Below are 129245 nucleotides of genomic sequence, written 5' to 3'. Positions count from 1 at the left end.
TGACTACATCACTTTACAATCATTGGTACAAATGGGAGTGATGTTGGTTACAACCTACCTACATTAACATATTCAATTCTACGTACTCCTGCCACCTAGCTTGCAGCATATGAACTAATACTTTTACCAGGGTTATGGTAACGTTATGCATGTTGACATAAGAAAGATGTTTTAGTTTAGCATCAGAACAGTTGAAAGATACATATGATTAGTGCAACAAAACTTAACTTACTAGCATAAATTTTAAAGTATGAGTACATTATAAGGAGGAGAATCCAAGTATAAAAAACATACATTGCCATAAAAGATTACTTTGCAGTGAATATTATGCTGATTTTTCTGTAAATTAAGGTATGTAAGTTTACATTAGATTATAATTTCATTACATGTGGCAGATTTGAATTTGCAACTGTTGGCACTCCTCAGCCAACCATAGCCAGCACTTCTCATCCTAACCATAGTAACACAGCCTACTGACAATTAACATTTTTATGATAGTAAGGAAAAAAATTAAATGTCATGGCCACCACTTCCTTCACTTTATTACTGCCACTGTTACATATGTAGCAGCTTGATCAGCAGATTGTTATTTTTCTTTTGATGAAAAATTTGCATTAACTTAATATAACTTTGATAACAGTGATAATTCATAATTTAATATAAACATATTACATCACTAAACAGTACCCATATAATTTGATGAAAGATTTGCATTTATAACTCATAATTATATATAAGCATACTAACATCATTAAACAATACCAGTATAAATGTACTAGTACATACAGTAGTAAGCATTGCTTTAAACTTGTCCATGTTTTATGTCAAAAGGCCACACAACTGGTTAATTGATATCAAAATAGTTTCACTTATTTATATATTAATAATTAATTATCAATATTAATTAATAATTACTATTATTACTTTTGACTGAATTTCCTGAACAAATTGATGACAATGTGCATACTACATTGTTTCTCACTGAAGGGTGTACACAAGTCTGTTTTTTTACACATTAAAGCCTAGACTTTCATGCAGCTGTGATGCATGTAAAGCATTTTTTTACACAATCTAAACTAGTTGCAAGTTTTCTCTGAGAGTAATGACATTCATCACTAAGGTGGGGATTTGATCTCTTTGTGGCGATTTGATCATCATCTAATATACTGTTATGATGTGGTCATTATATTAACAGTATATTTGGCTGATTAAAGAAGTGAAAACGCTTTTCACCTTCACTTTCCTTCTTATGATCCCTTATTTAATACAAATTTTTTGTTGTTATGTTTCAGGTATTCAAATTTTATGCTAATTATTATAATGATGAGTTAATATTATTGAAATTCTTAATAATGGTTATTGAACCACCAAATTTAAAGTTGTTTTTTTGCACAATTACATCGTTTTTACCATTAGTTGTATTATGGTCACTTCCAAGAGTTCCTCATAATTTAGCTGAAAATTTAATGGGCTGGTAAGAGAGTATTTTTTTGTTATTTCTAAACATAATTATTTTTTAGCCATGTGAAATTAATGTTAATTGGTAATGTTTTCACAAATTGTTATTGATTTGAAATTTAAACTATTGTAATTGTCATATTGAACTAAACTGTATAATAAAATATTTGTACAACGTTACTTCAAAACATTTTCAATCATCCTCAACGATTGAGGTGCTGCTGATTTTACTCTGGCATCAGAAAGTGCCAGATGGTGGTCAAGAAGCTTGTGCGATTTGAATTGTATCCATTCATTTAGACTATAATAGTTATGTGGTTTTATATTTCATAATTCAGGTGTGTTAAGATGTGGTCCTTTCTGTGTATATGTAAAATATTGTTGTCAATGTTGATAGACGTTTGATTGTATTTACTAGGTAATTTAAGTGATCACTGTATGTTTGCTTAAAACTACATCCTTTTTGACCAATGTAGAGCATTGTGCAATTAGTACAATTGATTTTGTTTGTTTATTGTTCTGAAAACCCAACATTCTATCGGAATTTTTAAAATTTTTTATTTATTCTCTCTAAATCTTTGTTTTTATACACTAAGATAATGCATCTTTTGTTCTGTTTATTGCATTTTGTTTTTTATTTATTTTGTGAATTTGATTTTTTATTAATTTATATTATCTTTTATTAAGAATTTTAGCTAGTGGTGAGTTCTTTTTTTAATAGTGCTCGTTGAATTAAATTTATACAATAAAAAGTATGGCTTTAGTTATCTTCCAAAATGCCATATATCAAGACAAGCCATATATCATAGAATTCATTATTAACAGAGATATGGAGACATAACATATTTTAATAGAGGAAGAATTTGATAAACGTTCATGAAAAATGTAAGCCGTTTTGGAGCACTAAAGGTCTTGAAAAAATAAAAATTTTACAGATTGGAATATCTTAAAATATCTCTTCACAATCCTAAAAAATGAATAATTAACCATAAATCAGGTGCTAAAGAAGATAAATACTGTCATTAGTATGAAGCTGATATCTCTACAGATGTAATAGCAGCAGAGCACTTTTTCCTTTTTTTTAGCTTTCAGGACCACTGTTAAGTATTGCAGATACTTAGCAGACCACTTACATATAAATATATGTTTAGACCTGGTTCCTCAACAATGAAGCCAAGCCCAGATAGATATATTTGTAATTTTAAATATAGAAAGGTTTGAAATTTCTGGAAAAGAAACCAATTCACTGTAAAGTAGTAGCCATAAGTATCAAAAAAAAAAAAAATAAAGATAAATAATAATATTTTAGATTGTATTGTAAAGTCATAAGAGAAAGAAACCTGTAACAATAAAGCAAAAGATAAGTGACATTTGAATCTATATAGACTTTCTCAGAAATTCATTAGTAATGAATTAAAAACTGGTTAGAAGACAGGCATAAAAGAGACTAATGTAAAAGATTGGAATAAAAGAGTAAAGAAATGGCTTTTTCTGGGTCCTGATTAATTGAATTATCAAAATTTATTAACCCAAACATCAAATCATAAACAAAAACTCATTTTCTATTTTTTTTTCTCTGAAAGAAGTTAGTAAAGATCGACAGATGTGTAAAATTGTTTCTAAACACACTTTTGATATCACAGAGATACATTTACAAAAAAAAAAAAGAAATAAAAGATGGAAGAGATGAGACATTTTAGTCAAGCACTAATGGATGAAAAGGTAATTTAACTAATTAGTAAACAAGTAAAAAAATAACAATGTATTGAGTCTCACTAATGTTTTTTTATGTGAAATCTATATTTTCTTCCTGAGCAGTAAAAAAGATATACAAGGGTTGCATTTTTTAAACCAAATTTATTATGAACATTCCAAAATAAATATTAACTTATTATGAAGATTTTTATTAACAAATTGTATATTTAATACCAATAAACTGTATGACCAAACCTATTCAATTTGATAGTAATATGCAGTAATACAAATTTCTAGTACTTGCTTGATTGCATCTAATATTTTATTTCAATGGAATTATACCCCAGCAGCTTGGGATGCTTGTTATTCTTAGCAACGGCTTGATAATTTTTAGGAATGTCTTGTGTCAGATTTACATGTAGCAACTCCAGTTATGGTACCTAACATACGTATTAGACTTTGTGGCATATGAGTGATGCACTCGTATTTATCACACTCTATATAAGAGACTCGTTTTTATAATTTACATCATAATTTTTTTTTATAAGTCAATATAGATATAGACAATGACAATCGACATAGACAACAGCATGAAATCTAGTAAAAGAATTTCTAGGTTTTTTGCATAAAAAAATAATGTAATAAAATGTAATTTTTTTATGTGACCTAAAAAGATACATAATAAAATATAATTTTATTTAGTTTACCATATTTATATAATGTACCAATTAAATTTATATATTGTAGTAATTAGATTTATGTATAGTAATAGTAAGGTTCATTAGCTACTGAAAAAATATAAACCAACAGCAAGTAGTCAATCACAATTAGCACTTTTAACTTAAATGATCTATAGCAACCAGTTCATTGAATTCTATAGCAACCAGTTTATTACACCTCACATCTTTCAATTCAAATATCTTACTCCATGAGATGTTGCATATTGTAGACCCATCAAGTTGTAAGAAATGCAGTATATTATCAGCCCCATAACTCATATTATACTTAATTATTAATAAACAGCAATATGCTAATGGCAATGAGAGTTAGAGAAAAGTTTTGATTTTATTATTTTTTCATTTCTATTTTAATATATTTATTTTATAAAATAAAATATTTATTTTATTTTTTTTTTAATTTTATTTTAAAGGTTTCGAATATCTCGTTGGACCCATACAGAAATTGGCTCATCAGTTTATTTTTTACAACATCCATTAAGATATGAATCTCAACAAGAAAACAGAAATCCTTTAAGAGAAACTAGAAGTTGCTATGTCCTTGGTTCTGTTAAAACTACTGCTGTTCATATAACAAAATCTGTTTAAAACTTATTTATTATGTATTTGTTATTATTTTTTGAATTTAAATGATTGTAAATTCTGTTAATGTATCAGTGATTATTATATTTAAAATACAAAAATATTTTTAATATTTAATGTGACTGTAGAAAATTATTTTTTGTAATAAATTGGAAGCAAAAAAACATTAAAAAATCATTTACAGAAAAATGTTTATTTAAATTAAAAACTGGATAATCATTTCTATTGTTAACCAATCACAATAGATACCTCTAGACATTGAGAGAAATAAAAAAGCTGGCAAAGTATGGTATGACTTTCCTAGTTACAGCGTTCAAGTCCTAGTAAAGCCAGATATTTTTACATGGATTTGAATACTAGATCGTGGATACCGGTGTTCTTTGGTGGTTGGGTTTCAATTAACCACACATCTCAGGAGTGGTCGAACTGAGAATGTACAAGACTACACTTGAACATTTACACTCATACATATCATCCTCTGAAGAATTATCTAAACGGTAGTTACCGGACCCTAAACAGGAAAAAGAAAGGAAAGGAAAGCTATGCTGGTTAAATCATGGAACAGTTATTTCATTTTATAAGCTTTATGACTACGCTAAACAATTTTGGCCATTCAATGTTTAAGAAACATTACTTACCTTTTTAATGAAATATAATCATCTTATGAAACAGTTAGTAACATAATTATATAACTTATTTGGCAAATAAACTTTTATCTACAGAAATATTTTAATGTTCTAGATTTGACATTATACACAACTTATAAAATCTAATTAAAAATAAATATTGTAATAAATAAATTCAAGTTGAAAATACAAAAAAACAAATTTTTTTTAAATATTTCTAAAATTGGGGCCCCTGAACCAAGACTACTAATATGCTTTAAAATATTTATTAAATAAAATAAAATTGAAATTCCAAAATATTTTTTTTTAGATTGGGGACCTCTATTAGTGTTTTTTTTTTTGTAATTTTTATCATTACAAAAATAAGTTTTTTAGGCATTGAAATTTTGGAATTGCAAAACAAAAATTAATCTTAGGGGCTCCCTTACTCCATGGGGAGTAATTGGGTAAAATTAATTTTAAAAAAGGTAGTCCTAAAATAGTAATACTAAAATACAAAAAACTTGTTCAAAAATATTGAAAAATAAAAAGATAGTCATAATTTTAAATAAATTCAAGTGTAATTTTTTAGGAAGGGGGTGAAAATATATTGCCAAATTTTTTTGTAAATATATTAGACATTTGGGGATAGTGAAATATCAATATTTTCACATTTTAAATGTAGTGGGTGTTGTAAAGAGTTATTAAACTTAAAACAGGCCAACATAAACATGTACATATAAATTCACTTATAGAAATAGTTATTTGGTTGGCCAGTTCCAATAAAAAGCTTAAATTAGCTGTAAATCATCTAAACTTTTGAAATCTTCAACTCAGAACAATGGTCTAATCCAAACCTCTTATGTAGGAATATGTATTAATTTAAAGAACAAACTGGATACAATTTGATCTGGAAGCTTAATTCAAAGAAATAAATTTTACTAAATATGTAGATGAGTTCAAACTTTGTTAGAAAACACATTAAAAACTTATAGAAAAAAAGGGCCAACAAAAAACTGAAAAAACAGCAAAACAGCTTTACTCTGGAATAATAGAAAAGATAATTCAAAAAAGTATACACAAAATATAATCCCCTCCATATAAGCAACAAGGTAACAAATATTTTTTACAAAAAAAAAGCCATTACTTTAACATTGCCAAGGTTACATCTGAGAAATTGGCCATTGTCTTCAGGAACTTAAAGATAAAAATAAGCCCATCAAAAGAGCAGGTATTCATCAGTTGAATTTTAAAGAAAATTGTAAATTTGATTATGTAGATAAAAAAAGGATAATTGTAATTAAAATAAAGGACAGTTTGCTTGTTATAAATACAGAAAACTAGGTTAGTTTATTGGAAGTGAGAAGTTGGGAAACATGCTTATATGTTATTGATGAATATCAATAATTTTCTAATAGCCTTTCAGAATTTTAAATTTATTAAAATTTTTTCATGAAAGTTTTCTATCCTTAGAGCATTACTCAGTTATCATCATTAGCTGGTGTTCTGGCTGGTGGCAGGTCCCTTATGCCATCACTCTCTCCATCCATTTCTGTCCCAAGCCTCCTCCTTTATTTGCTTGTAGTTTACAATCTTCACCTCATCTATTTATTAACTTCATTCTTCTTCACTTTCTTTATTCTTCTACTGACCTTCCCTGTACAGTTGTCAAAACTCCACTTCCTCTAACCACATGTCCTAACCAGTTTCCTTTTCTTTTGTATATTTACAGCAAAGAACGTTTTCTTCTTTAAACCTGTTCATTACTTTCTCATTCCTCACTTTATTCTTTCATCTTACTTTTACATCCCTCTCCATATACACATCTCAAAAGCCTCAATCTAGTTCCTTGTCTCCTTCTTCATCATCTATGCTTCACTTGCACACAAGACACTCCATACAAGAGTATTTAGCTATTAGCATAGCTAACCTCTTCCTTAATTCTAAGTCTTTAATAAGACTAAGAATATAAGACTAATAATTCTAAGTCTTTAATTCTAAGACTTTATTATACAGTAATATCACTCTTCTTACTGAAGGCTTCTTTTGCCATCACTATTGTTTCATTGTTAGCTATTTGCAATTGTGTTTAAAAGTCTGTATAAAATGAGTGCTTCTTTGTCTGATTGCACTAAGGAAGAAATGCAAGCAGTGATATGTTTCTACGTTTCACCCCCCTGAAACCAGCAGTTTCACCCCTTCTGAAGAGTTGTTTGAGTGGAAGCAAGATCTACAAATGGATTGATTGCTTTAAAAATGGTAGGATTTCTCTCTACCTAACAACAATAGTGAAGCAGTTAAACAAATGATTCTCGGTAATCATCGAATTACAATTAATTTGGATTTACTTACATTTCTCCTGCCACCACCACCATATTTGGTCGCCCTAGAGCATGAGACCGAATGTCTGTGCTATGAAGGGCTACTGTACCTTGAAACAGTTTTATCGACCTAGTTCCTAATAGCTCCTGGAGCTAACCTAATTGTGTAAACTGTATAAGCACGGTCTATTACAACAGTTGCTTTTGTGTCCAGCTGTTTACATTTTACATATTTTCTAAATGGAGTAGGCGCATCCCGTCTTATAATAAAATGTATGAGCATCATAAATTAAAAATTTATCTTGTTGATTTAATTAAATAAGGACAGTAATTCGCTGCCGCGCCTTGGTCACTGTATGCCAGCAAGTACCTGCTCATCCTTTATAGCTGCTTGGAGCTATAGATCGATGGTCGATCATTACTCAAGGATAGCTTCCTCCAGCAAGGTGGTTGGAGGCCTCCCTTAAGCAAACTACAGATGCCAGTTGAACAATGCAACTGTATCAAAGAACTCCCATATGATCCAATAGTGCGGCTCACACCATACTGACTCACTGCTTATGAGTCGCCAATTTTCCAGTTGACCTCTATGTTTAATGGTGACCCAAGCTCTGGCCCCCTCGAAGAGCAGGGTAGTCATACATTATATATACATTCGACTGGACCACCTCAAAGACACACAGCTCATCAGTTGCCAGGTAGCATCTGAAAAGATATTGTTCAAATTTTCATGGTTGTTGAGCACTTGGGCACTTGTTGCCCTTAAAAATGCACATCCCATGCGTGGTGTTGCCGCATCCCAAATACCTCGGCCTCCTGACCTCTTTGCAACTTCCACATAGCTGCCTGAACTTTCATCTCTAAATTGATTGCGAGAGCCTTTCCTAATACGGTATTAGCCTCGTAGGAGGTTGTTTTAAAAACACTAGAGCATACTATGAGAGCTTTGTGCTGGGCACTCCTTAAAATTAGAATAAGTGCTCTATTTCTTTCTAACCTATGTGCCCATACAGGTGCCATGTATGTGGTCAGACTTTTGAAGACTTCTTGGTACACCATGTACAATTGGCGGCCCACATCCCATAGTCCTTCCAAGCAACACTCCTAAGTTTGTGTGTCACAAAGACGGCTTCCACCGCTACTTGTTTGGTGGTTGCTAAACAGCAACTTTTCATTAAACAGTACATGTAGGTACTTGTGAACTCTTACTCAGCTGATTACACAGCCTTTATGCTTAAGGTTGGGGTTACGACTGTATGATAATTTGTCTGCACCCTTCAGAAGCAAATACTTCGTGAGATCTTTAAATTTTGATTGTCCATCCAGTCCTCTGCAGCTGACAAGGCTGCTTGTGCTCTTTCTTCCAGCATCAGTTGTGAATTATGATGAACTAATAGGAAACAGTCATTGGTGAAAGTCTGAGCCGTGACCCCTTCTGGGATGTCAATCCCAGAAATCTTTAAAAAACCAGGTTCTACAGCAGAAGACCTAGAACAGAACATTGCAGGCTTCCCCTAGCCACAGACTTTTCCGAAACTTGGTGAACATCCTTAACAGAGCAGTGCAGTTAGACAAATTGTCACCCATAGAGCCTGTAGGCTGAATTACAGTTGATCACATTGCAAGTGAGTTGAATATAAACCATGGCTCAGCATTGAATCACCCATGATTCTTTAGACTTTCAAAAGGTCTGTGCTCTGCTCACTGGGACCACATCAATTGACCAACATCCACAAAAAGAATTGTTTGAAAATTTCCCAGAAGCTTTTGAAACGTTACTAAGATGAAGGAGATTCATTCCTTAAGCGAATAATAACTGTTGATGACATGGTGCATTGAACCTTAGAGTAAGCGGCAAAGTTTAGTGTGGAAACATCCTTCATCTCCCAGGGCAAAAATGTTCAAAATTCAGATGTCTGCAGGAAAGGTGATGATGTCGATATTCTAGGATATGGAACATTCACTTTTGGTTTACTTCACACTGACAGATCAATCAGTAAATAGTGACAATTGCTGTGAGCTACTGCATTTACTGAAGCAAAAGATCAAATTCAAAAGATGTGATAAATTTTCTAATGGTTTGATTTTGCTTCCGGATAACGCTCTATCTCATATAGCAAATAAACAGTCCTTTGCCTTGATATCTCAGTTTTGAGCTGCTGGACAACCCTCCACACACCTGGCTCCAAGTGATTTTCATATTTTTCGCTCATTAAAAAAAGATTTGCAAGAGAATCATTATCAATCTGCTAAAGAGGCTATAGAAGTGGTGAACGATTTTCTGCACACCAGACCAAACAATTTCTTCTAGGACGGAATTCAAAAGCTTGTTAAAAGATGTACTAAGTGCATAGAAATAGGAGGAGATTATGTTGAAAAATAATGCATGTATCATTAATATATTGATTTTTTAGTTTCACTTTACTTTTTGACTTGCCCTTATAGTTCCCAAATATCTGTAATGTTTTAATTCTATTCTTCCTTCTATTGTCCTTTTTTATTCTGTTCTTCCTTCTCTTGTCCTAACCAAAAAATCCTCTTTTTTGTTTACTCTAGTTTTTCTTGTATTAGTCTACATTCCATAATTTTTTATTCCTCTCTCCAAGCTGTTAATAATCATTGAAATACATGCATGCCATCAGCTGGAATTATCATATCATCAGAAAATTTTATGATTCTTTTTTTCATCCTCGTGTAACTATTCCTTCTCTTTCTTTCAATGTACTTCTTATATTAGTCAGGTATCTTACTTATTAAAATATACCATTAATTTTTATAGGGGAGATATTTATAATTGGTTCAAAGTTCTTAATATGTTTTTTGTTATAAATATTTATCTTATCCAGCCTCCATGCAAGGAGCGTGCATTAGTTGTTGGCAGTCTGAATTATATGTTTTTAGTGGTTTAGATGTTTCAACCTGATTTTAAGCTTTCAGTTTCGTTTTCCTAAAACAACAGTAAAACACTATAAATAAGTTTTCCTAATAGTACTTGCAGAATAATATTTACAAGTTTTTTATTTTCATTAGTAATTATTATTTCTACATTTATAGTTGTTTATTATTTACTTTTTTATATTATTTCCTTAGTATCTAGCAACAGTGATTGTTTAACAATTGAAATGACCATCTCTAGTTTTAGACTTTAAGTAAATTTTTTATGTAAAACAGTTGTGCATTTTGTTGGTCTACAATTTACTTTAAAAACACTTTAGCGTACATGTAGTTCTTTCTTTTTATTTTATGCAAAATAAAAATTCTGCTAATTAGCATTAAAAAAATTTATCTTTGCCCTCAAGGGAGAAGGTATCTACATCTCGATTAGATTTGATTTGGATTAGATTTTAAATACACTTTAGTTAGATTAAAATGCCTAATTTTACTAAATAGGCTCCTTATCTACTAGTTTTTTTTTTTTTTTGGGCAGTAGCTAGATAGGAAAGAGATTTATGAAAAATAATCCCATGGTAACTATTAAGAAACAAAAAATGATAGATATAGAGAGAAAAATAATGGAAGAGGATTATAGGAAATTAATGGGGTAAAAATCCCCACCAATTTTTTGTCTTTAAAAGCTGACAAAATTAATTAATTATACAATCTAATAGAGATTCTTTTATTTGTTATTTACATATGAACTGCTGTTCATTTTTTAAAGTAAAGGATTTTTTTTCTTTCTTAGGTCTATTTCTATATTTATTATATTAATTTCTTGGTAACCTTTTTTTATCATTATTTTATGTTCTTATCATGTACACATTTAAGAATATTCATTTTATTTCCCTTAAATGTAGATATTTGGAAAATTAATCATAAGTCCACTGCATTTTAATCAACATTTTGAAAAATGAAGATATTAAGATGCACTGAATATTAAGTTATTAAATAAATTAGAATTATACTTTCTTATTTATAATTGAGCAGTATTTGTTTTTTGGTGAAAGTGTAAAATTATATAATTAGGTAGTGGTTCCTCATAGTAGCAGTATAGATAAGAGATCTGTTAACACTATTGTTAAGTGTGCATGAAGCAGAAAGCAAAAGAGATGGTTGATCTTTCTGTCCTTTGAAATAACGGTTGTCTCTTTAACAATAATTTTGTCAAACTGATAAACCGAACAATGTTTCTGACATTATCTCTTCAAAATTCTGCTTCAGTGCTCTTCTAAGTTTTGTGTTAGATTAAGAAAAGTGAAATTGTAATTTTCTTTCAAATTTGAATAAGTGAAGAATGGTTGAAAGTATTTAATATTGTTTTTATTTTATTACAGGATAGCAAAATTTTACTAGAATTATTGTTGTTAATATTATATTTTTATGTGAGTCTACACAGACTCTTTTATTTTTTAGCATCAGGTAATTATGAATAAATTTAATACATGCTAATCTTAAATTACCATATGACATGATGAAAATTATGTTTGATGATATCCTTATAACTTCAAAGAATCTAAAGTTTGAATAAATTTACTTTGAACTATGCAAACTGTAAAATATTAAATCTTTTTCTAACTGACTTCAGAACTCTTTCTTTTATGGTAAAATTATAAAGACTAGCTTTTAATCTAAGTTACCTTCTTTAGAGACTGAAGAGCATCTGTACAATATATAATATATATATATATATATATATATAATGGTTTTTTTAAGAAAATTCAAATAATTCATTAACATAATGACCACTGTGCTAATAAAATTTAATATTAAGTGAAATTTAAACCACCAAAACACAGTAAACAGATAAGTTAAACTTACCTTATTAATTTCAAGAATTGATTTTTGCAGGATCCCACATCTTCAATTATTATTTAATTCTATATTTACATTAAAATAAATTGTTTTTATTTGAAAATTTTGAATATGTCAAAAATCTTACTATTTTATAAATTTTGAAGTTATTATGAACGAATACACAAATCTTGTTGTGCAGTACTGGAGAGCAAATTTAATTTATCTGTTTATCGTGTCTTGGTGGTTTAAATTTCATTTAATATTAAATAATAACAATATATATATATATATTTAATTGTAGTATATATATATATATATATATATATATATATATTTGTCTTATATATGTCTTCTTGGCTCCAGACAGTTTTCTTCTTCTAGAAAAATGGCAATTTCATCTCTTATTTCATAAATATATTGCAAAAATTTCCCACGTGATAACCATCTTGCCTTGCAATAAAATAGTATCGTTGAAATGGCGGAGCTCTTTGTTCGCTTGATTGGCGGTTAGTGTGGAAACAATCACATGCGTGTTTAACAAATTACTGTTTGGAGGATACTTCCCAGTATGTTGTTTAAAAGAGGCGACAAGGATCCCGCTGTTACTTGGTCGTATAGGCACGTGATGTTGCTGCCCGTTATTGGTAAGGTCTTCAAAAAGGTTCTGTACCTGCATATAAATTAGAGGCTGATCTCACAAAGTTTATTAATGGAAAATCAGCATGGGTTTCATCGTGGATAGGATACCGAGGACACCATACTCCGTGTGATGAGTGTGGTAAGAGCTAATGAGAAGGAATATGTCCTGGAAATTTTCCTGGACATCTCCGGTGCTTTTAATAACCTGAGGTGGCCTTCTGTCACGTATCAATTACAAAAGAAACAATGCACTGATAGTAAACTGCGAGTAATGCAAAGTTACTTCAAGCATTGGGATGTGCTGCTCTGCAAGGCCAGGCATGAGATAGGTAACCCACCGGGTTGGTCTAGTGGTTAACGCGTCTTCCCAAATCAGCTGATTTGGAAGGTCGAGAGTTACAGCGTTCAAGTCCTAGTAAAGCCAGATATTTTTACATGGATTTGAATACTAGATCGTGGATACCGGTGTTCTTTGGTGGTTGGGTTTCAATTAACCACACATCTCAGGAATGGTTGAACTGAGAATGTACAAGACTGCACTTCATTTACACTCATACATATCATCCTCATTCATCCTCTGAAGAATTATCTAAAACGGTAGTTACCGGAGGCTAAACAGGAAAAAAGAAGAAGAAGGCATGAGGTAGGCAAGAGACATGAGGTAGGCTGTCCAAGGGTTGTCCTCAGGGCAGCATGATGGATCCATTGTTGTGGGTGGTGGAGTTTGATTCCCTTCTGTGGCTGAGATTGCCCAGCAGATGTCTCATCATAGCTTATGCCAACAATGGGCTCCTGCTGGTCAAAGGCAGTTCACAGAGGGAGGTTGAGCTCCGAGCCACCCAGGCATGCAGGGTACTTGAGTTGTGGGTTCATCAACATAAGATGGCGTTCAGCCTGGAAAAGACCTTGATGATGATTCTTAAAGGCCGTTTGATAGTGAGGCCTTCGTATTAAATATGTTCAAGTTCAAAAGTACCTCGGGGTGTTTCTTGACGAGAAATTGGAGTTCAAAAAGCACCTTAATTATGTTGCGGAGAAGGCCTGTTGTTCCTTCTAAGGTATTTGAAGAGTGGCCAATCCTGATTGTGATCTTAATTTTAAGACTATGAGTATCGTGTGTAAGGGCGTGTGCGAGACAATTATGCTATATGCAGTGCCTGTTTGGGCAGATAGGCTAAAATTAAAAAACTGTCAAGACACATTATTAGGAGCTCAACACCTTATATTATTAATGGTAATGGGAGGTTACCGTAGTATTTCACAGGAGGCAGTCTTGCTGATTGTAAGTGTGAAACTGATAGATTTAATTGCATCAGAAAAGCAGCAGCGATATGTTGCTAAGAAGTCAGGTGAATTGACTTAAGGAAAAATTCACAAGATAGAACGGTATGGCAATGCTTTATGGCAGGCCAGATGGGATGAGGCAGAGGGTGGGCATTATACTCATGATTTCTTCCCAGATATTGTTGGTTCACCCTAACAAGTATGTGATCCTATTTCTTTCTAGTCATGGCGCCTTCTGAGATAGACTCCAGCAATTTCACCTGGCTGATTCAGGTGTGTGTCCAGATTGTAGATGACTAGATGATGCATATCATGTAATTTACTAATCCAAAAAATACAAACTTAGTGCACAGAGACTATTTTTTGGCCCAACATTATCAGGTCGACATTAGATCTTCATGAGAATTAGAAAAACCAGGCCGAATGGGTAATCATTGAAAATTTCATTGGGTACCTGTCAAGAGAACTTATTGCCAAGGGAATGAAGGGTTCCGTCTGGTCTGTCCTGTGTTTTGGTTTTGTTTATCTTATGTTATAAGGTTTGATGTATTTGTAGTGTTTTGTTTGTTTAATTTTATTTTTAAGTTTATTTTTATTTCTTATTTTGTGTTGCGTTATGGTTGCACGTTGAACTCAACTTCTAACCTGTCAGGTAGGTAGTTGCGTTAATCTCAGTTACTCATGTCACTCAATCTTGTTAAAGACTCAACATAGATGTGTTTTGTTTTAAAGAGTTCATTTCTTAGTAGTACACTGATGGGAATATTACATGGGGTATTTGCATCGGTGACATTCTGACTGAGGCAAGAACAAGGCTGAGAGATTCCTTTTACCGTGGTTCTGAAGATGACCTCTGGTAAAGCCCATAAGGGCTAGTACAAAGTGGGTGGCATGACAACCAAAACTGCCACATAGCACAATATTCAGACCAGAACTCATTTCTGTGGATCATGCAATGTGTCTACTCACACTGTGAAGATTTTTGTTTCACAAGTTCTTGTACACATTGGTATCTTCCAGACATTGAACGAGCACCACTGGTGCATATTCCGATGCAATTTTTCCACTTTTTGTTTGCCTCATTTATAAAATTATTTAAGACAGCAAATTGTGCCAAGTGGTGTTGCTTTGAGTTATATTGGTTTTCAGAAAAGTAGTTCTTCTACTGCTGACATACCATCACAAAATCGAGCATATGCAATGAAATGAGCATCTTTATTGCTACCTGTTGACTCATCAAGCTGAATTGAAAACAATTTCCCGAAAACCTGATGCTGTACATCTTCAGCTATATCACCAATTCGATGGGCAACAGTATCATTTAATAGAGGTATGGACTGCAATTGCTTGGCAAAATTATCTCCAAACATAGTTTCTACAATCTCAATTGCAGCTGCCAAAATAAACTCTTCACCAGTGGTGTGAAGCTTTTTACATCTGGCTATTTTATATGAAACTTTGCAAGAGGCAAGTAAAGCTTTCTCATTCAGACAAAGTTTTTTTTAAAAATCATGTTTGCTTTTCATATGATTTGAATTTGAATTTCAAGAATTCTCTGTGTTTATTAACATATTCACTATCAACCGTTTCCAAATGTCTTTTAAGTTTATTAGGTTTCATGCTGTCTGCAGCCAAAACTTTTGAGCAAATGACATACAGGGGCCTTTCTTCTTCATTTCCTTCAGTACTGATAAACCCAAAATTTAAGTATTCTAGAAAATAGTTTCTTGATTTTATTTTCAGAACCATGCTCATCTGTGCACTTGTTGATGCTTCACTACTGTCTAATGCTCGCTTACGCCCACTTAAAAATTTATCCACGATTCTGTATAATTCTACTGTGGTGAATATTTAATACTGTGGATTTCAATTAACATGCAAATTGCAACATACACATTCATGATAGATTCGATAGCAACAGGATCCACTCAACTGAGACTGGCTGGAATCAAACTAGGTGTAGCATTTATACATGTTTGCGCAAATGGTCACGCAGATATTCCAGAATGTTCAAGACAGATCAGAAATTCTTACGAATCCACAAGAATATCTGATATAATAGATATAATTTAGAGAGCAATAGAGAGGCATCGATTCTGGCTTTGTCAATGCAGCAGATTGGTGGTGCCAAATATCAATAATTCTATTTATTCTTGGTAATTTGTAAGGTTTGTAATTAAGGTTGTATTGTGGCTTTAGCGTCAAAATACATTGTTATATACATTTTTATTGTATGAGAGGGGGACGGGCGTGATGAAAATTATGAGTGAAAATTAGATCGCAAATACTGCACTACTCTAAAAGAAAAATCACAAAAAACTTAAATTATCAGGAAAAACTGTATTATCAAGAGGTATTTTTAAAACAAATTTAAGAAAATCTAAGTAAAAGAAAAAAGAAATAGAAATAACAGGACCATAATGATGTGGTTGGGGTTGGATAAGTGGGATGAGGTAAAGGCCCTCATCTTGAAAATTGTTATTCCTTTTGGATATTTATTTAAAAATTTGAAATGCAAAAAATTACTAATAAGACTGAATACTTCTTTTTAACTAACTTGTAGAATTATTTGTATTGTAGTAAGAAACTATTACTTAATTAAAATTTTCAAAATTATTGAATCTTTATACGTACTTAACTGGAATACAGGTATGTAAGTGAATTGGATCTTTTAAAAAAAAAATGACAATCAATTCTTACATACATTTAATTTTTAAATATATAGATCCCAATTTTATATACATAATCATTTAAACTCTGTTGGCAAGATCCAGTTGTATAAAAATAACATCTTTCTAATGACCAACAATTTGCTTTGTACAAGTTTAAATCTGTTGAATATTTATTACATCACTCTTTGCAGAATCTTCACAGGAATACAATTAACTTCTAATTGAATTCAACTCCTGTATATTTGAGTTTTTAAAAAACACCTCCACTGAAAGAAAATATTTGTTGAAAGGTCAAGTTGATTGGCCAACTACATCATGTTTTCATAACTAAGTACATGAAAATATGATTACTAGATAACATAATTATGAAAAAAAAATCAGCAAACATTCTTGGTCAATAATCATGTAATGATTGGCTAGCAGTTCCATCTTTTTAAGAAAAATTATGCTGGATGAAGACTAAGTAGTACTAGTTTTCAAGAAATAAACTGGTTTAAAAGAAGTGAAAATAACATGCTATAGCAACAATGACAGCCCTTTCTCTACCTTGAAAAACATAAGCCTCAATAATTCCACAAGAAGAAATATTGTGCTTCTTGTACCCAGAAAACTTTGAAATTATGAAGTTTTCTAGCATTAACCTACTATCATTATCTGAAGTTTTGTGTATTAGCAAAATCTCATACATGAAGTGATAAACTGTATGAATGATAAATGACTAATATAATGTGATAAATACCGGTGAATGATAAATTTATGTTTATTGGTTATTATTAATCTACTGAAAAAACATCTGGTGAAATTAAACAGAGGGTTCATATCCTTGTACATGTAGTGAATTATTAACCTGAATTTTCTGGGTAGATTTTTATACAAAATGTAAAAATTTCTGTCTGCAGATATCCTGAGCAATGCAGAGTGGTTAAGGCATTTTTATAATAAGAACATTTCTTTTTAAATATGTTTTTTCTTTTATCAATTAAATTTAAAATAATAAACATAAGAAACACATCAGTTAAATGATGTGTATATAGGATCATCTAAACTCCTTGTTAATAATTATAAAGCAAGAGTCCAGCTTTCACATTTTAATGTGAACTGACTTTTGCATCAACCAGTATTTACCTAAGTATTTGAAAATGGTTAATTCCTAATTAGTGTATACTTGGACTTTGTTTTTTATATGCAATGTTTACTATAACTTCCATTCTAGAAATAAATTTTAAGAATTTTTTTAATAAGTAAATTTTTTATTTTGATCGGTAAATAGTAATACATTATATAGATCACATCAGGAGTGCATAGAAATGATACCACATGAATAACAAAAGGAGCTGAACAAAATACACAATTAATTATAAAATAAAAAGTAGACATGATTAAAGGCCATAAAATTATTTAAAATATTAACAAAGTATAATTATGTAAATTAATTTTTAGTAGTTAATCTATTTTCCATATATTAATAACTACAGGTCTGCAAAATAAAAAATAGAAAAATCAGTGGAAGTAAAACAGTTTTTAAAATTTTGCAGTGATCACATTCTCTCATAAAGCATACAGTTAAAACTGTATCAATAATGTTTTAGATCATTGATGTTTTGGGAAACTGCTTTACTAATTAAATTTTCTACCAGTTATATTTTACTTTTCAATTTCCAGAAGTTGTTACATCCAGAAATTTTCTAAGTGTTGTGGAAATGTTAGGTTATAAAAAAATGGATATTCCATTTAAGTTACAATCCTAATACAGTATTTATTTTTATACAGCTATAAATAATTTGTATTACAAACAGTTTAATAATTTAATTTTAATTTTTATATTCCATTAACTGCTATGATGATTAGCTACAACAATGTAGCTATTAGATTATGGTACTTTAATTTTTGTGTACTTTAAATTGCTTTATTAAATGTAGCAGTCACTATTTAAATCTTACGCCATTTATTTCATTTTCCAAGAAGTTTCTCTGAAACTTTACAGCCATAGCAGAACCATTGGGATATAAAAAAATGAATTATGTAATTACTAGTTTAGGTATGAGTACCATAAAAAAATGTATTATTACTACTTGTGTGTTGTGAGTTTTAGTTTCTGAAAAAATGAAAATGAAATGAGATTTTGTAATACTTTTTATTCAAGTTAGTGATTTATTAAGGTAGTTACTTATTTTGTTTAACATCAAGAAGCTGTATTATTAGTTGTTTCTGTTCTGTACTACACCCACCCTGAATTCACTTTCAATGGGTATGGTGATTTAACCATTAAGTTAAAATTGATATTCTGATTTGAGGTATATATTCTGAGCTAATATTAAAAATAATTAATATTTATGAAATGTAAAGATAATCAAAACCATGAAAAAAATTATGATTGACTATAAAATGAAAAATATTATCATTAATATTTCAATGATTTGGTTCCCAAAAGAAAAGTTGTGAAGTAAAATGCTTTTCGAGTTCTATTCTGTATAATATTTAATACAAAACCAAATAAACAATATTTGACTAATTCAATTGGCAGCATTTATTACAGAATTATATAATATATATATTTTAACTGTGTTAATAAGATTTGGATTTCTATGACATGGTGTTTTCTTATAAGTAAAAAATATATATTTACCCGTGTTAAATTCAAAATTTTACTAAGCTCTATAAGGAATCAAATTAACTAAAATTATTGTTATGAATTTTTTTTTATATGCACTCTTTTCATAATATTCATATAAATATTATATACAGTGGCGACTCGTGCATAGGCACTGTGGAACTGCAGCATCCCCCATTTCCACTTGTTATTGTCAATAATATTTAATACGAGTCCTTTTTTCTGTAATTCTTTCTTTATACTTGTACAACATATAATCTTTAAGCTTAATGTCAGTAGCCATCCCCCCATTTCTGAAATTTTTTTTTTTTAATTTGTATGGAGCTGTGCACTTCACAGTTCCAGCAACGTGGTGTTTGGCTGTTGTGCGCATGCAAACATAGGAGGCTGTACGTGAGGTTGCAAGGTAGAGAGATCACTGTCACTTCTGTAGTGCCAACCCTGGCGTGCTGGTGGAAGGTAGTTTTTTTTTTACTCTGTGTCTGAATGTAACGTTCCTTGTGCATTCCCTTTTCTAGTTTAGTGGGTGAAAGGAACATGAAAGTGGGTTGTTTTTTCAGTAGTGAGCAGAAGATGGCACAAAGCAAGGGCTCTTTTATTGTCAAATCTGTCCAAAAACATGCTGGAAGGGCGAAAGAAAAGGTAATTAGTAAAAACTAATTATATATTTGTTTCTGTGTACATATCAATTTAAATTAAGCACCATTAGAATATAGTGTTATTAAGCAGACATTTTATTAAGTTATTGTCTAATAATAATAAAAATATCTGTATAGACATTTTATTATTTATTCGGTCAAAAAACCGAACACGGTTTTAAAGCATATTGTGCTTAAAAATTGTGTACCATATTTTTTAATGTAATAAAGTGTATAATTAGTTAATTATTCTGGTTCCTGCTATTCTATTTGATTCATTTCTTTTTCAGTTCTTTTATTTTACAGAAAACCTTAACCATGACCTTGAAAAGACCCAGAAAAAATTTTCTGTAGCAGCATCCCCAATAATTTTAGCTGAGAGGTGCCACTGATTATATATTACAATGTTACTTCCTTCTTTGGAGCAGAGACAGTACGTTTTACAATATATATCAATATTTCTTTTGGCTTTAATGTATGTAAAGCATCTGACATACAAATAGTATATCTAGCTCATTGAAGAAGCCAATAGGAAACCTCTTCACTCCTCATTTTTTAAACTAAACCTGCATGAGATTTTATTACAAATGAGAATGAGAGTGCCATTTTCACAAGTGAATCATAACAGGTTGCCTACAACAATTATGGTACTGACACGTAATATAATTATTTTGATATTTCAATACAATTACAAAAATATATTACTGTTATTGTGCAAGGTGTAATCACATGTAATGTGTAGATTAGGTAATGCAAAAAATATATTTCCCCTTCTTTTAATCCATGTTTTGCAGAACAGATTAATAACATACATAGGTAACTTAAATGTACTATTTAAATATCTATATATTTTCATAAATAATGCATACTTATGAGAAAATGTTTTGGTGCACAAAGATTTAATTTCAACAGTTAGATGAGTTAAAAATTATGTTAAAGAAAATGGTTCTTTAAAATAGCCTGTCCAGAAATAGTAATTGCTACTATAACCTAACCTAATAAATTTATTTTGCACAAGTAGATTTGTTACCAGTAAAGAAAAGGTTTTCTGCACAAAGAGGCAAACTAATGTTGCCCTATGTATATTACATATTACATTTCTTGCCTGGTTCAGCCATCGCCTTTAGCCAAACTCAGATTGTTACATTTACATCATAAATCTAAAAATGCATGTAACTACTGTAACATCACAAATTCAAAGCTCAAAAACCTACTGTAAGATTAAATTAAATTCATTCACATTTCTAGCTGTAAATGTGAACTTTAAGAACTTAATTTATCTTTTACTGATTAATGCAGAGTTACAGTCACTTTACTATGGTAGAGATAAGAACTGAATTTCATAACATGTTAAAAATTTCAAACCTTGATTCGGATTTGAATCCAGAACCTTCCTGAGGAATCAAAACGATACCACTGCATTGTTGCGAAATTATTCAGATTAGATAACTTAACTGAGAGCAATTATGAAGAATAATATGAGATAAAAAGTACAATTCCTTTTTTAAAAAGAGAAAATTAAGAACTGTTAAAGCTGAATAAACCTATAAAGTAATTATTTATGAAGAAACGTAATCCAATTTATCAATGATAAAAAAGATTATCAATGTTACAAAACGATTAATAAAGGTTAAATTGAAAATAAACACAATATTTTAAGAAAAACTATTTATCTTAATGTTTTTAATGAATGATGATCAAAAAATTAATAAATCAAAACAAATTAATAAAATAAACAAAAATATAACACTACATAATTAAAAATATTTAACTTTTGTTATACAAACAAATAACAATTTATATCATCTTAAATACACATAATTCATTTAAATTACTGATATATATACATATATATTTTAAAAATGATTTGAAGAAATAAAAGTAAAACTAAATATAGTCAGGTCATAAATACAGAACACACAATTTATGTTATTAGTAGCAGTCAGTATAATTTTTTGCATCAAAACAAAAAAATTGTGGTGTGTTCTCTTTGAGTATATTAAATGAATAAAACATGAAAACCACATCTTTAATCTTGACTACATAATTAATCTTTTAATAATATAATCCCTGTGGATTATGTTATTTTTAGGTTCTACAAACTGAAAATTATGTCACTACTGTATAAATCTACATGGTGTTCTGTTTGGGAAAATAATACATGCAAGACAAAACATTTTGTATTCTACAAATAAAGTTACTTGCAGAAATTTTGTAAAATAATATGTTAAATATAATATGTAATTATTCATCAGCAGTGCAAATTTTCCCAGCATTGACGAATGGTGATGAAAAGAAGCTATTTGATAAGTAGCTTGTAGGCTGATACCCATTCTTTTTCTCTCAGTCTTTAAAAGAGTTCATCTGACTCTTTTTAGCAATCATATCTAAAAAAAAATTATGGCAAACCTGCTAAAGGTGTTGGTCAATATTAACATCCATTATAAACTTAAACTTAAACTTCACTTTATGGCTACTTCCATCATGGCACTTCACTCAGTGCCATTTTATTTCACTACCAAACAAAACATAAAAATTAAAAATAAACCATAAAAATGTAATTATAAGTAATAAAAATAAAATAAATGTTCAGATTTTCTTTACAAAAATTGTTCACTTCCAATTTACAGAAAAAGTATTTTATCAGGAAATTTCAGCTATGAAAACGAGGTATCAAGGCAAATGGAACCATGATATGCTGGCCGATTATTGTTTGACCATCAAGAGGGATACTCGACAGGCGAGATATAACAGAAAATCGTCATTTCTTACTTTCTAGGCAAGTCAAATTGTGTAGTTAAGAGTGCAGAAAGTATTAAAATGTTTGAAATTATAAATTCCTGTCTCTCGGACACCTTGCATGATGGGGAAAACTGACGATATCATATTTGAATTCAGAAGAAAAAATACTATCATAATCACATATTTTTCTTCCCAAGACAAAAAAATTATTTTTTGTTCACCAGTGTAATATATGTAATTACTGCTAATATAGATATAGTTTAATTTCTTCGTATTTACACAATAAATGTTCTCCATTTATTCTGTTAGATTAATAGCAATAAAGTAAATGTTTATTTTTATATATTATTTTTTTTTACAGGATACCTTTAAAAGCTTTATAAGAATGGTATGCATCCAAAGCATGTACAGTTGCCAAGAAGAATCCCATACCCTGTAACAAAATTTAAGAATATAGAAAAATGTTTTAAAAGTACAAAATAATTATTGTACTTTTTGCAAGAAAAATAAGAACGCCTAATGATCTCTATAATTCATTTGCACGTAAATTCGATAAATTCTGTATTATCATCTTTGATTTAATTAATTAGATTAGTAAATTTAATAATTTAAAGACTAAATTTTTATAATTTAATAATTATAATTATTCCAAAATATAGACTTTTAATCCATCAAAATCTGTTTAATTTACTTCCATTTTTAAATAACTATACCACAAAATGTCTACTTTTAGTACATAAAAAAATCATTAAACAAATGCTAAGCCTCGTTAACTCTGTCTAAAACTCATTTCATTAATCTTCAACTCGCTGAAACTTACACTCACTTAAACACTCGCTGAAACAAATACTTAGAACTGGTAAAAAACCAGCCAATCAACTTTCAGTAATGTTACTCTTGATTAGTTGTATGGTCATACCATTATTTGAATAGGTTTAAAAAAATCTCATTTTGACCAAAATGCCTATTTTCTTGTATTATTTTTGGTGGGGAAAAAATCAATCTTTTATTCAAATGAGATTACATTGACAATGTAGTAATTATTCATTATTCAATGAGTCCTCAGCTGAATCTGTAAGATATCTAAAAATATTTTTATATGCTTTTAAAGTTGTGAAGTTCTTTTTAAATCAGCCAGTATGAGATTATTATCACATTGTTTTAGTGACTGTCCCTAGAAAATTCTTTCTCACGATACAAATTTTGTTCATGTATCAATTTTTCATAATTAATGTATTTACAGTAACTTTAAAAATGCAGACAGTTTTACTTAAAAAGATGGAAATAAAATTGAATACTTAAGGGGAAAGTCAACCCAGGAATACGATAAATTTTTTTTTTTCTGTATATACCATACCAAATTTTGAGAATATGATATAATTATTTTCTTCATGCACTTTTTAGAATTATTTATATTAAATTTTAATTCAGATGTTGTCATGAAGACTTAACGGTTTCTTCGTGAAAAATGGCAATTTTCAAATTACAATATCTATCCTTTTAAAATTGAGATATTTTTATCCTGTTTTCAATATTTGAAAGGCTGCTATATTGTTTACAAGTACCATTGGCTTGATGTAGATAGCAGTACCTTTCCTTCTTTACTCTCCAAAAAGCTCTTTTTGACCTCAGTATGATGTAAAATAGGAATGCAACAGCTCATGGAAAAAGTGACGAAAATGGCTGTTTTTACCTGTTGGTGAGTTAGAAAATAGTCTACTGAAGAAAAATTTTTTTTAAAATATAAAAAAATATTTTTTGGATACCACATGGTGGGTAGTTGTCATATACCAAATTCCTCAAAATCAAAAGTAGTGATTTACCGATCATTTGTTGAATTAAAATGGAATATTCCATAATGCAATACTAAAGCTCTACAGGCACAAATTATTGGGTATTTTTCGGAATCTGGTAGCCACTTCTTCAATTCTTTCTTCCAAATCTGTGGGTATTTGCAGAGAAATTATAAATATAATCTAACAAAACTTACGCTCGCTAGTCAAGGTTAGCAAGCCTTCAAGTTAATGTCTTTCTCCTTTGAATCAATTTCTCTAACTAAACAAAACAACAACATCTTCATAATGCAATAACTAGACACAGTAGACTGATTATAGGCAGCAACACCAATGTCTAGTAATATTGTGCAATGTTGTACTAAGTAACTAGACATATTTAAATATGATCAATTAGCTTAAACATGAGCACAATTACTAATACGTAATGTATTAAAAAAACCATTGTGGGGGAAAGCAGAAAGGTCCATGAATTTATTTTTTTATAAAATTATCTTGATTAAAAATTGATAAACTGCTTCAATGGGATCATAGATCATTAGATTCTGAACATTTAGAAAACAAAATCATGACTCGCTAGCATGGATGATAAGATATAGTCTTTCAAGCACAGCATACATGAAAAAATTGAAAGTATGGAAAACGATGAATCATAATTCTATTTTATTTTTTTTATCTGCATGCACAGTTAAAATTCCACCTATATAGGCCAGATCTACCTCTCTTTTCTTTTCTTCTGATTTTACTATTTCCAGTAGTAATATTTTTCTTCTCTGCTGGAATTCTGCTGACATTAGCCATCATTTTTCGCTTGAACCTCTGTCTCTTCGTTGACACAGAAAACTAGATTTTTTTCCAGGAGAAATCCCTAACTTTTTATTGAATCATTGGTGGACTTAATTCCAAAGTTGTATTTTGCTATTGCTTCAGTCATGGCAATTTCAACAAGTTTTTTTGAAGCACTCCAAGATTTATTACAGCACTTCCAAATAAAACTATGCAGGCTTTCATTCTGGTTTTGTGTCTGACCTTTGAGGCACTCCTTTAACAAATTTTCATCTACCAGTCTACTATAAACTGGAGCTATTTTATTTAACACCTCAATTTTCAAAGTAGTTTTAATATTCTCTTTGTGAGATCCTGGTTTGATTTAATAGCTATAGCTCTATTATAAAAGCACCAGCTTGTCGTAATGCAGTTCCAAGTCTTTTACCAACATGATTCACACATTCCTCTTTAGTAATAAAGTTAAGCTTTAAACAGTCAATTTCTGAAAGTGAGAATACACTTTCGAGTCTCTGTCGCTCAAAATTGTGATTCCAGATTATAATGTAAGGATATCTTCCACAGGATCTCAGCTGCCATCATTTCCATAGATAGTGATGAACCATCATAGTTTTTATGCCAGATTAATTTATGTTTTGCAAACTAGTTTCTAAATTCAAAACTATGCTCCCAAAGTTTTCTTTTCTTCATGGCACGATATCTACAAAATTTTATAGGATACAATAATCTATGACCAACCCTGTTCCAATGTGGATGACAGTTCCAACACCGTAATTAGATGTGAACCCACGTTTCTGGCCAACCAAAAGTCTTTAGAAAATTAAAACACTAATTGTAAATGAAGTTAGTAAAATGAAATCATAACACGTTCTAACTATAACGCTAACATAACCTACCACAGAAGCAACATATGTTTCTGAATTTGTTGTTTCATTCAGGTTATATAGAGAGATTCACAAGAATGCAACAAACTTAGGACATGTTTTATTGAAAATAAAGAAGAAAGTTCACATGAACATAGGTTTGGAAACACTTCACTAGTGATGTCGGCTAGCAAAAGATTTCATCCTCATTTCTGTGTCATCAGTAACATTAAGCTCGGCTATAATTCTTAGGATCTAAATTAGGAGGTTTTAGTGGTTTTATATGAAAACTGACCTGAAAAATTGAAAAAAAAATAGTTTCCACCAAAACTATATTTTTAGTAGTTTTCGAGAAATCTGAGGTAAAAGACAAAAGAGTACGGTTGAAAAACACATTATTTTATGTTTGGCAAAAATAACTTTGTTAAATAGGTAATAAACAGATAAAAGTTTTAAAAATTGTGTTTTAAAATTTGTGGAGAATATGATTCTGAGTAAAATGGTATGGAGTAAATATGTTACCAAGCTGTATGCATTCTGAAATCATATATATCTATGATAAGAATAGGTGTAAGAAATAAATAGTAAATAATTATATTTTACTTTTAGTATACAATTAATTATGTAATAAACAAACATTTTTGAACTTACATAAGCAGCGCACATTGCTGGATAAGCAACAAATCCCAATGTTATTAAATATAATGGATATAAGTACAATTTGACAGCAATTAACATAAAACATGATGAACTGCAATAAGACACTGCTGCTGCCAAATTAAATAATAGTTCCTGTAATTACAAATAATAAATAATTAAACAAGACAATATGTATTCTTAATGTACTTAAAATTCATCCTATTGCTTCTTATAAAGGGTACATTTGATTTACAATTAAACTTACTTTAAAATAATAATTTTTTCCTATAAATAATCTTTTAATGATTATAAAATTAATACTCTTTTCTTCATCACTTACTTGACTGGTTTGATACACTTACTACTTCTATTTTAAGCTTAATTATTCTGATTAATTGCCTATACTACACCTTCAATTATATCTTTTGTTCTTTTATTTCTTACAGTTTTACATTCTATTTTTAATTGATTAAAAATATTATACATACATAAATAATATATGTATATTGATTAAAAATATATCATATTTAAAAAGATTATTCCATCACTTTGTAACAGATGAAATGAAAATATGTTGTTTATATTTATTTAAAAATAAAGTTTCAAAGATGGCTACAATTTTGTTTTACATATTCCAACAATCTTATGAATTGTTGTCCATCACATTTTAGAAGATGGTCACATGAATTCAAGCACCTCTTCTTGGATTTGTCCTTTAATATTAAATTGTTTTTAATCATTCAATATTTTTTTAAGTGCCTTGATGAATGTGTCTCACTTCCAACTCAGTTCTTCTATTGAAAATTTACCATAAGCTTTCTTATCTAGATTTATTTTATTCTTTATTTACCTCATAACCTTTTATTCTGAATATTATTTATTCATATAATGTTTTACATTATTCTCTAATACCTCATTCACCTTTTTGTCTCTTATTATTTAAAATTTGTTTCCATTATCATTATACTTTATACAAAGCAAACTGTTTTTATCCAGAAAATCAGATAATGATCTTTACTTCGAGACTGTATGTTACAAGACTGTAAATTTTTTGTTGTAGATAAATCATCAGTATTGTATTGTCTACTTTATTTCTGTTAAACAAAGCCTTCGAAAGTTCAACCTCTCATCTATTGTTATGGGAGGAAGTCAATAATATCAATAAGTGTTGTTTGTAGAAGTGAAGTACAGTGGAGACTTTGTGTGTCCCCAGGTCTGTTATGGTACCCACCGGGTTGGTCTAGTGGTGAACGCGTCTTCCCAAATCAGCTGATTTGGAAGTCGAGAGTTCCTGCGTTCAAGTCCTAGTAAAGCCAGCTATTTTTACACGGACTTGAATGCTAGATCATGGATACCGGTGTTCTTTGGTGGTTGGGTTTCAATTAACCACACATCTCAGGATTGGTCGAACTGAGAATGTACAAGACTACACTTCATTCACACTCATACATATCATCCTCATTCATCCTCTGAAGTATTATCTAAACGGTAGTTACCGGAGGCTAAACAGGAAAGAGAAAAGTATGGTAGTAATAAAGGTTCTAGAGGAAGCCTAAAAATTGGTATCTAATAGCTCCAGTGAAGCTTTCTTTCAAAAATACAAGCCTACGAAAAGGTAGGACTAAAAGTTAATAAAAAGGTAGCTTAAGAGAGTGGAAGACTGTGAAAAGTAAGTGAGAAGAATAGAAATCATGGAGCAGAGATGGTAACATGGTAGAAAGAGATAGAGAGGCTTATTTGTAAGAAGTAACAGCTAGAATATCTACGTGATGATGTTAAACAACAATGTAGGCTTCTTGTGGAATGATTGAATTAATAATTATTATTTTAATTATGTTTATAATTTTACTTAGAAATAATCGAAAAAACCTTGAAAAAAATTCTTCAGAAATGCTACTCTTTGTGTATTTTACATGTGTAACTTAGCAGTCTAGTCTTCTTTGACTATGGTAGCATCAGTTGAAAAAAAGTTATAGGTTTTATTGTAACTTACTGAATCATCTTTTTTTAGTCAATTCCTAATTTTTTTATTATTTTTGTGATGTGATGAAACAAGTTTCAAATATAACTAAATTTTAATAATTATAATCTTTTCCAAGTTATAACAGTATTTTGAAGTTTCTTTTTTTTTAAACATAATTTATCATAATCTTTGAAATAGTTTTAAATCTACTGAAAAAAAATTCTTATTAAGGTTGTATACAACCTTATTCCATCTCTAAAAATGTGAAGAAAGACAATAATACTTATGTTAAATTCCAAATTTTAGACTTCAGTATCCTGTTTACTCGACAGACTAGACTGACATGGAGAAACAATGAACTCAAAGAGTTACCTTTGTATATTAAATTCTAAAACTTCAAGAATTATAGGAATCCTGAGATAAGTGCAATACTTCTGGAAATGATATGGTCATTTTCAAGAATAACAACCATTCTGTACCAGATTAACAAAGAAATATGAAATGGTGTTCTGGTACTCCTTTCCTTACTGAACGAAATATATTATTGGATTTCAATACGGCAAGCCTACTAAAATAATGCAGATTATATTCACTCAAGTGATTATCACTTGGTTTATTACAGGGTGTAGCTGTGTAGTGAACATCATTATTTCTGAGAAGACAACTCTGGGTTATAACTCTGTGCTTTACATATATCACAGCCAAAGAATTGTTTACTCTAAGAATAAAAGAGTATTCAAATACTGTTAAAACGACTCTATCTTCAGAACTAATTAGATTTAAACCCATCGCTGATCAGCAGCTAATCCTTATCCAACTAGTAGTTTGATAATTAGAGGTTGTTCTTACTTATCTCAAGTTAATTACCTAATTAAATCACCTCAATATCTTGTCATTCTTATATAGATTTATCATCCACATTTTCTACCTCTAATAATAACTAAATATGTTTTTGCTGTTGTAAAATGCAGAATAATTTCTATTTAATTACTTACAAATAATGAAGCTCTAACAAGGCTGTATGTATTCTGTGACATTATATAACATATTAACAATAATGAAACTGTAAATACACTTGCTATACTTATTGTCATTAATGATAAAAATGATGCGCCAATAATTTGAGCATACGGCAGTCCATAATTTAACATCAGTGTTTCACACATGCCTCCAACTATCTGTAATAAGAAAGTTATACAATTAAGTTCTTTTTTAAATAAAATCTCTATTTAAAAAAAGCCCTGTAGAAGTTTTGAAAGCATTAATTAACAGTTAAACATTAATTATCTTCTGTATGACTCTTTGGCAGAGTGGTGGCATATCTGCCCTTTAGTTTGAAGATTTGAATCTTGACCAGCCTTGGTATTTTTTACACCACATTGTAGTATGCTGGTATCAGGAAGAGCATCTGTCCATAAAACTACCGTTTAGCTGCTAGAAAAATAAACAGTAACTGTTGTTGAACAGCAGTGAAAGCCAAAAAATATTACAATATTTGTCAAATATTCCTTTTTTTCTCTGTAGTACTGCATCTGTCAAATGTTTGCTGCAAACATGCCTGAAATTGTACATTACTAGTTTTACCTAGTTTTTAATAAAAAACAAAAAAAAACTTTATCAAAAATTCTATTTTTTTAAATGCATATTCTTGAACAATATCAAATTATAATGGAGTTCAGTTGTCATATAAAAGCAATCTATTTAATTAATGTGCACTTTATACCTAATATGCAAATGAGAAATATGTCTGTTTAGTTAGCAAACAGTAAGCTTAGCACAATTCTTTCTATTTACAAATAAAAAAATCTGATATCATTATCACTTGCAAATGAAAATCTTTCATTAATAAATAATTAAATCAGCACATTTCTCTTTGCCAACTGAAAATCACTAAAATAAATCATCATAAAAAAAAATGTGATACTTAATATTTTTTCATCAGGAAATATTCAACTGATAAAAATATTTCATTCATAAGACTTACTGCTTGTGCTAATTTAAGTACACCTGGTAGTGTCTGCAGAAATTGTACATTTAAACATGGAAAACAGGATTTTAATGAAGTATTATTACGTGCAGTTCTGTATATAATTGTTCCTGGATGTGATATAACTCTAGAACCCATTTTTTACTCCAGTTTTCTGTAAAAAATATTTTGTAAAGTTTATAAAAAATATATAAATATGGATATATTAGGAGGTTGTATATGGAATTAGGAGGGTGTAAGTAAAGAAATCGTAACAAATTAATGTTATTGACAAATATGAATTTGAGATCAGAAAACTTAAACATGTAACTGATGAATTACACTTTTTCTGTTTAAGTTCTCCAAACAACAATTTGGAATATATTAACTTTATTTTATATTTATATATTACTTTATTTTTATACATTGGTGAGAAGAAGTTTATCAAACAACTCAAATTTTATCTTATTTCACAATCCACAAACAAACCATTCTTTCTTGTTGCGTAGGATATATATTAGTATAACAGCTGATGGCAGCAAAATGAATGAATAAATTATATAATAATACAAAAGTCTCCTTGATATTTGATATAGCTTAATTTACTCAGGACTGGTAGATAATTATATTTTTGAAGTAAGTATGTCCATTTATACTGCTAAATTCTAGGTTTGTCTGGCCATGGTTTTGTTAATTAGAATCTAATAATGAACAGTAATTTGGACACAAGGTAAGGATCTAGTACTATTAAAACTTAGTTATTATGGCTAACCATCAATCTGTTAACTTTCTGCATGGGAAGAATGATGCATGAGGTTGCACTAGTTACCATGTCTTTTTTTACAATAATTACATTTTTTTGAAAAGATTATATCTGGCTCATTATAAAAATCAGTGGATAGAAATGCAATAGCATATGTTGAGGCAGGAGATGGTATTTATTATCAATAGTTACAGTTATAACAGCATGAATTCAAAGTTTAATACAGCTTTTTGTGAACCTGATGAGTATTCATGAAAATGAAAGAGTAGTTTTCTGTAAGCTTTCTGAAATAATAAACTCTTTAAACAACAAACTGAACCAAATTATAAAAAGAAAATTTTTAATAACTTATTTCAAAATGTATTTACTTACTCCAGAGATTATCCTTAGTAAATGAAAATGAAAAATCCTTGTATTTATAAAATTTGGTTCAATTTATTACTACCAAACCTTTGAAATGAATTTAGATAAACCACCAATTGCCATGGATAACCGAACAAAAAAATTATGTATGTTAACAGAGAAACTTTAAGTTTGTTTTACCTGAACCATTAAAACATAATTAAGTTTTATGTTTACAAAACATCATTTCTGCTTTACAAGTTACAAATTTTGTAACTTCTGTATTAATGATAATATAACTCTAACAGATAATTCTACTTATTCAATATTTTTCTAATTTAAAGAGAAATGCCCAAGAAAATATGCAAAAAAATATATACAAATTAAAAAGTTTAAAAAAAGGATGGTTTAATATTTCTCTGTGATTTTTTAAACTAATTAATCTTTTACGTTAACTAATTTTTGTTTATTAAGAAAAAATAATCAAATGGGTAAAAATTATTATTTTTAATTTAAGTTATGCAATAGGTTTTTCCCTGCACAAAAAAAGTTTTTTAAAAATTTCATCAAAATATTGCCTTAAAACAGACTGCAAGCCTGTTTAGGTTGTTGATCTTACCCAAAATTAGATCAACCCTTTTTTGAGACAGTACTTTTTAATTGAACCTCAATCAATTTAAATATATGTATGGGGATTAAAATATTGTTTTAAATAGCATATTTTAAAAATAACTGGAATGAAGTTTATTGAGCATATAAAATTGCTGTACTGTATGAATAATAAGGCATCATAACTACAATGATTGTAGGTTTCCTGCCATGAGACACACATAAGTCACTCCTGAAAATATGGTATGGTCACTTCCTAGTATAACTAACATACCTTGGTAGGCTTACTAAGGAGACTGAAGAACAAAGTGGTTTCCTGTTGCCTTCTTTATTGACTGAATACTACAACACATCAACATGCCAAGCTCACTGAAATACAAGTGATACTCATACCTACAGGTTAAATGACTTTTGTTAGTCTGTCACCTTCATTCTGTTCATCACAGAGACTGGGTGTATAATGAAGATCATTACTCTCAGTGAAAGCAAAAATGTATGCCTTTTGTACCTCAGACGCTAAATGCATTACATTCATAAGAATGCCTGTTACAGGTAGTGTAAAATGTTAAATTAATATATACTTTTCACACACACATACTGGCTGCAAGTAGGGTAAGTAACAGTACTAATGACTTATCTCTCTCTTATTCATTATAATTGGTCAAAATTTTGTTATATAAAAGTCAGTAGCCACAATAAGAGAATTAGATAAAATTTTAACTAAATTGAATTATTATAAAGTAATTAAAACTAATTTGTTTACTTTACATATTATTTTTCTTATAATTATAAAATTTGTCCATTATACAACATTACTTACCTAATTATTAATTAGTGCTTACCTTAAAAGAAAGAAATTCTTATAATTTCACTTATAATTTTTGTAATCGGCTAACAAAATGATTATTATAATCACTTTTTGATAAAACTTTTATGAATAAATTAACAAACAAGATTGAAAGACTGATTCGAGACACGCGATAAATTGATGAAGTAAGAGTGTACTGTGAATAGAATAAGTTAGCTTTTCATTCCAGTCAATTCCAGCAACCTCCTGCCGCGAAAATAACAAAAATAGTCGTCTTTATTTATCTTATACTGTTGCTATGTAAAAGTTTATTCTTTTTACATAACATGACTATGTGATTGATGTTACTAACTCGCCTTTGTGGTAGAAGTTATGAAACGGTTCTTTGGAACATTTTACACGCGTTTTGAACGAATTCATCGTTTTAATAAATTTATATCCAACTGAGAAATTATTTACTGTTTATACTTATGAATTCTTTTTTATAGAAATTTGTTACATTAAACTCAGAGAATCTGTTTCATGTCTTATGTTTCATTCATTTACTTTAGATTTTATAAAAATAAGTAGCATCCCCGTCGCGGCTTCGCCTGCTGTTTATGATTACTTGCGTTTCCTGTTGCGATCATTTTTTTTTAATTTTCTAATCAAGTATCCGGAGACAAGTGCAGTCAGTCGCGTTGCACGTACTAGCAGTGGTTGTGTTGGTTGAGTCGCCGCGCCGTACACCGTCGCACACCTTAAAAAATCAAAATGAAAAAAAAAGCCGAAATTGTTTTTTAAATATTTATCTGAAGAGTATTTGCAACTATTAATCTACCGAATATTTTGTTTAGAATTGTCGGAAATGGGGAAAATTTGCAATCATTGTTCAAACCTCTTACCTTTCTTCATCCCTTTCAAAGTCGAATTTGAAAAAGTCTAGAAATTGGTTTTTATATATTCATATAAAGTTTACACACACCAAAAATCAAGTTGATAGGTTCATTTGTTACTGAGGAATTCAATGAACAGTAGATTTAATTGTTATTCCATTTTAACCCTTTAGAATTTCGAAAAAAACCTTTCTTAGAGTGCATTTACACCCTAAGAAAAAAGTGTATATAAATTTATCTTTGAAAAATACATTTAAGATTAGAATTACATTTAATTTACACTTTACATACGAGGATTATTTTTTTCAAAGTCCGATCGGTCGCGAAATAAAAACCCGCGCAAAAATCGGATGAACTTTTGCGCATATGTGTTGCACAGCGTCTCTAGTATGGCCTTCAATCACGCCGCGTCACTTCGTTTAGTTCTGAACAAGCAGCTAGCATGTAAACATATCTACAACAATAGCATCTCCCGTTAAGTGTGAAGTGCGTGCGGTAATTAGATTTCTTCAGGCTGAAGGGTGTAATGCAGCTGAAATTCATCGACGAATAAGTAATGACGACGAATACAGTGAAACTTCAATGAGTGACAGCAAAGTGCGACAATGGTGCAGGAACTTTAAAGCAGTATATACAGATGTTCATGATGCAGGCGGTCAGGGAAGGAAGCGAGTGTCAACCGATGATCTCGTTGAGCGAGTGGATGAGGCAATTCGAGAAAATCGTCAGTTCAAAATTTCTGTATTGTGATTCGTTTCCGGAAATTTCAAGGTCAGCTCTCTACACCATGGTGAGTGAGAGACTTCAGTACCGCAAACTGTGTGCGTAGAAACATGGCTGAAAACACAGGCGGCTCCGTTCTATGACGAGGGTATTGGAAAGTTGGTACCACGCTACGACAAATGTCTAAATCGGAGTGGAGACTATGTAGAGAAATAGCGTAACTATGTAACTACTTGTTACAAATAAAAAAAATTTTATTTTCACTGTGGTTTTAATTTCGTGACCGATCGGACCTTGAAAAAAATAACCCTCGTATATGAAGAGGTCGGGAAAAAATGATCAGTTACAAAATACAAATTTTACAAAACAGCAATTTGAAAGTTTTTAATTCTGTTTTCTTGTATAATTTAAACTCTTTCCGATTTATGTTCCTTAGTTTTCATATAATTATGTACCGATTAGATAAAGTTCGTTTTACTTTTATAAGAACAGTGTTATGTTCGAAAATTCTTGTCTAGACTCTAATCGTTCTTTCAAATGTTTAATTTAGATTTTATATTAATAAGTCAATTTAGTTAAAGTATTTCTCATTTCAAATAATTAATTAGCCGGAAAAGTATTGAATAACTTTTCCGGCTTTGTAACGCTAACTATCGGCTGTTTCGTCCTCGACTAGAATACTAATTAGAAAGGGGAAAATTAAGTGGAACATTAAAAACTATATAAGAAATATGAAATAAGTTATTATAGATAGAAACCATCGCGCCAAATTTCATCTAAGAACGAAAAAAATTTGGAAAATTGTATTTACATACATCTTTCTAGAATTTTTCAGTGCTTAGATTGTCTTTGTTTAGTCAAAATGGATCATGAAACATCAACATTTTCAAAAATGCAAAATTTTGTCCGATTAGCATCTTTCCCATGTATAATATACTGTCTTTGTATTATACAGCCAGAAAAATAAAATTTAATCGGCTATGAAAATCATAAATTAAAATTACACGACTAGCAAAAAATATTACTAAATTTGTCGGTTTGAAAAGATTGAGTTTTGAGGGGTTTTTTTTTTATACTAACAAACTTAAACCAAATAAGGAATAAATAAATTCTAACCAAATTGAAATAACAATAAGTAATACTAATAGATTTAAATTACAGTCGTAAAATTTTCCAAAGTTTATCTTAAAATTTTGATCACAACTTTTAAAATCTCTTCTAGATCTAATGGGGCTATCATTCCTAGCTGGTAGCTACTAGCTAGGAATGATAGGCAAGTTGCACAAGATCTAACTAAATGCTGAATGTCATTTATACCTTTTTGCTGATATTGGTAATCAATCGACGTACAAGAAGTGTGGTGACGAATCCAAACGTACTCTGAGGGTCAGTCAAATATAAACCAGATTTCTTACTTTCACAGTTCACATACGAACATGGCTAGGCTGGGATGGAGAGATATTAACATTGGATATGTGTGGATAAGTGTGATGGATGACAACATTCCATCGGTCAGTGACCTCATTGAAGACGATCGGCATCTTACGGTTGATAAAACTGCTTTGCACTTTACAGTGGACACTGCTTCATCAGATGTAAAAATTAGAATAAATCAAAAAATTTAAAGGGAAGATTGTTGTCTCTTTTTGGTTGGGTTTTAAGCTGGTAATGGAGGGAAATTTTTATTAATAATACATTCTGCTATATGTTTTTTTTAAATTAAAAATTTTTACATCTGATTCAGCAGTGCACACTGCAAAATCAGTAATGTTAAATATTAGAAAAATAAGTGATAAGTGAATATTTTCATTTTATTGTTCATATTATTGATAATAATTATACTGCCAAACAAAAAATTTTTTTTGAATGTTCCTTCACTTCACAAGTCAAATATTACCAATTTTGGGTTGACAAAAACGAATATGACAAAACAAATTTTTTATTAGCTCTAGTTTCTATGATATACAGTAGGTAGAAGTATTTCATTTTAACGTACATTTTACCTACAGAGAAAACAATACATTTTAATTACATATACCAATAACATAGAGAGTCCATTTGACATTTTTTTAATGATAGTTACATTCTAAGAGTTCTTAATTGATGGAAGAATACCTGGCAGTTGGTTTGGTCTGAAGAGAATCATGTGGCAGATTTATGAGATCGTTGTCTTTTGGCTTTCCTCTTGTGAGTTCCAGAGCATCCCTACACAGACCAACAGTAATCCACAAGCATTGCTTCATTCCAACGGCTCTGATATTTTTGTTCCATTATAGAAAAATATCCTGATGGAATCTGGAATCTTTCTCCATGTTCATCACTGACAACTCCCCAACTAGGAGGGGAAATGTCCAGGTGTGAGTGGAGAAAATGAGAAATGGAGAAAAATCCATGAATTACTCCCTTTAAGGCTTCCCAAGCTTCCTTTTCTTTCTCCTCCAAAATTCGGTCAAACACAGGATGCTTTAAAAGTTGTCAAATTTGTGGGTCAACAAAAATACCTTCCTTAATTTTTGCATCACTTAATGTAGAAAATTTGTCTCTTAAGTACTTGAAGGCCTGTCTTTCTCGGTTCGTACTTTTGGCAAAACTTTTCATCAAACCTTACTTTATATGAAGGGGTGGAAGAAGAATATATTTTGGGTCCACAAGAGACTCGGCAACAACATTTTTGTCGCTAGAGTTAAGATTTCTTGCAGGCCAGTCTACTTGAATGTAATGTGATTTCTTGTCCCTACTGTCCCACATACATAAAAAGCAATAGTATTTAGAGTACACCAGTCGCATTCCTAAGAGTACAGCGATGACTTTTAGATCCCCATAGATTTTCCACCTGTGTTCAGCATATTTGATTGAGTCTACGAGGACTGCCATGTTTGCATAAGTCTCCTTCATGTGAACTGCACGACCAACAGGAATAGAAGGAAGACGTTTGCCGTTGTGATGTAATACAGCTTTCAAACTAAGCTTGAAGGAGTCTACGAATAGCCTCCAATCAGTTGGATCATGATTCAAATTCAAACATTTTATCAAGCCATTAACGTTGCAGCAAACAACAAGATTGTTTTTCTTCTCAAAAACAGAAAGCAGATCTCTAAGATGATGTCTGTACTGTGAGACCCTGACATCACGTTGGAGAAGATTTAGTGATGTCTTGACCCTAGAAGTTCTGCCTTTTCCTTCGACAAATCAATGACTCGAAAGAGATCACTCAATTCTACTTGACTCAGTCTGTGTGGTTTATTACCTTTTTTGTCAAAATCAGACTCATGGAATGTGGAAGGCTTGTTGGGTTCATCTTCTTTCACACTGTCTTCATTTTCTACCTCAAGCTCATAATTTTTGGGTAAACTATCTGAATGTGGAGCAGGTCAAATAGTAGATGGAAGATTAGGGTACTTAACTGTTCCTCTTTTCTTCACCGACAATTCAAACTTTATAGGTGGAGTCAAGCAGAAATAACAGTTGTCTATATGGTTTGTAGGCTCCCACCAAACCACAGGCACAGCAAATGCCATAGATAATTTTTTTACTTTTCAGCCAATCTCGTAGTATAACTGAACAAGAGTTGCAACATATATGTGTAGCCCATGACTTATCCTTGTTCCCTAACTTTATACCAAAATAATGCTGATAGGCAGTCTTCACAAGAGGTGTCAGATTGTGTTTCTTTGACGAAAATGTTATTTTATCACAAATGTAACAAAAGTTATTCACTGAATTTTCACATTTTTGTGGCATTTTGATTTAACAAATTTTTCACTTCAAAAGCACTCAAAAACCAGAAATTCTGCACTAATTACAACAAAAACAATATGAAACTCGCAGTTACAGTAACAGTAATAATGTTTATAACCTACAAACAGCTGGAGAACATTGTGTTTTGTCATTTAATAGATGTGACAACTACAAAAACAAAATTAACCCCAAACTAAAAATGTAGATCAGGTAAAAAATGACATATCATTGCATTTCCAAAGCAAGAGCTAATTATGATAATTTTTGATTTTAGCAGATGGAAATACATAAGAATAAGCTATTTTTGAGCCCGAAATATTTTCATTGTTGGGCAGGGTTATTATATACTGATATGATACTTAATTACAAATTTATATTCATTAAGTTTGTACTTACAGATACATGAAACGCACACGTTCACCTACAATACATAAATCTTGATTGAGCTAAGAATGTAAAGGGCTAAAACAATAAATAGAAAACTTAAATCAAAATTCTGACACTACTTTAACAGATTTTAGTAATCTGAAAATTTATTCGTATTAGCAATATCACCATCTAAAGTACTGACTGGCAGTTCTGTGTACTAACTTAAATTCATGTTGTAATGCTACATAATGTATCATCATCAGATGACACAGGGAAATCCATACATTAACCTGGTGAATCAGATATATATCACAAAGGATAAGTTCGTGTGTCTCATGCCAACAACTTCTACAGCACAACAACAGTGTTGGGAGTTGTATTATGAAGAATTGTGTTAATCTTATTAGTTTTTAACTTTGCATGCAGTGTAGTCAAGGGCATTAACTGAATACAAGATTATTCAACTTCCTTGACTTTACTGTATCCAAAATTGGTAAGCAGTACACTTCCAAAATGTATAAAATTTGAAGATAATGAAATAAAAATATAAAAATTGTGAGCCATACGATTAAGAATCTACTGTTAAGTAGTTCAAAATTGTTTCTTATATCACACTACATACATTAAAAATTCCTTCAGGTTTACAAATAAAAATTTAAGTACAAAGTAGGTTTATTTGAAATAAACATCAAATTACACATCAATTAAAGTTTATTCCATAAAATGTTCAGATAAAAGATTACATAATGCATTTATAAGTTTTGAAGGCACAGAGTTACAAATACAAATATTAAATACTGTGAATAAATATTTATATAAAAACTAACATGCTATAAAAAAATATATATGATGGTAAAAATTTTTCTTTTGAATTTTTCTAATAAATTTTTAAAAGAATATAAAAATTATAAATGTATACATTGAACTAGCAATGTGTGAATAATAAAATATTTTGTAAATAAATGCAACTTACGAATTAATAAATTCTGTATATAACTGTTATAATTTATACATCTTTAAATATTGAAGAAAAATATGTGTACATACAGACAAAGACATGACACAACATACAAACACATACACACACACACTCTCTTTCTCTCTTACACTCATACTCGCAAATATAAAATTAAAAGTAATCATTATTGATTAAATTAGAAATTGTAATTCTTTATAATCATTTAAAATAACAAAAATATTATATACAAAGCTTAATCTAAAACATATATTTTTTTTAATAATATAACATTACAATCTACACCAAATTTTTGCAAAAACTTTTCCAATAAAAGATTTAATCATAATCACTTTAAATAATCGCAGAACACATAAAGCAGTAGTGGCAGTATATATTTTTGCACAAAATAAATTATAATGAAAAAATAAACATAAATAATTATAATAATATGAATAAAATTTTGGCTGATTAACATACAATAATATTATAATAACGCAATGGATGGAGTTAGTTATTTTTTATTTTTAATGAATATCATGTAATTTGATTTTCTTTTTGTATGTTGATGGAAGAGAGAGGTACTTGTTTGAGATTCATTGTGCACGTTTTATTAATTAACCTCCTCTGTATCCTTTGTAAGCAAAAATTGTACTTAATAAGTACAATGCTGATAACACCAAACCAATCACCTGAAAATTATGAATAAATTTTTCATGTTATGTAATTCAATTTCACCATTACAAAATAGATTAGTTATATGCAGACAAATTTGCCTGCACATTCATTGTACGTTTAGTCTACTACACTATATTTATTTTCTTTTATTATGGTTAATATTCTTAGGATAAAAGTACCACACATGAAAATGTTTCTTTAAGAAAAAACCTTGAAGGAACCCAATATTCCTGTATGTCATCATAAATTACTAAAATGCCTCTAATACACATGTATTAGACATGTATTTCTAGGTAATAAATACCAAGAAATACATTTAAAAAAAGTGCCACAGACCAATGAGAGGAGGTAAACAAAACAAAACCATTAATGTAGTCCATAACTCAACATTCATTCAACATAGCAATCTGTAAGCATACTAGTAACAGAAAAATTTTTCATTCTTAAAAACAATTTAAAATACAACAATGTACCAGAAAAAAGTCTTCAAAATAATAAACATACTAAACACTATTAAAAAAAAAAAAACAGTTCAAAACAAACACAGAAAAAAGTGATGGTCTTCATATTTTCCCCTTATTAGCAGCATTCTAATTCTAATTTTTCTACCTCATCCTAAATATAATATAATTTGTTTAAATATAATAAGTATGTGTTGTAATTAATAAAACACATATTTATTAACAAAAACATGCTCACAAAATAATAAACTGGTACAAGATACATTGATGACATCACCTACTTAACCAAAATACTCATGAGAACACGATAACTATTAACATTATAAACAAAATACATTAAAAATTAATCTTTACATATTCTCCTTCAAAGAAAAAAAAAGATAAATAAAAGCACTTTCAGAATAAATAGAAAATCAACAATGACAGAGAGTCTGATCGATAAAATACCACCCAATTTTAAAAAACTACTGACTTCTATAATTATAGTCCACAGATTACTCACCAGTCATATCTCCTGAACCATATAGAAGTCAACGCTTTACTTAACATGCATACAGATGGATAAAACAGCACACTTATTGCCAAACTCATACATAAAATAAATACAATTATTAAACAAAGATAAATAAAGCAAAAAGTATAATAGATTCATCACTAAATACATCCATACATAAACTCATTAAAAATAGCTCACAAATTAAAAATGAAAATAATAATAATAATGATTGAGATATATAGAAACAAGATTAATTTAAATTGATGGTGGAGAGTTAACCATGAAACATATTATGTAAAGAAATTAAGTTGCGAGAGAGACCCAAGATTAAGGTAAATTTTACTTAATTACATAAATTGAGTGGGCCAAGCACTTCAAAAGTTTTATTTAAGTTAAAAGAATATTTGATGATGAATTTTATCACAAGCAAGAGCGTACAATTTGTTACAGTATTATTTCATGAAAGAAGAGAGAAGGTCCAAAATGAACCTCATATTGAGAAACTCAGGGATAAAAATTAATAAAGAGATTACTATTATAATAAATTGAAAAGTTAACAAAAAACAAAAATAAATTGATATGCAATATTAATTGATACAAATTTTCTTGTATTTCAGGAAGAATATCTCTACAACACAGTGCAAGTAGGCTCAAGCCCTCAAAACAGTCTGTTTTATTTAGCACAGAAATATATATTGTAAGTACAGAAAAACCCAAGATATCTTTTTTGCCATATGGTATCCACCTTGGATTAATTTTCTCTTTCTATTAATTTTCATTTTACTTCACAATTTTTAGCCTAAATAAAATTTAATTATTAATCTTATCTGCTCTCAGTCCATTTAGTCTTTATGTCATCATTTGAACCTCATTGACAAAAGTATGTTGATAACATGAGTCTTTCATTCAAAAGGCAGAGATTTCTTTAACTGTTTTGGAAGCTGACTACAGATTCAAAAATCTGATCTGATCTCACACATTTAAAAATCTGTCATAATATGTGATCTGCAATCATGCTAATTATTATAAATCCATCATTGAGATAACAATTTTTTTTTTCCATAAACTAATGGGTATTCCAGAAATGGTTTTAGGATTTTAAACAACTATAGCTGCCAAATGTTTTCTTTGTTTCAGGTAAACTTTTATATACACAAAGTTGAGTAGCGTACAAATCTAACCATGGGCCCACTTTTGTAAGAACAGCATACTGAAATCATAAAAATTTATGAAAATGGTCAGTCCATAAAAGAAATGCGTCATAAAATTTGTAACTTTTTTGAAGCTTTTGAGCATCCTTCTGAACAAGCAATTCAAGATTTAATGTGAAAATTTGAAATCACTGGGTCTGCTCTCCAAACCACTCTCAGGTGGACCAAAGAAGACACATTCAGCTGAAAATATTGCTCTTGTTAGAGAAAGTGTCGCAAATGAGCCATCAAGATCAATTTCATGGTGATCTCAAGAATTATGCATTCCTCAGATGAATTTATTAAATTCTTAGACTTCTTGCATTTACATGCATACAAAATTCTGCTGACTCAAGAGTTGAAGGTAACTGACTATCATCAATGCAGAAATTTTATTACTTAGATGTTACAGAAAAAAGCAAGAGATCCACATTTTGCACATAAAATCATCTTTAGCGATGAGGGTTGTTTCTCATTAAACGATACTGTTAAACAAAACTGTCACATTTGGGGGCGGGGGAAAAAAACACTCGAGTGGTTCACGAAGGATCACCTTATGTGTAAAAGAGTACAGTTTGGTGTAGTTTATGGTCCGTAGGTATTATTGCCCCACTTTTCTTTGAAGACAATCAAAGTAATGTTGTTTGTTGCAGTGAATGCAGAGCATTATAATGAGTTGCTACCAGATTTCTATGACCTCAGTTAAATGGAATTGACCAAATGACCTTTATTTTCAATAAGCTGCAATACATGCCTCACAACGTAAGAAAACATCACATTATTGTGCCCTGGATATATCTCATGGAATAGTGATATGAATTGGCCAAGATCTTGTTACTTGATCCCTTAAGAAATCTTTGGGGTTGTTTGAAAAGTTAAGTTTATGCTAAATAATCCAGCAAATATTCCAACCCTAAAAGATAACATCCAAGCTATCATAAGGGAAATTGAAGCTCCCATGCTCAAGAATATCCTACAAAATTTCAATATATCCCTGTCAATGTAGCCATGGTGGACATTTGAACAATATTACCTTTCATTTTTTCATATATATGCAATAGTACTTTAAATTTAAATAAATAAACCTGAAATATATCATATAGTTTGATTTTTGTACATAAACAAAATCCTAAAACCATTTTTGGAACAGTCTATACTTATAGCTCATTTAAATACTTCAAATATTCTAATATAATGCTAAGAAAAAAGGTTTTGAATAAAATAAAATCACTTTTAAATTAAAATAATAACTTGGAAAGCATTTTCAAAGATCTTAAATGATTCACATTGAAACACTCTCATTTTTAGGCTCTGATTTGAAATTTTATTCTTATCCTCATTAATTATGATGCTAATGAAAGTTCTCATAAGAATTAAAGATTTATGCTGTTAATAATCTAAGTAAAACATTTCAGTTACCAACTGTTTTAATTAATAGTTCTATTTATTTAAAAGTGACTTTATAAAAGTGAAATAATTATTATCTGAAATAGTCAAAATATCTCGGCAATCTTAACAGAAATTTTCATAATTTTCCTCAGTATATGAGGTACAATTTATCAAAAATGAAAAAACTGCCATTCCACATTACTTTTGTTTTCTTTCAGTTTTCTTTTACTTATTTCTTACTTACAACATGAGCAGCAGCAGCCTTATATGAGCAATAGTCATATTTTAAAATGTACATCAATCCCAACTAATGAAATTGCAAAGATAAACATTAAAAATATTTCTTATAAAGAGGTTCACAAGACTAAGGAGTATTTATTATGCTTACAAGAAATAGTTTATGTCATTTCTATTGTTTTTTTTTAAATTATTATTTAAGTCGTTATTCCATATTTTTGAGAGCAACATATGCTTATTGGGAAGTGCTAAAGCAGAAATGCTTAGGCTTGCAGATTAGCATTACATATTCTCCTGGCCTTGTAAAAAAGGAAATTAAAATAGTGCTACTAAAGCAAAATTACTTAAATACAACTTGTTTCTTTTTCATTTTTTATCCGTAATAAGTATGGTGTAATCTGTTCAACTTGTAATTAGCTCAGTGATATGTAATATTGTCCTGTAAATGAGGTATAGTCTTGTACAGACTCAGGTCAACAATTATTGAGATGTGTGATTAATTGAATTGCAACAATTAAAGTACATTGGTATCTACTATCTAGTATTCAAATCCAAATAAAAGTAACTCATTTTTACTAGGATTTGAACCTACGACTTTTTCAAAGTCATCACAATTTTTTTTTTTTTTAGTTATCTTCATTTGTTAAGCAACTGATTTGTGATGATGATTCTATCAATAGACCAACCAACCCAGAGAGTTTAAATAAAGCTAATATGACTTTTCAATGCCACCAGATGAGAAGAATTACACCAGTTGTTTAGACTGAGTAAAGAAAAAATTTAGATAAAAAATCCAATAGTTATGTAAAATATTGCTCCTTAGAAAATTCATTTAAAAAATTCCATTCCATTCAAAATCCATTTTTTAAAATGGATTTTAAAAGTATTCCGTTGTCACATAGGGAAAAAGTAATCAATCTATTGGTGCAATGTTTAGAGAAATATATGGCATAGCAAATTATGCCAGAAATGTTTGTTAGATGAGCCAGCTGCTAGGATGAGAAAGGTGGCATATATTATATTACTTTTATTACAGGGACATAAAAGTCAGGAATGCATACAGATTTTCAAATTCATCATGGAACACTACAGTTCTTCCTGGTTATGAAGCTCCGTCAGTGTATATATAATATTCTAATAGTTATACCCTCTGGATGATGATAAGAAGAAGACTGGATTAGACTTGGTGCACTGGGCTGAAACAAATCACTTCCATTGGTAGTTGATCCAGAAGGTAGAGTAATTTTAGTATCATTGAGATGACAGAGTAAATATATTACTAATCTTCATTTCTTTTGATAATCAATGGAGACCAGTGAACTCTAACCAATATGTTCTTTCTCACTTCTCCACATACACACTATTGACCTTAAGTAATATATGTTAGACTTCAAATCTCCAGCATAAATTCCCTATTATCTTCTAGCTGCAATTTTAATATAGCAAACTGGAGTGTAGCACTCCTCCCATCAAAGACATATCTCTTGTCTCGCCAAACAATCCACACAATTGGCCTAAATAACTTGAGTTCCAAGGAAACAGAGATTATGAGAAGGAAGAATTAAACAGCTCTTAGCTGAAGACACCTTTTTTAGAACTTTTAAAGAAAATGAGGTAATAAGGCAACAAAACTAGTAAAAATAGAAAAAGTGAGAGAGGTGGATGAAGTGTATCTAAACATGCACTGTGGAGAAAGTAACAATGGAATAACTGATTTGTTTTTACAAAAAAAAATATCTAGGAAACTAGGCACTTCAACAAACTAAACTTATTGACCTTTTCAAACTGAGCAAGGTGGGTGATGTGTAGCTGCCTCAGATTGCTATAAAGACCTATCCAGTATTTAGGACTGCTCCAGTTACTGAGGTTCTGTACTACTTGAACAGACTGTAGCTGCACTAATCCAATCATGGATAACCATATTTAAGGAGGGTTCCAGTTTACTAATGACCTCAGATGTATTTAACTAATTTCTCTAATTATGTTTTGAAAAACACAAAATTTTATACTTACAGAAGCAATAAGAAATTGTGTATGACCAGGATATTTATACTGTGAAGAATTGTTAACATCAACAAGTAATATTAATGATGCAACTAAATAAAACAAGAATCCAAAAAAGTGGAACACAACTTCCTAGAAACAAAAACATCATAAAATTAGAGTAAATTAGAATAAAAATTAACTATTATATAGATTTTTTTTAATATGCATAATACAATGTTTCTTTCACTCAACCAAAACTTAAAACATATTCAATTGATATTTATGTGATTTTCATCAGTTTAAAGATTTATGAACTCTTATAACAAACATAATAAATAAGGCAGTATAAAGCAGGTATATTCACAATACTGGACTGAAAATTCAGAAAATATGTCATTAAAATATATTATTCGGAACAATTTTGTTTGACTCCATTATAGTGTGGATCTTAATGAATATGCAAGTTTAATTTACCTTTCCCTATATATTGAGGTTCAATAATTTTTAAATTTACATCATCTCTCATAATTTTTCTAATGATTGTGATGAATGGAAAGCACTTCAGATACAAATTGGTACTATTCAGAGCAGCTTTTTCTAAAATTAATCATGTCCACCATATCAAATTCCATTACATCATTAAATGATATCTCCAGTTCTATTAATTTAGTAGATTGTAAATGAATACAATCCGCATTTCATTGGACTTGGCATACTGACAGACAAAAGATATTTTCTTCGGTGAAGAAGAGAGCAGGAAACCACTTTACTTCTCAGTTTGTTTAGAAAATGTGGTAAAAAATGTTATTTTTCTTAAGATGGCTATACTATTTTAGGGTAGCCTATGCTACCTACAACTGCTATGTTATGATATCTAAACTAATTTACAGGAAAAAGTTGAAGGTGTAATAATTCATTAAAAAATCAAGAAAAATTAATGGCACATCCTATGTGCTCTAGGAATGAATCCAGGATTATTTAAGAATGCACTTAAAAAAGCTAGCACAGGTTTTCTCAGATTTTAGAGAATTTTCTCAAGGGAGCACCTCTTGAGAAAAGAAGGTACTCACTCGCTCCTTCTCATGTAAGAAGAAAAAATTGAAACATAAAATAAAAGTTTTATTGTATATACAAATATTTATATATAGTAGAAAGTTCATTCTTGTAATTTTGAAAATGCTACCTTTATTTATTCAATAATATAAGTTAAACAACAAAATAAATATAAATATATATCACACACTCCTAAGAAAACAGTCGCAACTCAAAAAAATGTAATTTCTGGATTATTTCATAATTATGTGCTATATACAATGCTCTATGTCCCAGAAAAAACGTATTAACAACAGTTGATTCGTTAACCAGTAGAACATACATCTCTCATTTCTTCTGAAATATTTAGCACGGAAAAAAGGTCCAGACAGTATCATTTTGTATATGAGAATGTCAAAAGTTTCCGATGAAAATCGTGTTATTCTGTTATGCAACTATCTTCTGTAGTAAGTGTTCTTTATTTATTACTACACTTCTGTAATTAATAGTATTATTTTCTATCGCTACATTATTCCTAAGAATGTTAACACATTTTTTTTTTTTGAAGATTTAGATGAACAGTGTATTATTTTTGATTATTATTATATTTGTTGGAAGACAAACTTTTATTAACAACACTTTCTTAATAACAGTGAATTATTTTGTCTTAATACAATATCGGAAAACTTACAGTTTATTTTAGAAATAACTTTGATTGACAGTATATTATTTTGAAATAACACGGTATTCAGAGGAACATGAACAGTATATTTTGTATTGTATTTTAGGATGTTTAGAATTATTTTGGGTTAATATAATATTATTTGAAACATGAACAGTTTATTTAGTGTTATCATTTGGTTGTCTTGAAATTCTTTTGGGTTAGTACTGTATTCATCAGAACATTAACAGTATATGTTTTGTTATCAACTAGATGTTGTCACAATAATTATTTTTTAAACATTATTGAAACAATATATATTTACTTATAATAAAAATTATTTAGGATAACGATAAGCAGTTTAAAAAAAAATTTGAATTATTTATTCCAGAAATTTCTAATGTTGTGCAAGTTTTTATTATAGAAAATGAGTTCCCGAGGTAAATATATGTTACCAACGGTTACTGGTAATGAAGACATAAATAGTCCTGAAAAGAATAAATCTGATTTATGTACATCTAGCAACATTTCAGAAGAGAATAATAATATTTATAACACTAATTAACACAATAATACTGAAGATTTTACAAGTATTTGTAATATCAGTGATCTGATTGTTGAAAATGACTTGGAAAATCAAAGTGACTCTGAAAATAATTAATATTCAATATGCAATAATGAAGATAGAGACCCAGATTATATATAAACATCATCATCATCATCATGTTCCTTATGCTCAAGTAGCGGTAGTAATGAATCTGCTAGTGATGATGATAATATTGAAGACAATGTGCTGACTGAGAAATCTATATCTCAGGATAATCAGTTAACAGAAATAATATTATTGTTAATGAAGCAGCTTCTGTCAGTTTAAATGAAAATAACCAACAAATTTTGAAAAAGATAACAAGAAAACCGCCTGAAGAAAAAAATACTCACTCATCTTTGTAAAGAATCTGAATGGACTAAAAACGAAGACAAAATTTTTAAGAAATCATGGGAAAGAATATGTAACTGTTGGAAAAACAAAGAGAATTATTCCAACAAAAAAAATAAAGAACCCTGTGGAGAGAAATAAAAGTTGAAATGCTGAGATAAAATAAATGAAAATAAAAAGCAACGTATTTTCCATCAGTACTAGAATTTATGTGACATCAATTGAAAAAGAGATTCTATTTACAAACACCAAACTATTCTACTGAAATGCAGATACACTAAAAATAATCCAAGAAATCTAAATCGTGCATTTTATTTTACTACTGATGATCACAAAATTTGTGTATGCAAACAGTTTTTCAAAGTGACTCTTGATATTAATGATAGCATTATCAACACTATATATAGTAAAAGCTCAAATGGTATGGTTGTAGAAGACAAAAGGGGAAAACACAATTCTCATAAGAAAATTTGCGGTGACATAAAAAATGATGTCAGAAATCACATAAATTCGATACCAAAAATTGAAAGTACCAAAATACCTTCGAAAACAAACATCTAAAGGTTTTATTGGAGGGAAAATCATTGTGGAGTTGTACCATGACTACAGGCATCAATGCAAAGAAAAGGGAAAGACCGTAGCTAAATACCACATGCACAATGACATATTTAATACAGAATTCAGCATTTCATTTTACACACCTCTTAAGGATCAATGTAAATTATGCTTCAAATATAATCAAAGCAGCAATGAAGAAAAAGCACTAATGAAATTGGAGTACGATAAGCACTAAAAAGAAATATTTCTATCAAGAACAAAAAAGGAAGAATATAAAAAGAAAAGTGATAAGAACTTTATCATAGCTGTCTATAATTTGCAAGCAGTTCTACAGATATCAAAAGGAAATTTTTCTACAAATCAAAATTGAATTCTATGAATTTCACTATAACAATACTATATTGAATAGATATATGAATTTCACTATAACTCATTAGGATAGCAAAAAAGAAAGGCAGGCCATACAAAGTAAAGCAATTAACCTATGATGACTTTTTAAATGTGAAGCAGATCGAGACACATTTGGGAAAAATTATGTAAATTCTGAGGGACAAGAAGTGTTGTTTCATGATATTCAGGTACTGAAATTTGAGAAAAGCAAGCTGTCACAGTTTTCATATAAAAGTTCTTTTGCTGACAAGGATTTCCAAACAATTATTTTAGTACATAAGTCGCTCAGAAAAAGTGAACAACTTCAGATGCCAGCAGACATTGGTGAAGCTTATTAAAGGATAATAAAACAAAATATCTGAAATTTTTGCTTGAGAAGGGGATTTATTCCAACATAATACAGCTCATTTTATATTTATTATTTTAATTTCAGAATTTTTTATTACCTTTTTATTATTGTTTGAATTTAAGTAAATTTAATTTTGGAGTTTTGAAATGTATTTTGTGTTATATAGGGGGAAAAGTTTCCTTTTTTAGTTTGTTGTTTGTTTTCAATTTCAGTCATTTTTGTTATTTTATTATGTTGTTAATTATTCATCTAAGAATTTTTTTTTTGTGAAATGTGAAATTTGAAAATAAAGTCACTTACAAATTAAAGAAGTTGTTGTGAATCAAAGTTTTATACAGTTATAATTAATTTAAAAAACAAAATCACCCTTCTCCTGTTAAGATTGTCTTTTTAACAATTTATCTTAAGTTCCAGCCTTTATTGCATTATTCACCACAAGACCTTAAATTATAGTAACTATTTCACTTAAAAAGAATCTCAGGTTACTATCAAATACACAGAAAAGTATAATTTAATTGAAAAAAGAGTATGGTACACAAAAAACGTTTAAAATATTTTCTGTAGAAAAGTGTAACAAGTGAAATAAGGTGAAACTTAATTCCTTGTAGCAAACACATTGGGCAAATACTTTTATGTTAATGCATTAAAAATTAATTCTAAAAGATGTCATTAAATAGATATGGAGAAATGTTCATAATTTACAGCTAAGACCCAAATTTATATGCATCAAGAATCTCTCCCTCATAGCCTTGTGCTCTCTCTCCCTCGCCCCCTTGTGTGCAGCTTCCTATGTGCGCATGTGCACAACAGCCAAACACCACACTGCTGGAACTGTGAAACGCACTGTTCCATATAAAGATTTCTGTATCTTTTTCATAAACTGGGGGATGGTTACTGACATTAACTTTAAGGATTATATACTGTACAAATATAAAGAAAGAATTAAAGAAAAAGGACTCATTATATTAAATGTTATCGATAATATCAAATGGAAATAGGAGGTCCTGCAGTTCCACAGTGCCTATAGACGAGCTGCCACTGAAAAAAACCAACAAACTATGACACCACATCAAAGCATAAACACACGCCATGCTCATTTACACGTTGAGACAGCACTTTTTCCCCTGTATTTCCTATAAAATCCAATAGATAGAGTTGTTGGATGACTAAGTCTTTAGTGAATTGACCAATAAATGAGTCTACATTCCCAAAAACCAAAAATATGCTTGTATAGCTTTATATAAATTTTAATACAGAAGCCCGAGTTATACTTGGGGGGCGGTGATACGAATGATTTAGGCTGTCGATATATACTTCGGTTTCAAGTTCAAAGTGTTTTAACATACTTAATTTTATAAAAACAATATTACTTTTTTGATAAGTTTCTGAGATAGGTAATTAGAATTTTTTCCACGATTGTTCAATGTTTAATTATATATTGAAATATGTTCCTTCTGAATACCTTCTCTATATCTCTATCTTCCTTCTCTATAAATACCTTCTGAATTGCTATTTTCACCTTCATATTATTTCAACAAATTTATTATTTATATTTAACAAACATATTTGTTATATTAATATGGACTAAGCCCATTTGTCCTCAGTCATTAATTTTCTTATTTTATGACCCCGTCTGATCATGTTTTCTATGATTTTCCTTTTTTCATGCAAACTGAAGTTTGTTTTTATATCTGTGGATCAGTAACCTGCCATTTCTTACCTGATGTATTATTATGTTCCGATCTGAATAAAATATTTATATATGGTTTATATTTCAGAAGATTAATTGTATAATTAAGATAAGGCGAGGGATTGAGTCCTTACTCTAAAAGTTGTACAAAATTGCTGCTTATAATAGGAGTTAATTTTTAATATATTAAATCTGAAATCACTTTGAATTTTGAATAATGATTATTATATTTTATTTTTTTGTGAAGTCATCATTTCCACGACAATACCATTTTCAGATCTTAGTAACTTGTAACTTTTTTTTTGCTTAGCATGTTTACTTTTCTCACACACTCAATGTTATCACCATGACATAAATGGTATATATTACTTTTATGCCATGTTACAGAACACGTAAGATATATGGTAGCAATAATTCTGACATTATACTACTGTTGTGTAAGCTACAGCACATCTATTAATACTTTTCTAGGTTGGAAGGGGTAAGCATGTTTATGAGAGAAGTATATTATATTTTAATGCTTAGTCCAAAATTATGCGCAACACTATGAGTAGACTAACATTACCTAATATAGGTTAGTTTCAAGTATATTACATGTAGAGTAGCATGTAGAGCAGCTGCTAGTTTAGAACAGCTGCTAAATTCATATGAATCTGTTTACATTATACATGATTTTCTTGATTACTATTAATGATATCTCCCAGTATATTTTATCAGAAATATATTAATACTCATATATTTTACTCTTCAGATTCTTTTAAGAGTAATGGATGTGCTTTTTTTTAATTTCAGTTTAAAAAAATGAAAACTTAAAAATATTTAATAATTATTTTTAATGTAATCTATTATGAAACTAAAACTTTTAACTTACATAAATAGTTTTGGCTATGATTGAAGCTGTTGATAGTGATATAAGGCAAGCAATAAGTAAGCACAATGAACCTATCACGAATGCTGTGGTAATGGCAATGAAAAACAATTCAGGTGACCCTGTAGCATATCTATACTTATCTCTGTAATACACTGCAAGGAAAAGGGCAATTGCTCCACCAACCTGAAACAAAATAAATAACATTATAGGAATTTTTTTTCTGTTATCTTATAAAACAAAACTTAATATGAGATAGAAATTTTCTTTAGAAAAGTTAACCAATTAATTTTAAGGTATAATTTACCCTACATACTTTAAAGAATTCTTTTCCTAAAAATGTAAGTGAAAGTTAGAATTTCACTAATCACAGTTTTCATACTTAGTATATTTTAATAACCAAAAAAACATTCTTAAATTAACTTTTTTTGTGGTTTGCACAATATTAATAAATATCTTGGCTCTGCTGTCTGCAACATTATAACATTTTTAGCTTTTAATAAACAACTTCTTTGAAGACCTAAGTACGTGTATAAAATTACATAATGATGTATAATAGTATTATACATCATTATGTAATTTTATGCTTATACGACTTAGATTTTGAATTCATGGCAACAGTTTTATGGGATTATAAACTAATTAAAATTTGGCAATTGGTCTTGCAGAAAGGTAGTGTGATTTTCCAGTGGTAGTCCATGATCTAGAGTGCTGTAGTTTCAGTGGTGAAAATTTTTTGTCGATATTAAATATTTTTTGCGTATTCATATTTGTATTATTTGTTATATCTTAAATTAACTTTAGTAAAAAGAGTTTGTAATTCTTAAAAAAGAAAAGGTTTTTATAATTTTTTAGAAAAATCATCCTATATGATTTTTTGAACCTTAGACACGGTTCATAACCTGAAACACATGAAGCTCAGGAGCCCATGTGCAAATAGTTCAAGGTAATAATAGTAATTGTAGCTTCAAAGTTTGCTAGAAATGACTTTTAACACTAAACATCATGAAAAGATTTCATTTTTATGTCTACCACAAAATTCTGTATCAGTAAAACTCATTTTCTTTTATAAAATGGTAATACTATACAAAACAAGGATACTTAATAAGCTAATGATTAATTTTTAAATTCTAAATTTATAAAATCCTGAAGAACTGTGAGCTATAATTTTTGAAACTCAAGAAAAATTGACAAATTAAAATCGACATTTAACTTTAAACCTATAACAATGCTAGATTTGTTTACGGGAATTATACTTGTTATTTAATGTGTTGAATGTACAAAGACAGAGATATAACTCTAGTAAAACATTACTAATACAGAAGAACTCCACCATTAAATTATTAAGACATTCATTTTCCTTCCATATATTTAGAAATTGGATTTAGCTAATAACTGTGTCAGTTTTACATACCTTCTAATGAAATTTTGTATAATACAACCTCCAAATTTGTTAAAATTGAAACCTAATTTTACTTTATGATCGGAAATATTTCTCTAAAACAGATTATCTTTTAAATAAATAGATTCTTAATTTTATTTCTTTACCTTTTACTTTCCCGATTATAGTTCTCTTGCCCATGCAGCAGCATAGCTGTAAAGGGAAAATATAGGAATCGAGCAATCTTTTAGGTGTTGGGATTTTTACAAATCTCTACATTTTAAGATCCCCTTAGTCAAAAAATAAACACACAAAAACAGATTATAAAAATTTATGGGAGATGTACCCAGAATCAGGTCAACAAAATTTTCTATATATAGAACCAGTATTAAGTTTAATAAGGTATTAATAGGTATTAAGTTTAAAAAAAAAAATAAAGTGGTAATACTAAATAATAATTAAAATATATTCATAACTCTTTATATATATATATATATATTAATAAAATATATTTTAACTCTTTTTCGTATTTTTATTTTATAGATTGTACTAATTTACTGGCTAATTGCTGTGATTTTGATGCTACAATAAAAAGGTAAGATTATACTCTTATTACTCCAGATAAATCTCTAACATGATTCACACCAAATTTCTTTTATTTAAATCACTAAACAAATATTATGGAGAATTCTGTGTGTATTTTCTCTACTTTATTATTCTCAGTCAAAAATATTTTACTTTTCTGCAATACGACCTAAGTTGTACCAAAATTTTTAATTTGCTTTGTTTGGTTATAAATAAGTAAGCTTTTTAACTTCATTAAATAAATACATTTTTCCTGTAAGTAAATTATTACTGTAAAGAAATTCTCTAGTCTATTTCAAATTAATTAACTTAATGTTCAAAGTTTTTGAACTCAAATAAATATAAGTAAAAAATAAATGAAAATCAAGGCTAAAACAAAAGGGTAAGAAACATTAAATATTTAGTTGTATTTAGGGTCATTCACCTTTGGCTACTACTCAAATAGGTCAGATGAAGATCAAAAGTAAAAAATAAAATAACTGGAGGACTACTAACGATGATGTAATTATTATGATTTCTTACATTCTTAGATCAAAGTTGTAATTAGTACTTTTCATCCACTCAGTTGTTTTACTCTTATTTGTTTTCTTTTTGTATCTTAGTTAAAAATAGGTATGAACTAAGTAGTAACGTCATTCCATCAGATTGTATAAAGATAAGCCATGCCCTTACAGGATAATTTATCACTAACAACTCCTTTATTTTATTTATTTATTTTTTTTTTTTTTTTTGTTTATACAATTCATACATAAAAATATAGGATAAAATATCATCTGGATTTAATCTATGTTACTGACAATCAAATTACTTGAAAATTAACAGAAATAACTACGAGATTTTTATTTGAATGATAATATACTAGTTGATATATACGTAAATAAAGCCGGGTTTTTCTGAAATACTTCACCTAGATATTTAAATTTTTCAACAACTTAAATTTTAGCGAAATTTTTTCTATTTCTCTTGGCTGCTTTTTAGATTTGTCATAATTTCTGTGTGTTTTTTATCAAATGAAATTTACAGACCGGTTCTTTCGGCGATCTCTTTAAAAATTTAGATTTGTTTTGTGCTGTGTTTAGGTCATCGGCGAAGATAGCTAGATCATCTCTTTCTTTTCTGTTTAGCCTCCAGAACTACCGTAAGGTATTACTTCAAAGGGTGATGTGTATGAATCTAAATGAAGTACAGTCTCAGGTCACCCGATGCTGAGATGTGTAGTTAATTGAAACCCAACCACCAAAAAACACCGGTATCCACAATGTAGTATTCAAATCCGTATAAAAGTAATTGCTAATTGCCTTTACTAGGATTTGAACCTTAGAACTCTCGACTTCGAAAACAGCTGATCTACGATGACGAGTTCACCGCTAGACCAACCCGGTGGGTTTGCTAGCTCATCTGCAAAAATAAAACAATCCATAGATATTCCTTTCTGTTTGGTTCAGATTCTTGTGATAGGAAGTTTTAGGTTTTCAATTTCTTTTCGCCATTCGAAAATTTATTTTTATAAATTTGTAAATTTATTTATTCTTATAAATATATTAAACATTTTTACCCATTTCCAGTTGACTATATTCCTATATTACTGAAACAAATGAGTTACTCATTTGGTGTGTCCTCATTTTCATTTTTAATCGGTCATGAAATTAAACATAGCATTTTTATACTTATAATAGCTTATTTATGCCGTAATAAATTATAATTTAATTCACTTATTGCAGTTATTTGTTTGATTTTTGAACTACGATTAGTTTAAATTACAAATTTCATTCAACTTTTTCTGCATTAGCTTTGCTATCCCATTTTAAAATGACTTCAGAACATATATGAGCATTAGTACTAAATTTCTTTTACATGGAATTAAAAAGAAAAAGAGGTTAATGAAGATAGATCATCTCAACGCAGAATAGTATGACTAATGCATGACTGCATGTATAACTGTGAGTATTGTTTTGGTAATGCCATCGAGCATGGCGATTAACCGTTTTATATATACAGAATGTACGTAAAATATACGCGGATAATAATATTTTATTTATGTTATACAATTGAGTAATTCTGAGAAAAAAATCATTCTTATACACCTGCGTGACATTTTTTTAAAGACAATTATCGCCGAAATAGTAGCCGAAAGTTTAATTAACGTAAATATAAAAGCGCAACTATATAAATAAATATAATTTTTTTAAATTACGCTACGCTGGTCTCCGTAGCGGAGTGGTAGCGTCTCTGCCTTTCATCCGAAAGTGCCAGGCCCGAATCAAGGTTCGGGCCTATGTAAATCTCCATTTTCATAGTTCCACGTGAAAATTTTTTGTAAGCTTCTGTAGTGAATTAATTCATCAGTGAAAGAAAATTGTTTTAATGAAGTCACTGAGCTTGCATATCACAAATATCACTATACAAGAAACGTGAAAATTCGGATTTTCCGTATTTTTTCTTTAAAAAAAATTAATAGTAATATAAAATAACATTTTTTGTTGCTCAACTGGGTTGTTAACAAATTATAGAAAAAAAAGTTGTAACGTAACATAAATTTTTTTCAATGATGTTTACAAAATTATTTGAGACTAAACTCGATATTTTATTTCAGCTAACGTATAATCAATCTATTTTCTTATTACATATTTTGCATAAACATTAACAATATTATCATAATTACATAGTTCACTCTAATTTCGCATCCTTTTGTAGACTAAATATATATATTTTTTCTTTGAATAGGACATGAAGTTGAACACGTGTTAAAATATGGGCAAAGAATCGTTGCTAAGCTCCTAATATGGAATCATGACGTCATCTCGTTGTAACAGAATGCTATTAAATTTAACTCGACTCATATGGTGATGTAATCAAATGCTTTCAAGCAACAACATGGTTGTTACATCCGTCAAAAGAACGGAATTCAAATGTATACGAGTAATGCAATATACACTACGTTTCCTATTGATAAACATAAATGCAAGACTACTGTAAACAAAATTTGTATTATTTTTTATTTTAACAGATAACGTGTAGATATCAAAAAGAGATATAGTCTGTAGATCTTTCTTTTAGATAGCTTACCATTTCGTGAAACTTTTCATTATTTTTAGTATTGTAAAAGGGCGGGACTTATTATTTTTGGAATCAACAAATTGATGTAAATTAAATCTTCTTTCTTATCAGATGACTACGCCCTTAAAATTTATAGGCGTGACTACTTTTACCGTATTCCGATATATTTTCAATAGCATAACATAACACGACACCACATTAATTTTTCACAAAAATCATGGAATAAAAGAAATTCAGATTAGAAAGTAGGTTATTAATTAATTTTTTTCTAAACTGTTAATTTATAACTAAATAAATTTTACTTATTTCCACCAGGAGTGTTCATTCAATGTTTTTGTCCATTTAACATTTAAAAATTAAATGGCGGGTAATAGGTGTGATTTTCTAAAAAAACCCGATAGCCAAACTTGTTTATAACACATCAAGTAAGGTATCAAATAAAAAGTGCTTTAAATTTCTTTTTTTCAAGAGCAAGAGACCAAACATATCTAATCTGGCCAATTTAAAAGTAAAAAGTACCCCATGCCAGATTTTACTAACAACAAACGAGAAGTAAAGTAGTTTCTGCAAAAAAAAAAAAATAGTTATGGGATAAAAAATTATTTATCAGTTATTAGAAATAATGATGACATTAACAAAAATTAGCCTAATTAAAACAAATTTGAAGATCATTTAAGAAGAAATAAATATAAAAATCTGATGTGGCCACCATATGACTTCCTTCTACGCCTATTAAATTGCATATACACATTTTTAAAAGTACATAAAATCTTATTTCACTAATAACTTCGGATTTTTTTTTCATATCTTTTTTTATTTTTATAATTGAATTATTTTTTATTGTAAAAGTTTTTTTTTTACAATCGGAGGATAAAAATTATTAATAAATCAATATATTTAAAGTTAAAAAAAGGAGATAAAGTCGGATTTGAACCGATGTGCCTTCCCCTTGTAAGACCAAATATTTCATTAACTAAAATTTTATTTGGCTATAATTCTGAAACCAATGAAGAAAAGTACCATTTATTTTTATGTGATAAGTACAACTTATTGTTGAAAAACTCTCAATGAGGGCTTATTACTGCAGTTAAGAAAAAGTCCAATTTCCAAATATTTTGAACTCTGAGCTTTATTGGAAACTTTTGGTCCAGTCGATTGCAATCAAAAGGGGAGGTGCACAACTAGATGTTACAACAATCCTAAATCCAAAATTTCAGCATTCTTTACGGCTAATCGTTTTTGAATTATGCGAGATACATACGTACGTACAGACGTCACGCCGAAACTAGTTAAAATGGATTCAGGAATGGTCAAAATGGATATTTCCGTTGAAATCTGAAAACTTAAATTTTCCGTGATTACACTACTTGTACAAGGAAGCAAAAATGATTTAAATTAATTCATTTAGCATTCTTTATAGAAACAATTCGAAACAAAGATAGTTAAAAAAAAAAAAAATGTTATAAATAAAATCAGTAGATATAAATTAAATGTAGTGTTTTCACATCGTTTAAAAGAATATTCATTTTTATTAGTGAAGTATCAAATTTTTTTTCTGTCTTGAAATATTAAAATTATAAATTTGTTTCTTTTTCTTCCAAAAAACTTCTGAGATCAACCTCTCGGTGCAACACTGATTTAGCTAAGTAATAAATAAGATACCTTAATTTTGTCTTTAAAATAAATATCAATAAGTGAAAAAAACAATTTTTTTTATCAATAAAGGTTTCAAAACATAATTTTGCACAATTTATTCTTTCTCTCCAAAATCCAAATTAATTTGATATAAAATTACTGGAAAAAAAATATTTTGGTGGCTAAAGTTTTTTATTATGAATGAATGAACAATAATATGCTAATGGAGCGAAAACTAAACGCTCAAGAATCGTCTACAAAAAAATTCGTTTTTTAACTCGATGCTCATTAAAACTGCTAAACTATCATCATCAGCAGATATTAACTAATGAAAATATTAATTAGATAAATATTTATTAAAAATAGATAAAAAAAAATACATAAATACAAAGCAAAGATACGAGTAAACATACGGATAAAAAATTGAGTCCTTCTATTTGTATTTAATTTTTTTTTTTAAATTAATTCTTCGATCCTCAATTGAATATTTTTATAATACAAAAATGAAATTTTTATGATATAGATTGTAATTATTATAGACTGCATGAAATACCCGTTTCTCGTACAGGAAAGTTCTGATTTTTAAGCTTATAAATCATCTTTTTAATCTTTTTTGGGATTGCTAAAACTAATGTTAATTTACTTTTCCTAAAGATCCTTCAGGAGTAATTATGCTAAATTTCAGCATTTAGCTATCAAGGAATGGCCATAAATAGTCTTTACTTTAGTAGACCTGTAACCAAAAGATTAGTGAATATTAAACTATTTTTATACATTAACTGTCGATACGTATATGATAACAGTTGATCTATATATAGAGTGTTCAACTTAAAGGAAGCCCCCAACTCAGTAGTTTATAATGAATCCATATTTTTGTTAAAATGCATATATTGGTGTGAGATGGGTAAAATAATCTGAAAGATTGGTAAGACTGGTTCTGCAATGGTGGAGGAGGGGACTCTTTATTACCTGCATATTTGAGGATTGCCAGTATGTCGAGCATTGGCTTTTGAACAAGGTTGCGTAATCGTGTGTTGTTAACCTAACAAGGTTGCGTAATCGTGTATGCGTTAACCATTTAAGAACGTGTATTCGTGATGGAAACTTATAAAGACGAAATCTCTTGTTGTCTGTCGGCGAAAGTTCAGAGAAAATTTGAAAAGGAAGCACCAGTAAAAAGTGTTATCCAAAAGTTAGTTAAAAAAATTCGTGAAATAGGTTCGGTGTTAGGCCAGAAACGTGCCCGACGCAGGTCAGTTCCAATGACGCATGTCGTACAGGACATTAAAGCGGCGGTTACAAGATCTTCTCATAAAGTTTTGCCGAGACTAAGCCAGGAAAAAACATTTCATTAAGTTCAGCCCACACTGCAGTAAGGAATGCTGAAATGTTTTTCCCATCGAATGCAGGTTTTCCATGAGCTAACTAATGCTGATTAAGCTAAACGGGTTCACTATCGTTAACGGTTCAAGAATCTCATTATAGGCAACACTGCCATTTTGTTTCAAGTGTTTTCACAGGTGAAGCGTGGTTTCACCTTGGTGGGTATGTTAATAGTCAGTTTCGACCTGGGGTTCGGTATTTCTGACTGAAAACCCGCAAATTTTCTTTGGATTTTCCCTACACCCACAAAAAATAGACGTATGGTGTGCGGTTTCAAGGCGACGAATAACAGAATCCTTGTTTTAAAAAAAAAACTGTGGATGCTGCATCTAACAAGGAATTATCCAACATTTCATAGCCTTACAGAAAGAGAATGAGCGCGATTGCTGGTTGCACCAGGACAGCACCATTTGCCATACAGCTCGTTCTACTATGGAGATGCTTCAGACTTTTTCGGTGGAAGAATCATTTCTAAGGGATTGTGGCCAACAAAATCCCCTGATCTGATCCGACTTCTTTCTGTGGGATCAATTAAAAGAAATTGTTTGTAGGAGCAATCCATACACCTGCAGGAATTTGAAGACAAAAATTACCAATACCATCCAGGAAATAGACAAGGTACAGCTAACAAGAGTACCCAGGAACACGGTCAAACGTGTTCACAAGTGTATAGAAGTGGATGAACATAATTTTCAACGCCTTCAGTGAATTATTATGTAACTGTTTGCCAATAAACTACTATTTATAGACTAAAGTGATGAAGGCCTCTTTTAATTTGAAAAATCTGTAGTATATAAATAGTCGACGGTATACATAGTGTACCACCGTAGTGGTGGTACACTATGTATATATTATATTTAATATGTATATATTATATTTTTTGGACTGCTTTTGAACGATTTGGACGGCAGTCCAAAGATAGGATGAACCTAGTCGATAGCAAAAATTCTACGCGAGTAAAATGTATATTAAATTATTATTTTACGGTTTTTTTATTCCTCTAAGGATAAGTGAAAAAAATTATTCAGAGTAATAACTAACTTTCTAAGGGCAACGTTATCTGACAGGTTTTAACTTTCCAGTTAAGATTTTTAAGTCTCTGCATCCTTTTCCTCAAATTAACGTTACGGGTTGTTAAAATCATTTTTTTAAAGATCTCTTTAGTTATAATCATTTAAATGTTAACTCTTTAGTTACTCGGGACTGAGATAAGTAATAGGGATAAGTAAATCGGTGAGAAGTTCATTATCCACAATAATCGCAAGTTAATCGTAGAAATAACAATTTACTTTATTTGGTGAAATTTCTCATGTTTATGTTGAAAATCATGGAGCTAAATCATAAATTGAAGGTAAAATCAAAATGTAATAATTCCTTTAGAATTACTAACCGAAGATTACGTTCAGATATAATAACAAAATATGTATATTTAACCTTAATAAATATTATAAATGTAATTATTTTACTGTAGTCTCCAGTTATGAAACATAGTAAGAGTACTTAGTTTAATAAGAATTGTCTTTTTCTTTGTGTCGTAATGAATTAATTCATTTTAAAATGTAATAATTAATATAGCGGTACTATAATTTGTAAAATTAAAAGAGACCGAGGTCATGTTTCATTTGTTTTAAGAATTATAATGTAGGGTAAAATGAAACGATGCATTAAGCATAATTTCTTATTAAGATGTCACGCCCAAACTATAAACGATTACTATACAGTACGTCGGTTTGTTATTGTCCAGAGGTTCTTTATTAAAATATAACCTATTAATCTACTAGATCATAATTTTCTAAAATTTTTTAAAATTAATGTTTTCTTTCAAGTTTACATAATTTTTTTGATTGAATTTTTACAGAAAAAAAATGGTAAATTTTGTTGTTATTATTTAAGATTTATTGTACACTTATTGTTGTACATGTATTTTTATAACATACCGGTGTAGATTTTATTAAAAGAATAAACAAAAAATAAAACAAATAAATTAAAAAGCTCTAAAATAACATTAAAAATTAAATAATTTATAAATTTTACTTCACGTTTTTGATTTAAATTGATAAAATTATATGTACGAATGCTATTATAAGTGTACAATTAATATTAATTAAACGTGAATACTCGTATTATAGACATTATTATTATCGATAAAAGTTATCGAAAAGTGATCGTTCAAATTTATTTAACAAATTTGTTTCAAAAAATGGTGGATCCAAGACTGAACAAAATTATCTGCGGAAGTTGAACTAGATTAATACGATGCTTTGTAAAAGTTAAATCTTAGAAAGATAATAAAACTAGAAAAAAAAATTTCACTAATTTTTAAGGTCCTAATGATATGTGACTAAAATGTATAGTTTTATCTAAATATATATAAATTTGCTATTTACTAACATTTCTTACGTAATGGAAACTGAGAGACAAATAAAATTAATCAAATTTGCTTTCTCCGAGAATAAACAGTATTCATTATACAGTCAATTTCTTCACTGTGAAGCCATTATACTTATTACTGACTGATGTGTTTTCTTGAGAATACTATGCCGTTTTTAGATTAGAAAGGTATCATTCCAGATTACTTACAATTTTTTCTATAGAAGAGATTCTCTTTTATCTTACTTCTTTTCCCTATCTCTTCTCAATCTCCTATATCATTTAATACGAATACACTGATAATTTATTTCACTAAATTATAAATGTATTATATGCATTTATATAATGTATATTATACATTATATAAATGTATAATATACATTTATAAATGTATAAATGTATACATTTATATAAGTGGGAAAATCCGTAATGGTTTCTTAAAACAGTATGTTTTCTCCTATTTATTACAGTGTTACAACAGTGAGATTTGTCAAGAATATTTATTCCAACAATTATCAAGTATTGTAATGTTTACATATGTCAAATTTGCTTAAAACCGTCCCAAAGACGTAAAATTTAATCTTCATGACTAATGAATTAATTCACAAGTTGCTTGTACGTAGGACTATGGAAATCTAAATTTTGTAGCGCATGAAAAAAGACATGCCTGACGCAGGATTTGAAGCCAGGAACTTCGGATTAAAGGCTGAAGGGCTATCACTCTGCCACGGAGATCGAAAAATAATTCTTATTTATCTGTTTATCCGTTTATGCAGCTACTAGTATTACCCCGATTGCAATTGCAAATGTCAGTTGATAAGAGATGAATATTTGTAGCGTATGTAAAATGTTAAGGCTGGCCCGGTATTCGAACACAAATTCTTCCGGATCAAAGGCAGAAACGCTAACACTATACCACGGAATTCGGTTATATTTCAAATCTCAGTATATTTTCAGAAATTTAGAATTCAGGACAAATAACTACATTTTATGAAAATACAACTCAGACCTCCTCTCTTTTAACCAATTCTAAGAGGATAAAACTCAATCCGCCTGAATATTTTTAAAAAGCTGAATATAGAAACTAAAAACTCGATACGAGCTAATTGTGAATAAATATTTCGGAACTTCCTTTTAACCCATCTTTGATTAGGTGAAACTGGATAATGAAATTTTTTATTTCTAGTTTATATTCTAAAAATGTAGGAAACATTTACAAAAGCATCGAGTAAAAGACAACTTTAAAACAATGGATAATTGTTCACAGTACGTTTAAAAGATCGAATTTCAACCTTTATTTGGCTATACATATCGCTTACTGATTTACACACACACAAAATATTTTCTTGGGCTCAACAGATTTAAAGAGGGGGAGATAAGATTTTTGTCGTTTGAAGACTGGACTTGTAACTAGTATATAAACACTGGAAACTATTTTATCACCCCTGACAAAAACACATATGAATAAAAAAAATATATATATATTTATACTAGCTGGTTTATATATTAGATACATAAAACATGTCATTAAGGAAACACATTTTAGGACATCCCTTCTACTGGTGAAAATAAAGAAGACATATAATAAAACTTTCGGAAACGCTTCGTTAGCGAATGTCGGCTGGCGAAAAATTTCGCTCAGATTTCCGCGCCTTCGGTAAAATTAAGCCAAACAGTAATCCTCGAGACCCCAATAAGAGGTAAATTTTATGGTTTTATATGAAATATGACCTAAAAAAATTTTAAAATTTGGTCCCAGAACTGTATTTTTAGTAGTTTTTGAGAAGGGGCAAAAAACAAAAACTGGGATCGAATAACACACTATTTTATGTTTAGCGTAAAATAACTTTATTAAATGGGTAACAAACCCATACAAATTTTAAACAAAACTTTTCAAGAATTTAAATAAATTCGACAGAAACTAAGTACCATTTACTAAATATCATTTTACTCAGAATCAAATTCTCTACAACATTTGTATAAGACTTTTGTGCATTTATTATCCGTTTAACAAAGTTATTTTAGCCAAACATAAAATAATATGCTTTTCGACTTCAATATTTTGTTTTTTACCTAATATTTCTTGAAAACTATTAAAGAATACCGTTCTGGAACTTATATTTTTCAATGTTTTAGGTCAGATTTCATATAAACCACTAAATTTACATTTTATTTTTGATCCCACGAATTACAGTCTGGTATTATTTTATCGAAGACGCAAAAATCAGGGCTAAATCTTTCGTCAGTCGATACTCGCTAAAGAAGGCATACCGAACTTATGTTTACATGGACGTTTTCTTTATTTTCACCAGTAGAACATGTCCGAATGTTTTTCGTAAATCACTTTGTGTGTGTGTATGTGTATATAAAACAGAATTCTATCTGGGCAAAATAGTATTAAAATAGTTTGGTTTTAATTATTTATTATATAGAAATTAATAATTATTTATTGATCAGTTTTTTTTTAGCCTGCGGGAATACCGTTATGTATAGCTTCAGAGGATAAGATAAAATGGCAGTTTTATAGCGTGTGAAAATACCATGCCTGACCGAGACTCGGAACCAGGATCTCCGGTTGGTAGGCCGATACGCTGCCGGCTGAATGTACATTTGCGTATTTAAATTTATATTCTAATCGATAAATGATAACTCTATTAACAGCTTTTAAAAACGTTAAAAATAATAAACCGGAATTCTCAATTAAAAGAAAAGGTAATTAATTTTAGGAAATACAAAAGATCACATTATTTATGCCTAACGGGATCCGTATTCCGTACAGCCAGACGAACCTCTGGCGCCTCTATTGAGGGCGATCAATACCAGTGCCTAACTACTGCTCGGACTACTGAGATATATTATACAGATAAGAAAGGTTAGAGTTTTAGTTGGCATTGCGCCTACAATATTGTATAACAACATTTTACTATTATATCAACAGGTAGATAAATAAATATAACTTAAACGTAATTTTTAACTTGTTGATTCATGCACAGAAATAGTTAAATGTGACGCAATAGAGTTTCGTTTATTTGAACTTTAGTAATCGGTCAGTAAGAACACTAGAAACTATTCAGTAAAATAATAACAGTAATAATGAATAAATAAAAAAATAAATAATAATTTTTAATAATTTATTAAAAAGCTCTTAAGCTTTATTTAAAACAATTTTATTTTTTTATTTATTTTTTTTCATTGGAAATGATTTTGGCAATAAAACTTAATTTAATGTTATTTTTTACTTAGATTATTATTTCTCATTAACTTAATATAACAGTTCAATCGTTATGGGATGATCGATTGATATTTTTCAGCAACAGTACAAAAACCGTATTTTTCTTTTAAAACATCTTAATGAAATTCTAAAGTTGTAATAATAATTAATTATCTATTATGCCTAAATATATACCTATCTGAAATATCTTGAAGCTCCTGCAATAGTCAGTCGAGTTTTGAGGATCAAAAATCAGCTGTCAGAATAATGTATAACATCCATAAATATAAATTATGCAGACCAATATTTAGTAATTTAAAATACCTATTGACACAACAAAAATATTCTTGCAGTAATACTTTGTATTTCGGCCTATGAGAAAGGCCTAATTACAATAACTATATAGGTAAGGAAAAACTGTTTTTTCAAATAATATTCAATTTTATAACAAACGGAATCCAAATGCCTGTGGAATGGATAAACTAGCGTTTCATATTTTATTTATTTAAAAAAAAATTATAAATGTATATGATTAATGGTAAATACAATGTAACAAAAAAAAAAAAATATATTAGTATTAAATATACTTATTTCAAACCCTAAAACAAATACAATTAATATTAAATTACATAGATTTTGATCTTAATCCTAGCAAATCAAAGAAATAAGACAATTCGTCAGTATAAATTTTTTTTATGGTAACTTCGCACTACCATATAATCATATTATTTTATTTACTACAGAAATGTAGACTTAGTGTATGTATATTCAAAGAGCGTAAAGTATTTATATGAAATATTAGATTTTTTTTAGTACTATTCATTCAATTTTTAATGAAAGGAAATTTCCGAGTAGGAAAAAGTAAGATAAGGTTCACAATTCTACAATAAACCAACAGTATCTGATTATACTTACAAATTTTTATTTCTAGCTTTTATCGATTTTTTTAATTTTAATTCCTTTTGCAAAAAAAAAAATTTTTATTATCTATTTCAGAGAAAAGTAAAACCGTTGGAATTTTCTTTTGCATGAATTAATATATTACTTACCACAAAATCTTTGAAGCTTGTATGTGGGAATGTAGAAATAGAATTTTTGTAGCACATGAAAAATGGCTTGTCTGACCGATATTTGAACCCGAGACCTCCGGATGAAAGGCCAAGACGCTTCCCCTCTGCTACGGAGATCGGTTTTTTTTCAAATTCTTTTTCCATATTTTTAGAAGTTTCCTTTTACCAGTATTATTATAAAGACACACCCTTTAACAAACACTATCAGAAATAATAACAATTCAAGTCAATGCGTCATAACGTAGGCGTGGTTTATAATATTGGACGTGAAAGTAAAGCACCCACTTTTATATAATTGAATGAAAAATACAATCCTTTGTCAACTACTTTTATTCGTTTGATATATGTATAAATCTTTGTATTTAAAAACGCAGGTATTTGGATTTTATTAGAGGTTGACGATAATCCAAATCTATAACTTCTTCTTTTAACTTAGATTGTACAAGTAAACTACGTATATATAATAACTAAAAACGTACTTACTACTTCAAGAACTTTAAGTAAACCAGGCATTGTTTTAAGATACCCTGAGTTTAAAATTATTGCTGATGTGGACGTGGTTGTAGTTGTCCGAGTTACTGTTACCGTATGAGACATCTGAAAAATAAAAATAAAGATTATATTTAAAAAATTATTCCTGAATATAACTAGAAAATGGAAGTATAATGAAGAAAAAGTGTTAATGTATTTAATATAATTTGTTTTTAAAGTTTTTTTTATCGCGTTAAAACTTTCAATATATTAAAGAATTCGAAAATATTCTTATCTGTTACAGATGTATACGAAATTGTGGGACTTATTTAAATTAAATCTAATCAGAAATATTATCTCGCTTTCCTTTAATTACGCAAAACATATTCAGATCACATAATTAATTCAGTTAATAATTAATAAATTAATTAATTATTATTAATAATTAATAATATTATTATTAATTTATTAATTATTATTAATATTAAGAATTAATAAATCGATATAAATTTGTTTTCAGAAACTATTCTTGCTTATTACATATTAAAAACGATCCTTGCCCAGTTATGCACAAGAAGATCGTCTTTTTGTTAATTTATTTTGGTTTTAATATTTTTTTTAATCTGGATTAATATTGCTAACAATAGACACTGCAGTTAAAGAAACGTCAACGTTCGAATTTGCAGCATCTTAACGAACCACCCTTCCCCGCTAAACGTTTTGGAGGTTAACTCAAGAACGACTCAACCAACCTTCATCAAACAAAACTTCAGTTGCAAAATTTCTGATACACTAATACAGCGTTTCTAAATTTCAATGAAATTGATAAAGTAATTTCGGAAATTTTCGAGCGACAAAATTTTATACTAGGCTTATAAATAAATATATAAAAAACCTCAATTTAAGTGATAAGTATTTTTGTACTCCTCGTAGCACGAAACGTAAAGAAAGTTCATTTTTCATCCCCCCTCCCGCCATGCGACCAAAAGTAATACCGTACTTTTCTTCGAAAAGTCGTTAAAAAATATCAGTATTATATTCTCAAACACGACACAGAAATATTTTAATAATTAGAATGAAACTGATGAAGTTGTTGATGAAGAAATCTTTGTCAGGAATTGAACCTGAAACCAGTAAACTAAATCCCAGAATGTTCCTAATTACTGAACCATCCGGCTGGCCAGTTATAAATTCTTATCGATAGGCGTATCAGAAGGTTAAGTGTTTTAATAATTATTTTAATTGTTGATAACGCTATCGACAAAAAATTGTTATTTTTTTCAACATGATTTTTAAATTTGTTAATAATGCATATTTCTGATGTACACGTTGCACAATAAAGAAAAATTTATTCTATAATTTTTTAACATATTTCCTTTATAATTTTAGTAATAACATTTTTAAATAGGTTAGAAAATGTACCCATTAACCTGAGAATATAGTGGAAGTACGTCCCTGACAGTCATCAATCAGTAGTGTCCGGTGTCCCTGGAAACAGTGTATACAATATTGCTAATGCAGTAAGATTATTTTTGGCACCTTTCACAATCGACTACTATCGATAATAACGGTTTTTTTATAGAATAAAATTTGTTAAATTTAGTCTACTGCTCACAAAACTAACAGTACTTTCAAATTAGATAATCAACCAATGAGAGATTTCTACTTTCACATTGTTGGAATGAGGGAAGCAAGGAAGCAAGACTCAAAATAGCGATATATTAAGTAAAATAGAAAATATTTATAATAAATATTAAGAAATACGGCGAAACTATAATCCCCCCCCCCCCCCGATTTTTATGAAATGTTGTAATAAGGTTTCTTGTTATTAGATGAAACGACGTACGTGTAGTAATTTTTCATATAATTCTGAATTTCCAAAATGGCCTTGACTATTAGCGTAAACTTATTAACTCACGTTGAGCATACAAATTTGCGAATATTATCAAATATTGGTATATAATCGAACTAGACGGCACTGGAAGAATAAACTGTACTTGAATATTGAGTAATCCAGCTCACAGAGGTTAAGATTAGAATCAGCTCGACACGTTATTCAGATATGATTAAAAATTTAAGGAAATGTTTAAGGAAATATAGGCCCGGTTTTGTTTCAAAATTGAGGGAGATGACGTTAATTGTAAAATAGATTACAGGAGTTGATTTAGAAGAGAAAGAAGGAAGACATATTAAGATCATAATATCAATTTCAAAACAATATCTTATACTTCGTTTGAAAACAAAAATAGATAATAACAGCGAGTAGAAATAAACCTAACATTTATTTTAGAAATGTGTAACACAAATTGGAAGTCACTGAAAATTGCATTATCTGAAATGTTTAAGAGCCAAAGATCTAAAGACACTTTTTGTCGATGTATCCAATTTGTGCCTGTTACGCTTAAGATATTATTCAGCAAAGCATTGGAAATGCCAAAAATGTAGCAGTTACTCCTGGAAGTCCTCTATACACAGAACACATTTTAGATTCACCAAGTCAATTACCACGTTTATGAAGAACTCAATATGCGAATCTTCAGTCTAATGTGTAATGAAAATATTTAATACTGAGAAGTAATTTCAATTTAAATTATTAAATTGTTCTGTAATTTTGTACTGAACTTATTTGTAATATTAACTTGTAAATAATTTAATACAATTAAAGATTATTATTAGTAAAAGTATCTTCTATAGACAGCTATTAGTTACTATTTGCTGATAATACAATACAATTTTTATTGGCACTGTCCAACTTTCTACAAGCATCAACAATTCCATTATGTACTTTTCTTAAATCTCCCCTTTTACGGTTCATATAATTTTTTTTTTAATTCTGTACAAAAGAACACAAGGTTAAAAGAACTACTACGTTAGTTAATTACCTTTTTTTTATTCTTTATTGAAAAGTTTTTTGTCAAATTCATAAAAACACATTCTTCTATTACTCTAGATGGGAAGGTCTTATTTATTTTTAATTATAACTTACAAAATTTATAATCAGGTAATTTATTATTATACATCATTAAATAAATCGGAATCTAAATTAATAACCTTCCATTTTCTATACATTTTGCCTCTGCAATTACACCTTCTGATATGAAACATACAGTACCGGCTTGATATAATTCGGTGTTATTAATGAGATATTGTGATGTATAATGAAATAAAGTGAAGTTGCGATGAGAATATTTTTTATTATAATTTTTAATTTCCCCTCTACATATAGAACAGCAATATACTTAGAAAAATTGATTGTGATCGGTAAAAAACTTTCCCAACCGGTTTTTTTTAAAAAACTCGACGTTTAAAATTAAGCCCGTTAAACTTTCAACTAAGTCCATTAAGGCCAAAACAAAATCAGAACCACGTATGTATTATGTCCATTGCTCTTCGTTAAATATTTTCAAACCGCAAACAAAATCGATTCTGTTCAAACATCGTCAACAGTTTTCTACGTATGGGGCATTTATCATGAATCTCGAATAAATAATTCTTGAGGAAGCAGAAGTAGTTCACGAATTTTCAGTTTCCACTTTTTGCTTAAGTGGTTTAGAAAAATAAAATTTTCTTAGTAAAAAAATGAGCACTTACGTAGTACATATTTTATTATTTTCTTTAAATAAAATTTTAAATAAAAACAGCTGACAGGGAAAAATAATAAAATCATTTAAGAGAATGTTTTTCGAAAAATACCTTCAATTTCTCAGTGTTGGGAAATACAGCTAACCCTGTAATCAACATTTTTTTTTATATTGTTTCCTGTTCGGGAAGAGGAGGCAACATTGCCAGATCCTCCTCAGGCAAGAAACTTTTATACCTGTGAGCAATCTATTTATTTTTTTTTAATAGCCAAATGATTGAAAATACAACGAAAACATTTACTGTAAAAAAAGGTGTTAATGTATATTTTTGTATATCTATGATTGCTTAAGTTTTAAATCGATGGAACAGGAAAGGAAAGACAAGCTCCATAGTTGGGCAAGACAGATTGGAATAATTATACTCAACACAAATGTTGAGATGTTGCGGTTAATGTTAAAAAGGCTGATATGTAATCTAATTTTTATTTGTATTTTTTAACCTTCAATATTCTTTTTCTAAAATTCAGCCTATTAATTCATTAGTCAGTGAATAAGGTTATGAGGATAGGTCAACGTAAGTTCTTATGTTTTTTTTACAGAATAAATAATAATTAATTACTTGTGAAGGACATCGTTGCAATCCAGTACACTGCATATATGCATTCGTATATGTGTTTATTATATTATGAATAGAAGCCAGCAGAGTGAGCGAGAGAAAACGATAAAACCAAAGTACATGTATGCATGCCTATGAGAGCTCGTAGGTTACTCATTAAACTTAACCAGAAACTGACGTCATATTTATTTATGTTCCACTCGTAATCTTCTGCACAATCATACACGTCTTATAACATTCTAATACATATACACAAGACCTCAAACGTTAGGTAATTATATTGTTTGTATTAAATGATTCACATTTAAATATTTTATTTAAAATTTGACCAACTTATGAGTAAAATGTATAAAATTTTAAATATTCCCTTGTTAAAAACTTTACGTATTCGTAACCTGTATTAATAGAACTTATTGTTTTTTGTTTTTTTTTTTAATTAAACCATTTAGTAACAAATTTCAGAAGTAAAATTCATTCTAAAATCATCGATGACATTACTTTTAGTGTGATTTTACACGACTGCTCAAAGAGGAGTGTGATTTTTTTTAGGGTGTATGTATATATGTTTGATTGTTCCACCTCAATGGCCAAACCAATTTAGATGTATTTTGGAATCTTTATGTTACGAGGAGTGTCATAGGCTATATAAATATGTATATATGTATGTTTAATTGTAACTAAAAGGCCATAGCCGGCTTTCGTGGCTTGAGTGGTAGCGTCTCGGCGCTACGGGACATCCCGAGTTTTATCCGGAGGTTCTGGGTTCGAATCCCGGTGAGGCATGGCATTTTCACTAACGCTACTAATCACTCATCTCATCCCTGAAGCAACGTCTAAGGATGTCCCGGAGGTTAAAAAACATCATACATACGATTCTAAACGGATAATCGATAGTATTTTTAGTATCGTCGATTTAATTGTGTCGAAAATAGTTGTATTTTAAGATCTGCTACGACATTGAATGAATGATTTACGGTAGTAAAATTTATTTATTTATTTTATAATTATTATACTGTTATTTATTGTTTACAAATATTTAAGAAAAAATAAGTCAATGATTTTTTGAAGGGCAGTATTACGATCATGTAAGCGTGTTCTTTATTATTAAATATTAACTAATACTCCTCTTCTTTAATTAATAAAATTAATAAAAAATAAGTAAATAAAAAATATAATTTAAAAAAATCTATGCTTAGAAATTAAATAGAATAATCTGTAAATTAATTGACAACGGAGTACTTCTAGCGTGAGAGAGTCGTGTAGGGAGCCGTGTGCAGCCGCCCGGCCCACCACGATTGGTCCGCTCTGCGCCACAATTTTATTGCAAAATATTAACTAATAATCCCTTTATTTTAATAATAAAATTAAGTAAATAAAATTAATAATTTACACGACTGCCCCAAGAGGCGTGTAATATTTTTAGGGTGTATGCATGTGTGTTTGTTCCACCTTAGCAACTCAACGGCCGAACCGACTTAGATGAATGACCCCGTGTTGGAATCCTTACGTTTCCGGGAGTGTCATAAGCTATATAAATATGTATATATATTATATATACGTATGTATATTTATAAAAATATGTAGTATCGGGGATTTGCCGGTTGAAGCATTAACTTTAATGAACTGTGAATCTTTGTCAATGTATTGTAGCTGGATTTGAATGGAATAATCCAAATCAATCGAATGAATAAAATTAAATTTACTTTAAATAAAATAGGATAGTATTAAATAAATTTAAAAAAAATTCTGTTTAATAATAATGGGCTTCCCGTAGGGACTGCGTGGGATGCTAGAGTGGTGAGGTGATGCGAGTACCTCATGCGAGACTAGACCAATCATCATCATTAACCGGTAACAAGCAAGGTACCCCTGGGGCGTTGTTTTGAAAGGTACAGTGGGGTGCTCTTATAATATCGCTGCAAACAATCGTCCGATTTTCAAAATTCCAACAGGGTATTTGGTAGTTAATACAAAATTACGATGGAAACAAATCGGAACAAAAGAGCAATGTTTTTTCGGCAGTAGTGTTTTTTTAATTTTTAGTATATATCTCTTGCTACGATTTGGTAATACAGTTTCATGGTATCTTTGTGGAATATTAATATAGAACTTTTCATTTTTAGCATTCTTCAAGATACATGTTTCCTTAACGTCCAAAAAAAATATATATATATATGACATCTATAAGTATTCAAGATTATCTTTATCAGGTTGAACAATAAAATGGAATTACGTTTTTATGAATTTATATTTAAACTCTGTAGATGTATAAAAGGCTATAATAATTAGGCAATTCTTGTAACTATGTTTATTTTCACATCCTTTCGCTAAAAACGTTACTCTAACGGTTCGTGTAACATATGTTGTTATTAATTTAATTCGTTAATTCATCCGATTCAGGGTAACACCAAAAACACACTTGATAGTTCGAACGCCCAACTGTATAGTAAACATGAAGACCTATATATATATATATATATATATATATATATAATTTTGCAAAGACCCATAGAGTGTCTATTACGACAATAAGCTCTGATGCTATGCAGAATTTATAATTTTTTAACTAATAATTGCATTTTAAAATGATCAGTTCGAAGAAGGTTTGGTCACCAGCTGCATTAGTTTTGTTATACAAAAATTAGCTAGCACTGATTTGGTGTAATTAATTTACGGGATATTATGAATTTGTTTTCTTTTCCTCTCAAAAACACGCATTACTAATTACTAAAAAGTAAATTATGATTTATGAAATATTCGAATAAAATTATATATATTTAAAATAAGAATCCTTCTACACGATTAAATAACAATAATTACATTATCACGCAGGATTTTTATTAATCTAAATCAACGTATTTGATTAAGAATTATAAAATAACTGTTTCCTTTTAGATTCAATTTATGTAAAAATGCAAAAGTTATTATATTTAATAAATCATACTTTAGTAGATTTTGATTATTAACTTCCCTGTAATTGATTAAGAAATTCTCGACAATTACAGTTTAATCGCTTGTTATATATTTTAATAATAAAGCTTCACTTTATAATTTTTTCATATTACCGCCTTAGAAACCACTTAAATAATTTTCTCATTTTTCTGGTCCCTAAATTATTATTTTGGTTTTTTTATCGAATACCGGCACCACTGGCTATTTGTTTAAATACCCAATTTATTTATTTTTAACAATATCTAAATGCTATTTTATTAAATGACTCGAATGGAAAAGATAAAATAAGAGAAGTTCCTTTATTACAATGAATAAAAAAGGAAGTTTAATTTCGCTACCGACGTTTAACACGAATGTTTAAATTTTGCCGGTTAACGAATACGACCCCAGTGTATTCCTGGAACTGCATAGCATTCTACCAGAAACAGAGCATGTTGTCGTAATAGACATGCTATGGATCTTTGCAGAACTACATAGGGTCTTTACGTTTTCTATACAGTCGGGTGTTCGTGTTCGAACTATAAAGTGTTGTTTGGTGTTACCTTGAATCGGATACCGGGGAAAATACAGTAGTCGCCAGGAATGATTTCATTAGAGAAATGTGTGTCGACAATACTGAACAGCACAGTAAGGTAAAATTAGAAAAGACGATATGGTCGTAAATCGATGAAACCCTGTTTCCGAGGCGCAAAAGTCATGCTGATCGATTCTTCCCACAAAAACTTTTTTTTTCGGCGTTATTTGTTGGCGAAAGTTTCTGACAGATCGATTCAAACCCTGCTGAATGCTACCAAAGACAAAGTTACGACGGGAGCATATTGTACTCTGATTCTTGGCGTAGCAAACTGGAAATGGAAGTGTTCCGCTAATATACTGTGAATCATTGGTACCATTTAATCGATCCTCACAGCGATGCTTTTACTAAAACCACTGAACGCTTATGGAAATCGCTGAAATAGAGGAATAAACAGCACAGCAGAACTGTCAGAAACGACGTTGAATCCTGCTTTGCCGAATTCATGTGGCGTCGGCATGATAGGGGACGAGACCCCGCCTAGAAAATATTCGAAATATTTTTCCCGAAAATACTTGTTGCAACAAGGGACAACTGGCCGCTGGAAGACTGTAGCAGTCAATAAGTAAATTTTCCGTGATTTTAAAGTTGAAATAATAACATGCAATAACCCGTAAATTAACAATGAATAGAAATTCGTTTGAAAATGCCATCGATTTAAATGGAACAAGTGGTAGTGCCGTATTCGAAAAAGATACAGTTTCAATTTTTTTTAAATTTATTCGTATTTATTTTTAATAACTGATGTAAAATGATATACATTTTGGCAGCTGTATTTATAGACTGGTGAGGAGTTAATATGTTTATTATTATTATTATTATTTTTATACTCGAATATGTGGTTGTAGAAATTCGGTTATAACGCATGCGCACACACACGTAAACCACAAAGATAAATATAAACGTTTTCATAGAAACATTAAGTTATAAGGACATTCTGTGGGTGCCTGACCTACATAAGCCGTTTTGATATTTTTTGAGGCGTACAAATAGAAATTTTTATGAAAGATAGTTTGAAAACTTTTTTCTTTTACAATTAATTGAAGTTAACATGTTTTCATATTTATTCAATTTTTATTTTTATTTCAAAAAGTGCAATATATATATATATATACGAATAAACAGTGATTCAGGAGGAAAGAGAAATAATTTGACAAAAAATTCTAGAGCTTGAAATAAGTAAAAAACTTTATATTGTTATCGAGTTATGGCTGGCGAAAAATTTCGCCCGGATTTTAGTTCTCCCGGTGAAATGTGATCACACTAAAATTTTTAATAAAACAGGTCTGAAAACTGTATCTTTCGTAGTTTTCATGATAATGGTTTTCATCATATTCATTATGCTTTTTTTTGTTTTTCGTAGACTTTGTTACATAGATTTCCTCAGAATTAAATTTTCTACAAGTTTTAATAATAAAATCTACGTATTTCTTAGTCATTTAACAGTCATTGTAATTCAAACTTAAAATAAAAAACGAGTTTTTATTTACAGATTTTAATTTCAGTATGACCTCATTTCACTAGGAGAACTGACATTTTTCGCTAGCCTTAACTGGTTAACAAATCATTTTAGGACATATATTTACATGAACTTTTTTCCTTATTGCAAGCTCTAGAATCAGTTCCCAAATTTTGTCCCTTTCCTCCTGATCACCTATATATTAACACTAGCTTTCGTTGCATATATTTTACAAATAAATATTTTAATTATTAATACTAATATTTCGGCAGTTTATTAAACTGATATTAAGAATATACTTCTATTAAGGAAAGTATGACGTAAAAACTTTGTGATTTGTTTTCCGCAGCATCAAAAAATATTTACGATTAAAACGCTTAAATTTATAAGAAAACAGTTTAATACTAGCGAGATAAACAGCTAAATAAAATCAAAAATAAACGAGTAGCTTGTTAAGCATACGAAATGCTTTGCAAGCTACTTGGTTTGCACATCATGTTTATGATATAAAATTCATAATTGATAGATGATTACTAATTATGAATTTATCTGATGGACTGATAAAATTAAATAGTTTATTTTTTATTTGTTCTTTATCTTTTTTTTTATCCCTATCTACGCCTTGTATTGGATGCATGTAGTTGGTCACGTTAGGATTTGGCTTTGCTAACCCAACCTTGTACTGGAACGGTCTGTTTACATCTTATTACAATGTAAACAATAATGTGGTTATAACTGAATCTCAATTCTTTAGAGTACTATTTATAGTAGAACTACTTTACTGTCTAAAAAAATGAAACGGTGAATTTTTCTTTCAAATTTTACCTACTTCAATTCTTGTCGTTTGATAATATTTTCCTATAAACATTCCTACATACAAAAAAAAAACTCTTGTGCAATTCTGCTCAAAAAGACCGACTTTTGGTTAATATAATCTTGATTTAATATTTCTTTAATTTGGTTTAATATTGATAAAAATAGACACCGCACATAAAGAACCGTCAATGTTCCAAATTGCAGCATCATAATGAACTATGCTTCTAACTTGCCCCTCTCAAATTTGTTCGACCTAAAATTGTGCGTAACTCAAGATCGACTCGACCGATATTAATCAAATTTAATTTTCACATGCACAACGTCAAATACACTACTACAGCATATATAAATTTCAATGAAATTGATCTAGTACGTTTGAAGATTTTCGAGGAACATAATTTTATATGTACATAGGCCTACAATTATGTAAGGAAACCCCAATTTAAGTGAATGGTATTTTCGTACTCCCATACCTAAAAACGTAAAGAAAATTAATTTTCATCTCCTCTCACCATGCGACAGAAAGTAATACCATACTTTTCTTCGAAAATTCTGTAAAAAATTTATTTCCGCTTCTGAGAAACTTGAAAATTCCAAAATGTGTCTTTATATAACTTAATTAAAATCTACATGTTTAATATTAATAACAGAAATTTTTCAATAATCACCCTAACGAGTAAATTAAAAAAAAAAAATCCCAAGTAGTATAAAATAATATTTATTTAATTTTATCAGTTGCTTTTGCCACAAAATTCTCCCTGAGCCTGTAATTTTCCAAAAAAAGTCCGGAGGAAAAAGGGAAGCCATTTAAAAAATTAAAATCGTTTCCTACAAAAGTTCTTTGTAAAATTGTTATGTACTTCTATCTTTCTCCTTTACTTGTTTTGCAAAGTATTTAATGCGCAAGTAAATGCAAAAAAGGTTGATATTTTTCGTAAAAGGGTCATGAATATTGCTATAATAAATACAAGTATAATTTAAAACTGTTAAATTTCGTTTAGGGTTAACGAAGTAGTTAATCCTGTAAGTTTCTTAAAAATCGTTTCTGTAGTTCTTTTGTGTCAAAGACACAAATTGAATATGAACTTTAATTTGTTACAGTTATGTATGAAATTAAGCATATTATTAAAAAGAGAAATTTGTTCTGGACAATGTCATTTTTATTCTATTATAGTAATCATTTTTAATTTATTATCTATTAAAAATATTAATTAAAAGCCTATACTATCCTTGTAATTGAAAATAAGATTCAATGACGTGAAAAAAAAGTTTGAATGAGTAAGAGGGTGTGAGAGAGGGGGGTTATTAGATTAACGGAAATATTTATTAGATAAGATAATATTTATGCAGACTAATGACAATTATATTTATCTATTACGTTCAGACGAACACATTTTTATGTTGTGGATTTAAATGGAGTTTAACCTTCAGTTTCCTTTCAGAAGAGCGTTAGAATAACTCATTTATTAATTTACTTTTATTATTTTTTATTTATTTTTATTTCTATTGCTATGTGCAATTTTACAACTTCAGAAAGAAAAATCGTAATCTTGAAAATTACTTCCTATCTTTTGGTTCGAAGAAAAAAAAATTTTAAAGAATTATAACGTTCCATATTAATTTTTTTTATAGATTTTGAGATATCGCGCGCGCGCGCGCGTGTGTGTGTATTTCCTAATGTGCATCGTTGCAATCTGTTCATCTAGTGAACAATAGCACCCCCTCCCACAGCACAAAAAGATGAGCATGATATTTATGACATCTAAATGAGGTGTAGTTTTGTACAGGCTCAGATTGACCATTCTTGAGACGTGTGGTTAATTGAATCCGTCACAAAAGTACATCGGTATCCACTGTCTAGTATTCAAATCCGTAAAAAAGCAATTGAATAACACACAATTTTAAGTGAAATGTTTAATAAAAACGAAACTTTATGTATATAAATCAGTTTTATTTTTTTGTTTTAAATTACATGGAAGATCTGATATGAATGAAATTTACCGGTCCAATGGCTAATTGCAGTATTGAAATATTTATACATACGATGATAAATAAATGGGGTAAGTGATGAATGCTGATATAGCTTTATAAAAAATATTTTTATTTTATCGTGTGGCTGAGTTAATAATTCGTATTGTATGTCCATTCCTGGTAATTATTTATGGAGGTCATAATAGGTCCTTGTTCCATTTTTCTTTAGAGATTAGTGCGTACAATAAGATTTTCTGAATACGGTACAAATTTATAAGAGTTCGGGTGAACAACTGTCAAACTATGAAGAGTATGACGGTAATGTGCTCGAAAAGTGCAAGCTTTTTCAAGTTCATCGTTTGACTGTTTATGTTATGGTGTATTGTTAGAAATTTTGGTAGATTTTTTTTATTTACATTTAGCTTGAACTTATAATAGTAAGTGAAAGCGGGGTTCCCATGGTTAAACTTGACAAACAGTTATTTATGAACTATGACTTCTAAATATATACATATTAACATCCATCTTATCAAACCTTGTGGAATCATAGGTCAATTTAATCCATCATATGAGTTTTCTTGGGTGACGTCAGTCTAGTATGAATCCAAAATAATGTACTTGGTAATCAACTTTGATTAGTGAGCAGTTAATAATTGTAGATAAGTAAATGTGCACATTATTGTTTTCAGAGAAACTGGAAAGTCACGAGTATTAATATCGCACAGAATAGGACTTCAAATTGATTTGAAGGACTCCAACCACGACAAGGAAATAATTAAATTGGTATAAACCTTGTGAAATAGAAAAATCCGTCCAAAAGGTAAGATTTTATAATTAAGAAGTACGTATAAGGTAACATGCCAATTCTGAAAATAACCTAAAATGTCAAACCGTTGAAAATTTCTGAAATAACAAGCCAGGAAATCCTTTTCTAAGTGGTTGTTATTTAATTTACAGTTGGTCTTTTTTTTTTGCATTTGAGCCTTGTATCTTTTTTTCATTATAAATTAACGTTTTGGAGTTAGGGGTAGCCTATTCACTTAGATGAATACATAAAATTTTAGGGCTAAATTAACAAAATGTTTACGTTGAAACGTACAGGCAATAGAATCGCGACTATTCATTAGATTTTTTGAATGGTAAAATATAACTTACGAAAGCCAAGGCACTAAATGTTTGAACAGATGTTTTTGAAATAATTTGGATTATAAGAAAAATAATCTTGCATAATTCTACGTAAGAAGTTAAACTTTTCGTTATTTTAAAATGTATTATGTAATATGAAGTTATATATTTTCTAATTTCCAGCTAAAACGTTTTCGATCTTAAGTTGAGCGTAACTCAAGAATCACTCAACCAATTTTCACCAAATTTTCATATGGACAGCTTTAGATATATTACTCCAGCATATCTAATTTCAACGAAAGCGATCAATTAGTTTTTGAGATTTTCGAGCCAAGAAGTTTTATAAATAATATATAGGCAAATATATATATATATATATATATATATATATATATAAGAAACCCCTAATTTAAATGAATAGTATTTTTGTACTCCTCATCCTTTAAAACGTAAAGAAAATTCATTTTCACTCCCTCATCCGACCATGCCACCGAAAGTAATACCGTAAAAAATCGGTAAAAATGATAAGATAAGTAGAGTGCAGAATCCTCAGGGGGCTTCGGACATACAAATTATGAAACTCCGTAGAAATTTTCACTGAAATGGAATTTATGTTTTAAGAACACCGTTTAAAATGTAGGTAAAAAGGACTTAAACGTTCCTTTAATTTCTTTTTGATTATCAAATGTGATTAGATCATATCCAGGATACTGAAAGCAAATTTTTTTCATTCTTTTAGAACATAGCGAATATTCAACGGGAAGAAGGTAAAGCAAAACCAGTTGAATTAATAAATCTTTTACTTTTTCATGAAGGTAATCTGAAATATTGTTGGGCCAAAATACTGAAGAACGATTTGAAATAAATAGGTCGCTTTTTCAGAAACGAATTTTGTTCATTGTCTTTTAAGAATCAATGAAGAAATTGATATCGGCCAAAAAAAAATTTTATGCACCAAAGCGAATGATCATTTGGTGATAGAGAAAAATGGTACGAGTACAACTTGAAGCGACTTAGTTTAAATTGATAAAATAATTATTAAATCTACTGTTATTGGAATTATTAACTAATATCAAAAATGTCTGTGTTTTAGAAGATTACGCGATTCATTTAGAACGTATGTGTTTAATCAGCAGAAACATACCGGCAATACAGTATTTTATAAATAATGAAGGTTGGGATTACAGTCTTTATCAAAATCGGTATTTGTCATTGAAAAATTTTCTCTGTAGAAAACTTATTGCGTTATTAAATATAACTACGTACAATGTTTTCTCACCACTTGGAAAATATATGTTGACAACCACCATCACTTTACAGGTCCACTATCTAATATCTAAATAAATCACAGTAAACTTATTAAAGGAACCAACAATTTTTTCATTCTTTTAATATAAATGTGCCTTGTGTTTTGAATCATGAATACCCGTAAAACATAATATGGTAAATGCCTTTCTATTACGTTTTAAAAAAACTATTTCATCTATATCTAAATAACATTCTTTAGAAAAGAGAGACTTAGTATAATTGTTTAAGATGTTTATTTATTTAGTTCTCGGAACAACGGAACGCCATTTATTTTTTATTTTTTTTATTTTTTTTACATTTAAATTAGAAGTACTCTAATATAGTAACTTTGTTAACATTTATATAAGTAAGGATTTGATTATACTATATAATTTATTAAATGATTTCATTTTAAAAGAAAAAGCTGGATATTACATGTTTTATTTGTATTTTTGTTAGTTTAGTTTTTTGCGTACATGTGTCTGTAGTATTAAATCCTTTTTTTTTTAATTTGGGGGATAGAATAATATTACATTCGAATTTTTACAGTTAAAATTAAACAAGTTTTTAAAATTCCAACCCATAAATAAGAGGGATAAATTTTGCGACAAGTACAGTAGTGTGACCGCTTTTTATATTAATTTTTTCTAGTGGTATATCACGTAACCTAATTACGTATTCATTAGTTATATAGGATATTCATTATTTTTTTTCTTTCTTTATTATAGAATCGATGCAAGTCTAATAAAGGAATCTTCAATGTTTGTTGAACATAAGCCACAGTCGTTTAAATACAGCTTACATAAATTTTTAGGTTAGTTGTATGTAAACGAAATTAATTAATGTAAACAAGCGAATATTTTTACCGTAATTATTATTATTTTAAGATTTATGGAAAACCTTAATAATATAATATTATAAAGTAATAATCAATTCATTTGGTACAAAAAATAATTAATTAATGTGTAATACTTTAATTAAATTGTTTAACATAACTGATAATAACTTACCATGCTTCTCTGATTACTTATCATATTTCTTGTTTTAACACTTAATTACTCACTAAGTACTGAATTGTAATAATTAATTTTATTAATATTATACAAATTCACATTTATTAAAAGTGATAATGATTTAAAAAAATATATAAATAGTTTTATTAACGGTGAAAGTTATTAAAATAATAAATTTGATAATGTAACACGAAAGAAGCTGACGCCCTCAATTCACTGTAATGATGACGATGTATACAGATGTGATTCTATGCGCATGTCTGATCTGTTAACGAGAGTGAGAGAAATGGAAAGTTGTTAAAATGAGAAAGAGGTAACATTCCTATTACTTTCTGTTTTACTTCATTATGTACACAATTTGTTATTTTCCAAGAATAAACAAATTTAACATACTATTCAATATTTTCTATAGAATTATAAATTAATGATGAAAAAACTTATACTGATTTATTATTCCTTTTTTTTAGCCTCCGAGACCAACGTTAGATATTCATTCAGAGAATGAGATGAAATAATAATTTTTTGGCGATTGAAAATGCTACGCCTGACCGGGATTCGAACCCAGGACCTACGAATGAAAGGCCGAGACTCTATCACTCGCGCCACGGAGCCCGGCATACTGGTTTATAGTAAAATTGAAATTTACTTAATGTTGCAATATCATTTTACAGTTCCTAATCAATATTATATATTTATAAACAAAGCCGGCCGAATTGGCTTTTTTCATTTAATCAAATGTAGGAAACCGCATAGTGATATCATCCTCCCCATATCTTCAACTTTCTATGGTCAGGCAAAAGGCAAGACGTACAGCGTTTTTAATAATTTCTGATAAGTCTTAGTTTATATGTTAATATTATATTCTAAATTATAAAACAGCATTATAAAGAAAATAGAAATAATGGAACGGAACGCAAGGATGTCGGGAGATATTTTATTTCCCTATTCATCGCACAGGCTGGACGTCAGTCCCTTGTTGCTGGGTGTTCTATTTATCTGACGGGCATTTAACTTTTAGTGGCGTCGATATACATTTATATATTTAATTTAGCGTATACGGAGTTTGGGATTACATTTATAAAATACTAGCTCTACCCGCCACGCTTCGCTGTAGCACATTGTGGTTGCATGGATGAGAAATGAGAAACAAAATAAAGCATACGTTTCATAGAAGTTTAATTTAGCAATACTTATGGATATACAATATTTTTTGTTTTTCCACTGTCTGCGTAGATATAAAGGCTATCTGGTTTGCCGACTCGGGAACACGCAACATACAGTTGCCCATGTGAGAAGCAATCCGCAACTAAATCTAAACCACACAATCCTAAAGATTGACCTTGAGCTTTATTGATTGTGATTGCAAATGCCAATCGAATTGGGAATTGCAATCTTTTAAATTAAAATGGTGTATCGGTCGGGATTATGGGTATTCGAGGAATGAGGACATCTTCACCTTTGAAAGGCCATGTTAAAATCGTTGCTTCCACTACGTTATTCATCAATTTTTTAACTGCAAGTCGCGTGCCGTTGCACAGTTTTGGCTGATTAATATTTCGCAACAGGATAATTGTAATTTTTTGATCGAACCGTTACTAGAATCAATCTAATGAGGAATGTTTTCCCAGTTCCTCCTGGCGCATCCAAGAAGAAGGTCCCCCCAACTCCGTCATTTATCATTTGCATTATGCGATCATAAATGCCTTTCTGTTCACGCGTTAATTTGGGCATGTTTGATTGGACATATGACTGAAGATCACCAATGTTGTAACTCTGTTCACGGCGTAAATCCACATCAAATGAAGAAATCGCAGCTCGGGTGGGTGCTGGCATTCCCAATTGACTAAGAACTTTATTTGCAATAGCTAAGCACCTGACTTCAATATTTATCAATGCTGCGTTGTAAATGCCTTCTGTAAATTCCATGGTCATATTGGTTGGTATTTTCTAGACGTACTCTATGCAAAATATCCTCAGCCACATGCGATCGATACCTTTCCCATAACTCTGTAGGAGATGAAGGGAAGCAAGCGGTCAATATAATTGCGACTAATGCGCGAATTTGGTTTGGCTGTGCAGTGTTGCACGCGTCATTAATATATATTATTAATATATCATTTTATATATATATATATATTAATATATCGCACTGTTGGTCGTTTTCTAAAAAATTCAGAGCTTGGTGAAAGGCGCAGCTCAATCACGACACAATCACACAAAAGTGCCTCGATTAAAGTGAATATTTAATTCAGATTGTATAATAATCTGAATCAGATGCAAGTGGATACGTTTTTTTTTTTTTTTGTTAATAAACAATGTAATTGGGAACAGGTATTGTTTCACATGTGACTGCGGTTGTCGTTAGCTAGTATGGCGAGTGTTCCCCTCGCTTCCGGCAGATGGCGCGGTCACTGGTACACAGCTGACCGTTAAGAAAAACTGTTTTCTCGCGGTCTCGGGTATGTGACTGATGCGAAAAATAGATAAAAACAATCTTTGATGCGGGTTATATAGCGTGCTAAAATTTGAGCTTAATCGGTGCAGATCATTTTCAGTTTTTGAAGCGTACGCAAACGAACTTAACATTTTTATATATAAAGGTTTGTGGGCTGCGAAAAAACACATCATTTTAAATGCTTACAAAAGCAGAGTAACGCTTACAAATTACAGAATAATCAAACGGCGTTGATTTCTGATGTTAATAAACTGCTAACGTAAGTAGAAGGTGTGCTGCTTCAGTGTAGAACGTGATTCTCGAGTATGAATCTATTAATGAATTACGGTCTCCAAAGAAAACAAAACCCCGCAGGTTAATTGAGAAAAAGGTGAGATTTTGATAAAAACGCGATTCGTAAAAAAATTACACGAATTTGAATTACTTAAAAATAGTTTAGCGGTGTATTATGTCCTTTGGAAGAGAATTTGGTTATTGTCTTCGACAACGCTTCTTATCATTAAACGAAAAGAATTCCAGCCGTGTTATAGAAAAACAATGATATGAAAATGTGGCTTAGTTCAAAAGGAATAATTTTTGAAGAGGTTTAAGTTAATGTTCAATCATTGCAAAGGGTTTCGCGTATTAAAAGTAATTACAGTCCGTATAAAATCGGATTGACACACAACGCCATATTGGTAAGTCGTGTTTTTATTCGGCTCCTAACGAATATGTTTGCCGGCCTCCGTGGCGCGAGTGGTAACGTCTCGGATTTTAATCCGGTGGTTCCGAGTTGGAATCCCGGTCAGGCATGGCATTTTTATACGCTATAAATCATTGATATCATCACCAACTGAGGTTGTACTTCTTCTTTTTTTTTTTTTTTTTTTTTTTTTTTTATAAAATACAGATGTTTCAGCTGTTAAATATAATTCAAAGAAATTTGTTACTTAATCAGTTGTGATTTTGTTTGCATTAGCAACGGCCATACGGGCTAGCCTCTTATTTATTAAAAAACTGAACAAATTAAATATAGATAGATAAATTTATTAGAAGTAGATGAAAACAATCTTTGATGCGGGTTATATATCGTGCTAAAAATTTTTTTATCGTGTTTTTTAAAAAATAAATACAGATGTTTTAGCTGTTAAATATAATTCAAAGAAATTTGGTTGTTGTGTTTGACAGCGGCCATCTTGCATTCATCGATTGGTTTTCCTTTGTTTACATTTCCCAATTAAAAATACATAGATAAGTTTATTAAAAATAGATTTAATAAACTTAAAATGTTCCGCACCGTGCTGTATCGGTGCAGAACATTTGAGTTTTTGAAGCCGTACACAAACGAACTTAACATTTTTATACATATAGATATTAACGAAGAGAAATGACACATTCTTTCTTTCCTAATGTGTACGTTGCAATCTGTTCAACTAGTGAACAATAAGCAACCCCCCCCCCCCCCCAACCAGTCGGCCAAATAAGATGAACATGATACGTAAATGAGGTATAGTCTTGTACAGACTCAGGCCAACCATTCCTGAGGTATGTGGTTTATTGAATCCCAACCATCAAAGTACAGCGGTATCCACTGTCTATTATTCAAATCCGTGTAAAAGCATCTATCTTTAATAAGATTTGAACATCAGAATCTACGATTTCAAAAATGAGCTGTTAGACAACTGATTTGCGACGACGATTTAACCACTAGACCAGCCGTAATTATTATTAAGTAAATTTTTAATTATTTAATAATTAAAAATTAAGATTTTGTTCCCTAACCTCGAATCGAATTTTAAAAAATAAGACGGCCGTGATTAAATTTATGAGTACAGCGTTTTTTGGAGGTAAGATTTATAAAAATTGGTAAATATTATGAGTTCCTTTGACAAAAGAGGAAATTGTTTGTTAACAAGACTAATGATATTTTTCTACATTAAAATTAATGATGTTACGGTTAAAAAAAAGGTGTTAACTAGGTTACGTACGGGTCATGGCTATTTTAAACCTAAAGCAGTGTACTAATTTACCAGCGGACGCGCCTAGTTTTATTACATCCATCGGTCACGCACTCTTAACTACATTTTATTTAAAAAATATTTTTAGGAAGTAACGTAATTTATAAACATTGTGTAATAAACAAGTTAAATTAACACACTTTAATTTATTTCGGTGTACTCTACAGTGAACATTTTTATAAAAAAATTATTATTTTGTATTAGCCGAAATAATATTTTTACCTAGATTTAATAATTTAATTTAAAGTTTAATTATAATAATTGAGTCTTACTGTTCAGCTTTAGAAAATATTTTTTTTAAATTTTATTTCCCTAATTAATTACAGGCTGATACCTAATCTCGGTTACTGAAGTGTAATCACTGGCGGTTTAAGGCAAAACGGGTTCTAGGCACTAACAGCCTATAAGAAAGGCCCGCCACATAAAATTACAAATTCAGGAAAAACAGGAGTTAAATTTTTTTTGTTTTAAATAAAATTTTATTTATGATCAACAGAGCTAAAATTCAAACTAAATGTAACTTTTCTAGAACATTTCTTTCCACGTTTCTCTCTACTAAACTTTTCAGTTATATTATCAAACTTAATTTGCTACAAAGAATCCGATTCAATGTATAATCAGTTAGCTCAACAAATCTAAACGCTCTTGCTACGTAGTTGCTCCTTTGAGCTACCTTAATTATTTTTTTCTGCACAGACAAGTTGGATTTTTGCGCTTAAATTTAAATTGAAATTATTTAACTGAAAATAATATTATTAACAAAACTGTATAATAATATAATTGATATATTTTATCAAGCCGAATTTCTAAATATTTTGGGAACCGTAAAATACGGAAAGTTCATAATTAATTGATTTTTTTTTATTTCTCTTTTTTTATTTCCAATACTTGAAGGCCACTGGAATTTCGAAGGTTTTATGACTACATATTTTGAGGAACAAATTATTATTTTTTTATTTTATTAATTTTTATAATTTTTTTTTCTAATTTCGGGGTTTTTTACTGGAAAAAATAAAATAATTATCTCTTTATTTTATTTATTATGACAAATTTTTTGCAGAATTTTCAGTTTTTGGGGGCCTTAGGCAACTGCCTATTAATTAAGCCACCACTGAGTGTAATGTTAATAATTAGCATGTTAAAAAAAAGCCAACACTAACTTTGACTGGAACCTGAGCTTTCCTTTTTTAAAATAACACCCATTTATATTAGACATAAATATAGATTAATATAAAAAAATATTCATAAATTTGCTTTTGTTTGATAACAATTAATTATGGAAAAATAGTAAGTTATTTCTGATCTCAAGTTCATTTAAATACAAATTAAATAATGCAATTTATATTTTTATTTATTTATTCTTTTTAGATCAATTTTAAAACTGTTAATACTTATTTCCACGTACTATAGTCACTTAAAGCTTACCGTGATAAATTTAACAATAAATAATAATTGTGAAATTAAATTTCAAGCCAGCGGTTAAAGAGTTATTAAGTTTTAAAAATAATAAATTAACATAACTTATATTTAAATGTATTCATTAGTAATTTGGGTCTTACTTTTCCTTATCTTCATTGTTATTTGTGTTTCTATTCATATTTCCCTATTGGTTTTTTCAGGGTAAAAGTTAGATAAAATCCAATTTATAATATGTAACTTAAAATTCCTCTGAAATTATACTTCATTTTGATTTTCATAATATACCACGTATAAAATAATCTACAATATTACTCTCAAACTGCAATAAAACTACCAATAACATTCTGATTTAAAAAAGCAAATGTTTAAAAATATTAAAAAATTTTAATCTAAAAATCTACATCATGACTAATTTATAAAATTAAATCTTTTCCAAAATCGTAAAATACCAAATTAAACTTTCTGGAATAAACAATCTTAAAGCCGGTCGTTCATTGTTAAAAGCTGTTGTTTTTTTCATTTATCTCTCTTCAACATTCCAAGTCATTAGATTAAGTGAAGTAGATAAACTCGAATTATATAAATAAATTACATTTACTTCGTCTTGAATGGAATCTAACACTTCAAATATTTCCTATAAGTCTTCTAATAATCTTATTAGACCCGAGTTTGTTCCGACATCCTTATCATAAGAAGTAACTATAAGACAAACTTTCAAAAATAATTCCGTGGGTATAACTTCTAAAAATAATTAATTTAAAGATATTAGAGCATCGAATACAGAGTATATAGATATATGTTTTATGCGATACGTAGCATATATTTTAAATAGTACGCCATTATAATATATTACGAATTCTAGCACGCAAAAACATTAAACGATATAAATTACTAAAATAAATAAATAATTAATTACTGCGTAATATTAAATTATTTAACTTTTGTCAGATTATTAGTAGTTTATTAACACTAGTATTTAGAGTTGATATGTTTTTTAAAGCCCCGTCCGCAGTTTTTTTCTATAACAAATAGTAAATTCAAAATAATCTGAAGTTATATTCTATTTGGAACCTTATATATTAAAAAATTGAACTGAAAACCTATTTCCAATCCGTCTGGGCGTTCTACTGGACGGATCGGACTGATTTTTATTTTTATTTTGCTTGGAATGACCCAAAGATGTGTTATCAAGCGTCATTGAATCCTAAACTTGAGTCTCCTCTGAGAAATCCTCATTTATTCCTTAATGAAGGAACTTTCCGAGATTATTAATTAAACGAAAATCACTGTGAAGCTCCGTCGATGCATGATGACATATCTGCGAGCCATTCTGTGCAGAATAAAAAAATCAAACCGATCCGTCTAGTAGAACGTCTGGATGGACTGAAAATAGGTTTTAAGCAAGGATTTTAGCTGTGGTATGAAAAGAAAGAGAAAAACAAAGGGGCTGGGGAGGGGAAGAAAGTGTTGAAAGAAAAAGGTTTTAAATGATTTTTTAAATATATTTAAAAATATATTGTAATAATAACGCTATGAAGCAGCACGGGTCCACTAGGTTTTTAAGAGGAATAGGATTCTACCTGATTTTTTTAAATACGTAAAATTACTTTGTACTAATAAAGCCGTGGAGCAGCAAGGAGCCACTAGTAGTATATAAATAGTGTAATACAATTGCAAAATTTTGGTAAAGGAAAATTGTAAATTAACTGATTATGTTCTCTGAATAAGATCTGATTAAGAAATATTAGATCGTACGTCAATCTTATATTGTGTACGTAGGCCTCTTTCTTTTTTCCTGTTTAGCCTCCGGTAACTACCGTTTAGATAATTCTTCAGAGGATGAATGAGGATGATATGTATGACTGTAGATGAAGTGTAATCTTGTACATTCTCAGTTCGACCATTCCTGAGATGTGTGGTTAATTGAAACCCAACCACCAAAGAACACCGGAATCCACGATCTAGTATTCAAATCCATGTAAAAATAACTGGCTTTACTAGGACTTGAACGGTGTAACTCTCGACTTCCAAATCAGCTGATTTGGGAAGACGCGTTAACCACTAGACCAACCCGGTGGGTTGTGTACGTAGGCCTATTTTTCTTACAGTACACCATGTACTGCATTCTTAAAAAAATTACGCTTCACTTACTTCCCATTAATGTACTAGGAAATTTTGAATACAACGGATTTTCTTCATCTACTAAAACTAGAGAAATTAATTTATGAAATATTTATAAGAATGTTCTTTTCTTTGATATCGAAGGTAGGATTTTGAAATATTTTTATCTTGATTTTTCTTAATACTTTACCAGTAAAAGTTTTAAATAAATATACTAAATATTTCTAGGATATCATGAAGAAACGATAAAATAAGAGAATTTTAAAGATACTTCTGTGGAAAACTTCGACCCCTTTTCAACTTCTTGAACAGTACGGAAAAATTAAACAAATCATTATTTCAATGAAAAACAAAAGAAAGTTAAATTTTAATAACTTATTGCGTAGTTCAGCGCAAGAAGACCGACTTTTCGTTAATTTATATTAAAACGTTATTTTAGTAAATTAGCTCACCGGGCTGGAGTAGTGGTTCACTCGTCACAAATCAGTTTTTTAACAGCTGATTTTCCAAGTCGAAGGTTCTGAGGTTCAAATATTAGTAAAAGTCAGTTGCACTTATACAACTTTGAAAATTAGATAAAGGATACCGGTGTACTTTGGTGGCTGCGGTTCAATTAACTATACGGCACAGGAATGGTAGTCCTTTCTTTTTCCTGTTTAGCCTCTGGTAATTACCGTTCAGATAATACTTCAGAGGATTATATGTATGAGTGTAGTCTTATACAGTCTCAGTTCGACCATTCCTGAGATGTGTGGTTAATTGAAACCCAACCACCAAAGAACACCGGTATCCACGATCTAGCATTCAAATCCGTATAAAAATAACTGACTTTACTAGGACTTGAATGCTGGAACTCTTGACAGATTAATACGTACATATTAGGAAAACAATGAACAATCTTGTGCTACTATCTATTGGTACATTTTTAAAACGTTTATAAAAAGTTACATCAACGTTCAAATTTTCAGCATCATAACGAACCACGCTTCTAACTTGCCCCACTCAAATTTTTTCGACCTTAAATCGAGCATAACTGAAGAACCAATCTTCCTCAAATTTTCACATGCACAACTTCAGATACACTATTACAGTATATCTAAATTTCAATGAATATGATCAATTATTTTCAGAGATTTTCGAGCCGTAAAATTTTATACAAAGACCTATAAATAAATAAATATGTGAAGGGACTGCAATTTAAGTGAATTGTATTTTCGTACTCGCATACCTCAAAACGTAAAGAAAATTTATTTTCACCATCTACACACCACATGTGACCGAAAGTTACACCGTACTTTAAAAATAATAAAATACTTCTTTTTTTTAAGTAAAAAGTGAATGAGGACTTTTAACAAGCATAAATGTTAAAATAAACAGAATTATCTAAAATTCCTTTACTTATAATTTTTTTTTTTATTGCACTATTTAAATAGCATAAAAATTAAAAAAAAAAAAATAATAATAATAATAATGAGTTAGTAAGTTTCGTTAAAATAGTTGCAGTTATTATATGATGAACGAAACGCTTCAAATAAACAGGGTTAAGAGGATAATTTGGTTTCTAGCACTTAGATTGAATGGAAGATTTGTTTTCAATTGTTTCTACGAAACGAGATATCATGAAAAGAAACAATTCTAAGCTAAGACAAAGATAAAAATTTAATTTTATACACAGGCTATTTTTAATTTTGTAATTATTATTTTTATAACAAAACTATAATTAAAAATAATAAAGAATATTGTTTTTTCTAATCGGGAAATATTTTAATTGAATAGTTTATAATCTTTGCACAAAGCAATCTAAATAACAGGAAAAATAATTTGGTAGTAGCGGTATTGGGTTACTGGAGTCTATAAATAGAGTATACTGTATTCTATATGAAATAAGCTACTGAAATAGCTGCTATGGCTTCGGGTGCCACAGTTCCCTCTAGTAGTAAACATAATATATGTTGAAGTTTCTCAACGTGGTCAAATTCCCCCTTATACATAGCATATCTTTTTATAAAAGTAGGTCGCTGTAAAAGAAAGAAAAAATCTATAATTTAGTAATCAATGTTTTATTTCTTTTTTTAAAAAAAGAAGCCTATTTGTTATGATAAGTTACATAATTTTATTTTTCCGCAAAACTTTTATTTAATTTTTTGAATCAAATTTTAATATTCAAGGATTACTAATAAGATATTTGAAAAAAACTGTCCTCAATATATCTGTGTAATATTTTTTTTTTTGAAAATTAAAAGTTTTACGGAAAATTATCAAGATTTTTAGGTAAATTATTCTTACAGAACGAAGTGGTAAAATAATTTGTTAATGATAACACCTATTTATAAAAAAATATATCTATACAGCTCTGAATAACTGGATGAGAAAATTGCAACGAATAAGCAAAACAGATGAATATAATTTATTATTATTTATTGACCCAAGTATATTCAAAGCATCTATAGCATCTTTTGTGCCTTTCTCTTTTTTTTAAACTACCCTTTAATTTTTTAAAAGCAAATGGTCATTTCTAATGTCTGATATTATGAAATTAATGATTAGACTTCAAACTCATCGACAAAGATATAATGAAACACGTGAGGTTGTCTTTTGTAAATACAAATAAAGCGGAAAGAATTTCAGATACGCTCCACAAGTTAAAATAAAGAAAAAAAAGTTCATAAAAACATAAATCTGGAAATGTTTCATTTTTCAGTTATTGCTTGAAAAAAACGTCCGTCCTGATTTCTACGTACAGTAAAGTAAGGCCGTTTTTCGCATCCTAGATTCCAACTGTTTCGATCTTTCTAGTTATTCTTGTGCAATTTTTATCCTCTACAGCTGATATTACTATCTCCTTCAAACTTCGGACTGAGCTTGCTCTCTTTCTTCTCTTTGCAAGGGACCGGAAAATCATGACTATTAGGCAATTTGTCTTCCTTCATCCTTCTAACACAATCGTACCAGTTAAGCTTTCTTTTTCCCATTTTTTTCTTCACACTGTATGGGATGGGGGGGCTCCGTACGCCTTCACTTTTAATTCTGTCTAATCTTGATACTTACAACTTCTACGGAGAACACCCATTTCTAAAGCGTAATCACTGTTACAATACACTAACTACATACAGTTTTAACAACATTTTTCCATCTTTATGCAAGTTCTCAAACTACCCTAACGAATTACATTTTTGTTTCCATTGCAAAATTCTACGATCGATTTCTTTCTTAATATTTGCTTTCTGTTATATTTTAGTCGCTGAGCAAAAAAGGATGTTTTATAAAATCATCATTAACGGATAAAACTGTAAAGAAAGTTTGGATGATATGGTGATTTTTGATGATGGATTTTTCTTGACCTTTGGTAATTTATCAATGGAGTTCGCAAAAAAAAAAAATAAAGAAATAAAGAAATATGTATAGAAAAGGACAATTTCTACCTAAATCAAAACAAAAGGCAGATGGTGAAATTTTGTTGCATGGATTACTAAAATAAAAATTATAAAAGGAGTTATGTTTTCTAACTCAAGTAAAAAGTAAAACATACTGTAATTTTGTTTTTGTTTGGTTGTTTAGGGTCTTCTAAGAGATGGTAAATATAAATAAAAACTGTCTGTTGAGAAATAGGTCTAACTGAATTTTAGAAATTTTTTAATCATCGTTCTTGTAACCATCTAAAAGATAAATATATTAGTAGTATTTTGGCCGTTCCTTTAAAATTTACGTTCATTTACACGTAATAGTTTGCAGGAAAAAAGGATTTTTTATTTTTATTTTAATATGTAAGTTTAGTTTACATCAAAATTTACTGCATTGTAACGAATTTAAATTAAAAATTCTTAATATTACTAAAAAATGATTTCCAGTGTTTAGTTCTGAAAATAATAAATAATAAACTAACTATTTATAATACTGTATGAATCATCCGGCTTTGTGGTTGATGACGTAAAATGTATAATAATACAACTTTTATATATTCATTCCATATTATTCTATTCAATCTATTTTTACATTACTCGTAAATTCATAAACGCCTGAGGTAATTTAATTCTTTATATAATAACGTCTTTTAAGAAAGGAAAACAATTAATTATATAGTTAACAATTTTATAAATTGTTTTAAATTTGATATTTATTTGTAATATAATCCGTGGCAGAATTTTCCTGTTATAACTGGTATTCTAATGACGATTTCTTTCTTACACAAAATAAAAGTTTTTTTTTGCATTAGCTTATGATCATATAGATTAGCTTCCTATTACAGTATCGCTGAATATTATTGTATTACTTTATGAAAATCTATAGGCCTGTTATTTAGAGTAGCATTTTAAAGAGGAGGAATCATGAAAATCAAATTAGGAGGTAAGGTTGGTTGTTGAGTGGATACGTGCACCGTCAGGTATCTATCTGTCTTAGTTAACTGTGTTTGTTTCCATAGCAACTACAACTCTGACCAACCAGTTCATTGCATTAGATTTATGCAGTAATTTGTAAGACTATAGTGCATATTTGTTAGATATACCGTACAGAGATTAAAAAAGATAGCAACAAAGTTGTAATACTTTCCTTGCATTGGTTGTTCATTCTTATATAGTGGAAAAATAATTATAGATGAAGAACATTACCCAAGATTTCTTTTTTTGAATGGGAGTAATCTATGATGAAGTTTTATTGTAAAATTATTTTTAGATGTTTAAATAAACAAAAAAAGTTTTAATAATTAAAAAAATCAGTATTTTTTTCTGCTCCCCACCTCCAAAATCCTCTTTCAAGAAATTCTTTATTTTATTTTTGTACGTTTCCTATGTTAAATGGAAGAAAAAAAAAATCACTAAAAAATGTACAACCAATAAAAAATCACCAAAGATTTATTTTTTGGCGGTGGGGGTGAATTATGATGAAATTTTATTGTAATATTATTACATAAATTTTAATAACATTAAAAGTTTAAATAAACCAAAAATATTTTTAAAACTTCAAAAAATCTATATTTTTAAACTTTGATCAACTCCCCCACACACTAATTGGCCCAAAAGCATTTTTTTTTTTTTGGGTCGCTTGCACTACTACTAGGCTTAAAACGAAATTAAAATAATATTAGTTTAAAAAAATATGCAATAAATAAACAGGCAACTTTTTTTATTTTTCGGGAGGGGGAATTTTAATGTAAATTTTTTTTAAATGGTAAGATAAGCATGCACGCATTCACTGAACTTAATCTAAAGTGGGGTTATGTTTGCAAAATTCTGAGAAAATTAAAAGTAAATATCTTGATACGTTCGTATGAATATTATCCTTTATTTTTTTTTTTTGGAAGGGTGTTCCTAGATCATGAAACGTCGAGAAATGTAAAAAACACCCGTAACCCACTTTTTGGTTGTTTATCATGGTTTCCTTCTTGCACATTTAGAGCTATGATGCCAGGAACATACAAGATACAACATTAAAAATATGTTTCTTAAGGAACATGAATGTCTATTGATGTTTTGATGGCTAAAACCCCCAATAACCTAAGTGATTTCATTTTATTTAATTTGAAAATGAAAAAATAAGTAAAAAATGTTAACAGATATGCTAAGCATGTAGAAAAGTCAAGTGTAAGTGTAATCAAATCAAGATTTTAGGTAGATTTCAAAAAAGCTACCTATTGTAATTGGTACCATGATTCGACTTGCGGAAAATTTCGACATATATTTGCGTTTAACATCCTCCAGACCCCAAAACCACGGTCAGTTCAAAAGTTCATATATACATTTATATATATATTTCATTTTCTTAACTGCCGTAATTTTGTGCCAATCACTTTCAAATTTATAGATAAAACATAACGACCCAAAATTTCGGTCGAGTTTGTTAATGGGCAAAATTGGACCATGGAGGTAGAAATGGATGGGCTTTTTCGAAAAAATAAATTGCTATAACTTTCTTATTAAGTAAAATATCATATTCGTTTAAATTTCCTACTAATCTTTGGATGAGGGCCTCAAACGTAAAGTTTTTTGATATCACCAACCATTGGCCCAGGGGGTGAAAAAGATGGGGATTTGAAGAGAAAAAAATCATACCTCCCTTAATAGGCACAGTATCGAATAGATTTAAAGTACTCGTTAGTCCTCTAAACATTAACAAAAACTTTTGTCTGAAATAATTTTTAATATGACCAACCCTTACGGCAAGGGATAACCAAAATGTTGCTGAAATTGTAAGAAGATCGGGCCTGTCGTATGCTAAATATGTGAAACTTTTTTCACGTGCAACCACTGTCGTATTGAGTAAATTTGAAGTTTTTCTTAACTTTAAGGTGGAAATGTTTTTATCACATACTTAGCACCGGTGAGATCCACCTCCGCCTTCCGACGTGCCGAAAGGGATTTTTTGTGATCGAGTCATATAGATTTTACTATTGCATTTCCTACACCTGAATAACCAACCGATTACGGATTAATTTAAATAAAAAACCTTTACTTTACATCAATAATTATTTTAATCCTGTGATATTTTTATAACTTGTATTATCAAGTAGGAATTTATCAGGATTTTTTTACATCTACACCCCCTCTCCTTGTCATAACTGCAAAAAAATCTTATAAATGATTAACATTTAAATATACTAAACATATCCGTTGTTACTTAACTTGAGTATGTTCATATAGTATACGATTAATCAATTAAGGAAGGCTAAAACTACTTATATTTTTACAATACAATAAATAATAATATTAAAATCCTACTATTGTTTACCGCCTTTGTATTCATTTTATATATATATTATTCAAATGTATTAATTATTTACTTGAAATTACGTGACCTTTACCTAATTACATACAAAACAACATAAGTATGATCTTGAGAATTACTTGGTACAAACTTTCTCCGTGACCTACATAACTGTTACGTGAACATTATAGCGATGTCTGTATTTCTATTACTACTTGCAGAAATTTTGCAGACATATAAATATCGAAAGTAATATGTAGTAAAATATTAACATTTTCACTTCTTTATATAGTAATCAAACACATGTATTAATAAATCAAACACTTTTAACTCTAGAATAATTTCTGTGCCAGATTTCTGTAATAGTTCACCGGCCAGTTTGATTAAAATTCTTCTGTTCTAAAAAATTCTTGAAAATTATGAGAATTAATCAAATAAATACTAAAAATTATTTAAGTTCACTGAAATTAAATTTAAAAAAAAATATATTATAATTTACGATTAAATTAAATGTCACAGAAAAAGCATAAAAAAAAAAAAAAAAAAAAAATAGTAATAGGTTTTTATTTTTTTATTAATAAATATTAAAATAAAAATTAATAAAATATATATAGAACAAACCGTATAAACAAAACTAATATGTACAAATAAAAGACAATCTTCCTTTTGTGTGAGCTCTACTAATTCAAAAGCTACTTAACCGATTTCGCTGTAAATGTCAGAATTTATTATTTGTCCTGGGAGTGTTTACACGTTATTAGTTCAATAATTAAAAAAAATCTGTTGTGGACACCTCATGACTGCCTTTTACGCCTATTAAATTACATATTTTCATTTTATTAAAATGAAAAATATATAAAATTTTATTTCACTAATAACTTTTGGTATTTTTTCATAATTTATTTTTTTACTGTTATTATTGAATTAATATTTATCGATTTTTTTTGGTTTTTTTTTGTCAGAGGTTAATAATTATTAATAATAAATCAATATATTTAAACTAAAAGAAATTTTAAAAAAAGGAGCTGAAGTCGGATTCGAACCGAAGTGCCCTTATAACATCCAAATATTTCATTTGGCTATAACTGCCAAATAATTACCACTTATGATATGATATATCGTTGAAAAGCTCTCAATGAGGGCTTATTACTGCAGTTTATTTTATAACATAGTTATAGTTATAAAATAGCTATACTCATACTATCTAGAGCATACTATACTGAGTATAATGTATACTCACTTATCTGGACTGATTATCCTACTTTGCTGAACTATCCTCATGCAAAACAAGATGAGATTATAATGTATCTAAAGAAGAGCGATAATAAAATTTATTGGTTTTCACTCTAGACTTCTCAAAAGCAGCTGCAGATAAGGTATTTGGACCTATTTTTCAGATCAAAAACCATAAGAAATCACTAATTCTGCCCCTTAATTAACGTTTAAAAATTTCAGTACGATCTCATTTCACCGGGACAGCTGAAATCCGAACGAAATATTTCATTAGTCGTCGCAAACAAAGCATTTTAGGACATGTTTATATGATTTTTTCCATTATTTTCCCAAGTAGAATAGGTTATTAAAGTCCCAGGAAGTTTGTAATACGCTCTGTACATCAGCTGCAATTTTCAATATTATATATACAACACCCATTATATTTACAACGTTATATATACCCTTCGAAAAAAATATTTTAAGATCATGCCAAAATATTTTCTATTTCTTAATGCAGGTGAATGATTGTGCAGTTTCAACTGTTAAAAAATAAAACACTATTTTTGTTCCTAGAGCACAATGGTTAGTATTAATCCTTATAATAATGTTTTCTACAGCCAATTTTCTAGCAACTGCCTGGTCTGGGTGTATGTGTGTGTGCGCGTAGGCAAATGCAATTATTACTACCGGCTCGCCAGGGTGACGTAACCGCAGATGTAATGCAATATAAGTGTAAATGTACCGGTAAACATGTAGTTTCGAGAAGACTCAAGTCGACCACACCTGAGACGTGTGGTTAATTGGAACCCAACCACCAAATAACACCGGTATTCAGTCTAGCATTTAAATCCATATAAAAGTAAGTGCTTTTACAAGGATTCGAACCTTAAAACTCTCGATTTCGAAAATTAGTTGATTCTGCGATGAGTAGTTTAGCCACTAGACTAACCCAGTGCGTTAATCATTATATTAATATGGAATAAAAATAAAAAAATGAAACAGATTTTAGTGTTTTTTTTTCTGAAAATCATATTCCTATGACACATAAAGAGAAACCCTCACTAAAACTCCTGAAAGAGTTACTACGAATATTTTTTTTTCGTTTTCTTTTAGTTTCGCTGTAAAATTGTATGCTTAAACTCTTCTTGAGATATTAAATCACCAAATATTGTCAGAAAGAACGGAACGGATGATAAAAATACAACAAAAAAATTGTCCAATAAATTTTATTTATAAAATAAAATCGATTTATCTAAAATCGATTCTAGAGGGAAAAATAACACAAAATTGTTTTATAAAAAGAAGGAGGAGAGTAGAAACAGTCATTAAAAATTATATCGACTACAGAAATGTTATATGTTTAAAAATGTATGAAACCTTTGTATGTAAAATCACAACTGTTTGATAAATCCGCGCAAAGTCAAGTGATAGCCCTAGTAGCACAACGCTGAAATTATTTTTGGGTTCCCGCATTTACAAAAGGAGTAAACATCAAGTTTCAACCAGATAATTCATAATTCTGTTGTTGACAGCATTTTAGTTTGATAAGTTATTGTGATTTGCGAAAACTGAACGAAAGAATTTCGTTTGGTGATCAAAAATTGACCAACTGTCTTTTTTTAAAACCGTACAGAAAACTTAAGCCAAGTTGAATAACTATTATGGTTAGACAGCTTCGCCGATTAGAATAGTTTGCAAGTGGTTTGTTTGTTTTCAAAGAGGTCATATGAATGATGCTGAAGGAATCTAGATGATCATTAATATTACATTGCATAGAATAATGAAAAACTCCATAATATGGAGGTGAGAGAGTAGAACATTGAAAGTGCATCATAATATTGGTAAGACAATAATCATCTCACCTGAACGGATGTATCATATTTTATACGAATTTTCACAAATGCATTCAATCGCAAGATGGTTGCCGCGTTTGCTCACAATCGATCAAAATCGTGAACGATTAAACATTTTTAAACACGGTTTGAGGCTTTTTTAACATAATGTAGAGGAAATGTGGTTATTTTATAAGAATGGATGAAACTTTGATACAACATTACCAACCTGAAACTAAAAAAAAAAAAACAATCAAAACACCGGATTTCACTTAAGAAACTCTCTCCAAAGAAGGCAGAAAGTATTCCATCAGCAAGAAAGAAGATGACTAATGTTCTTTTGGGATGCTCGTGGCATAATCTTTATTGACTTTCTTGAGAACGATAAAATGATAAATGAGCATTATTATTCATCTTTGATATATCTCCGAATGAGGAAATAAAAAAAAAACGTTATTTTTTATCAGGATTATGCAACAGTTTGTAAGACCTTATGTGACAGCAAAATTTTTCGAATTCAGCTACATAATGCTTTTCTATCTATTATATGGCAAACTTGCATTTTCGAACTCTTATCTTTATCCAAATATAAGGAAGGAGGTCCCGGGTTCAAATCCCGGTTAGGCATGGCATTTTCACACCCTACAAATAGCTAAACAAATAAAAGTGGCTTGCTGGAAAGGGATTTATGCGAAATTATGAAATTTCTGACAAATCAGTCCGTTTTGAAAAGTTGGATAAATCATATTACAAAGAATGACAAAAACTTGAGCATCGTTGGTCTAAGCGTATAGACTCGAAAAGAGATTAAAAGTTACAAATTTAAATTTTTTTCTCGAAAAACTTTATTCCCTTTAGTTTTTTACGAACTTATCAAACATCCTAGGAAATTAATTCAATATTCAAGAAATAATTACAGAAATATTACTTCAAGCAACACAAAATAAAATATCTTCCAAACATTTATTGAAATAGAATAGTAGAAAACGTTCAAGAACCGTTTATGAAAATTAGCTTTTTACTTTTATAAAAACTATAATCGTTTGACAGTTTATGAACACTTGGTGGCTTTCGTTAAAAAGTTTTTTTTAATAATGTTATCTTCAAAAAAACGTATTTTTCTATACGTTCCTAACTTTTGATCGTTTCAGTGAATCAACTTGAGAAGTATTTTTATTACATATATTTAGAAAAATTAGGTATTAAATCAATTTATAAATGTACTCAAGATTTATCAGAGATTTAAAAGAGTAAAACGCCCCCAGACCTTTATAAAGTGATTAACTGATAACTGTTTAACAGCATAACACTTTTTTAACTGTATTTCTGTTTTAATAGATTTTAGGGTTATTACTTTTCAGATCTTATTAAAGAGTTATGAAGTTATAAAATTTCCAACACTGAAAAATATATAAGTTTTTTCAATACCATTTAACCTATTGATTTGAAATATTTTTGATTGAATATTTTTACAAATGTGATATTATCAGTGTGGAAATAATTTTTAAGATTTATTAACATTAAAAAAAATCGTTTTACTTTTTTCAATTTTTTTTCTGTATAAAAGCGAGAATGATATGGTATAATTTTTAATGTTGTATGATTTTAAAATACCAAAGAAAAATAATTTTTATTTAATCTTTTGTTTGTATAACTAAAAAGAATTGTAATTTGAAATTAATTTTTATTGCAATTCAAAACATAATTGGGATTTTCTTAAGTTTTATCAACCGGTTAGACAAATTATTTTAAACATTTTTATTATTTTGGCAAATAAATTAATAAAAAAGAAAATGCAAGTGTAATAATGAATGATATTCAGCATAATCAATATGGAAAAAAGGATATTCTTAAGTTTTATTCAAATTCTAGTACAGTTGAACAATATATCACTTATATTTTAGCGATAAAATAATATTTTCTGAAACAAGTATTTACTAAATTGTTTGTGTTATCGGAAAATAATAATAATAATAATAGATATGAATGTATGGACGACATTAATGTAATAAAAACGACAAAATTTTAAAATTTTGAGGCCTACAAGTGCATCGCCGAGTCATTTTTACATAGTATTGAAATAAATAAATTTACTTCCTTCCTATTACTCATAAAGTATTTTATGTTATTAAATAATCATTATAACATAAAAAATTAATTATATCGTTCATTTATTTATTGTTAATTGAAATAATACATATACAAATATTAAAACAAAAAAATAGATAACCTCAAAATTATACAGATAACCTAACTCGTATAACAATCTTCTTCATAATATATTTTATAATGTGTTGATAAAATTATTATAGTTAACTGAAAATCTACGTCTTATTATAGATAAATGAATCATAATAGCTAAACAAAATAAAATAATTGTTCTAACCTGGCCGTATGTTCTGTTATAACCAGTTTTAGAAGGATGTAATGCCATCTCAGGCTGCACTTCACTAAATGAGGAAAGTGAAAGTTTGAAGCCGTATACAGTTGTTAGTTACTTGTACTTGACCTCTATATTATATAGCGTGACATAATTTTTATCTATATACATAAAACAACATGTCGTGAGTGATTCATAATCAACGCCCAGCAAAAACTATTCAAGATAAATTAATGAAAATTTGTATACACGTTCTCCTTACGGTGTAAGTACCCACTATGAGCGGATTTTTTAAATTCCGATTTTTTAAATTCTAACAATTTAGTAAATACTTGTTTAAATGATTAAAATGGAGTAAAAATGAAATTAACTATTTTTTTTTCCACAACAAATGAAGTTATCAAGTTGATTTTTAGTGTACGTAATCTTCATGTGAATATCTTAAAACCAATTTCTAGATTTTTCGAAACTCGAACTTGAAAGGGGTAAAGAAAAGTAAACAAATTTTGATCAATGATTGCAAATTTTCCCCGTTTCTATACTAAACGACTATATTCACTAGAGTGGGGTTTGCAAATACTTTTCCGATAAATACTTAAAAACAATCTTCAGTTTTTTTTTTTTTTAATTTCGATGTTTTAACGGGTAGGACGGTATAGTGCGGTTGTTCAAACAACACATCCTGACCACCACCCCCCCCCCCCGCCCTAAGGAAAAACCAACCTTATAATGAACCGGTCGCCAAACCATCCTCGCCGTTCCTAGTCATGATGGACTTCAACGGAGGTCGTCTTTTAAACCCTCTAAAATTGATAACACAACACAGTCATCAATTTGGTCTCAGGACGCCAAAGATGCAAATGCCTAGCCAGACATTTTCATCAGTGTTTATACAACCTACTATCGCCTTCGTATGGCCTCTTCCAACCACGATCACCTACTAATAACTTACAACCCTCAACTATTAAATTAACCGATTCGCGGATGCGCTAACACCGAAGGTTTCACACAAAAACCCTTCCTAATTATAACTTTAATTAGATTATGAACTGAGATCATTACTTGATTGTGTCAACCAACACAACGACTGTTATTGTATTTGTGACGCGACTGGCTGTACCTGTCTCCGATTAATTGAATAAATAACATAAAATTAAAAAAAAAAATGGCCGCGACGGGTTTTCTTTTGAATGGGATAAATCTTGCGCCACTAACAAAAGGATCAGCTTTGTGCTTTTCATCAAGCGCTGCAGTAGAGTTGCGTAAAGTCGGTAAACAACAAATTACTGAGAAAGAGCAACCTACAGTTATTGAAAAATCCAACAGGACGATGTGTAAAAGGAATAAAGTGACACATATGAAACTGTAGGCTTACCAACTAATGACTTACAGAGACTGGTGTACGAGCAGTTTAAACTCAAATGCAACGGAAAGAAAAATGAAATTGAAAGGTGATGTGTCATACTGCAGTGAAACTGAAAATAAAAATGTAAGAACCGTTTGAAAACTACCTTAAGGGTAGAACTCAAATTCTGACTTTAAATAATGTCAGTGATAACAGAAAATCCACAAACTTCGGACTATCACAAGGTACTGTTCGCTCGCCAATACTTTTTCTAATATATGTCAACGATCTTTTGAAACTGAACCTTCCTAATGGTGCTATATTATTTTTCGATGATGACACAGCTTTAGTTTTTTCGCGCGAGATGTGGGATGAAGTATATAAGAGTGCTACCCGTGGATTACTTATGGTAAAATCTTGGTTTGAAAGCCATATTATTACGCTCTATCTAAATAAGATAAAATATAGGTCATTCTCGTCTACTGAAACTGGCAAACCCCCTCGTGTACCGGCAAACTTACATACATATTCAGTAAATAATAGCGAATCAATAAGCAATAACTGTCGTTGTCAATCAATAGACGAAGTCAAGTCAATAAAATATCTCCGAGTAATACTGGACGATCATATGAAATTGAATTGCCATATACAGTATTTAAGATAAAGATTAAAATACCTTATACGTACTTTTTACAAAATTAAAGATCTTAAAATAATAAGAATTATATATTTTGCATATGCTCATTCACCTTTTTAATATGGAATCAAGATTTGAGAAGGAACATATGATACCCATCTTAATAAAATATTTCTTCTCCAGAAATGTTTGATTAGAGCAGTTCTTGGTAGACCAAGGTACACGCTTATTTGAAGAATTTAAAGTATCTACTTTGAGGCAAATATATGTCAAGAAAATAATACTACACATAAATAAATACATAAATGATTTTAAATTTAAAAATACATCGTACAATACTCGTTCAGAAGTAACAAATACTTATACCATATTCTTTTAAAAATTGACTGTTTTCAAACTTCAATTTCCGTATTACTGCAGCATATCGTCTAACAAAGTGCCCTGTCATTTTAACGTCCAAATTATAAGTAATCTAATCAAATAAATAGATAAATGGGTGAAACACAATATATATTTTAAATTACCAAATCAAAATACAAAAGTAATCCACACTAATAAAAATAAATTTAACATATTATTATAATGAATACCATACAACAAAATAAATTAGTACACTAAATAATATTAAAAAATATGCATATTTAAAACAGCGAATGTTTAAGTGAAAGCTAAGGATGTACGTACATTGTACGTACTTCCTGCTTTGAACATGTGATTCATTGCACGTATATGAGTGTGAATGTGCGCGCACGGGCTTGTCTTTTTCCATAATTCATAATAGTATTTACTTGTATTATCATATGAATATTTTTTGTCTATCATATGTTATAATGTACTAATTTTTATTTCTCCATTATGAGATTAGTTTTTCTCTCATTCTTTAGACCATGAACGTATTGTATTTTATTTTAAATTTATAGTAGTTATTCAATTAACAATAAAATAAATATGGGGCAGTTCATGATTAACATCCGGAGTGTAACGTAAATAATTATTTGTTATAACCGTAATTTTTTAATTTTGTAAATAAATAATTTTTCTTCGTGAAAACTTAAAAAAAAATAAATAAATAAAACAAGCTACATTGTACGTACTTCCTGCTTTGAACATGTGATTCATTGCACGTATATGAGTGTGAATGTGAATGTGCGCACACGGGCTTGTCTTTTCCCATAAAAAAGGATGTGGCGTGGGTTTGTTTGTTTGATGTATATGCTCAATTTTTATTTTAGCTGCTACTGGCGCAGAGCGGACCATGTGGTGCGCCGGGCAGCTGCATGAGCGTACGAATGATTCATTCGTTCGACCGATTGATACTTCTTTATAAGAACGATTTATCTAAAATGATATTTGTGTTCTGGTGATAAAGGGAAAATATTGGGGTTAGAGCTGTGTTAAAAAATCATAACACATGAAAGAGCTAAAAGTGTTCAGGATTTTGAAGCTTTTCGTTGTAAAAGATTCTGTTGTTGTTAGTACACTAAATTCATGAACTTTATTTAGTTACAGTTGGCAAAACCATTTAACAAAATCATGTGTAATGAAACATAAACCGTGTAACATTTTCGCTGTAGGCCATAGGCCCACAGCGAAAATGTTACACGGTTTAATCTCTTTAATACTTATAAGTAAAACAAATAGTGAACAAGTAAAAATAACACTAAATAGTGGAACTTTATTTACCTACTTGCCAGTATTTAACAGAGAAAAGTAAAAGTAATTAATGATTTTCATTTACATAACTAAATAAATAGTTTGTGTGAATAATCTCTACTGATCTTCCGAACGAGAGAAACTTGTTTCGTATGTAATTATTATTTCCTTGTTTGAAAATCTTTCCATTATAATATGGTTCCATTTTAATTGCAAACAAAATCAAAGTATATCTTAATAAATAAGATATCGTCAGATTGTTGGCAATCAAATAATAATGTCGGAGCTTTAAACGAAGTTATAATTATGACAATAGCAGAAACAGTGTTACTTGGAACCATGCCATCACTATGAAATTGCCCTACTCATATGAAATTTCAGATCCCGACTGACAAGCCCATTGGACCCAGCCTTGCCTGGAGGACAAATTTTAACAATGAAAATAAATATTAATTCATGAACATATCTTTTCATAATTTTTTTCCTCGTTTACTTATTTAAGAAATATTTTTATATTTATTATAATTTTTTGTGGATAAGATAATTAATAAAAATAATTCATCTTTAGGATAGATGTAATTGATGATATATATAAAACATGTGTAAATATTTGCCTACTCTTAAATAGATAAATTACAGAAATGAAAATTTTATACCGATAATATTCATTAAAATTATTTGTATTTTGTTAAACTTGAAAAAAACGAATGATTTTAAAATATTCACTTGAAATTTAAAATTTTTACCCACACACAGAATCAAATTTCATTATAAAACCTTTTATTACTTGAAAACAAATTCTGTCTGTGTGACCATCCTCATTGACGGGTGCTTCAGTTTATACACTCCCAAAGTTAACGTTACTAATAGCAGTTTTTTATTTTTATTAGGCAGGCATTTATTAAGTGTATGGTCGAAAAGTGTATTGGATTTGAATTATATTTATATTTAGTTTATCATTTGTTTATGTTTTTTTATCTTTAAATACGTATTTCATAACGTCCAATTATGTTAAGATGTAGTGTTATTTTGACTTTTTAAATTATCGAAGTTTGTTGTCGATATTGATGGATTGTATCAAAGTAATAGTTGATAACGTTGATTTGATGTTGCAATGGAAGGATTTTAAAAGTATTCGTTGTATTTTTGAAGTTGCGTCCCGTTTGACCGATCCCACAGTCGCAGCTATTCAGTTTTATTTATTCCATTATATATGTTTGCTAATTGTCTGTTTTGGATATGGTGCGCGTAATTATTTGTTTTTTTTTAATTTACATTTTATTTTGATTTTTTTAAAAATTGTTAGCTTTTTTCTCTCAGTCCTTGTTTATGTAAGTTAATACGTATAATTTTTTGGTTTATAATTGTTTTTATTTTTATTTACTTATTTTTAAAAAATGTTCTTTTATGTACCTATGTAGTCATCGTTAAAAGTAAAAACACTAAACCTTAATTACTCGTATTTAATTACCATCTGCTGGGAGAAATTAAGACTCCTTTAGTTTTATATTTTTTAACTCCGAAATATATTTAAGAAATTAACCTAATGGGTTTCAATTATTATAGAGAAAAATTGCTATAAAAAATGATTATTTATTCAGTTAAGTTGAAACTAACGCTACTTTTCAACAATACTCTTCAACATTCTGGCACATGTCTCATTTTTATGTGAGCTTTTTAATTCCACAATCGTTTAACTTAGTGCCTGAATCATTCTTGTCCTTTATTCTTGAACAGATCATTTTTACTGAACTCGGTACCACGTAAAAACTATTTGAGAAAACAAAAGAACAAAAAATCTGTTAGTGGAAGATGTGTTACGTGGTTGTGGATACCTCCCAACCAAACTTTGAAATGCTTCTTGTGACTTTTAAAGGGATGGGGGTAGGATTTATCATGCAGAATTACGCCTTTTGAGAGAGAACCAGGACATTTTCTCCTCAATGGGGTTTTCACTTTATTTTATACCATATCACAATAATGTTCACTATTGATATACGTTGTTCTACTAAATAATCTCGATAAATTTTTTTCCCGGCGAGCGAACTCTGATGTTATCAACCATTACGCTGATCGTTAATTAAATTCCGGCAAATAAAAATTCGAGTGTTTCAGTGATTTTTAAATGACCGTCCCGGAACCGACCTTGACCAAGTTTTTGCGGTAATTAAGCTTATGGTTTGTGAAATAGACAGTGCCAATACTCGTATTACAAATTTCAGCAATATCCTAAACTTTTATGCGTCAGTCCTTGCGAATAAGATCATTAATGCGATTTTGCAAAGCATCAGTCGAAATGTTCACCGGTATTTTGCTACAATGAAAGTTAGTAATAGCTTACTTGTTCTGTCCGATTTAAACTATTCGATCCAATCATAATAATTTTACTTATTGTAAGTAAAATTACGTAATATAAAAATACGTACTTCTGAAAGTAATTGAGTAATAAATCGAATATATTTATTGCTTAATTAAATTTAAATAATTATTTTACTTGTTTTGTTAATTTGCACGAAAAATTAGCTTTCTACCATATTGTATTACCATCTACGAGTGAATTTCATTCGGTTTTACAACTGAAAAAAATAGAAATCTTATCACAGCACCCATGCAGTTCTTCCACGGTACTCTCAAGCGAAGCCCACCGGGTTGGTTTAGTAACTTGTAAATCAGTTGTTTAACAGCTGATTTTCGAAATCTACGGTTCTGAGGTTCGAATTCTAATAAAGGTTAGTTACTTTTATACGGATTTGAATACTACATAGTAGATACCGGTGTACTTTGATGGTTGGGGTTCAATTAACCACAAGTCTCAGGAATGGTCAGCCTGAGTCTGTGCAAACTACGCCTCATTTACATGTAATACATATTATCCTCATTTCATTGGGCTATGGAGGGATATTGATCAATACTAAGCGATCGCTTAGTATTCACTAGTTGAACAGATTGCAACGTACACATAGGAAAAACATAAGTGAAGCCGACATTTTGAATTGAACAAAAGAGGTTATAATAACGAACATATTTTTCAACAGCTGATATTTTCTACAATAGCAGCGTCAAATTGAACGACACACACCGATTGGGGGCTTAACTTCAGAACCATACGTGTCCTACAAAATGGTATATGAAAAGCTATAATATCCTTGCGACTGAGCGCCAATTACGTAATGATGCAAATAAGATAGACAACTTGCCTCTGGGCGTGTAAAAGAAATAGACGACCAATGTTTCCATTTACGGCAGGTCAGGTGGACCGAATCGTCCGATGACCGTTACACGCATGACATTTTTTCTGATGTGAGAAGTATGCAGGTAGTTAGTTGGATTTCCCCCAATCGGTATATTATACAGTTTCTTTTTGCACGTGGCGCTTTTCGAGATAGGTTGGCCAGATTTAGTTTGATTAATCCAGCCTTTTGTTCGGAGTGTAGGGGTATTGAAGACGAGCGCCATGTCATGCTTACTTCGGGTGCTTACTTCGCCAAGATAGACGTTTTGGCATCGAGTCTCGGTTGGCTGAGATACGATGAGATACGGTTCGCTGTTACGATGAGAATGGATGTGTAGAGAACTCTGCGATGGAACTGTGGTGCGGGGGAGGGTGTGTGCATTGACCTCGCTCCTGAAAGTATACCAGAACAGAAAGAGATACGGTATGTTTTCATTATAGGATTATTAAATTTGTGAATCTGTTTCTTATTTTTAAATAAATCAAGAGGACTTTGAGTAAATTGAATTAGGGGAAAAATTGTCGTTGTTGGGATCAATATTTGTTTTGTAGGTGTGAGGATAGTATTTTTGGTGTTTAAAGACTAATAATGAACTGAATATATAGTCTAATTGAGGTTAAATATAGGAAGAGTTTTTGTGTGAAACTTTTGGTGTAGAGGAAAGCGCGGGGATCGTGCGTCCGCGAATCGGTTAATTTGATAGTTGAGGGTTTAAGTTATGGTACGTAGTCCTGGTTGGAAAAGGCCATACGAAGGCGATAGTAGGTGTAAATACACTGATGGAAATGTCTTCCAAGGCAGACGTCAGTGGCTCCTCATCCTGACAACCCAGACTGATAACAGTGTTGTGTTATCAAGTTTAGAGGGTTTAAAAGACGACCTTCAGTAAAGCCCATCAGGGCTAAAACGAAGAGGGTGGTGTGGCGAACGAGATCGTCACAAGTCTTCTCTGATGGAGGTCAGGATGAACGACACAGTTTTAGTTTATTTTATTAAATAGTTTTTTCGCTGCTGTCATTTGTCTCTTAAATATGACTCGTACGTTTTCTTTATTTTTTTTTTAAGATTCAATTTTATTTTATTTGATATTTTCTTTGCTAGAATAGAACATTACAGGAATTTCATAAAATAACAAAAGTTATATCAATAAATTTTAATACGGCGGTTGGCTACATATTTGTAATATTTTTAAAGGACTCTGCCCCTTACAAAGTGAAAAACAGTCATTGCTTTCTTATTTTAATAACTTATTGTATTTTTATACTTTGTTATCGTATGGTATAATATTGTAGTTATTCAAGAGAATTTAAATAAATAAATAAATTCTTGTTTTTCTGTAAAGAATTTAACAGATTAAAAGCCACAATGACAAAAGTTTTTGTTGATTAAAAGTTTTATTAATTAATTCGTATAATAAAAAAAGTAATAGAGAATTCAAAAAGTGACGTAACCTTATGGAAGATTGTTTCCTTCTTTTGCTGCAAGTTTAATTGAGAAAAAAATCTTAATGTAAATAAAAAGGAAATAATGAAAATTAAACTGAGATTTAATTTTTCATTACAAAATTTGTTTTAGTTGGCGCTGTGTCGGTTAGACCTCAAAGAAGGCAAATTTTTGCAATGATTATGTAGAAGAAATCGTGGCGAATAGACTACTAAGCGAAAAATCCCTTCATTGAATAAAAATAAAATTTTTTTTTTATAAAAACGTTAAAAAATACACTAAATTTACATTCTGATATTGAAATATTTTACGGTATTTAGGTTTGTAGGACAGTTTATTACGTAGGTATATAAATATATACATTATACAGTAAGTTTAACCTTCAACAAACATATAAGGTTCGTGTAGGATTTAACTGTAAAATGTCGTGTTGAATAGCTTATCGATTAAAATGACAGTTGGAGTTTAAAAAAAGCTTATTTTTATGTACTGCCATTTTAAACTATATTTTTAAAAAGTATCTTTTTAAACAGTTCAAGTTTATCTTTTTCTAAAATCACAGTTGAATTTTCTACAAGAAATCCTAATTGTTGTGTTGTAAATACTTCCTGATAAGGGTGGTAAACATTTCCCGCGAAAAAAAAAATCGTACTAGACAAGATCTGTTAAAGTGTTTTAATTATTAATATTCAAAATAAATAAGATAAATGAAATCTTTAAAAAGTTCACAGCAAGAAACTTTTTAATATATTTTAGAAAAGGCTTTGATTTCCTGTCAATTCATATGATATATAACATTTTTCTTAATTAAAAAAGATTTTCTTAAATCTTTTTAAAAACAATTGTACAAGTTCATTAATTAATTCATATGATACTCTGAAAATCTCCGGATATCCTATGGAAGCTTTGCCGAACCGAGACTAGTAGGTAGTTGCATTTCTTGTTCTTGTATTAAGAGTGTTTGCATCTTATTTTATATGTTGATCGTCAGGCTACCGTATGTTGTTAATTAAAGCCCTGCAATAATATTTGTTGTCAGGAGAGAGTTTCTATGAGCCTCTCGTATATAAATGGTTCGACCATTTCTCGAACTGTTTACCTCTCGTACAGAAAGGCAAGCACTAACATTTATGCAATCCGTAAACATTACTTTTAAGTGTTAAAAAAATTTCAATAGAAAGATAATTCCAATTTCTCCAAGATAATCTATTTAATTGTTACAGTTTTATGAATTTCAATCTGTTTATAAATAAATTCTGAAAATTAGTTTGCAGAGACTAAAACTAGTTTTAGTCTGAGACAGAGAAAATTTTACAATATCATAAATTCAGATTATGATAAATAGACCCATATCTTCAATTCTTATTTTTAAGTCTATTTGGTCAATTTTTATGCTAACTAATTACAGATTTATAAAAAAAAATTATGAAATTACATCACTTAGATATAATAAATAATAATGATAAAAAAAACAACAAAAAAAAAATTTGATAAATTTCAGTATATTTTTAATTATTTATAACATAACATATTTAAAACGATAATTTTTTTAATTTTATGTTTTTTGGATATTCTTCAGATTGTCCTCACGTAGATATATGTGTGTAAGTGTTTTTATTTACTAGTTTAGTTAGTTTTCTTGACCTATTTTGACGAATGGATTTTTCTGGTAAGAAGTTAATAAAAAATGTCATCGATCAATATTTCTAAAATAAGAAATAATTGCAAAATTCGGTATATATTATTGTGGAAAAATAATTTTAAAATTTTGTAACTATTGTCTGGAATTTGTTAAAAATTTGTTTGTATAAAATTTACCCTCATAATTGTATAAATAGTTTATTCAAAATTGTACGAACTAATTGTGAATTCTGCTTTTAAAATGTTCAAAGTAGCTGTCGTTTTCATTGAGGAAACATAGCAATTTTTGGATTTATAGTGGCTGGTTGTTTTTAAGGATTAAGAATATATTATAACTTAACAATACTACTTACAAACCTTTTACACGACTGCCCAAAAAGGAGTGTAATGTATTTAGTGTACGTATGTTTCACCGTAGAAGCTCAACGACTGAACCGATTTAGATGTATGACCCCGCGTTGGAATTCTTAGGTTATCGGGAGTGTCATAGACTATATAAAAACACACACACACATATATATATATATATATGTGTGTGTGTGTGTGTGTGTTGCTCTTTAAACATATATATATATATATATATATATATATATATGTTTAAAGAAAATTTAGAAAATTGGAAAACAAAATTATACGATGTACTGATATTATTTATACAAAACTGTCACCTACACGCTCTTTAATTATCCTATATTAAAGAGCAATGTTTGTTTTTTTGGCAGTCGTGTTTTTTAATCTCTATCTCTTGTTTTCACCTAATAAACAAACAACAAAATAGAAACTTTTCTTTATTTAGATTTAATAAAAAAATGCATATGCTATAAAAATATATATCTTACATGCATTCAAAAAATAAATATGTTAATTAATAAAAACTTAAATCAGAGGAAACGGATCTAACACCAGCCATGATTATTTGTTTCTTTTAACATGTTATCTGTTTTACGTAAAAATAATAATATACGAAAAACAGCCGAGCAAATATAATTAACTTTATATATTATACTAGCCGGCCTGTCTAACCAGAACCTGGATTCTCAGGGCTGAGGTTAACCCAGGTGAACCCCGAAGCCAACTCAAGGCTCCTCGGGGCCTACCCCATGAGCTCGTACGGTCGCATCGCTCACCATTCCCAATTTTCCAGGAGGACCGGCACCCTGGACACCCGCACTGTACATTATCCTCAAGGTTGTGAGAATAATACAGTTAAATAATAATTATAGTATTAAGGCTTTATAGAAATCTTAAAAGGAAACTAAATTACAAAAGATCCAATAATAGTAAATACGGTAACTAAAGTACAAAATTATTTAATTTATTTATTTTATTTTTATCTATTATTTCCTTAATGAATATGTTTAATTCACAACTTCACCCTCCTTGGGGGCGAAGAAATAACGAATATTTTTAATATCTTAACCTTCAGCGGAGCTAGGGCCTCGGTCAATGGTTTAAATCTTTCCTGGGATAACACGATTTATCCTGCAAATTTTAAAGTAATCGGTCCGTTGATTCTCACGTGATGCGATAACAAACAGACAACAGAGAATTTTCATATAAATGATAATATTCATATTCATTTCCGAATTACTGCTATCTGTTAGATCGAGAGTGTACATGATACATGCAAAAGTTCGCCTTCAGTCTACTAACAAATACTCCGTTTGAATTTTACGCCAAACATGAAATAGTGTATTTTGTATTTTTAATCCCAATCTTTTTTTTGTATTTTACTCCACGTTTCACAAAAACTAACAAAAATTTTTTTTAGGTCATATTTCATATAAACCATTAAATTTACTCCTTAATTCAGATCCTAAGAATTACAAAACAAATCCTGCTTAATTTTACCGAAGGTGCAGAAATCAAAGTGAAATTTTTCGCCCGCCAAGGCATTTCCGAACTTATGTTTATACGAAGTTTCTTCTTTATTTTCACCAGTAGGACATGTATTGAAATTATGTTACATTATTCGTGAATCACTCGGTATAACTATACGTAAATCAAAGTTGCGTGTACAATTATATGTTTGTAAATTGAGATCCCTATTAATTATTAGGCGCATAATATAGTAATCAGATCATTTAAAAAATATAATAAAAATATAAAACACCTAAAGAAAAGGTATTTCCATTTATCGGAATAAATCAACAAAACTTTTGCAAAAATTAAGCCTCTATACCTCTTCGTTATCGAAAAGATTGAAGAGGGTTATTTAAATCACAAAAAAGGTAATTTATCTTAAAAATCATTCGTAATATATAAAATTTAAGAACTCTGAAATTTAAAAATTTTATTACAATATGAAACTTATGATATACTAAATAAACATTCTATGAAATAAATTTAAGGTCTCATCTTCAAAAACCGTTAGTTCATTTTGACAGACAAAAACCAATTCCGGGAAATATAAACCCAATCCCTTTTCCATGTTACCGATTAATTTCTTTTCATTTTATTAATTTCGATTTTTGTCAATATGAGTACATACTGTATAAGATTAAAAATATTGTCTGCATTACAATCTATTTTCTATTAACCGTCCATATTTGTAACACAAACATATTGTGGTGACGATTCCATTATATTTAGAACAGCTTATAACTTTCTTATTTAAATGACCTCATTTCCTTCCTGTTTTTTAATCATTGAACTCAGCTTTATAAACACATAATTTTAAATGTTTTAATTATATTTTATTATTTGTCAAACGAATGTTGTGTCTACAACTGACTGGACAGTTTGGAGAATATCCAAAATTATAATCTAACAGACTGTTAGCATTTTTAATTTTTGTTATCATTATTAATAACAATAGTTTTAACAGTAGAGATATTTTGGGTTTATTAAAAATAATAAGTTTATCCGACTGAATGAAAGAAACGTCTTTACGATAATTTTCATAGAAGTACGCATTTCCATTAGAGTCCTTTTAATAGAGATCTTATGTGCATGACCTCTACCAGATGAAACTTTTGAAAAGATTTCAGAAAAGTGTTAGAAAAACTTCTTTTAACTTATCATCAGGTAATTATTTTTTATTTGATGGAAAAAGTGGAATAGAATCTCAACCACCGTACTTGAAAATAGAATGATTCTCCCTTCAAAAGGTTCAATATTTTTGTCTTTAAACTGTATTTTCTTTCCTTATTCATCTTTATATTATACATCTACATATTTTATTCATCTTTATATTATACAAAGTGATTCACGAAGAATGTAACGCATTTTCAGGACGTGTTCTATTGGTAAAAATAAGGAGAAAAATTCATATAAACGTAGGTTCGTATACGCTCGATAAGTCAGCCGGCCGATTTCGCCTTGCTTTCTGTGCTTTCGTTAAAGTTAAGCCAAATTCATTTTTTTTTTAACCCAAAGTAAGACGTAAATTTAGTTGTTTATATGAAAACTGACTTGAGAAATTGAAAAAAGAGGTTCTCAGTCCTGTATTTTTAGTAATTTTTGTGAAATATGGGGTAAAAGACAAAAAATTGGGATCGAAAAACACACTATTTTAATTTTGACGAAAAATAACTTAATTAAATGAGTGATCAACACCATAAATATTTTAATCACCTTATAGAGAATTTGATACAGAGTAAAATATGTGAATAAATTCCACAGAAACTAAATACAAACGTAAGAATTTTGACGTTTATTAAAAACAAAACATGTCAAACTGTAGCAGATTTTAATTGGGTATTAAACGAAAGAAAGTTCTAGGACTAATTATTTTTTTTTTTCAGGCATGTTCATAAAAAACCACTAAATTTAACTTTTAATCTGGGTCCCAAGAGATACATTCTGGGTTAAATTACCAAAGGCGCAGATATCAGGGCAAAATCTTTCGCCGGGCGACTTATCGAATCGTTTACGCTACGTTTATATGAACTTTTTTCTTCATTTTCATCAATAGAACATGTCCAGAAAATATGTTTAATTGTTCATAAATCACTTTGTATAATATAAAAATAATCAATAACCATTTTTTTTTTCACAAAAGTTTATTCCACCGTTTTTTAGAACCAGTGCGCATAACAAGCAAACGAAAAAATACAAAAATACACCACGCATAAAATATTAGTCTTAATATAGTCTTCTTGGCATAATTGAGTAAAAAAATAAAATATTATATTGAAAAATTCTCAGTGATTTCTTAAATAGTAGTTCCTATTCAATAAATATATTTATAATACAAATGTATTTATTTAGAGTAGTTTCTAAATAAAGGTATGGTTTTTTAAAAATACAATTCTGTTCTATTGTTAAAGAAAACAAGACATATATATATTTTTTAGTAATAAGTAATAGTAATAGTAATAAATGAGGTCACTGACATATTACAATAATTAATTGTACCTTGTAGGCCTACTATCTATTTCCGTTTCTCTTAAAAAAAAAAAAAAAAAAAAAAAAACTACAATATAAACAAAAGAGGCAATAAGCGTGTAGTGAAATACTGAACACAACATTCCATGTAATGCGGTGTTTATTTTTTTATTTATATGGAGTGTATAAACTCTCATCTCTCGTCTATCGAGTTTTTAATCAAAGTTGTATTTTCTGTTTAATTTTATTTTTAAATGTTTACACTGGTTAAATTAATTATTTGAATACAGTATCGAATATTCTTAATCATTCAATATGTACTAGCGGACCCGACAGACGTTGTCCTGACGAGGCATTATTCTCTAATAAATGCACACACATAAATATAAGTAACTTAATTAAGTTAAAATTAGCAGGAATGTGTTCTAAATTTCATTATTAGTATGATATTATCAGTTTGTGATTGTTGTAATATTGTAATGGGTTTATTGATTAATTATGTGTAGTATGGTTAATATTTATTTTCACTAAATATTGAGATGTTCGATGGAATTGAATTAAAAAATCGAAACGTCGTAAAATTAATAATTAGTGTAATTAATCAATTTTCATCCACATTACTACTAATTTTCACTTAACATCACTCTAAAAAAGTACCTCCTACATATATTTTTTTTATTTAATAATTTTGATGTTTCATAACTATGTAACAGCTTAATTAATCCATTAATAAAAAAATTAAAGCACTGTAAAAAAGCAACGTAGTTAAAATTTTAGATAATTGTAAATTAAAAATAATTTTAGAAAAATTTTTATAAAATTAATCAGCTAAAACATTATAAATTCAATTTTTTAAATATACTTTAAACTATATTATAAGTAACTTATATTTTAATTTTATAAATGTTATAATTTATTTTAAAAACTTGAATTTTTATTTTCAAAAAGCCGTTCAATACTTCATAAGTTGCATAGAATCAAATTAGAACTGACAATTTAAATTTGTAGGTTAAGTTGATTGTTATTGAATGCACGTGTATACATCATTAAAATTCATGAAAAATCATGTAAAATACTCACACTTCAATACTGCACCTTACAAATTTGCACAATGTACATTTTTAAATTAAACTTTAAAACGTTATTTCAATAAATAATAATATAATATAATATTCTCAATAAGCGCGCAATTCTAGCAGACTCGGCAATGCTTCGCTATTGCTAGATCTGAGTATACATACAGATTAAATGACAACAATTGAAAGTTTCATAAAACCTTAAAAAACTGAACATTAGCAATTTAACCTTTCACTTTATAAAAGTCAGAATATAAATAAATCCAAATGGCAAAACAACAGCACTACCTATTGGATTTAATTCACACCACCCTCTAATCACAGCATTCGGTGGAAAACAATTTTTTAACGAAAAGTGTTGTGGCTGCAAAATCATTACAATTAATACTGAACATTAAGAAACTTACAAAACATTACGGAACCTTATAAAATTTCACCTTTAACTTTATAAAATTCAGAATGTAAATAAATCAAATTGTCAGAACAGCACTACCTATAGGATTTAATTCAAACTATCCTCTAAATACGAATTTTAATGTAAGAACAACACTAAGCTACGACGCAAGTAACTGATATGCGAAAAAGCAACAAAATAAAAAAAAATTCCTAGAATCCGATCGCAGCACCAACTACCGGGTTTGACGGATAAACCAAAAATTAAAAAAATACAATATCGATTTATCAAGTCGTGTTACATCCTTGTATTCATTTAATGTCACCTTATCTGTCTATTAATTTTTATTTTTTGATGAATTAATTCACTATAGAATCTTATAGGAATATAAGAATCTTATGGATATATAACGGATTGAAAATAAACACGGCCGTCATTTTGTAATTTGCGAAGGTATTTAGTCCTGATTTTTTGCTAATTTTAAAACTTTATTATCAAGACGCTTACCAAATATTAATATGATTCGTCTGTCCGAACTTGTGATATAAATTATTATATAAAAATAACAAAATTGCGGACAGGAGGAAAACGAAGGAGAAATTGCCATTTTTCCTACGGATATTTTTGTTTAATACTACGAGTAGAATCCGAAAAAGTATAGCAAGCCCACCATTTTACAAACATCTGTATATAACTAATATAAATTTTGAAAACAATTTCATTTAATTAAAACTAAAAAGTAGAAAATAAAAAGTTTTTAAAAACATGCTCTTCTTAAAAAATAAATAAATAAACTATTCTTTTTAGAAAGTAAAACATAATTATTTTTTCAAGAAAATTACGTTTAAAAACATTAATGTCAAGAAAATTTATGTATTTTATTTTTTTAAGAAAATGTTTTTAAAACCTTTTTTTTTAAATACAAACAATTATTCTGTTATTTTTCATATAAATGTAATAAAAATATCTAAATAAACGTAAATTTGTAATAATAAAACCTTACCTTATTTAATAATAATTAGTAGAAAAAAAGAAATAAGTGATGACATGGATGTTTTTGTGAATGACTATCGGCGATGGTTGATATTTTTTAATAAAATAACCCATTCAGTGAATATCTTCGCTTGTTTTATTTCGTAATTGGAAATATAAATCAGAATATATAGATTATATGATTGATGTAATTTGTAGTTAAAAAATTATATGTATTGTACAACCGGTGATTTTTATTTTTATAAATGACTAATCTACTGTAAAATCTTAAAGTTCATACACATCCACGGAAAATTAACTACATCTTGGAGAATGAATAAACAGACAGAATATCATTAATAAAGAAAATCTATGAAAGCAAGAATTATTACCTTAACTCTTAATGTGCAATTTGTTATTAATGGAATCATGTTTCCAAGTGTAAATAAATCTTTCACGTGTTTATGTAGAATTATAAAATTAGATAACGTGATGTAGTAAACGTGTCAAACGATTCTTTGCTTTATAATATAACATTAATAGTTATTATAAGTTACGTTAAAAACTGACAAATCGGTGAAAAATCTACACGATTTATTTATCTATAATTTATAAATGAAAATAATGATGAAATTATATTTTTATTATTTTATAAAATCCGTAAATGTATTATTTAGATGTTAACGTTTGTTCATTATTCTTTTTTTGGCTTATTTACAAGAAAAACGTATAATCCAAGCAAATAAGATTTTAAAATGCAAAAATACCTACAGGTAGCGCGACTAGGTGTAAACATGTAAAGTAACAATAGAGAATGAAAACCTACGTACTTATCACTCGAGATTTTTATTATTTTGTTGTTTATAGATGTTTAAATATAAAAAAGACATTTTCAGTGGTTTTTCGCGTCTATAATGAAAATTTGAATTCTCATCCAAAAACTTTTATGGAAAGTTGTAGATCTTTCAAAAACCTACTCTATGAGCCGTAATACCGCAAAGTTTGGTAATTTTTTAAAAATCCTACACGTATAAAACTGAGTGTTTAAGTGATTGTTAAGGATGTATAAATTCATAAAAGTATCAATTGTCTTATCTTATGAATATTTCTTGTTATTTTATCATATGTTATCGTATAATGTATCAGTTTTTATTTCTTCATTAAAATCTTTTTTTTCTCATTCTTTAGATGATTGATTTCAACGTAAATTTAAATAATTTTACTTTCTGGTTCTATGGATTTTTTTTAAGTATATTCAATTTAACTTCATTTTTCAATTAATTTTTTTTTTTTTTATGTATCATATTACAAAAAATCATGTATTTTCATTTAGTTAAATTTTATATTTTTAATTAGTTCTTTATAATAATCACATTGTTATGGTATGTAATCGCGGCTAGCGCTCAAAGCTTCTTTTGCTAGCTGCGTCAAGGATAATTATGTTGAATAAAATTGTGCATGTAATTTCCAATTGACAATAAAATAATAAATAAATTGATCTGAAATATTATAAAATTTATAATTTAACACATGCAAATAAAATAATAAAATGGTAGCATAAAACGGCAAAAATGTAAAACAAATTACGATTTTTAATCCTTTAAAATAAAAAAATTTCAAAATCCATTTTAACCCATTAAACTTTGAGTTTCAAAAAATCCTTTCTTAGTGTGCACTTACACCGCAAGAAGAACATGTACGAGTATACAAATTTTCATCAATTTATCTTCATTAGTTTTTACTGGGCATTGGATGAATCAGTCATTCAGTCAGTCAGGACAAGTTGCTTTGTAGGTACAGATATATATATATGTGTGTGTGTGTGTGTGTGTGTGAGTGTGTGTGTTGTGTGTGCGCGCGCGAGTATAGTTTTTATATTTTATGTTGTTACCTATTTAACTATAAATCTAGACCACTTTTCACTTCTTTTTTTTTTAAATTAATCTTGAACTAATAATTTAAAATTACTCTTAATAAAAGTTTATAGATTAAAAAAAAACTTATCTGAACCTTTTTTGCAAGTCTGTTTAGGTTTTAATATCATTACATTTTTCTGAGCTTACCGTCATATTGATAAAAAAAAATCAGATTTGCAGAAATCTTGTGTGTATTTGCTTGAATAAGATTTATAAATTATTATCGTATTTATGATACAATAGTTTTATTACTGTGAACTGCTAAGCACGATGAACTGGTAAATAATATTTTTAATAAGGACTTCTTAAATAAATTAGCAATCTTTATAAATTGAATTCTTTATCGCTATCTATTTACAATAAAAATTATAAGTCTTTTATTTAAGTGTTTTATGAATCATTTCCTGTATAACTTAAATGTTTCTTAGATGCTACTTATTTTTATCTACAAAAAATAAATTAAATATACTACAATATTTAAACTGATCGTCACCTCGTGCTGTCTTATTTCAAAAAATACTCATTAATTATTTTATTTAATCATAAAATATTAATCAAAATATATTATTCTTTAATTTTTAGTCGAATAGAATATTTTAAATTTAAATAATATATATATATATATATATATATATATATATATATATATATATATATATATATATAAATAAAATTAAAGAATAGTTTTTTAGATTAATAGTTTATGATAAAATAAAATAATAAATGAGAAATTTTAAATAAAACAGTACGAGGTGACGACCAGTTTAAATATTGTAGTATATTTCATTTATTTTTTGTAGATAAAAATAAGTGGCATTTAAGAAACATTAGAAACACACACACACACATTGGAATAAGATTGATTATACATAGTCAATTTTAAGTTGACTTTTAAGAACCTTTTTTTTGCAATTTTGAAAGGTTTAATCATAAATAATTTATAACTTTATTTGCTAATTATCGAGTAAAAAATGATTAAAAACAACTTGGAGGATGATTTTTGTCTATCGGAAATGCTTTATGATAAAAATGAATGAAGTTAGTGTAGGTTTTCCCTTATCTAAATTCATGCAAAATAGTAATAAAAAATTAAACAATTATTATTTAACTGTACAGAAATGGTAGCGTAAAAATAAAATCCAAGTTTATTAGTAAAAGATACGTCAAAAAATATTTAAAATTATATTAAATTACTTCAATTTTGAATAAGTATAAAAGTATAAATATTTAAAAAAATTCTTGCGCAGTTCTGCGCAAGAAGAGTTTTGAAGAAAGGTTTTGCGCTTTTCGTTATTTTCTTTTGCTTCGCTCAAACATATTATCCAGGTATCATGACCCTTAAAATACCTCTTTACCGCCTCTTTCCAGAAACAGTATCTGAATACGCCGAACAATATTGCTAACAATAGTTACTGCAGGAAAAAAATTCAACGTTCTAACTTGCAACATTATAACGAACCACGCTTCTAACTTTCCCCGCTAAAATTTGTTTGACTTAAATTGAGCCTAACTCAAGAACGACTCAATAAATGTTAATTAAGTTTTCGCAAGCATAACTTCAGAGATACCAGTACACCATATCTACATTTCAATGAAATTGATCTTTTCGAGCCAAAAAATGTTATACAAGGCCTATATATATTTAATATATAAATGCAAACGTTTATGACGGTTCTATCCATTTGCAACATCAAGCGAAAAACCAACAGGGTTGGTCTAATGGTGAACGCGTCTTCCCAAATCAGCTGATTTGCAATTGTTTTAAATTTAACTTTTAAATAAATAAGCTAGTATAATCATAACCTCTAAAAATACTCAATAATATGTCATCTATCAAAAGCTCATACAGTTTACAGATTGTATTTTTATTTTTATAGAGTTATGTCATCTAAAGCCGACTATCGGGAGAATAAGAAAAATCTTTTACACAACCAAAATATTTTTCACTATAATTCGGCTGTTGGAAGTCCGTTTTGAAAAATTTAACAATCATTTTATAAATAACGAAACGCTTACAATTTTAGATATACAAAAATTAATTAATTACATTAGTAATTATTACAGCGATTGCGGAATGAAAAGTTATGACGGTCACTATTTTTAAATTTAGAAACATAAAATTTCCATTTTTATTTCGTAGAGAATATTAGTCAAAAAGATTTTAAAATTTCAATAAAATACTTTAATTCATTTTGGAGGTAAAAAATATTTTATTAAAAACTACGAAACGGCGGGAATATGGTTAAAAAGCTAGGTTTGTATAACCTTTTTAGACTTTTTTAAGATAAGTACGGTATTGCATTCCGTCGCATGTGCGATTGGGGGAGGGGAAATTAATTTTCTTTACGTTTTGAGGTACGAGGAGTACGAAAATACCGTTCACTTAAATTGTAGTCTCGTTACACACACACACATACATATATATATATATATATATATATATATGCATATGTATATTTTGTAGCTCGACAATTTCCAAAACTACTCTATCAATTTCATTGAAATTTATTTACTCCTATACTGTAGTAGTGTATTTGAAGTAGTGCATGTGAAAATTTTATAAAGATTAGTTGAGTCGTTTTTTAATTACGCTGAATTTAAGGTCGAAAAAATTTGAGCGGACCAAGTTAGAAGCGTGGTTCATTATGATGCTGCAAGTTAGAACGTTGACGTTTCTTTATTTTCGGTATCTATTGTTAGCAATATTATTCGGCGTATTCAGGTAGCGTTACCTACTTTCAGGATTAAGATGAGTGGGTATATATTTTTTATCTAAGGGCTATGTTAACTATGTAGTGGTGTATTTTTCATGCCCGATTATGCAGCGAGTCACAGAGATGAACGAACTGAAATTTGATGCTTGCCTACTGGTTAATCGGATGTATGCAGTGCGTTATACTCTGAAAATCAGGGCGTTTCTTACTGCGAAATAGTGAAGGCGTCAAAACTCACTTTATTAAAACGTTTATTTAAACTCCTGGGCAAAAATAAAAGAAGGAAAGGCGGTCTTCTTGGGTAGAATTGTGCAAGCCTTTTCTTTCACTGATGTTACGAACACACTACTAAAATTCTGGAATTTCTTTCCCATACACTCTTTAGAATAATTTAAATATTATTACTAGTTTAAATTATTAATTTCTTCTGTTTTCATAATATAAAAAAAAATACGCAAGAGGAATAATTTTTTACGTATATATTTAAGTTAACATCATTTATCTGGGATCACTTACCTCATTCTCAATTTGTTCATAATTGATGGTGATTCGGATTTTAAATACAGTTTAAATAACATTACAGCCACCAGAAGAGTCCACAATATCTTTTTAAGAATGACTAAACTGAAATTTCCTTCCTCAGAATAAAATAAAATAAGAACTATAATAAAGACATTAAACTAAAAAAAAATTGAATGTTTTTTAAAAAAAAAAAGTATTTATTGAAGTTATAAGCCTACATTTTAGAGATGGATTAAAAATTAAACAAAAAGTAATCTGCATTTTTTAATTTGAATAAAAATTTTATTTTTTAAACTTGTTTTTAAGTTCATAATTTTTGTTATAGTTTTTTATTATAGTATATTTTAACAAAAATAATAATCATTTAGCAATAATAGTTTATAAAATAGTAAAGAACATGGCAACGTTTGTTTCCTTTGTATTGTTGGATTGGCAACGTTGCTCTACCTCTACTTACTATTAACGGTTGTATTCATTCATTTTCTACCCTCGAAAAGATACGACAGTTATTGAAGAGAAAAACTAGTTTATCTGAAAAAAAATATTTTTTCCTTGCCTGTTTAGCTATCACTTGCAATGGTTCAGTAGCATTTAACAAAACTAAAACAAACATTCTATTTTTGTTTTCTTATGGGAAAGGCGGATAATTAATTATGGATTAAATTTTTGTTTGATAATTTGATTTTCCGCCTTCCCCATTACAAAACAAAGGTGAAATTAAAGTAATATTAAAAAAAAAAATCGTGATTATTAATACCAAATTAATTTATTACCTGAATTTAAAATAAATATTTAACGAAATATTATTTTATTTAAGACCGAACAAAACTAAGTTTTATATATCCAACAATTTTAAATTATAAAGAAAATTTTTAAAATTACCTTTTTATTGTTTTTGTGGGGAAAAATATTGGTAAAATAAAAGAGACTAGAGAAAAAAAAAATAATTGTTGAAATGTTCACTTAGATTCGGATTATGTTAAAAAAAGGTTTTATCCATTTACTTTTGTTTAGTTTTTAAATATTTTTCATGTTGTTCAAATACTTTGAGCCTTTTATCTTTGTGTTACTAGAACATGTAGTTTATCGTTTAATTATACTTCATTAAAGATTTGTTTGACGAACTTCAACTTATCTCAGTTTACTGACGAGTATTTTTATATATATGTTTATCATTGTTTAAAGTTGCGTTCTAATCCTAGGCGTATAATTTACCTACAATTTGTAATTTATTAGTCTGTTCACTCGTAGTATATTGCCATTATACGGAAAGCACATTTTTTATGTCGATTGATATTTTCGTAATATTTTTTTTAATATCCCAGCTATACACCTATATTGCTGCTATAGCTGTAAAGGAAAAGTTTATAGATCGGTCTAAAATTTTGATATCGCGATTTTTGTAAACATTAACGTTTCACTATTCCTGAATCCAAAAAACTTAAAAAAAAAGAAGAAAATTCGGGAAGTTTTATGTATATGTAATGTGTTGGTCTCAATTTTGAACAATATCTCCAGACCGGTTTGACATAAATACTTCGAAAATGGCTCAAAAAATGTCTATAAATGGGACATTAGTGACATTAAATTTTGGGAAAAATTAAAAAGACGGGAAGGGTAGTTTTTGCCATTTTGACTTTTTGTATAGTGGTCGTAGAAAATGAAGCAATGGAAAATGAAGAAATAGAAAGTACTTATTAAGTTATTTACAGTTCCAAAATTATAAGTCTGTCGGAATTTTGGATGGGAGGATACTCAATATTATTTTTAATTTTCAGTTTTCACAGACATCTTGAAAATCTGTTGACCAAAAAAGCTGAAATTTGGCTCAATATATATACACAAACATCGCAAATTTTTACAATAATTTAATAATATTATGTCTTGCTTAACTGATTTAGGGCATCAAAGTAAACAAAAAACTTCATGCAGATGAAGGCCCGGAAATGTGTACCAGGAAAATTTTGCAATCCTTAGCTGGCTTTTTTAAGGTATTAGTAGAAGGTTTTTAAACAAGTGTTATTTATATTCATATATCAAAATAATATTGTATAAACCATATCATAAATTATTCCCATTCACTAAATTTAGATATTTTAAGAAAACCGACATCAAATTCAACGGATAAAAGGTTAAAAACATTTTTTTTTCAATTCTTATTTAAATTTTGGTTTAATATGGTACCTTCAAAAAGCTGAAATTTAAAGAATTAAAGAAAATTTACTATAGCTTATGTTGGAAAATCAGTTTTATTTATTTATTTCATTTAATTAATTAAATATTTTTTTTAGTATACTTATTGACGACTTCTTTTTAAGAAAAATTAAAGTATGAAACCTAAAAATAAAAAAAAAATTATTTAAAATTAAAAAAATTAAATATGGAAAACAACGTAAATAGCAAGTGAGAACTAATAAGCACAAAGTAACGCTTCCTGGAATACGGAAATATATTCTATTTAATACCGTAAATGCCGATATCCGTGGCGAAGCGGTAGCAACATGGCATTTCAATCGGAGGTTCGAATACCAGTCAGGCCATGGCATTTTTCGTGACCTACAAATTTCCATTCTCATATTCCCACGCACAAACTTATTCGTAAGCTTCTCTGGTGAATTAATTCATCAGTCCAAAAAAAAATGTAAGACTTAACAAAAAGAAAACAAGTTAAATGCAATTTTGTGGGACACACTCCTTTATAAATGAAAACATTTTAAAGTTATACAAAAATAAAAAAAATTGTTTAAATTAAATATTACAAAAAAAATTATTTTATTATTTATTAATTTTGATAAATTTTAATTATAACAGACCAAATCATTCAATTCCATTTTCAAGCCGACGAAATGAAAAAGTAAACAAACATACAAGTAAAATTGAGCGAATCCGCTTTTCCTTCAGTCATAAGATCGTTTATTAAACCATATTTTTAACAAATAATTTAATACATTAATTAATAATAATTAATACATTATTTGTTTAATTATAAGAGAAAATCAATTTATTTTTCAATTAACTGATAAATAAAAAAAATAATATTACAATAAATTAAATATTTCTTTTTACGAAATATAAATTTGTAGTACTTACATTGTAATTCGTTTTGATAGTCGATTGAGAAAAAAATAAAGTAAACTATTTTTATTTATTTAATATTAAGAGTAAAAATATTAAGGTTAGAGTACGTTCCGCTTTATCCTGAATTGAATTGACGAACAACTGTAAACTATAAGCGTTTACCGTCGTCTCCTATAGACAGAACTACGAACCACTCTTAATTCCCCCTCTTTTACTGGAAGAACTTTTCCCTTCCATAACAACACATTCAAAAACACACACGCACTCGCATTCACACACACACGATGAGAGAGAAAGAGAATAAGTTAAAGGTGAGACAGTAATATAAAACATGAGAGACTGAGGGAGACAGTGATTGTGTGTATTAAAATATAAGAATAGTTGTAACAAAATATACGCACGCATTGATGCACGCACTGTTCACTCACCTACGCACCACCACATGTAAAATATCCTAGTCATTTCTCCTCTGCCCTTTGTCTCCTTTTTTTACTTCATCATCCTACGAAGAAATACACCCATTTCAGTCTACGGTTTCTTCTTTTTTACCGCCTACCTTTTTTATCTATCAGTAACGAATGTTATTCAGGGAAAAGAAGGGCTAAATAATCAAAAAATAAAATTGATTGAAATTGGAACAAAAACATTTTTTTTTTTTTAATTAAAAGATTATTTTAATATGTTTAATGAATTATTGGTGTATCCATTACCGCTATAATAACAATAATTGATATTAAAGTTAAATTATTGTTATTATTGTCTTTAATATTACGGACTCGTGCGAATCC

The 129245-nt window shown here is 29.1% G+C and overlaps 2 protein-coding genes across 4 annotated transcripts; both read right to left on the bottom strand.

The window, feature by feature from the left end:
- Positions 1-21875: 21875 nt before the first annotated feature.
- sing (MARVEL domain-containing protein sing) lies at positions 21876-30894 on the bottom strand. Its single transcript, XM_075362006.1, has 4 exons — positions 30744-30894; positions 29755-29937; positions 26809-26949; positions 21876-23148 (listed from the first exon to the last, which is right to left on the bottom strand). The coding sequence occupies exons 1-4, from the start codon at positions 30882-30884 to the stop codon at positions 23071-23073; spliced, it is 543 nt and encodes a 180-aa protein (XP_075218121.1). The 5' UTR covers positions 30885-30894; the 3' UTR covers positions 21876-23070.
- Positions 30895-39645: 8751 nt separating this feature from the next.
- LOC142323753 (uncharacterized) lies at positions 39646-128636 on the bottom strand. Of its 3 annotated transcripts, none has more exons than XM_075363931.1 (5): positions 128470-128636; positions 68005-68118; positions 52833-53015; positions 46372-46494; positions 39646-40599 (listed from the first exon to the last, which is right to left on the bottom strand). In XM_075363931.1, exons 2-5 carry the CDS (start codon positions 68116-68118, stop codon positions 40525-40527), a joined length of 495 nt encoding a protein of 164 aa, XP_075220046.1. In that variant the 5' UTR covers positions 128470-128636; the 3' UTR covers positions 39646-40524. The 3 variants fall into 3 exon arrangements, with proteins under 3 accessions (XP_075220046.1, XP_075220044.1, XP_075220045.1); XM_075363929.1 differs by lacking the exon at positions 128470-128636 and adding an exon at positions 103511-103657; XM_075363930.1 differs by lacking the exon at positions 128470-128636 and adding an exon at positions 83384-83595.
- Positions 128637-129245: the final 609 nt, after the last annotated feature.

The sequence above is a fragment of the Lycorma delicatula genome, chromosome 4 (assembly GCF_047948215.1).
Source record: "Lycorma delicatula isolate Av1 chromosome 4, ASM4794821v1, whole genome shotgun sequence".
Lineage (NCBI taxonomy): Eukaryota > Metazoa > Arthropoda > Insecta > Hemiptera > Fulgoridae > Lycorma > Lycorma delicatula.
The sequence above is the reverse complement of the archived record's forward strand: the minus strand, read 5'-3'. Positions and strand labels throughout refer to the sequence as shown.

Coding starts and splice junctions, on each gene's coding strand:
- LOC142323753 (XM_075363929.1), bottom strand. CDS start 103,558: ATGGCATTACATCCTTCTAAAACTGGTTATAACAGAACATACGGCCAG. Junction 68,119..103,510: donor ATAACAGAACATACGGCCAG/GTTAGAACAATT, acceptor TTTATTTTTCAG/ATGTCTCATACGGTAACAGT. Junction 40,600..46,371: donor CACAATTTCTTATTGCTTCT/GTAAGTATAAAA, acceptor CATAATTTTCAG/GTGATTGGTTTGGTGTTATC.
- sing (XM_075362006.1), bottom strand. CDS start 30,884: ATGGGTTCTAGAGTTATATCACATCCAGGAACAATTATATACAGAACT. Junction 29,938..30,743: donor TACTTAAATTAGCACAAGCA/GTAAGTCTTATG, acceptor TTCTTATTACAG/ATAGTTGGAGGCATGTGTGA. Junction 26,950..29,754: donor TTGTTAGAGCTTCATTATTT/GTAAGTAATTAA, acceptor TTGTAATTACAG/GAACTATTATTTAATTTGGC.